Raw genomic sequence first — 131,296 nt, forward strand, 5'->3', positions numbered from 1 at the left:
TTGGCTTTTTCAAAGGCTCTTCTTCAAATTAAGTTTGTCACAGTTAAAGTTAGCTTCTTTTCCCTCTTTTATTGTTTTCCCTCCCCCTGTTTCTTCCTACTTTATTAAAGTGTTTTTGTCATTGTCACCTGTGTGCATAAGCAGCTGCGTGCTGTGGGAAATTCAGAAAATAGAGTGCAAACATTTGCAGGCATTTTTAGCATCTGAATGGCTTATGTATCCATCAGTGTGAGGGCAAAATGGCTTGCAGAAAATGCAGATGAACATTTATCACTCACAGGAACAAGGAAGGGGGCAACAGGGCTGCCATTGTGGCAACACCCCAGAAAGAAGAAAGCTTTCCCAAGTCTGCCTTTTGTACACACACTGGATGCACTTTCCCATAACTCATCTGGCAAACAGGAAGGAATCACAGACTGGGTTGGATGCGTGTTGACCCAAAACAGCTCCAATCCCATTATGCAGTGATAAATGACCCACAAGCAAGTCAGGGAGTCTTTGGACCAGAGAGAGAGGAAGAGAACTGGAAATGATTAAAGTCACAAAGTTCTGCTGAAGGGACGATTTCAATTAAACAGAGGAGAATAGATTAGACCACTAGGACGCTGAGAATTACCTCGCCACTGGAGCTGGAGTTTCACAGAACTGGCTAGTTGAGAGGTGGGGAAAGAGGGGGAGATGAAGCATGTCCCATTGTTGACCACAGGGACCTTGGTGTTGACATGGAGGCCACAGCAGAGCTTCCTCTGACCGGCACTGAAAACGTCTTTGTTGCTTTTTATTTAAACTACAGCATAACATATGTATATGTGGCTCTCTTTGCACTACTCTAAGAATTGTGTTATTGCATGTATGCATACATGTGTGTGTCAGAAAACTGTCTATTCCTATGCAATTCCCGGGTCTATTTCTAAGCAAATACAGATGGTTGTTGTGGTTGGTCTTCCATTCCAGTGTCATGGTCTTTATTGTCTCTTTGAACGGGAGGATGAGCCTCTGGGGCAGAGGGGGTACATGAATGACAAAACAGTGAAACACCAGATGAGCATGCAATTCCACGCGCGCGCACACACACACATGGTTGCCACATCTCTGTTTATGTGGAGGTCAAAAAGCAGCCAAATATTTCCCCAGACCAAGAGCAGACACTGTATTAATCAGTCAAATCTGCCAAAAACAACAGCGCAATATATGAAAAGTAATGATTCATATTAAATCTAGTGTTTCAGCGAATATCTGCTACGCTAAGTTCCTTTCGACAACATAGCTTTCGACAACGACATAAATTTTTTTAACATCATTTTATTTCAAAAGTACATAAACAGGACCAATGTTGTTCAATAAGGCAAAGCTCAAATATTAACAACCACTCACATCAGAGGACTCAAAAATCTCATAGTCACAGTTTATGGGTACCACTTGCAAATCATAAATAAGACTCTTTTGTTCATATTTTTTTTTATATACATACACTAGAACTCTTTTTTTTTTCTCATTGTGGAAAAAAATATTAACAGACAGACATTTCATTACAACCCCAGCCACATATAATCATCATCAGTATTATCTGTGTTTTCTTTTTTTTAATCTTCATAAAAAGTCAAAGTTGGCCATGTGTAAGTGTATCTGTCTTTATCCATGTGGGTGTTACGTGGCTTTAATACCCAGTTCCAAGCCCAGCTACAGACCCAGCCCATTAGCTGCTACCTGAAAGGACTGAACATTGTGGCGCTAGTGTCTGTGGGTATTACTCAACCACTTGTGCAGTTTTTAAGCTACTAAGTGCATTGTCAGCATTATTACTATGTGTTTCTAAACTTTGTATCTCCTCAAAAACCTCTGCGCAGTTCACGTGATATTGCTAAAGCACCTTAATTATTACTACTTAGCAGCTGTATCCATTATTAATCCTTTCAAATATTTACCTTGTAGGATGGCACGTCAGGGCTAGGGACTTTGTAGGTGGTGAGTTGAAATTGGGCACAACTTTATATGGGGCAAGAGTGTTTTTTGTTTTTTTGTTTTTTTTCAGTGGCATCAATGCGACTCTTTTGCATGCCGAGCCAATCCAACCCAAGTAAAGTTCTCAGTGGAGAGGCATGGTCAGCTCTGGTCACCTAGGGAACAACGCCACAAGTAGGCAGAGCAGTGTCGTAACAAGAGACTGGGTAAGATTCACAGCTCCCCCACACTCCATTGAGTTCTCCTAGAGAAAGAGAGGGGCATTATGGGAACAGATATGTTTTATTTGAATCAGAGGTATATGAAACAGGACTTTTACTATAGTGAGTTATTGCACAGTATATGTACCTCTGGGTGAAAAGGGTGGCAGGTGTCTGGGCGCCTCCTGTCCTTTTGCATCTTCAATCTTTCACACTTCAGAGATTCATTATGTGCAGTTGGAGTTAAGGCAATACTAGAGAACATGTACACTCAGCATTACTCCTGCTGGAGTATATTTCTTGTTTGAATTCAAAAGGAATGCCTGTTTGTGAGTGGTTGGTGGAAGGAGGTTTTTCTAAAGTGCAATACTTTGTGTGTGTGTGTGTGTAGAGTAAAAGTGAAACAAGAGCCAATTCTGAGCGATGTTTGATGAGGTTTCTTTTGTTGCACAGCAACAGAACAGCATGCTACAGTGAGCACCCCACAACAAAATAAACACTGGTGGACATGTATACACAGCGTGACTGTAGTGCATAAAATTTCAAAGAAATGCACATTGTAGGAGAATTCAGCCAGTTATGTGGTGACAAATTAAGTTCCTTCAGTCTCCAGCCTTTCCAAGCTAGCTGTGTCTGCTGTTGATCAAGATCCAATCACAGCGTGGCATGTAACAAAGTCCAAACTCACACACACTCACACAGCCAAAAAAAAAGTGATGTCTCATTGCCTCAGCTTTAGATCTTGTCCCATACAGCAATTAGATCGCTTACACACAAGACGTAGAGTGTAAACAAACTTTTTACTTTAAAATGTTCCACTGAATTCATAATCAATGGAAATTAACTATAAAAAATCTAATTGTGAAAGTTATGAGGTGGAGGAGAAATGTCCTGTCTATTAAAAAGAAAACAAGAAACATTTATATTTATCTCAGCAGGGGTCTTTTGAAAACCAAAGAATAATCAATCCTCTCATACTCATGTAGTTAATCAACCCAAGTACCCAATAAAGTTTGAAGCAAAGTGATGATTACTAGGAGCATTTGTTACATTTGAAGCCATTTGATGAATTTACACACTTTTTTACAGAGTAGAGTAACTGCTTTACCTAACCCTATTGCTTTTATCTGTCTTGCTTTAATATCATATGTATGTATATACTCACAACCTTTTCTCTCACACCTCAGTGAAGGATATACATGATTTCGATGGGGTCCATGGTGATTGGCTCAAACATGCTGCAGTCACACTTGTTGTCCACCACCACCATGAAGAGATTACTGCTGGGGATCTGCTGAATCACAAAGGACCTGCCAGTCACAGCACGGACAGCCAGATAGAAAAAAAAAAAGAAAAAAAGAAAGAAAGATGGAAAAGGAAGAGGGAACAAGAGACAGTTGAAAGTGAGATTTGGCAAGTAGTCAAGGAGCATGGGTATGATGTAAATTTCCATGTGTGTCACAGGATTTGTGTTATGAGTGTTCACATTCTCCCCTGGCAGAGGGGAGAAGGACTCTGAAGAGACTCCACTGGATGCATGTCAAGAGTATGAAGTATCTCACCGCCAGCTGTCAATAAACATACAGAGACACAGACAGACTCGCACCAGCGTACACACATATATAGTTTACACACATACTTCTCTAACTCACTCCATCCGCCCCTCTTCCTCGTTCTCTTCCTTTCCTTTTCTTAAAGCTTTGTTGTACCCTATCCAAGGCAAGCACCAATGAAGTGTTGCCGAATATAAAACACTCCAAAGGGAGACAAATGGGAACCACACTTTTGTGCTCACAGCTTCCCATGGCTGTGTTTTACTGGTCTGAGAGATCAGGCCTTGCCTCGGCCTCCTGGCCGGTGATTTATGGCTGTGGATAAGCTTTATTAAGAAGAGAGGTCGTAAAGATGATCTCTTCTTTCTATCACCCTTTCTTTCTTGATCTCCTGCTTCTCTGCCTCGCTCTCTTTTGCTGCAGCTGGGTGATTTATCGAATTTGCTCTGAAGCATTTATCAGACACATATGAAAACGCGCACGTGTGACTGAGTGAACACACACAGATGTAAAAAATACTGTATACACAAACGCACATTCTCAACTATTGTGAAGGAGAGCTTGAACAAAGACAGAGAGGAAGAGACCCGATAGATCAAAACAGACCCAATATGTACAGGAATATCTCCATCTTTACTCATGCAATACCATGACCAATTTAATCTGACCACAAACAGCCTTCAGTCCCTGAGGAGTGCCAATCCGCTGCACTTAATACACTTATCCCAGCACGACCGGCCAAACCAAACCAAACCAACTCAGCAAACACGCCAAACCAGTTCCAATCAGGGTGAATTAGGATCTGCTGATGTTTAATAATCTGTGCTCACCCCTGCACAGCGCCGGTCCAGTCCAGCGCTGCCCGCTGATAGAAAGCAGAGCAAGTGTTTTTGGAGAAAAGACTTAAACACATCCTGACAGCACATCTGCTGGCCTTGAACATACCCAGAGCTGGGAAAGGGAGCATCACACTGCATACGAATGCACACATACCTACACACACGCACTGATGTGTATAATGTGCGCAGATACACAAGTGACAGACAGCAATGCATATCACAAACACAGATAGCGTAACAGACAATTTGTTGTTAATGTTGCCTCATAGTGCTGTGGCCTCTACATTTTGGCTGGCGGGGAGACAGACAAGGACATCCAACATGTTTCTCTGAGAAAAGATAACGGACAACCTTTTAAACGATGTGGAGACTCACGTGGGAGACAAAAGGGAAAGCTAGAGTTTGATATATAAAGCTGAGAACTGTAGGAAAAGATTACGACATATGCACGGAGAGTCGGTGAAAGACTGTCTTCTTTTTAGTTTTGACAAAACATAACACATTTTACACATTCTACAGCTGAAAGGGATGAACAACTATCCCGGCTAAAGAATACCTTGTTACTTATGATAACATAATGCTAATTCATGGGTGCCGGTCAAGCTCAGTTGGATGAGCAGGCGACCATGTGCTGAGAGTGGCTAGCCCGGGTTCAAGTCTGATCTGTGGCCCTTTGCCGCATGTCTTTCCCTCCACTTTCCTGTCAGTCTTCACTGCATCTATCTAGCAAAGCTGGAAAAAGGCCAAAAAAACTATATTAAAAAAAAAAAGAAAAGATAATGCTAATTCACAATACATTTCGTAATGCTTCGCTATAGTTTCCAAGCTGGACATAGTCTCGTACATTTCATGGAAAAATCATTCCCTGCACAGGTTCGGATAAATGTTGTTTTTTTTCTGTATCCAGCGGAGAATGTTAATGTTTTTCTAAGGTTTTAATAACTGCATAGCATAACCATAAATGCATGTCCAGCATGGTTTTCAGAAATATCTGTCATCACAGTTGAAAAATTTGACCAGTAATTACTGTGTGCAATTTAACTATTACTAATTCGAGTCGAAATTGCTCCAACAAAATCTCAACAAACAGATAGATGAGTTTTAAGAGGAATGCTGTCATTTTATTTCCACGTCTCCTATTACTTTAGGGGAAAAACGAGCACCGTGATTCCAATATTCTCTTTTTACACATGATTCCACTGCACGCATCTGACAGGACTTTTGTAGGGGGGGCTCTCTGGATAAGTTGATGTGAAATATGGTACGATAAGGATACTGGCACTATAGTTGGAAAAGAAGATTATTTACAAAGAAAAATGCAACTATTATTATATTAATTATTATTAATTTATAATTTCTTTAAAATTATTTTAAATGCATTTGCAGAATTTAAATCCATTTTTAATGCTGAATTAAAAATGCCCAAAAGAAAACCTAACAAGAAATATGTACTATCTTAGCAGATTAAGCAATGTCTTACTGTAACTGTACACCTGAAGCTGCTCCTTACTGGAAGTTTCAACCTCTTTCTTTTCTTTTTTTTGGGGGTGACTTGAATCTTCCCTCTTGGTTGAGAAAAAGAAAAGGAGCATGTGTCTTTGGAAGATATACAACCAGGATTATTGTCACTAATGGTCCCACTGAAGACCTTCTCCGGTTGGAGACGCTCTCTTTGTCCCGAATCTCAAGTTACCATCTAGAAAAGCTACAGATGCATTAATAAAGGTTAAATCATCTTATTGGGGGCACTTAAGTTACCAGAGCACTCGCTAGGGTTTGATGTTTCTTACGTTCTGTCACACTAATCGGGGAGTAGGGCGCACACGTACGAAATCTGACACACACATGCACACAAAGAGTCAAAATACAGTAAAGAGAGGTTTAGCAGGCAAGAGCTTAGGATATATTTCCTAGAGCATAAAGCATACACACGTGTCCCAATGAAAATATAAGAGAAAGACTTCAGTCAGGCTGTAACTTGAAACAGATGTTTATCGCCAATAACCTCTAATATAAATATGAGCTATAAAATTCCATATAAGAGAAATAAAAACTCCATTTTACTTTGTCAAATTCATTGTGTTTTTAAAAAGATATATTTGAAGGCGGCATGTTGCTGAGCACACAGCTTGTTCCTGCTAATCCCAGCTCTGGTGTCATCATTGCAGATTATACCATTCTTCTCTGAAGCAGGCTTCCGACATGTGTGGCTGGGTATGGCTGTCTGACTTGGTGCTATATCTATGTATTTGTAAGGGTCTCGCTGTATCTCCAGCCACACCGTAGTCCTGGCACCGAAAGCGGAGGATACCCTGCTGACCATGTGGGGCTGCACCGACAGTGGACACACATATACACAAGCACACATGCACACTTAGACACACACAGAGAGCTCTGAGCTCCCTGGCAGTTCCACAGCTGGGAGCAATGAAGGCCCCATTGCAGGGATCCAGAGAACACCCCACAATTGCCTGACAGAAAAGCCCAAATTGTTAATGGGGACCACACTCATTTTCCCATTTTTAAAGGAAGCCTTTTTTCCACCTCTCTCCCTCATCTCTAAATGCCTCGTATTTCAAAATGCTCACTGTGTGTGTGTGTGTGTGTGTGTCTGTGTCTCTGATGGATTACTCTGGATAAAAGCGTTTTCAGCAGACAACAAATGATTTAAATGTGCTTCTCATTATTCAGGATTATAAAGACAAAAATATGTCGCCAAGATGAGAGCTAACAGGATCATTCATTTTTCATTGTTGTTTTATGGTGGACAGTGGACAGCTGATAACCAGCGGCTCTTATTGTTGATGTCACTTGTAGCTAATTCATGTTAATGTGTCTGTTTGCGCATCCCATACTTGATGCAGCCGTCGCAGTCAATGTTGCCGGTGTTCTCTTTGATGGTCCTCTCGGAGATAAAGGCCGGGTACTCTGTGTCACACGGTACCTGCATGGTCCGACCTGTCCTCTGAGCTGCGAGGTGGGAGGAAGAAAATAGAGAGAATGCGGCGAGAATGAGCGAGACATTTAGCCAAAGATGGTGGAAAAACTTTGAACCACCCATTTCAAAATCAAATAATAGCTACGCAAAGAGTTACGCAAACACACAGTTAAACACACCGCGTCCATGTAAATATTCAAGTTTGAAAGAAAACAGCATTTCTGGACCAGAGCTGTCTCCTGTCCTGCTGGAAATATTTCCAATGTAAATCTAGGCCAGTCATTCTCACAGCATTGCTTGAACTTTCCTGCCACCCAGAGGTTTGAAATGACCCTGCAGAATGGTCGGTTTAAAATGTCATTAAAGCCTTTTTAAAAAAGGATCGACATCATCCAAACCTAGTGTTTTTTTTAACATAAAGAAACTGTTTAAAAGACTAGCTGAATCGCAGCGCTTTACATATCTTTGCAGAGAGGCTTGTAAACGTGGGTGATTATGTGTGTGATTTGGATGCTGGGGTTTGATTATTACGAATCAGGAGTGCAGCACTATTCATTGTGTGTGTGGGTGTGCATGTGTGTGTGTGTGTGAGAGAGAGAGTGCACTGTAAATAAACTATATGAATGCGAGAGACGCAGCCTACATGTATAAACGTCTGGGATTAGTTCAGCTTGAGAGGTTGTGTAGATTGGGTTACGGGCTGCTAAATTATGGTGTTTCAGCTGTGTGTCACAGGCCTGCGTCTTTATTGTGAAAAGATATAGAAAGTGCTAAGACCTGAGGCTAGCCAGCTGTGAAATTGTCTCGACTACTTGGTGAGCAGCGATGCCCAGCTTCACTTCATTCAGGATTAAAGTTTGCAAGGAAAGCATTTCATAGACTTTCATTTTGTGGTTCTTTCTCCCCCCTGTTTCACACACTAAATATTTTCATATTAGTTTTGGCAAGAATTAATGCTCCAATATGATGCTGCTTAGTGAGGCTTTCATTTCAAACAGGCAAACGGTATTCGACACTCCATAAAGCATGAGGAATCACAGCATTCATAGCCTGGCAATAATCATATGAGAATGTGCGTGATTTCATGGAAGCGAGTACGAAGGAGAAAAACTAAAAGAGAAAGGAATGACATACAACCAGAGAAAAGGAGAAAACATGATAGACTGGGTGACAAATGAGAGAGACCTTTTTCTCGTGTTACCAAATGGCTATTGCCACCACCGTCACCAATACGGCACAAGACCTTACAGATCATAAGATCACATAAAATAACCCCTCTGGACGCACAAAGAAAATTGTGTGTATAGAGACATGTATACAAAAACTCTGAAACACTGAGGTCATTTGAGGTAATGGTCTGTTTTGCTTTTTTTTTTTCTTTTCTTGCTTTTAGGTTTTGGATTGCGACTCTTTATTCTGTTTTTCCAGTGGTCACACTGACTCAGACCAAAAGGAAATGGAGGGGAGATGGCGAAGATGAAGACATGAGGCCAGTGGTAAGGACATTGGATGTTTATTCTGTATGCAGTGTTGTCCCCTGTGAACTCAAACATAAGTATAAAGCAGTACGTGTAACGTTTTTTTCTTTCGAAAAGAGCAACGGAATGAAAAAAAAGGAGGATTTTCAGTGAAAAATTAGACGCATTTTTAACTGCGAATCTTTTCTCTGTTTTGTGAGGCAGGAAAGATCAGACTAAGTACATGAAAAAAATAAAAATAGAAAATCTACACGTATTTCAGAATTTTTCAGATACAGAAGAAGTTATTTTACAAAGTCTGAGGTGCTTTAATTCAGTTTTCTTTGCTACACTATGTGTTTTTGTTCGACATTTCTCTGTTTTTATAGAGGATATTATGTTGTTGTTTCTAACTGTTAAAACAACTAGTCAATTATCAAATCCTTTTTTTTAACCTGTTTAAACATTTAAAATTCAAAACAAATAAAAAATGAACAAATGAACTTCAATTAGACATTACTTAAGTGACAATATTAGTTTAAATATATGCAATAGAAATTTAAAATAAAATTCTGAGCCACTCAGTGATTTAACTCATCAGCTAATTAGTAAATTATATTTCTAGTTGTTTTGATCATAATCATTAATAACCTTTTAATGACGAAATTATTTTAAAGTTTGCATCTTGTATGATCAATGTGTGCTTTTCCAACTGCAGCAAATATGTTTCTAATAGATTTTAGTTTTTTTTATTAAGAACTTTAAAAAACTTAAACTTTACAACGATTGCAGTTTGCAAAACAATTTTATAACTGTGTTAAGACAGCGGTAGAGTGCATGTGGTTGTGTGAGTGCTGTTTAGATGGAAAGCTGGAGATCAAGCACATCCCCAAAGAGATTTTTCTTACCTTTAGCGGTGAGGTCAGAGTACCACCAGCTGTACAAGTTGAACTCAACCAGGAATCTAAATAGGGAGATGACATCAGCTATAATCATCCACTCCAACATATGCTTATATAATATGTCCTGCATACTAAATGTTTTTTCTGCAAACTAGAGAGCGTTAAATTGTGCAATTTTGTAAATGATAACTTTAAAAGTGAAAGTAAATAAATATCTACAGAGAACCCCTTTTCATGTTAAGTTTCAATTACAATTGAATCTTAACTCTATACAGTTCTGTAGAAAAAATACTATATTTTAAAAGACAGCACATTAGCATTAACCAATTAAAAATTAACAGATCACTTACAATTTTCAGACTGACTATATGTACTTTATATGCTCAGTTTAATGTGGTTTTGTGCTAAATTTTAAACAGTGATATCGGTTTAGCAGACGAACAGAAATGTAAATACAAAAACACGTCTTCACTATGACAGACTGTAAAATTAATACTGACAGATCAATCCTCCCATGATGCACTGTGGCAACAACAGACCACCCAGGAAGACTCCAAAACCACAATGTGGCATCACAGGAATACCCGCACCACAGGAAACATCAGGTAGCCATTACTGCTCATGATCACCGAGGATCATGTCAACGTACATGTGGAGACACTCGTAAACAAACATACAGTTCATACTCACAAACACACATTTAATCTAAGACCAATGAGGCAATTTTTCAAGCCCTAAAAAGGACATACATGCAGCAAACTTATGTTATTAGAAACAGACATGAGACATTCTCACATACACAGAAGTCTTACATGACAAGCTCAGTCAGAATCCACTTCACAGCTGAGAAGAAAGCGAAGTAGGGCTAAAGAAAAAAAAACAGATATCAGACACAAATAGCACGAAACATGTAGGCCCAGCTTTGCATCGCATGGATTGCAAACAAAGAGGCTGAAGAGTTTCAAAACATTTGCAGGGCTCACGTCCAATAGCGTGCGTCCACTGTCGCTACTTTCTGAATAGACCCAACATAGAGCCTGGTAGTCATATAGAGTCACCCTGCAGAGACAAAGATAAAAAAAGACAAGAAAGAGAATGAAACGCAATATCAGAAATAGAGATAAGGTAAATCATTTTAGGACAATGCAGCCCTGATAGGGTGATATAAGTCTTGATTCACACATTCTCTTTAGTATTACATGCCTGTGGGGCCTTTTGGACTGCTGTGTGGGAGCAGGAAGAAAATCCCACCTCTGCTATAACTGCTGCTTTACCTACCAATAATATATTGGATGGATGTGGCAAGAATGGGAAAAGGAAAGCATGTGAAAGCCGAGAGCTTCCTGAGAGGTTCCTCAAAGTGATGTAGGAAGGTGGGTGAGTGTATGTGTGTGTATGTGTAGATGATTTGGGGATATTGGGGGGGATATCAGAGGATTTAGAGGCTTAGTAGACCCTGAGGGTGTGAGATCTAGGTCTGTCTGGGTGAGGTTATTGAAGGCGTTTCTAACTCGCACAAACACGCACACACTGGACGCTGTTCTTATAGCCTTTGGACAAGTTCCTGTATACTTGACAGTGCTTTGTGTGTGAACGTTTGTCCAAGTATGTGTGTGATGTCTGAGCGGGCCCAGTATATCCGCAGCCCTGGGCGATGTTCAAACCAACCTCAGTCACAGTACGGGTGACACACAGCTCTAGCACACCGCCAGGAACCAATTAGCACTAAGCCAGGCCACATAATAGCATTAGCAGCAAATTCAGACCAGTGCAAAAATCTGTGTTTGTGTGCGTTTGCGTGGATATGTGATTACTTTATGTCAACGTGGGTGTGTACGAATACTCTTCATTTTCTCAGCATAACATCACTTTCAACAATTTTATGGATTTCTCTTTCTCTTGCTTGCTTGGAAAGATGGATAGGATGTAAAGGGAACTAAAAATAATTCCTGTGCATTTATCTTCATGCAGAGTCACAGTGCTGACCAATAAATTCAGGCTGGCAGTTGGTTTCATCTTTAAGTCGTCCACTTTAAAATGTCATTTAAAAAAAGAAAGAAAAGGCACATTAATACTTTACAGATGGCACGGGGTTAAGACAGATCGCACTGGATTCATTAGTGTTAAGATCTGAAGGCTCTGTTACTCATCACGCTAATACTTCACCAACACAAGTCATATTATTCATTCATCATACGTCGACCTCAATTCTAAACAATCCCTCTTCATCCAACATTAAATATTCAGTGAAAGCACTTGTAGGCCTGTTTGTTTTTATGGGTGGATCTGTAAACTATTTGCTGTCAGCTTGTGATGTTCATCCCTATGACATACAGGCGTGGTTGTCTACTTGTGTGATAATTTGTCACCCGTGATTTTTATACACTGAGACAGCACGGCAAAAATCTCTTCGCCCACGTCCTGCAGGCAGAAGAAAAGCCTGGCTGCAGTATTGTGGTAGAGACGTAAATGTGGTCCTAAGCTTCTGTGTGACTAGATGTGCAACTAAGTTAAGATTCCACACATGACGTCACGGGGGGAATTACAGTTTGTGTCTGTCTGTTTTGGCATTCCTGCTCTGTGAAATTAGGAAAGGTATCCTCTTGGATTAGATTTCCAAATTAATTGCAGAATGTTGCCACCCACTGCTCTCGGCGTTTTCCAGGATACACAGCATTGCAACAAGCCTAATACTTGTGTGTGTCTGTGTGTCTGTGTGTGTCTGTGACTTCAGGTTTTGTCCTAATTCTTTTGTTTCGGGGAAAGATTTGCTGTAATCCCCTAATGGAGAACTCTGCTGAGTGAGGGGTCGGAGTTCAGCACAGAAAAGCTCAACATGATTGGCCAAGTTAAGAGCTGTCAGCATGAGGGGAGACGTGCTCTCATTCTGTGGCCTCCCTGATATTATGTACATACATTTACACACATGCAAACACTCACACTCACGCGTACACTTGAGCTGGCATGTTCAAGTACACCACACACACACACATATGCAGGTTGAAATACTTACCTCTTGAAAGAGCCCATCTGCAGAAGCTTATTCATTACAGCCCCTTCTGCTTCACCAAAAAAATTTCCGGTCTGAGAACAAAAAGAAAGACATTTCTTTAATTAAACAAGTCAGAATAAAGTGTTTATGTTCATTTAAATGTAAGTTTTAAAAATTTTAGTAGTAGATGGATCCCTTTTTGCACCCAAACCCAGGAACTAAACTTATCTTCTTTACCGACTGACCTGAAAATTATTTTAGTTTGTCAGTTCTTTTTTAAAATGTCAGAAAAGAAAAGAAAAACACCCACGGAAAACCTGCTAATCCATGTTACCATTATAAATTGTCAAAGGGACTGAAGTCAGGTAACTGTAGTGCAAAGTCAAATGACAAGTCTAAGTTTTCAAGCCTCATAATCCTGTTACATTACAAATCATTCTCCACAAAGAAACACGTAGACTTATTGAAAAAACAATAAATATTCCCACCACCAAGCTCAAAGGTGTGTCTTACCTTTAAGATTACATTATCATTCTTTCCAATTGTCTCTGCATGTTAATTGTCACAAATCCTAAATGTGAAATCATCAGTAAATAGAAAATGCCGGTATAGATTAATCCTCTTGAAGTGTTTGGTTTTCCCATGGTGAGGAGCAGCTTCGAGATGCCAGTTTTCCTCTGAGACCACTGACAAACTGCTAGACAGCACTTTTGCTGATTGGAGTCACATGTTCTTTATGTAGTCAATTCTGTCATGAATCTGTGTATTGGTGAACACAGGCTGGTGTATATGTCTTGTAACACGGAAGAGATTTATGCCTGATCCAGTTTGTAAAATAGCATTTTTGAATGCTATGCACTAGCTCCTTGCAAAACCTTTTGCCCGGGATTTCATTGCTGACCTAGAAAAACTGCACCATCTAACATATTTTCTTATTTTATGTGTTTTAACCTCTTTTACTACTGAATGTTTCTCAGTCCTGAAATTATTGGATTCCTTGGTATACACAAAAATATGACATTTGCTTGCTAAAGAGTACTGTTATATATTTTCACCATTCATTCTTCCTTTTTCTAATTTTCTTGACTCTAGGGGGCAGAAAATGTGACCTCAGCCCTATATAACCTCTCCCTAGTAACAAAATAACACAATAACAACCTGATAGGTTGTTTTGTTCTAGTCAAAGCTGTTCACACATTCAATGCAACATTTTATAATTCACATTGTTACCTTATTAGTCAAATACATTTTCACCATTTAATATTGTTATTAAAAAATCTTGACATTTGGTACCCTAAAAGCTCTGCCACATCCAAATTAAGTTAAAATAAAGCACAGAAGCCTGCAAGTGAGATACGCATGAAAAGAACATGCAGGGTAAGGCAAGGGCAGTGACAGCCAGCGGACTGGTTTCTGCATGAGGCAAAGTCAGAGTGACAGCATGTCTGGTGACAGCTAAGCAGAGGGTATAGTCGATGCGAGAGCAGCACCATGTCTTATTGTGAGCAGGCAAAGGGACAATATTATGTGTGAGATGCAGAAAGAAAATTACACCGCCCCAAAAATTAAGGAAACCTTTGATCATTACAGTGTATTATAAAGTTAGTTAAATGCCAGTGATATCAATATATCCAGTTAGGAAACAAAAAATATTATGAATTAATTTCAGCTGCTTTGGTGCAAATGAAACTCAACTGTTTGGTCAGAAACACACATGAGTAAGCTGCTGGAGGTCATTTTTTAGAGCCTTAGTGCTGCTCCTGTTCCTCCTCGCACGAAGGAGCAGATAACGGTCGTGCTGCTGGGTTGATGCCCTTCTGCGGCTCTGTCAAGCTCTTATTGTGTAATGGCCCATCTCCTGATATCCCCCCACACACCTGGGAGTGCTGGGAGACAGCAAAACTTGTGTGACAGCACATATGGACGTGCCATCCTGGAGAATCTGGACTACCTATTGGTCTCATGCTACTAACAGTGACAAGGACACATTAACAGAAATTAGTCAGGGGGGATAAGGAGAGAGCAATGATCCATGGCTGCTGTCTTTGAAAACCTTTCATTTGCACCAAACCAGGTAAAACTGATATACAGTAGTTAATCCTTCTTTACAGACTGATAGCCCTGAAGGATCACTGACTTGCTGTTATACTATCATGATGTGTTCACTTAATATTTTTTTAACAGCAGTTTTTCAAACAGGGACACACATCCAAGGTGGAGATGACCAGCTACACTATGGATTAAATTTTCTGGTTGCAGTGAAATCAAAACGAAATGTCTAAATGTGACAAAAAAGTCTATTCAAGCTCTTTCATCCATGTCTCTCTTGTGTTTGTGTGTCTCACCAAAGTATAGTCCTCTGCTACCAGAATGAAGCCGTTGTTGTCAATTAGGTAGCAGTTAATATTCTGTTAAATAGAAAAAGTGTTAGAGAATCGTAAGAAGTCCGAATTACAAATTCACGAAGGGTTGACTGGGGAAATGAAAACAAACTGACCTCATCATCACAGCTTATGGAGCACTTCCCATCTAATGCTGCACACTGTAAAATGAAAAATGATGTTTGCATTTGCATGTGTCACAACAAATATTCAGGCTGGTTGGGAACATAAATCCCCTTTGGCAACTGAAAACCTTTAAAGACTTGCGGAATAGGAAAATTAATGGATAGTAAATTTAATTGGACAGACCGATGACCTTTTGTGTAAAGTTTCAAATTGCTATTGTGGACATTTCATCAAATGTGAAATATTTTTCAAAATTCAAACATAAACAACATTAGTTAGTTACAGTTTTTATATCGAGCTTGCAAGGTATTATTACGCCTTTCACACATGAATGTGTAAATGTGCAGAATCTGTGTTAGTGCATTTGTACCTGTCTGCTTGCTGTCCAGAATTTCTTCTGAAAAAACTCCAGTTTCATCTGGATGCCCACAGCTGTAAGAGAAACAGTAAAGTCACGCAGAGACAGCAGCAGGTCATGTGTTTTCTGTGTGTTGTGAAGTGCACTGTGATCTTAGTTATACACAAAGTTATCCCGCTGGCACAAGAGAATCTTAATATACATGCAGCATCAGAACGCATGATTCATCAACCTCCAATGATGAAAACAGACAAAATAGGCTACAAGGGCGAGTACGCCCCGAACCATACATGCATCAGCTTGTTTTTCTGGAAGGCTGAATGTGTAAGAGTGTCTACCATGTGTGCAGATGCCACTAACCACACTTAAAATTTCACATCATTCTAAACCAGACTTCTTTCTCTGTGGCCACATGAAATCCATTCCTCAGTCTGCTTCCCTGTTGCTATCCTGACATGCACTTCCAGAGCTGCTACACTGAGCTGCTCTCACTTCCATAAGCCACATAGCAGCAGGTCCTTAAATGCACAGATCTGACCAGAATTCCTTGCCTGGAAAAAGACACCGGCTGACATTAAATGCGTCAGCTTTTTCGGAGTTGACTACGGAAAGATTGACACATTTACCACAGGCTTTAACTTCTTCTCCTACTCGTCCTCCTCTCCCTCTACCTCATGCTATTAAGACTCAGGAGGACTAGCCTTCTCTCAGTGGGGGTTCGTCATACTTTAGATGGTCTGTAAATCTTTAGAAGCATGTCGCAGAGCTTTATCCAAAGGCAGTGCAATCAGGTAGCAAACTAAATCAAAAAGAAGGGAGCATCTAAATAGATTTAACAAACTGGATATTAAACTACAGTATGAAAGATGCACTGATTGGCGAGTGTAGACGGTTTTGAGTTGCTGCTTCTCGCTGATACAAGTGTATAATTAAATACGGAAGAAAGGTGTATTGAAATTCTGTCTAATTGTTTTTCTTTATCCAAGTAGTGTGGATATTTTTACACACGAAAGGAGGCAGCATTCAAACACTGAATCAAAAGTGTGTAACAGATTTCATTCCAAATGAAGCAGAAGTAAAACACACACTGCCAAAAACACTGTTACAGTTCACCAGACGCACATTTAGTCACCATTCCTTCTCATTCATTCATCCTCCTCTCCTGTTGTAGTAGTAGCATTAAAGGTAAAATGATTTGGTTGCAGCCTAATACAAAGGCACACTTCTGTGTTTCTGTCTGATTATCCACAGAGAAACACACAGTGTAGCGTGTAGATGGGATCAAGATAATAAATATAAATAAATATAAAATGCTAATTTAAAGCACGAACTTCGTAGACGATAAAATTTGCTTTCCATTTCTTTCAGGATAATTATGTGTTTGTGTGAATATTTAAGTGCAGCGGGGTGCTACTGCGTCCTGTTTTAGCTCTTGCCCAGAGGAACAGGTGCAGCTTATCCCATCATAAGCTTTGCCAGATCCTTTCAGCGGCCCACCATTTCTACACCCACATGGAAAACCCAGGAGAAGAGTCTAATTTAAGATGCTGGGCAACAGCACTGGAAACACACGTGATGCAAAACCAGGAAGAGTCCACATCATCAAGACAATAAAAAGAACATCTTCTCTAAAAAAAACAAAAAACAAAAAGTAAAACAAAAAAAAAATACAGCAGAGGAAATGGTGAAAAAGGAGGTAAAGGTGTTTTTTATAACACAAAAAGATGACAAATTAGTGAATGTATATGCCAGTTAAAATGATGATTATTATTATTTTCTAATACAGAGACATTAAGAGGATGACATGTCTGTTTACCCCCCCAAAAAATCAAGTTAACATAAATCCAGTATGAACGGCAGAGGAGTTTGCTCTGTGTGAGATGGTATTAGGGGTTAAAAGTGCACTGATTTGGCTGCTACGTGGAAGCTGGCTCAGAACAAAAGCCCAAATCTGTCTCACTAATGCTCAGGAATTTTCTGTACTATGGGGGAACATTTAATTTCCTAAAGTATGATTTAAGAACTTGGGGGTATTTATGCCCTGAGCTGGGTTTATGAGTCCAAACATGAAGAGACATAAAATCCACTCTAAATCCATCCGATCACCAATCTTGTATAAGTGCAATCCCAGGCAGGGAGAGATGACAACGACTTAAAGTCCACAGGTATTTGGGGAGTCTAATAAGGATTGCATAAATGTATATGTCCATCAGTGCAGGACTGCATCTGAATGTTAGTGCTCTTGTGCATAACCACAATTTGTTGAGCGTGCACATGCATCGAATCACATTGCAGCGGCAGCCCAAAAAACACCTCTAGAACAAGCATGCACGCAAACACAGAAAAGAGAGAGCGATGTAGTGATTTTCACATTTGTTTGTGCATTCATCCAGCAGCAGTTCCACAGCACACGGGGTGGATCATGTCAACATCCTGCAGAATTGTCAGAGGACGAACAGAACAGGAGAATGCAGATAGTCCTCAAAGACTTAACTGACCTCTCCCTCCTGTCTTGTTGTTGCATTAGACTTGATTCACTGCTGTTCAGCAATATAAAAATACTGGAAACAGCTAGTTTCAGCCTCCTAGCAGACACCCCTATGGTATCAATTTCAAAATCCTGCATCGCCTTATTCTCAAGTTATCGCATTCACAAGATTTTCAAACCTCTGACCTCATGAGATTTGAAATCACCCATGATTTTCAGTAGACGCACATATGATAGCATTTTGAAAATCCTCGCATTCGCAAGACTTTCAGAAAACATGACCTCTGACCTTGAGGTCAAGGTCACTGAGACTCATCCAAGATTTTTAGTAGCTAGAACTTATCAATCAATTTGAAGCTTCTGCGTTGCCTAGTTCTCAACTCATCTGATTCACAAACTTAAGCATACATGCCATCTGCCTTTTATGGCTAAAGAATAAAAAGGCAATCTGTTTTGGCTAAATCGCAAACAGTTTTGTGAATGAGAAAAGATCATGCACAAATAGCATCTATGTAGCTTCCCCTTAAGGTTACTTCCACACGCACTGAAGCATCACAGGATATCACATGGTCACATGGTGATAATATGTGGCATCCTAGTCAGAGGAGGATTTGTAGGACATGTTTTTTCCTTTTTTTTTTTAGGTAACTCAAGGAGACGTTTACACGTTACAGCACAAACACAGCAGACTGTCTGGGCATATCAACCATATGGGCTTTTAGCAAATACAAAGGTGTCATCACACATTTGCGGATGTATTTGCCTGTGTGGGTGTACAGAACCACTCCAGCGTGCAAGTGAATGTGTCCATTTGTCTTTACGTCTGTGTGTGTTTGTGTGCAAGTACATGCTCCTGTACATGAATTTATGTTTGCCGAGACTGCAGTAGTCGCTCAAGGTTAATTGAGCAAACCTTTAGTCATTTAGAACAAAAATAATGAATTTAATATAAACTGGTGACACAAACTGACTTCAGGTTTAACAGTATATGACAGAACTAAAATAACTGTCAGGCCCTTCAGCAGAGAAAAGAAGGGATGTAAATATGGATGGACAGGAGAGCAAATACCACAAAGGGTATTGCAGGACTAAGCCCGCATGTAAGCTTAATCATATTTATCATAAAAAAATGATAATCTCTCCTGTCCCTTCCTTTGTTCATTTTTTGCTTCTCCTTCAAGCCACCCATGTGTTTATACGAGCTTAAAAGTCAATCCATTTACATGCACACACACACACGCACATTAAGAAGAAAAAAAAAATCCATGTAAATATATTGCAACAGCTACATATCCTAATGTGTGTGTACATGCGTATGGGTGCATTCGTGCATTCTGTGTTGCTGTGCTGGGGGCGTGTTCTGCCAGCCCTTCTGCCCACGGCTCCTGCATAATACCATCCAAGCATGCCACAGCAACGGGCATCCTCTGACAATGTTCGCTGCGTGCTGAAGTGTTTGCATATTTGTGTAGAGGCTGCAATCCAGATCTAATTTTGTCTTGTTCGGTTCTTGCCAGAGCAAATAGGAGGTAACGTGAATGTCAGTGAATGTGTTTGTGCTGTGATTTAAGAGGCACAGCTGTCCACTGAGAGATGACACACCATCACACTCACAAATGCAACTGGGGACAGGGAGAGCGAGGGAGCGAAAGAGAGAAAGACATAGAAGCGAGACAGAAGGACAGAGTGTTGATTTGGTTTGAAGAGCCGAAATTCAACATAAACGAGCAAGACGAAATGTAAAAGAGAAAAAGAATTCAACATTAGGATGCAGAAAATTACAGACAGAGGCAGAAAAAGAGGTTGAGAGATGGTAGGAGAGCAACAGGGAGAGAGAGATAAAGAGCTAGAGAGGAAGAGAGAGAGAGAGAGCAAGCCAGGGAGAGAGAGGCAGAGCTTCCTAACTCTAGTGATTCCCAGACTGGCTGCCTGGCTGGCACTGAGCTCTGTGCTCTAATTCACCCGATCTGATGGGGTTTCATGCCCTTGCTGCCAGTGCTGGGGGTTTTAAGAGCAACACGGGTTTCTGCTGTTGATCTTAAATCTCTTCAGTTCTCACCTACTGACCATATCAGCCTACACAGATGATTACCAGGACAAGCTAATCTCAGCCTTACTGACTGGCTAATGGATCTTCAACTGAAACACCAGTAAATGCAAGTGGCCCAAAGACGACTGGCAGAAATGAGAGGTAGGTGCTCCATCAGTGGAAACAGTATAAAGAGCATTTGTGTGTGTGTGTGTGTGTGTGTTTCTGTGTGTATTTGTATATGTAGATGGCAAGACTGTTAAATTAGAATATTATGTAAACTGTTCCCTGACTACTGGAAAAGAAAAGGGTTGCTTACAAAAGCTTTTGAAAAAAAAAAAACGTTAAATGCTCTACATTAGTTTTGCTTATGAATTTCCCCTATTTTTGTAGCTATTTATATTGGTACCAGGTCTACTTAAAATGATGCTTGCTGTAGGCTGTGTTTGTCATTACAAACTTCTTTGTAGGTGCTTTGGGCTGGAGGGACACATCAGAGCAAAGTGCCACTCTGTTTTGTTGATCTCATTCCACAAATGCTGTCAAAGAGCTCCACTGAGCCGCTGCTGTGTTTATGCTTGTATGTGCACTGTAAGTAGAGGACTGCTTGTGATCACATGTGACTGAATTCATTCTTGCATATGGACAGTCATTTCAGTAACAACGATGCAATTATCACAGGTCGTTGCACTGCGGCGTATTAATTCTCAACCCAGCCATGTTATGATGCGCTTTGTTTGGGGCAAGTCAAATAAAATCTGCAAAAGCAACACCGCCAAGAGCCATTGTACCAAACTAACACCTGACATTAGAGCACCTGCGCCTGGATATTTCCACACTTGTAAAACATAATCCGAGAAGTCCACCAGCTAACAAAGATAAAATGGTGCTTTCATGCTTTTAACTGCATGTTAGAAAATAGAAGACTGCGTTAAAATGTGGTTTATTTAAAGAATGTAGCAGTGAAGTCATTCTGGTGCAAACTGCAGAATGTTGTATGGTTAAGTTTTTTTTAAAATTATTATTTTTTTGCTACATAACTCATGTTAACGTTCCTTTGTGGTTGGTTATTTATTGTGTTGTTAGCTGCAGAGTGTTGCCTAACATGATTCTGGAAATAAGTATAGGGTTTTTATGAGACTAAGAGCTCCTGCAGGGTAAAGACATAATTTATAAAAATATTTGGAATTGATCATGGAGCTTCTATTCCTATGAAAACAGATGCGATGCAGCATATCCATCTATTCACCAGATATGTTTGCAACTTGTGAGCTAGCTACATTTACAGGCTTGGGTCAGAGCTTCATTTCATTGAGCCTCGAGCTAGTCAAGCCAAAGCTATAAATACAGCTGTAATGTTCCAGAAGGAATGGACATGAAGTTATCTCAAAGGGAATCAGACACCTAATATGTGCTGCGTATGGATTTGTGTGTGGGTGAGGGGTTATGAGGCTTTGGCGAAGTCACCAAAGGCCACTGTCTAAGGGGGTGGGAGGTGGGAGTTGGCATATTAGCAGAAGGTTTACCTTCTTGTTTATTATACAAAAAACAATGCAAAAAAAAGCAAAGAAAAAAGTTACATATTCAAGCCAAAAATGAAACAATCCTGTATTTTGTTTTTTCCCAGAATAAAATATGTTATTTCTGGTATTATATACTACAGATAATATAGTGACAAAATAAACTGCAAATCATCGAACGCTGTTTTATTTACATGGAGACTAGACTGTAACACTGTGGTGTGAATCAATTGCAATTATGTAACAGTACTGCAGGATAGTATTGAACACTTTTTAAAGCTGTAGAATAAAAAGGTTTACAGTGCACATTCATTTCTGACACGTAGCTGCAAATATTCCACTCATACTTTTAAATGTCTAATCCACTAATGTGTCTCTTTGTTTCCACAGCGATACTGGCGTGTACTGTCCTCTCACTCCTGTCTTTGTCACATGCCTGTCCGAAGGAGTGTAGCTGCAACAGCAACACCAAAGTAGTAGACTGCCGGGGTCGAGGACTGTATGACATCCCGCGACGACTGCATCCAGACACCCAGGAATTATACCTTCAAGATAATCGCATCAGGGGGCTGGGATCAATGGCTTTCAGGGAAATACCCCTTGTTCGCATTCTCGATATATCTAATAACTCGATAACAACAATTTCGCCAACTGCTCTGCTTGGGCTGAGAACACTGCAGCGACTCAGCCTGGCTCACAACAACCTGAGGGAGCTCGATAAGCGGTTGCTTGGACCTATCCGCTCACTTTCACACCTTGACCTCTCACACAACAGGTTAGACCTTGATGCTAGAAAAAAAAAGTTACTTTCCCTGATTTGATTTCGCATGACTCTTATTTTATTTTGTTTCGTTTCCCTTTCACCAGCCTGTGGGGTTTGCCTGGAGCCATGGGGGACAGTTTGAGGAACCTCAGCCACCTGGGGCTAGCACACAACAGGCTGACAAGATTAGATCGTTCCCTGTTGGAGGCCCTGACACACCTGGACAGCCTTGCACTACGCAGCAACCCCTGGAGGTGTGACTGCCAACTTATAGGCCTCAAACTCTGGCTGGAGACCTACCTCTTTAAAGGTCAGACCACTATTTGCTCTAGGCAGCAACTGGGAAACTTCTATAACATTTCCAAGGTTCATCCATCACAATGCCTTTCCTGCTGGACAAAGTGCTGAATTATTGTAATATGTAATCACAGCAACACTGTCCTTTCTAAAGATTTATTTGGCTTTATATGCTATGGGAACAGGAAAATGTGGGGGAAAAGCATGGGAATTAAATCTACAGAGCCAGAGGTCAGGATTCAACAAGTGAATATTCTTAAAAAGAAGAATATAACTTTACAAAAATGTGGGAATTTCAGCATTAGAAATGACTCTAAATGAATATCCTGCTGATAATTTTTTATTGAAGAGACTATCAGCGTTAACTATTAATACAGAGATTGTCATTTCCAGCTGCAATAATGTATATGTGTATACAGTATCTCTGTTCTGGATAGAGCGGGCACAACTTAGCAGCAAGATGCCTGTACAGAACAGAGCAAGCATCAGTCAATGACAGCAGATCTAACATTGATCAAGTCAGACAAAGCATGAAAGGAGGATGTGATGTAAAAGTAGGTTGCAAAGAAGCTTGCAGACAAGCTGAGCTTTACTTTGTATGTATTAAAACTTAAAGTTGTACTCTGATCTTTGAGCAGTTTCTATCAATCATAGAGGAAAATGACTGATTTTGCACCTCAGCCAATGCAGTTACCCTTTGAAAAACCTGGAAATTCTTCTAATAGTCGTCAAACCTCGTTGTTATTGATATGTACTTGGGGGGTATACATGATTAAAGGTAGAGGGGAGCTCATCAAATGTCATCTGTATGGGGAAAGAGTTAATGATAGTTAATTGTTTTTTTTAGTTTTTTTTAATATTTAATCACTCCGGTGTGCTTGAGAATCTACTGAAAACTGTGTACTGCAGCTCTTATAACTGTGGTCTTCAGCTAGACAGTATCCAGTGAAGATTAAGAGTTCTTTGTTACCGTGAAACACATTATTTTCCACGCAAAACTAAATCCAGCACGCATTAGATAACAAAATTACCACTGTATAATGAAAGCCAGGCTTGCATGGAGCTGGCTGGCACGCCTACATGCCTATGTTACCCTGACATAGCTTTCATCTTAAAGGCTGAAAATTCTAATTACTACAAAACAGAACAACGAATCCAGATACAATAATGCATGCTTAACAGAAAACCAGTGGTTAATAATGCAAGCAGAGTCACAGTGTGTGACAGAGCATGCTTGACAAGAAAACAGAGCGATGAATATTAAAGAGATTTATGGTACGTACAGAAGGCAGTTGACAAAGACCCATGTTATTCAGCTCTAGTGATCCAACTTCTTTTAATCACATAACACTTGCTAATGTTGCCTTTTACAGTAATATATCCTAGACTAAAAAAATACAGATATAAATAAGCTAGTGTAAGCTTAGCTGATGAGTATGATTAAGGTTTTCTCTGTAAGCTGCTGCAAAGGATACTTGGTAATTAAAATTAAGTTGTGAACAACTGACACAACCTTTCTAACCCTGTGTTGGTCATTTCTAACTCTTAAACTCTGACCCCCAGGTGGAGTGGTAGATGAAGTGCTTTGCTCCCAACCGGAAGAAATGAAGGACAGAGACCTGCAGAAGATCCCTTACCAGCTCTTCCATGCCTGTATGACTACAAGCTACCATTACCTATTTGCCAACATACACCACCTTGAGTCTGAGAGACTACTACAAAGTCACACCCATGGCAACCACGCTCATCCCTCTAGCCATGCTCTCCACGTCCCCATGGCGATGGGGGAGGGATTTGGTGGTGGAGGTGGAGGCGGAGGTGGCATGGCAGAGTGCGAAACTAAGCAGAAGCCACGGCCCGTCAACTTGCGGCACGCTATTGCCACAGTGATCATCACCGGCGTAGTGTGTGGGATCGTGTGTCTGATGATGCTGGCTGCCGCGGTGTACGGATGCGCCTACGCTGCTATCATGGCCAAATATCAGCGGGAGTTAAAGAAGAATGAGGAGCTAGCGGCAGCGCAGGGTGCAGATCACGCCACAGCAGATGAGAAGGAACCACTGGAGAACGCCATCGCCTAGGAGATGACAACTACCCTGAGACTTAAAACCTGGGCCTCAACCCTTTAACCTAATTGTCTGCGGATGCCACGCGTGTGCTTGTGCATGTATGTCTGCGAGAACAAAAACAAAAAAAAGAAGAGAGAGCGAGCGAGAGATTATTTATTTACGAGTATGTTGACCTCATTTCTGAGACTTGGGTAGCTAAATTCCACAGGTATCTGACTATGCACTGATTAGAAGAGTATCTTCTACTGTATGCGGGTTTGAAGGACAGGCCAAAGAATTCAAACATTCGTTTTGTCTAAGAAAAGCATATCACTGATAGGTACAGATATATTTATAATTGTGTACTTGTAGGTATAATAGTGAAGCTCTTGTATTTAAAAAATGGACTTTAGAATTTGGTTGTCGTTTGGTTGTTATTCGTAATTTTGATAACTCATAGTAGGCAGCTGCTGTCAGTTCTGTCGCATCATTGATGTGAGTGTATGTGAATGAGAATGACTCTGTGTTTATATTTGTGACTGAGCGTGCGTGCGTGTATGTGTGAAATGCGTACTGTATGCACATATTACAGTGACATTTTATGCGTCTGTGCCTAATAATGTGACATAGGTTTGAGGAGGAAGCGTGTTTTCTTAAAGGATATTTTTCCGACATGTGACGTTAAAAATGGGAAATTCGTTGAAGCAATAATGAAACAAACTAAAACGAAAACAACAACACAACTCGGATTCAGCCTTGTTGTTTTTCTCTTAACTTTATGAGTCTGAATTATCGTCACGCTGCACACAATCACACCCACACGCAGACACACACTAAGTTTTAGAACTACAGGTTTTGAGAACAGTCAAACAGTCTTGTTTGTGATTTTATGCTGATTTCATAATGGTAGTCATGTCCTACAATATGTATTATATATAATAAAGGGAAGCATTTTACCTGATCAGTATACTGCCAGTTAATTTGATAAGGTATGTATCCTGTCCTTAAAATATTGTTTAAGGAGGGGGAAATTTGGGGAAATTTGCCCATGCTGGAGAGAAATCAACTCGTGAAATATTATTTATACATATAAAAACATTATTTTAATGTCTAAATCAGAAGAAAACAGTTACACATCTCAATGCACTGTTCTGTAACACACAGTGTAAGACCCTCAGGCGAAAATGCCACAGACAGTAGTTACAGTTACAGTGAAATGAGAGTTATCTGTGTGGATGTTTTTGCCCATGTCGGCTTAATGATCTGCTGAAACAATGGCGTATCTATAACAATTTGTGACTTCCGAGGGAAACATCTAGAGATGCACACTTGACATTATATTTTCTTCCGTCTTTTATTTTATTACGAGCAAAATGTCTCGGGAAGAAACAGAATTATTTTAGATCACACTGAAAATATATCTTTCCTGTGTCTATCAGAAAGAAACTATTATTATCGATTTTTTAAAAGTTAGCCATTAGAAGGGGGTTTAGATTACTCAGCGCGGTGAGACAGATGAACATGCAGAAATGCTTTTGGTCTAAATGCCGTGACTTTAATGGCTTTGTGTATATCAGAGTAGAAGACTCACTGCACGTGGCTTGGGATGTGACCACAAACACTGATCCACACACAAGCGGACTGGAATACAAATGCGTGTCTATGTATGCACATATTAAAATTGTGACTCAAGTGATGTCTGCAGGGCCAGTGGTATGTGATGTCATCAGCCTGTCCTGTTAAGTTAGCGTGTTAGCGTATTCACAAGTCTACAGCTCAGTGGAGCACAGTGCAGTGAAAACTGGCCCTAACCGCCCTACGCTAAATTTGCATTCTAGCCTACATCTCTCCTCCCATCTGACTCTCTTATATAAAATCATCCTTACAGACACCCCCCGCTGCTCTGACAAGCGTTATCATCAGTGCCGTACATCAGCACCCACTCTAACAATAAGGTCTTCAAAAATTCTTGATACTGATTAGTCATTTGGATTGCTGCTGAGTAGGATTTGAGAGAATGGTGTTATCTTAAAACTACAGTGATCAAGTCAACAGGGTCAAATAATACTGTGGGCTGGTGTAAACTGTGGGCTGCTTGTGTAGCATTCTGCTGGAAACCTGATGCATACGCTGTGTGTATGCGTGTGTGTCTGCGTGCGCCGTGGCAGCGCACAGACTCTCCCATCTCTGTCCTTCTGCTCCAGTGGTTTCCCCCTGGCCAAGAGTACCCACAATGCACTGCTTTCATGTCAGCGCATCCAGGCACCGTGAAATAATTTTCTCTCTCACTGCCCTTTTATTTGGTCTCTTATTTTATCACTGCTAGCCCAAAAGATTTCCCTCGTGTTTCTCTCCACATCATTCTATAGCCAAACCGTTTTCTGGGATTTCTCCATTGGCATAAAGCTGGTCGTCTTTTTTTGACGAGAGCGTGGACACAGATCCTTTGTCTTTGGTCCTTTGTGCATATTTTACACAATATACTCTACTACTCTAAATGTTAAATACAGTGAGAAAGCAGGATCAAAAAGAGAATATATACAGAATCTATACCAATTACTACGAATAAACCATCACAAAACTTTCATAACTCAACCGAGCTATGCAGGATCACTGTAACACTGACTGACTCTTCTTGTGGCTTTGGGGAGAGTTAGATTATAAACAATGTTGCGTAACAAATGTCCTAAAAATATAACATAGTGACAGAGAAACCATATGTATGCCTGCATGTCTATCCTCCTCCCCCTTTTCCCCCTCCTTCCATTTATTCTGCTGCTCCTTTCCTCTGTAACTGAGATAATGGCTAACTTAACAAGAGCCACACTTCATACCATGAACTTTCTGATTGGACCAAGTTGCACTGTATGGGCGTTACAATGTGGGGCTTCTGAGTCACCAGGATGTGAGATGAGGCAGGCCACAAAGAAATCATCTAGGCTGCAATATGCTTTAAACAGACACAGAGGCATAAGAAAAAAATGCACGAAAGGCACTTAAATGCAGACTTTCAGCTTTAATTTAAAGCAGTGTTCCATCGATATGCAGTAATTAAGCATAATTACTAAAGGATGCAACAATCTACTCTATTTTGTAAAATGCAGGGGTAAACACACAGACGTGGGCAGGGAGTGTTTCACCTCAAAGTGGAAGAGAGGTGTGGGGAGACAAGTGTAAACTGGGAAAAATGAAGCAGTGCAAGGTTCTGTTGACGTGGATGTGCGTATAGGTGAGTGGGTGTAAAACAAAAATCAAGAAAGACACACTTGAGTTCTCGCTTACCTGCAGCTATTGGTGATTTCCTCTCATCCAAAAGCTGAATAGCAGTACTGGCCAAAACAACACTCTTGTTCTCTGACCCTGAAACGCGCACAAAAGCGTACACAAATACAAATAACAAAGACACACTAAGACAGAGTTCACATATCAGTCATATCATAATTCCTTATATTATTTCTGAACTGACCACAGGGAGATTGGAGAGAGGAACGCTGATCATAAATACCACAGAGCCCTATTTATGGCTGCAGCTAACTACCACAGTCCTGAGAGGAAGAGTGCATCTAAGGCAAGTCCGGCGAGTAAATAAGAGGCTTTCAGATCACTTGTATTAGCTGGCACTAATGGAAACCCTGAGGCTGAGAACAGATGAGAGCACATTCTGCCTTTGGAGGAGAAACCCTTTTCTTAGAGAAACAGTTACACTGAATATGCGTGAGGTGCTTGTGTGTATGTGGGTCTTTTTGTGACTCTGTGTGCGTCTGTATTTGTGTTCTGGGCAAGTCACTATGGAAAGGGCTGAACCTCTTCCTAATGTATCTTATTTCAACCCACAGCAATCAGTCCTATCCACAAGAACACAGCCCAGAATTAATAAGAGAGGAAGGGGAGTTACAGACGCACGGCCAGAGAAAACAGCCAAAAATGGGTGAAAGAGGGACAGAGAAAATTTCAAAGGGTCTTTTTAAAAACACATTAATGTATTCAATTAGTTTACAAAATATAAGCTTCTTTAGAATTAAAATATAATGACTCTTTGTTTTTTAACTTTGGCATTCTCAGCTTCGAAACACTTGTGGGTTCCAGTCTCTTCAGTTTCACTAAAAAGGATTTAACAGTACTGATGTTTCCTTAAACACAGAGACAACTGAGTCATCACCATCCAAATGAAAGTCACGACTAACCTGTGTTAAAAGGCAGAGAGTAAACAAAGGTACCAGGAACTTGTTCTGCCGCTCTCTTGTACCACAGGGGAAAGTGATCGGCATTGAACACCCCCTCTCGGTCTTCAGCTGTCAGAAAGTCTCTTAAAGCAGACGGGAAACAGATAATACAAATGACGCGCACACAACACACCAAATATACAAACTGGAATCGTAAACAAAGAGACAACACAAAATTCAACACAAACATCAGGTTATGTTCATGTACACACACGGTATGCGTGCAGTCAGAAAACTTACTTGCTTGTAAGTTCGTCTGGCACCACAAACAGGTTAATTCTGGACAGTCCTGTTCTTGTGCCCAGGTAGGCTATCTCCACTCCTTTATCAGAATTCCTGTATGATATGACAAATGAATATAGTAACCGGCTGTTGTGAATTCATTTTTAAGCCCCCCCAAAAAATCACCAGTAACTGTGCTAAATTACTAACATTTTAGTTGTGCAAATATGTGCTCCATATTATGACATTTTCTATTTCAAAGAGGAATAAAATCCAATATAAATAACAACATCATTTAGATTTTATTTTATTTTAAAGGGTAATAAGGTAAGTGACATACTCTGACTTATTAAGCACAAGGCTGGTCCAGTAAGCTTCTAATGGGGCAGTCACCACTGCATCAAAGAGAACTTCCTGAATCAGCTCCTTGTCACCTAACAGGACAAAGGCAAAAAGGCATATTTCCACACATACATCTTGTTCATTAACTTGCTAATAACCATATAAAATATGGGGGCTGTAAATGAGCATAACTAACAATATAAGTGGGGTTCGTGCCCACTGAGGTACAGTTTGATTGCCTCTATCTGATGTAGGTAGCGGTGCTCTGGGTGCTCATCTGTGTTGCAGTATGTCCTGTAACATGACAAGAGAGAAAAATATGAGCATTTGTTAGAGTCATAACAGAGTCATAACAGTTCCTTTCTTAAAACTGTAATCGCTTTAGTTTTGGTCATATAACCCGGTTGCTTTCAGTTGCTTTTGGATTGCAAAGCATCTCCAATGAATACAACCTGAGGTAGAAGGAAGACACTTCTTTTCATTTACAAGCATTAGTTTGAAAAGCATTTATTGTAATGTATTTAGATGTTGGTTCCCAATCCTGGAGACCACAAGTCATCAAGTGACACAAACAATCAAGTCAAAGTTCCGCAGATCCCAAAAACTGTTGTAGAGCTGTTGTATTTCAGTTAACATCAAATCTAACTTTGATTTACTTTTATGATTTGGCAGTATATTTAGGATTTAGTCCAATAAAGATGTCCTTTGAGTAAGGGACGGGGATAAAACAGCAGCGGGAATATACTCTTACCATTCGTCTGCCAGGGCTACATCAGGATGCTCCAAGTCATGAAGTCCTGTAAAAAAGAAAACGTGAAAACTATTTGGTTCAAAACAAATATGCAAAAACACTCAATATGAAGTCATAATAATAGGACTAGGCATCTACATCTCAACTGCGCACACTTAAACACACACCGGGGGATGAAAAATGTGTTTTTTGAATGGATGTGACAGCTCTGATTAGATCAGGAAGAGCCAAGTCATGCTCTGAGCGCTCTGTGTGATGGACATGTTTAGAGAAACACGCAGACAGACAGACAGACACACACACACCACCACCACCGCATGAATATTAACATGCATGGGGTCTGACATGAAAACAGACACGCATACACGTGGAGAAACACACGAGCAGGGGCAGACATGCAACACTGTCAGGAGAAGGACGCACAACACACCTAAGGAGCTGCAAAGGGGAATATTTAACTTCCTGTGAAGTTGTGGCTTTTTAAATACATAAATCACTACATGAAAAGAAAGACTAGACAAAAATTGTCTACAGGTTTGAAGAGGAACTGGTTAAGTTAGGCCAAAGAGGAAAAGTTAGGCTACTTTGAGGACTTTACATACCAAATACATAATCAGTTTATAAAACATGATGAATGTTTACAGATTTAATCAAATTATCTAATGTAATATTGCAGTTTAAACTTCATCCAGTCATAACAGCAAATGTTATTTTAACCTTCATGTAATATTAATCCCTTAATACAATAATCATAAAATTTGAAAGGGCATAGTTAACCTCAGACTCAAGCTTTTTCTGCACAAATATCACCAAGTATGGAAAAGTATTTCTTCTTGTTATGTTTTTTTTAAAAAAAAGGCCGTTCTGTTGGTTCTGACTAATCATTCTGCAAAGAAACTATTAAACTATGCATTCCTGGAAAATTAAATCCAAATATATTTTTATTAAACATTTTTTTCTTACAATAACTTTAGAAAGTGCATTTTTTGATTGTGCTTATGTGTGCTTATGTGTTTTTATACAACAAAATAATAAAATAGTATTATTATAATACTAAAAAGCTCTCTGTGATGCTGCATTTCATGTAGTGTTCCTCAGAGAAGTATTAAAAAACTTCCACAGTTGAGGAAATTACTTGCCGAGTACTTGTTTAATGAAAAACAGAAAAACAAAGGCCCTTAGAAGAAGAGGGATAGAGAGAGTGCGAGGGAGAGAAAAGTAGGAAAACAAAAATAAAAATAACAACAAAAACAACAACACAGAAATGAGTCAGAAAGCAAAGAGAGAAAGGCTGATTTCCTACCTTCCTCTACTGTGACGTTCCCCCTGAAGAAATACTTTCCATGGCCTCTTGAAAGAGCAACCCCTAGACTAAAAAAACAAACAAACAAAAATAAACAAAACCCCTTAAAACAAAACAAACAAAACATCTTCCCTAAAAATCTGTTGTCGTTTACAGATTAACCACGGGAAAATTCAGCTTCAGTCGTTAGCTTACGGAAGTCTTCAGACTTCTTACCTGAAAGGAGTCCCTTTGATGTCTGTGTAGTAGTAATCATTGTGCAAAATCAGCACACGTTTCTGAAATAAAAGAGATGAATATAGTCGCTACGTTAAACACCAGGCGGTACTGTCTGATTTCATTTCTTGCAATCTGGCGCCATCTAGTGGTGGAAGTAGTAAATGCTTCTGCTGGGGCTGGCAGTCCTTAGCTGCAGATGGACGTCTGTTATGCAGTACATTCATAAAGAGTCTCTTGCGAGTTTCTCTGTCTCTCTCCCTCTCTCTATATAAATATAAATATATAGAGATATTTTTTTTAATTTGTGTGTGTATATGTGTGTGTGGATATCTGTATTTACATACCAAATGCTTAATAATCAGCCTAATGCAAATTGCTCTTTAATAAGCCGCGAAAATGTGCGAACACACATTTAACACATTTACACATATCTACACACACCTTTCTCTCTCTCTGACAGGCAAGAAGTAAAGCAGAATCAGTGGGCTGCTGTTTCCCCCGTATTCAGCAACATGTGCTTTGTGGAGATAAGGGGCTCACACGCAGAGAGACACACACCAGTGCATGCACAGCAAACCAAATCAGAAACAAAATCCCTAAGTCAGTCCTGTACATCACTGAGCCAACTGTAACAACCCCTTAGCAGAGTGAATACTTACTGGTAAGTATTTTCTCTAGCTCAGCCTTTAGGACTATCTGACAAGTGTGTTGTTTGTGCGTTTTTTAATTTTTTGTTTGTTTGTTTTATTTCTGAACTTTGCATTTCTCACCCCTTTGTCTACACTCTTCTTCACCTCCATTGAGAAGGTCCCCGTCTTCCTGTTGACCATGGCATTTCTTAGCTAGAAAGACAAAGCGCGCACACACACAGGCACACAGTTGTGTTTGATGATGCTGATTTTCAGAGCACTGCTGTCATGACACTTGATGAGGATTTACTAGTGTCTCACCGTGTCTTCCTTATCCTCCCATTCCACTTCAGACAGATCCACGCTGCTATAGTTCGGTTTTCTTCTCTTCTTGCCATCTCCATACTGGACAAACATCCCGACACACATGCACACACAATCAGAAATAATGAAAATGATTTAACAGAAAGAGTATGCCATCACAACTTCCAAGAAAAGTTTTGTATTTTGTTTTAAATAGTCTTAAACAATAGTTGTCCAATGCTGCATGTTTGTTAAGCCACTTAGCACTGCACTGTGATCCATTCAAGCAAAAAAAGGGACTAAACTCAAGGGATGAACCAGTGTTGTGTGTACATATAACATACAACTTGGCAAAGAATCTATTTTAAATTGAATCTTTGTTACTAACATGCACAAACACATAATTTATTGAATGTATACAAAGATAACAGAGTCTGACAGGTATAAAATACTATGTTTGCACCAACAAGGTGATTCCCAAAGTGCCACTAGCCAAAAACTTAGCATATCTTTGCATGGTGTGGATGGTGTTGCATGGTGGTTCTAGACAAAACTGTGCAGGTGACAGGCCAAAGCAAACTGTCTACCTCAGATGAACAGTATCTAAAAGTCATGTCCTTAAAAAACATGGGACCTGAGGATAAAGAATCATCAGAAATAGTTTCAGCAATCATGAAGCCATTTTACCTCTTTTCTCTCCTTAAGAAGGGAAAGAGGGAAAAAGACTGAGGTGTATAATAGCAAAAGGAGAAACTAAGAAGATTAAATGAGCAAATACTGATTATTATTACTGAACCAAAGAATTAATCTTTTGTAACCCCAACAGAAATGACTACAGAAAGAGTTTGATGAGTAGGTTGATATTGCTATCATAATTTACAGTTAAGTATGAAAGTAAACCCCGGAAGTTTAACTGATACAGAAGCAAAAGTAAAAATTACAGGGAATAGAGTTTTACATGGTTACTGGTGCTGACTGCTTGTGGTTACTCAGTCATGCTGACAAATTACCTTTTGTCTCTGGCTTTGAAAATTAGGACTGTGCTCTAATGTAAGGAGAAGTAGCCACAGAAAGACATAGGCAAGCAAGCAACTGTTGACAAACTATCTCCACAGCTTTTTCATAATCATGTTTGCACATGTGCAATAATAGCAGACGCTAGTTTTTCAAAGCTACTGTTCATTAGAACAATGAAAAAAACAGGAGTGACACAAGAGACAAAAGAAACAGAAAGCAAAGCTTCAAAAATGTAAATGTACTTTGATGTAAGTGGCTAGATAGTTTTCACTGGTTAACATACAACAAAGAGAAGATGGGAGTGGGTGGCTTAAATTGTGCAGAATATGATGTAGCTTGCAACAGAGTTTCTAACAGCTTGTCTCACCAAACTACACGCATGAAAAAAGAAGAGGTTCTTTTTACTCCATTCAAATCATATCTTTTTCAATAAGTAAAAGGGTTATTTATTGAAACAGTGAATTTTAAATGAAACAGTCATTAAGTTTACTGTTTGTTCTTGACCAATCCTTTTAATAATATGACTTTAACACCATGGCCCACTTTATTAGTAAAGAGTTTTGCTTTATTTCTCGGTCAACTTCATAATTAATAACTTCATATTTCAGGGTAACAATCCAGTAAGGTCCACAACTTGCTGGACAAAGACACAGTGTTGGTAGTTTTTGCCTCTGTACACAACCACAATCAACACTTGGCTGATGTGCAGACTTTAATTCAAGTAATTTGTAAAAAAATAAATAAAATGCATTAACTGTTTAGGAATTACAGCTATTTTTATACATTTTCACTGGCTCTTACCAGTGTTTGGATCTTGTTTTAAATCCTCCGTATTTCCATTCATGAAGACTTCTCTTGCTTGTTGCTGTCATTTTTCGATGTTGTGAAGCTGTCTTTCTAAACCATGGAAATAATTCTGACATCATTCCCTTTAGCTGACTCCTGTGGTCTTTCAGGCCTTTTGGTGTTTGTTCTGTCTCTCTGACAGGTTTATTTTGTTTCTTCAGCCTAATGATTACCTCCCTCTCTTGAATTGACACATCTTTGTGAAAATTGCAGCGAAAAGCTATAAAATACAAATTCAACACTTTGAATCAGCTTCAGATGTCTGTTTCATTTGCTATGAAATATACAAGGGAATAGGCTTCACATGGCCATGAAACTGCTTGTCAGTCAGTTCTCCAATTACCTCTGAGCCTCTGAAAATGCAGGTCTGTGTATAAATTGCCATAATGTCTAAACAGTCTAACTATGCATTTTTTTGTTAAAGCTGAAAGTATGCATTTCAATCATGTCTTGATTGTTTGATTTGAAATCCACTGTGGCGACATACAGAGGCAAAACCATAAAATCTGTATTTTTGTCCAACAAGCTGGACTTAGCTGTATTTGAAATTACTTTGATTTAAGAACAGTCTTCGTTTTACGTACACCTATAAAAAAGGTGATGTCATCATACCTGAAGAAACGTGCTGGCACTTGGGCCAATAGCTGGATAATTTAGTCTTAATTCCACTATTCTTCTATTTAATCAAGTGCTTCAGCCTAATAAAGCACTGATTACTTTTAAAAATTAAACCCCTTTTTTACCGTGGAACAACAGTTTATGTATAAATGACTTTTATTAATCTATCAAGCATCAGGATGCAACGCTCCAGGAATACACCACTGCTGGGTAGATCACTGGCTTGACCACTGACCCTTTTTAAAGTGAACATTAAATGAAGGTGAAACAGATCAAAGTACTGAACTTTTTAATTGCATTTTATGTGTGTGTTTATGTGCGCGTCTGTGTTACTACTGTATGTGTGTCTACTTTTGAATCTGTCAGTGAGGACAGTCTCCCACCCCTCATTAGCTGTTAAACACTGGTCATTAACGTCTTTAATTAGACCTCTATTAAACCATCTGTCTGTCTGCCTCACTGTCTGTTCTCTGTTCTCCATCTCATCTGTTCCCCTCGCATCCATATGAGCATCTCACTCTTCTCCCCCGGTGTTACACCGAGCCTACCTGCACCTATCCTCACATTCAGCAGGTTCCTTGCTTCCCGCGGCCTCCCTCTCTTTCTACACTCTCTCCGTCCAGTTCTTGTGAGAGGAGTGGGTGAGTACAATAGAGTTAATCACAGCCATTCAGAAGCTGTATCTCTGTCTATTCACAGAACAGCAAAGGCCTGGAACATGCTCTCCTCATCTACATACCACCACGCAGCCAGCATACTCACAAGGCACACCACACAGAGTACCCACACAATTACACACCATTTTGTTAAAGTCAATCGCAATCTCAGTGTGACAACAAAAAAAAGAAAATCGGTAATTGACTTGATGTGAACTCGAGAGGGTGTATTCATCTATCCAGTACAGAAAAACACATTTTCAACTTCAACCTCAGTAAACTCTGAAATGTGCTGGAGGTAATACTCACGAGTGGCCGTAAATCCGGGTGGGTGAGGATGTAACCGTTGTTGGTGATTGCAAAGGCGTAGCCATGAATGCCCAGCTAGTAGAATATGCAAAAGCACACACAGAGACACACCAAAATTATGCATAACAAATCAGTACCTAATTGTAAATCTGGTTAATCAAGCCCTTTCAAAGTCTTTGTTTTTGTGGTAAAACCGAGAACTACACAATGGGAAAGGACGGCATCATTCATCATGTCATGTCTGAGCAAATAACACACTTTCAAATGTCAAAACCTTACACCCATCCAAGATTCAGATCTACAAAAGAAATCAGTGCAGGGATGTGGGCGGGGGGACATGACCAGAATGCATTAATGAAGCGAGTGTAATTTCCTGTCAAACCAGGAGCTGTGACTAAGTTCATCTCTAATTTATCTGCTACTTGGCTTTGCATTCAGTTACTGTACTCTGGACTTATGTGGAGTATTTTAAGTATTATAAGGTGGGGTTTTGGACCGCTTGTGGGACTGGAGAAGTGGAGCAAGATGTTCAGGGTTCAGTGTAGAGCAGAGGGTGACTGGCACAGAAGTTGCACATCATGTAATCAGTCTCTCCTATTTATGCAATAGCTCGCTAGGATCTGGACACCTCATGGAAACAGACAGTGGCTGTTGTAGCCATACCCAGTAAAACATCTTAGTGAGCTAAAGCTGTGTGCATGGGTATTCAGGACTGTGCCAATGTGCACAAGTGTATAAAACTGCGTGTGTAAGCATTGGGAACCCTCGGTAGTCAGTGTGATAGTGTAGAACATTATTAAATAATGGCCATTCAGATCCCTAATAACATGCAGGAAGAACTACGTGATGCTGGATGTGTTACCTTATATTTGGGGATAGTCTTGAGCAGCTCAGAGACTGGCACATCTGTCCCAACCACCCCTAGAAGGATTCCACGGTTTCTCTGCAAGCACACAAATATACAAAAATCGGTTAGCTCAGTTTGAAAGGTTACTTACATAACAATCTTTTACAGCCGCATCAGTGCCTCAGTTTATGTTATATATAAAAATATTCAACTTGCGATGCACTGCTTTGTCCCAATTTACAAACTGCAATCAAAGTGACATTAGCGTCCATCAAATACACAAAAAAATTAACAATGATTTTACCATTTGTGTCAATTCTCTCAAAGACTAATTCCCCGTGAGTTATGGAATAACTCATGAGGAAAATTCAGTTTTTCAGTTAAGCTGTAATTTCATTTGAGACATCAAGCTTTGGAATCACGAGGGCAGTGACGGTGAATGTGTTATGAATTCTGTATCACTGTATGTGAGCTTACAGTCTCGTTCTTGGTACTGAACACTGGCATTGCCACCGTAGTCATCAGAACTGGACCTTGACCATCCTCCAACTGAGTGATTTGTGAAGCAGAAACAAACAAAAAAACAGAAAGAGCCAAAGGGAGGGAAGAGAGGGAAGGTAATGATGAAACTTCACTGTTTTTGTTACAAATTGTATGTAACCACAGAGCACATTTCATGCATCTCATATGAAACATCTTGCCTAGTCACACTGAGCAGTTTTTTTCAAGCTGCAAAACATCCGTTTGGAACATAGAATTTGATGGGAATTCAGCTGAAGACCTAGTCATATCTTCTTCTTCAGGGACCAACTAAACTTCCACGACATGTTTTATTCATGTTTATTATTTGCCCTAAAATATGTTCAATCAGAGTCTGCCTTTGATCTCTTGCAGAATAAGCTTATCCAAAGGCAGCGCTTCTAGTCTGGATCTGGGTATCTCCCCCTCTAAAGACTGCTGGGATAATTATGATATTTATCTTTCTACCGGATGTCTGTATCTGACGATGATATCCATTACAGATGAAAGCTTGACACTGTTTTCTTAGGAGACTGGAGGAAGGCTTAGTACTTGAAAAATATGATCTAACCTTGCCTACCCAGAAATGTTGAATCTGTCTAAATGTCAGTGACTTATTCCATTCAGCATCAGTAATTGGATCATTAAGCAAAGAATAAATCCAAGATGAAAATCTACAATAGTTCTGGAGTACACGGGGTGGCAAAAAGCATAAAGCATGTTCTACTTACGCTGCACTAATCAAAGGAATATCATTTTTTAAATTTGTTGGACTGACTAAATATCAGCACGCATCTTTAGAAAGTACTGAATTTTATACCGACATTGTAAAAGTGCTTTCTCCAACCCCACCCTAAGACTTTTTTTTTCTTTTTTACCATGAGAGATAACAGGTAATGACAAGGAAATCTGTCAGTATCCCTCAGACGCTAAGGAAAGAGGAATTAGTGGCATGAGTTTGGACAGCTGCTAAATGTAATTTGGAGTCCAATATTGGACATAGAAGGGAGAACAAAGCATACCTAGATACTGCAGCTGTAACAAGTGGCAGCCGTGCTACTAAAGAATAGGATAAATTAAAGAGATATATCCAAACCCAGGACTTTTCAATCATACTGTGCAGTATATTACTGGTCATATGGGCTGATGTATCCCTGTGAACCCCAATAGAAGACTCTGTGTAATATATGAACTCTTTGAGCAGAAATCCAGATTGTTAAAACTGGTAAAAATGCCCATGCTTACCCAGCACTTCCGGGGATTGCCAGAATGTTAGGTAAATAAGAAGAGCCAGTGCATTTAAAGTCACCATCAGAGCTACAGAAAATCCATATTTATCTTTCCCAAGGAAGGAAAGACCTTTAGAGAAGGTAAGATACACTTTATTCAGCCCCACGGGGAATTTTTTTCTCTTTGCATAACCCATCCTAATTATTAGGAGCACAGGGCAGCCAGCTTGAAGCAACCAGGCCAGTAACTTAGCATGTATTTAGATGCTGTGTGAAATCGAAGACCTATGGTAGAGCATGAGGATTCCACGTCGAAGGCCCCTGCCCTAGCCTGGTATTGCTGACTCAGGACCTTCTTGCTGTGAGAAAGTGGAAGTGGTGCTAACCCTAATCCTTAAGGGATCCTCCTTAAGTCAGAACTCACACATCTGGGCCAAATCTGCATCATCATTGCCTCTGCGAATTTATCTGTATCAGTCAGAGTAAATGAGCTGTGCAAGTTCTTTCCCCTGCTGTGGGTCAAATAATGAACGAGAACACCACTGGGCATTAATACACTTGACACCCCACTAGCACATACCCACACACACATAAATACACACACGTATACCCATCAGAGGGCTAACATACACACCCTTGGCCTGTGTTTTATGTTTCATAGTACACTTTATAATCTAGGTTGCTGTGACAAATTGCGTGCAGGTAGATGAGGTGACCCCTGTTTCCTTGGAGACCAGGTTTGTGTGTTAGTGCGGGAGCCAAAGCCACCTCTGCAGACTAATTTGAGGAAACTAAAACAGACCCCATGGGAAACGGAGCTGGCACAGATCCAGCACATGTTTTTACTGCACAGGTGTTTTGGGATTATTTTTGAAAGCTCTTAATTACCTCAATAAATATTAATGCTTTGCTTTGAAATAGCGGAGTTCATATTCATCCAGCAAGACATTTTGAACATCTCAGCATTTCAGTTTATCTTCAAAAGGCAATCAGCTGCTCACAGATTCCCCATTTTTTGGTCTTCGTACTTAATCAAGTATCAGTCTCGTTTTTTTAAACTTAAATGCAAATTCCTCCTGTCGCTCCCAGAACGTTTATGATTCTTTAATCTCTTACATTCTTTTTCCAACCCTCCCTACCGTTGTCCTCAAATATCTCCCCCTGACACATTCCTCTCACCCTCACCTCCCTCGCATCATCCCTGAGCTCCAGTGTCAGTTCATCCAGCAGAGTGGGAAACAAAGCCAAATGAGCCAGAGAATGATGAATGAAGCTGGTGGAACGAGGGATAGGAGAGCGAGAGGGAGGATGGCAGAAAGGAGAGCACAGGTGGAGGGAAAGAGATAGGGAGGAAGAAGGAAAGTGAAACAATAAAACAAAACAAAAAAACAAAAGAAAGGTGAGATAAGAAAGACAGACTACTGGGTCGCAGTGAGAGGGAGAAAACCGGGAAAAAGATAGCATGAAGGAAAGATGATACACTTCAGTCCTAGAACACAGCCAAAATGCTCATCAATTTTCTAACACAGAGCCAATCCAAGGAGTTTTGCTCACTTCTTATCACACAGTATCACTATGTATGATGTGTGCATCTTTCTGTCACTGCTTTACTTTCAAAGGAGTATGTGTGTTCACAGCACCCAGACCAGAGCAGTGCTGGGGCAATTATATGCAAAGAATTGGTACAGATTCCTCGCTAATCCTAATTATCATGCCTGAAAAATTATATCTATTTCAGTTTTCTGCTGAGCTGTTTTGATGTCAATCAGCTCGGGTCTATCACACTAACAGCACTATGTCAGACATACGGCCTGCCAGCTGTGTAATGCTACTGCTGTGCCTAGCTCACACTGATGGGGAGGCAGAGCGCTCTTTTGTTTCGCCATCATCACTGTTATGATTATAGAGCTGCTTATCTCAACCCACATACGATTCATAAATCATTGGAAAAATAAAACACTGAAAATGATAAAAAGGCATCAGAACAGATCATCCCGCCAATCATTATGGACTATTGGATTTTCACCCAGAAGATGACAAAACAGCTTATTCTGGAGAATTCTACCAAAACAAATAACACAGGCAATCTTGTTTTCACACCAAAACTCACACAGGCCAAAGAACAAAATGAAGCCTCACATTTACACACATAATCACAATGCCAGCCCAGAGATACTGGCAAAGCAAGGCTAACATAGCATCACCAGTGAAGAATGAGCGAGAGTTTGTGCACAGACGTGTGCGAATGCGAAATCAGACGTGCAAAAGAGAGAGCGTGAATGGCACCCATGACAACCATGAGGCATGGCTTCAATCAGGAAGTTGACAAACAACATATGACAACGACACATAAGAAAATGCCACGAGCCGCTATGATAGTTCATTTCATTTCACAGATATTAGAAACCAAAACGCACATGCACAAGAAATGCACATGACACACAGCAGGCCTCAACACAGCACAATGCACCAATGACCTCAAACCAGATTTTTTTTTATTATTTTTTTTTTTTTTTACCTTTTGTGCTTGGGGGAGCTAAAGAGAACAGATTAAGAAGGAAGAGGAGGTGAGAAGGAGGATGATGAGGAGGAGGAGAGACAGGGTCAATACATTTGTGGATAAGTGTCAGAAAGCCTTTCAGTGCAATTTTCACTGAATGGAGTGCCAGTGGGCACATAAAATCCACTGACATTGAACACAACTTAAAAACAGTGACTGTCTCAAGAGAGGCGAGCTTTATAGTCAAAAGGGCCACAGCAGAGAGGAATCAACACTCAAGTGCCGTATCCTCTACTGTAAGAAAACGTAAGCATTTCCTTATACGTGTTAGGTCAGTGCTGAGTGTATGTACTTCTGTGATAAATGGGAGGGATAATGAGGACAAAGAGAAACAAATGAGCACAGAAAGACAGAAAAGGGTAAAACATAAGGGATATTAAAAGGATAGTTGAGAGAAAAGAGTCTATTTTTATGTAGTTTTTTGATTGTGTGGTGGGTATTTCTAGTGGAGGGCACTTACCTTTGCCTCTTCACATGGCCAAAGCTCTCACACTCTCAATCTATACAGAAACTGTTGAAAAAAATAACTCCTGCTATTCTCCCTCCGTGTCTAAACAGAGTAACTTCAGCCAAGAAGGACCAGCGTGGGTGAATCAATAATACAGCATGTTGTGTGCTGATTTTGGATCACAGAGGATTCGTCCTTTTAACTCTGTTATTATCATTCGGGGGGTTTTTTTGGGATGTTTGTGTCACTCAACTATAAAGGATGTACAGGAGACTAATGCATGATTTTCGGTAAATATTATTATTTTGACTGTAATTCACAATCCTGTCTTCCTTCTCTCACCCCAACCGGTCGCAGCAGATGGCCGCTCCTCCCTGAGCCTGGTTCTGCCGGAGGTTTCTTCCTGTTAAAAGGGAGTTTTTCCTTCCCACTGTTGCCAGAGCGCTTGCTCACAAGGGGGTCACATGATTGTTGGGGTTTTCTCTGTATCTATTATTGTACGATCTACTGTACAATACAAAGCGCCTTGAGGCGACTGTTGTTGTGATTTAGCGCTATATTAATAAAATTAAATTGAATTGAATTGAATATTCACTACCCAGTCCCAGTATGTCGGTCAGTATTGTGATAGAATAGGAGATTTAGAGATTGGAAACCATAGTTTTCACAGCAAAGTCCTGAACTATTCTAGACATTACCTAATGATGGTACATGTGGGAACAATAAATGCCCTATGCGTTCAGATCAGACATTAAATTTACTTTATTATAGCAGCTCCCCAGTACAATTGCGCAATGTTGCATCCATGTGAGAAGGGCCCACATAAATGCCCTGGTGAGTTAAAAGCAAATGACTGTGACTGTGACTGTGACCCATCATGCTCTGGTATGATGGCACCCTCTTCTAAACCAAGCACAGTATTTCCAGTATTAATAAATCTGAAGTGAGACTTTTTCACGCGGGAAAGGTCAACTATGGGCAATGCCCCAAAAAAGATTCTCCTAAGACTGTCTGGAGTTGAAAATGCTGCAACTCACAAATGTTCTGCTCACCCTACAAAACTCCCAAGCACACACAGGAGGCTCATTTACTTAATGGGTCCATCTGCTACACATAGACTCACTCATTCACAGTCAAAGGTATAAAGGCAGAAAACATTGTGAGCCCTCTGCTTGTCTTTCACCCTCGATAACTTTCATTTGGGTTGTTTAATTCATTCCCCTTCAAAATACATGTTTTCACAATACTAACTTAAACAAAATGTCCTGTGGTTTATGTATACAATAATTCAGTCCATTATAGAGTTTTCTAAACCTACAACAGCCCAGTGGATATGTGAGGCTATCAAGGACCGCGTGAACTGAAGTCCAGTAGCAAGCGTATTCAACTCACAGTGCTATCGATGTAGGCCTCAGTCCAAACCGTGTCATGCTCCCGGTCAATCACCTTGGGACGACTGAGAACATGGAGATACTCCATCACGTTCTCTTGCACATCTGCCAGTGTGGAAATTTGAGTGAAATACCCTGTTGAGCAAAAAGTGGAGGAGAAAGATAAACAGAAATGAAGAATTGTTCATTCTTAATTAAAGTAGATTAATTATTTAAATTAGATCCTGCCAACAATGAGACAGCACAGGCTCAGAAGTCTAACTCACTATACTGCCCAAAAACACATGCTCTGTGTTTCTAAGCTTGTTTGAGGGTAGATCAGATGTCTAAAAAAACATTTTAGCTATATGGAGCCAGCAACAAATTCCAAGCCATTGCTACTATTTTAATAATCTTGGGAACAATACAGACTAACTACATCTGGAATGCAGTGCAATGACCTGCTGTTTGCATGATGGAAACGTGGTTAAATGTATGAGTAACTTTTAAAGTATCCTCCGCAAACTATTCAAGCAAGAGCCAACCATCATGGGTTTTTTAATGTATACGTATATGCATCTGTATCTAAATGTAAGACCAAAAATATCTCAGTTAAACTATAAGCGATTCCATCTCCCATGATGGTAATGCTATCATTATGATACTAATGTGTATGTGAAGGAGGAAATATACTGTTATCTCAGGAGGAGGTTCAGAAAAAGCAAGAGGAAGAGAGCCAGCATTGCAGTAAGACAGAGACAAAGGACATGAAGTGACACCATGAATAAGGGAAAAGAAAAAGCCCACCACATTTTCACCCAGCTGTAAAAACAGCAAACTGCCTCCATCACCGTTGGGCATTCAAGTAGAAAATCATAGTCGGAGGAAATAGATTTGGGGGTCATCGTTCCCGGCAACAACTTTTACTCCACAGGGAGAAAGGACCCGAAGTCTAGACACAATACACAGATCTGTGATAGATGTGGTGCATCAACCCAGCCCAAATATCTGATAATATGCACTATTAATTATAAGCAAATCTTAAAACTATATCTACAGTAAAGCCCAAAATAGAACAATTAACTAAAAAATAAAATCTATTATTGAAAAAAGTGCTGATATCACATAATTGCTGTAATCAGTATAGCAACAGGATTGTACTTAACACTGAACTTGACCTGGAAGTGAACCTTTACAGGACTTTTTTTATCCTCAGAGGCATTTGGAGCTGGCTATTTTTCCACCAGACGGTGCAATGAGAACACACACATACAGACGCGTATCACACACAAAGCACACTGTCTAGTCTAACTGCATCGTTCATCACAGTAGTAAGTCGAGAATTACTGCTCCCTCTCAAAGGCTGAGGGTGTCCTTCGAGCTGAGCCATCAGGGCCAGGTGCCAGGGGGAGAAAAATGAAGGCTCCCAACTTTCAGTGGCATGGTACCCATGTTGTACATACAATACAGCCTCAGCAAGGTGTGGACAGGTTGAGGGCATCAATATATTTTTACATGACCTTGGTCTGAGTCATATGTAAGCAAATAAGATCCGGTAAGGTGTCCTGATTCATGAAAATAATGGATGAGGTGGAAGTGAAAAATGTATCATCGTGTAAGGAAGCACTATCTTGGTGCACAGTTCTAAAAGTATTTTTAAACCCAACAAAAATGTAAGTTTTTGGCTTATTACAAGGAGAGAGCTTGTCACCCTACCAAGCTATTGCAAAGTAAGGTAAAATAATCTAGGTGACTTAAGAAAGAATACTTAAAAATGTTGCCTTGCTTCCTGTTAATGCACTAATATGACATGATCAAAATTCCCTCTTAAAAAAGTACTGATTACCTGCAGAAATATACCACATTTAAGAATACTCAAATGCCACTAGAGGAAAACTGCTCCTGCACTGGTTGCAACAAGGCAAGTACTGATGTAGCTTTTAAATCTGAATAAAATTAACATGTTAAATTGCACGTGTAATAAACAATTAATAAAGGGGTGTTGATTAGCTTTGATACACATTTTGGCAAATAATTGCTAAGAACATCTGAAACGACACTAAAGTTACTTGTAGACAACACTGTGATTTGTATAGAGAATATGGTAGAAGTAACCCCAGAGAGGAGGAGGAGGTATGCACTGGAGTAAGAAAGGAGAGTCAGTAGAAAAAAGACAGAATACATGTGTGAATGACAGGGAGGTAGAAGGAAATGTGACGACACAAGGAGTAGAGGTAGCGAAAGGGGATGAGTTTAAATAATATCGACCGTCCAAAGCAACAAACTGCACACGAGAAGACAGTGAAGGCAGGGTGTGGTGGTTATTTAACAATAAGAGTATTTGTCTTTTTTTTTTTTAATGCTGCCTAATATCAGACATATATCAGACACATGAAACATAAACAGATTTCCCTAATATCTTCTATGTGTGGTTGTTTATTTACTCATTTACGTTCTGTCTGACTCGACTCAGATGAGCCGGTCATTGTGTTTGTGGTCATCCAAACAGGTGGGGTGTTAACAGGGAAGCTGCACAGTGCCCTCTGGTGAATGAACTATCCAACATCAACACTCGTAACATGATTGAAAAGTGTTTCTCCCAAATCTTCTTTACTTTTTACATTTTCCACAGATAAGCCATCATAAATCCCAATACCAATAGATCAACAAAAAGTTAATATCGACCCATAATATTGGCCCACTGATAAACTGGTCAATTTGAGGTCTATCGCTAAAAGAGTTACTAGTTGTGTTCAAAATGTGCTTTTAGCCATTCTTTCTGTAAATGTATCTACCGTAACTGGATAAATAATACCTTTTTCCTTTACACACTCACTGCAAACCAAATGTATTCCTAGTATTTCAGGTGTAGTAGTAAATATACAGTTAATGCTGAGAGTTAGTGAAAACATCTAACATTATTTTACCAATACTTGCACCAGTTTTATCCCAAGAGCAGACACAATTTCCTCTGGGGTTACATCAGAGCCATCCAGCATAAAAATCTGCCAAATCAAACATGCGGCGCTACCCGCTCTGGCGACTCCTTGTGAATAAGGAAGCAACCAAAAGTAGCTTTACTTGCACTGTGACACTCATAGCATTTCCAGTCCTACTAATATTCTAGGCCATACAGAGTTTTTGACAGAAGACTGTTCTGCATCATTTCTGCAGGATGGAGAGAATGTCACAGTCATCCCCCTGAATCATCATCAGTCATACACATTCACATCTGTACTATAGCATTACACATGCACCCACACACACACACACACATACACAAATCTAAACAAACAAAATGTTTTCAGCAACCAAACAGGTCTCATGTGTACATCACATTGCTTGCAACAGCCTTAGGGCAACATGTGCATTCCCTGGTGCATGCGCACACAAGCGCACAGCCAAACAAAAATATTCATAGACTTCTGTGAGTCTCTTTTGTCTCAGGTTTTATTATCACTAATACCCTCAAAGTCACTGGATGAGTTCTCTGATATCACGTCCAAGCAACACTGTGGATGTTCTTGTATCACACATATACGCTCACACACACACACACACACACACACGCTAACACCCTTTGTGTGACCTGTGGCTTGCCTGTCTTATCTACTGGAGCCTGAGGAAATGGAGCCAGACTGTCTCTGTCAGCCACCTCCCAGCTAAATATAGATCCTGAAGGAAAGTGCTCTACGCATTAAGACAACCATGACCACACGGAAAGCTGCTCGAAAGTGGTGCATCACTATGATTAATTTGGACTTTAAGCTCAAAGAAGATGAAGTAATATGACATATCAGGCCTGTGCAACTGGAACCCGTTGCCTCCTGTCGCATACACGTGCTTATGTTGATGAGCAGTGACAAACTCATCTATGCTAGTGTATGTATGCACACAGACACATGTGCCAAAACTCCAAACAAATCCTGAGCTGCATAATGTTTTACTTTTCATCCGGCTGACAGTGACACGCTGCAACTTTACCCCACAAAAACAGATTATAAGGAGAGGAAAGTACAGTCTTTTAAGAGCCCACCTTTGTTAGCGCACGCCATCCATTTTAGATTTTCTGCGAAGGCTGATTCTCGACCAATCAGGTAAGGGAATATACGGACCTGGGGAAAGAAAAGCAGATACCTCCCGTCATTCATTTTAATCATATTTGATAGGGGCCGCCATGGTACCATTCAGAAGATAACACTGTCAAAGCCTGGCAAAAGACTCATTCTTTCTCATTTAGTGATTACCAAGTCCTTTCTCCTAGTTGATGATTGCTTCCTGAAAGTTTATTGTGCTACCTTTAAATTTAAATTTTCAGTTCCAGCTATTTTTATTTATTTATTCAAGAACCTAAAAATTAAGGATGAGCAAATGCAGGCGAGTGTTTTGAAAATCTGCAATTACAGTGATTACAAAAGATAAAACGCAAATTTAATAACATTTTAATTTGAAAAAGCAAGCTTTATGTGCTCAGCACGGAGAATCTTCTTTACTCTTATGTGTCAAACCCATTTTTTTCCTGGCTCAGTTGGCTCTAGCAGCAGGTGAATTTGGCAGGTGCATGTATGAGAGTGTTAAGAGATTTGTTGCCAGATTGGACCAGATGCAAGCCTCTGGGGGCACAGCTGCTGTGCCTATTGCATATGCATTTTCCACTGACTTCCTTAACCCCAACAGCATGTTTCTGTTTGTGTGTGTATATGTACTGTGTGTACTGCATATGAATGCACATGAGTGCGAAGACCTCTCAGAGTTTTAAACATGTATTTGATTCAATTTTGGAACTCAGAAAGTCTGAAAATTGCAAAAATTAATGCAAAAACATCATTTATGTATAGATGCAATTGACTTTTCCTGGAATATGTATGCACTGCATTCTCTATTACATTTTGTTTCACTAAAAAAGTCTTTATAAAATTAATATGTAAATTTAACACCTTGACCATGGACATCTAGTTCTAAATTGTTTTTTTTCCGGATAATGTCAGTCTGTTGATAACTGTAATATGTTTCACTGAATAAGTATAGTTGTTTGACTGTCATTTTTTAAGCACCGCTCATTATCTAAACCACAATAATCCTCTATTCATCAAACTTGAGCCATTTGAGTGACACTACCAAAGTGTTAGGAAAACACAACACAGCTGTTATGATCAGAATAACGCCATGTAAGACTTTGATAAAGAGGTGTCATGTAAGCTTTTCTTTGTGTGATTATGTGTTTTACTTCACTGAATGCCAAACCGCAACAGACTGGTTATTAAATATGGACGAGGTTTACGGCTGAGTACGACAAAATTGAGGTAGAAGAAGAAATAGTAGAACTTGAGCCACGACATGCAATCTTTAAGATAGTTGAGTGCACACATTTTTCATACCTGGAAAAAAATGCACATGCACAAAAGAATACAGACACATCAGGATATAAATACTGCAAATTCATGCACATACAGTATGCATAGACACTGATATGGATGTAATTTCAGTTAGTACATGTATGAATATTTTACATATTTAGCATTTAACTTAATAATTGATTTTGTTCTCCAGTGGGAACATTGGGAACATTCACACATTTTTTGAAAGAGTAAGTAGAAAAAGCAAGCTAAGTGTTTTGATGTTTCTGTTCAGTACTTAACAAAGTCTAAGACCTACCAGACAAAGTGCTACTTTGGCTAATTTTACATATAGATCAACTTGATGATTTAACCTGAATCCAAATTTGCAACAAAGACAGACATGGTGAGCAGAAATGGTTTGTATACGGCCACTATTCAGTAAGCCTCTCAATAAACAGATACATGTATCTATATGTGCAGAAGATATTTGGTCAAAGAAGCTTTACTGTTTGTGATTGCAGTCTGAACAGTCATGTTTGTGTGGGCACTGCTCTTCTGTTTTAGTTCAGATACAGGATCTAACAAGCTTTATCAGCAAGTCTTACAGATTGATTCACAGGCTTCTCCAAGGAATTCGTTTCTCGGTCTAGTATTAGCTTTCAACTTGCAATGAGTATGTCTCACAATTCAAATTGTGAGGCTGAGACACACTGAGACTGACACATGAGTGCTCATGGTCTAGGTCTTAGTCAATTCTTCTCATTTACACGAGAGAGCCTAAGGATTGTCCTTTCTAGGCTGTAGTGCTGAGTAATCTCCAGGCAGTTATGCTTAACCGCCTAGGAAAACGAGGCACAATGTTGGCAAATGCAGGGTGATGCTGCCTTGTGATGCACTGCCAAACAGTGGTGACAGATAAGGTATAGGCAGTGAACAAAGATAATTCAAAAGCTAGCGTGGTCATTGTTGTGTGTAGGATAGCATATCAGCCTCCTAATGCTGAGGGATATACATGTGGCTCTCCGCTAATTCCAGACAGTGTGCAGCATCTTTCAATACGCAGGGATGTCTTGTTTCACCTTGCCTCTCAAGGAGTTTCTACAGTTATGTCTACGGGCACCCTACAAGCTCCCACAATCAGTGCAGCCCTTTGCATCCAGTGGAAATTTCCTAACAACAAATCATCTGATTCACTGTGCCCATACAGACTTTTCAGTATATTGAAAAGGAAATAAGAGCAAAGGATACAATACTGTGACGCACTAATTAAAAACAAAAAAAAGAAACACCAAAAAAACTAATCTTGAAATGATTACAATACGTCACTGGATGTAATATAGTGCTATCAGCCTAGAGCAATATCAGCAAATACAAATTAATGGAATTTGTGCAGTCAGGCAGTCAACTCAGAATTTTTTAAGAGCATGTATACAGTGTTCAACTTTAATTGGCATTAATCTGTTCCAGCTTGGAACACCGTATTCAGTTTACATAATACACTGATGGCACATCCCAGGTTTCTGTCCCTGAGGGCAGTTCACCTGCCAAACAATTTGATCACAAATTAGCTGTCTGGGGATTTTACAACTCAGCAGGCTACAGTCTCAGGTAATAGATAGAGTTTGGCAACACTACAGAGAGAAAATTGTCAGAGTTTTAAGTCAAGGGATTCATGATTGTTCTGATCAATGCCATTGGCTTTCTTCTTCATTTTTTGAAAGGCACTTCAAACAGCGCTGAGATTTCCATTTCACAGCCCTGTATGGTCACAGGATGTGCTGCATTGTGTTTAAAAGATTTTATTTGCTAGGAGAGTAGATAAGCATGTTTATGAGAGGGTGTGTAAAAAGCATGTCGGTGTTTTGTATGGTTACACTCATCATACAGGTGTGGTTATGTGAATATTTTGTGTGATGTTGGTTTTAGTAAGTCTTTAGTAAGTTATGTTCTGCTTCAGTTTAAAAAATGTGAGGGAAAAAAAGCTAATGTTTGAACATTAAGAGAAAATCACTTTGAAAATAATCGCTGCTGTAACAGAAAGAAAAGAAATGTTTTAGACTTTTTAACACGGCTGTTATTTTTTTATGGTAATCAACTCTTTATGATCTTTTTTGTGTAGGATTGTGTAACACATGCTGTCTGAATACAGACATTTATCATGTTTTTAGCATTCACATTTCCCAAAGCCTGTTTGTATAGTTGGTGCGATTCTCAACAGTGGTGAAGCTCTAAGATGGGTTGGAAGGAATCCATTAAAAAAACAGCAGTGGTGGGTGGAGGAGGGAGATTGGGGGTGGGGTGTGGGTGGGGGGGCAGACTGAAGAGAGTGACAGAGACTGAAGACTTCTATTATCAGTGGGGCTTCTTCTAAATGGAACTATCTAGCAGCCTTGTCCCCTCTCTGCTCACTGATGTTCAGCCTTGAGGCAGGAGCTGTCGGGAGGGGAGAGCTTTCGGCAGTTTTAATACAGACTGTACCAGACATACAGAAACACAATGTGCAAGTGTGGCACTAATATTAACTAAAAGGCATCCATAATGATACACAGAAACATCTACTCAGAGTCAGTGTTATAATTGACTAAAAATATATCTGAACACCAACAACTGCCTAATCTCAAAGCCTTCTCCTCTCAATGTGCATAAAAGCATTTATGATTTACCTGAGGTAATGGAACTGCTTGTGTCCCTTAAAGTCATATTCATTTTTACAGTATGTATACTGTATATAGTATGTGATGACAGTGAATATGTACTATTGCATTTGATACTTCTATCATTGACCTGTTAAGCTTCAAAAGTTTTCCTTTAGAGAAAAAAAATGACCTTAGAATAACCCTTTTTTGTCTCCTCCCTCCATCTTTTCTGCCCTTTCATGACAGGTCAGAAAGCACCACAGTAACACTGCAGGACAGCAGCAAAAGTGTGTTGCCTTTTTCAACAGGGCCATGCACTCTTCCAAGTACTTCAAAAAGATCCCCTACTGGATACACTCAATGCCCTCTGCTTGTCAGAAAGATTTACGGCACAAACAGAAAACGACACAGAAAAACTGTGATGTTAGTGGTCTTTTTAGATAGATTTACCAAGACATTAAAGATTCCTCAAGCAACTGTATTTCTAATGTAGTTATAATAATTTTGCATAATTAGAAGTCATTGTCCTAACCCTGTAGAGCAGTGCCCTTCTCATTATTTCTGTTGATTTATGTACACTATATTGCCAATTCACTCACTGATCTAAATGACTGAATTCAGGTGTTCCAGTCACGTCAATTGCCACACATAAATAAGATCAAGCACCTAGGCATGCAGACTGCTTCTACAAACATTTGTGAAAGAATGGGTCGCTCTCAGGAGTTCAGTCAATTCCAGTGTGGTACCGTGATAGGATGTCACCTGTGCGAAAAGATCTGTTGTGAAATTTCCTCTACACTAAATATTACACAATCAGCTGTTAGTGGGATTATAACAAAGTGGAAAAGATAGGAAACAACAGCAACGCAGCCACGAAGTAGTAGACCATGTAAGTTGCTGAGGTGCATAGTGTGAGGGGGTCAGCAACTTTCTAAAGAGTCAATCACTACACACCTCCAAACTTCAAATTAGACGTGTTGTGCGGAGTGACGAATCACACTTACAGAGAGACGGTACTTGTCTGACCTCATTGAGCCAAGTGTAAAGTTTGGTAGAGGCGGGATTATGATGCAGGGTTCGGCCTCTTAGTTCCAGTGAAAGTAAAACTTAGTGCTTCAGCATACCAAAACATTTTGAACAATTTCATGCTCCCAACTTTGTGGGAACAATTTGTGAGTTTGGTGTATAAGAACTTGACTGGTCCTGACATCTTTAGGATAAATTTAGTGCGGACTGCAAGCCTCACAAATTCTCGTGGAATTCTTGTGGAAAGCCTTCCTAGAATAGTTGAAGCTGTTGTAGCTGAAGCTGTTATGGGATGGGGCAATATCATATTTAACCGTTTGGATTAAGAATGGGATGTCAGTCAAGTTCATATGGATGTGAAGGCAGACAAGCAAATAGGTCTGGCAGTATAGTGCACTTGAAAGCACATTAGATCTCAGGGGTTCCTTTTAACATTGGGTCAAAAAGACTTATGCTCTTCTCAACAGTGCGTTTAAGAAGTCATTCATAGCCACATGAGGGCATTAGTCCACCTCTCTCCACTTCTCATCAAACACTGGTATACATGGTTACATGCTCATGAAGTTGTGACCAAAGTATAATGGGAAACTGAGATGAGTTGCCCCGACTGTCTTGGAACATATTTGCAGAATAATATGATGTGTGTGCTTGTGTCTTCTGATACACTACCTTCCTCTCTGGCCAGTTATACTTGGCGAAGATGGCATCGTATGTATCCACTGCCCCATCTGTCACCAACATAATAGCCTGGCTACACTCGCTGCCCCTCCCAGTCTCATTGAACTAGACATCGGGAGACAGACAAGCAGAGAAAGACAAAGAAGGAGAAAAACAGAGGGTTACCACGTGATGAGCAAAGAACAAAAAGCACTCATCCAGTCAAATGTAAATTTAACCAGTTCAAACATTATCAAGCAGTTCTTCCACTTCCTTCCCATTAGAGCTTATAATGTATCATCACAAGACTCTCCACTGGATCATGGACGCTGACTGTGTTGTAACAGTGAGTTAATGGAATTATAATAGCACGCCTTCAATACGCACGCATGAACGCAAGGTAGAAGGGCTACTGTGAGATAAAATTACAGCGAGGCGTCGTTATGCAGCATGTCACTGCCTCTGTCCTTTCAGGATACACTTTAAAAGATACATGCTGTTGAAATACGTATATTTAGATTGTGTGTCTTTGTCTTTGTCCGGATGACTGTTTGATTAATTACATGTCCATAATTAGGAAATGTCAGATCACTAACCTGAGTCATCGAGTGCCTTGTTTACTTGGATTTTGCATGAATCAGTTGATTTAGCTATTAATTACAGCCCTAATTAATTTTATGCATAAAACTGATGTGTATGCGTGTTTGAAGAGTGCGTCTGTGTGCGTGTATGACCGTGATCATGCACGAGTGTGTTACTTACGTCACTGAGAAGATTGAAAGCCTCAGTCAGAGCTATATCCAACATCCCGATGCCTTGAGCAAACAGCTTGTCGAGGTGTTCCCGGAAATGCTGGGGAAAAAGTTTTGAGAACATTACGATCTCGCTGAAAAAAGCCGAGAATTAAAGTGACAAAACCACAAAAGGTGACAGAATTACAAGTCTTTATGAAGAAAACACAAAGGCAAGAGATAACTACAAACGCAGGGGGAAAAGATGCAGAGTTATTACTTTTCACTGTTCCTATCCTGGATAATATTTTACTGAATTTGGTTTGCCATCATTTATGTGTGAAGAGTTTGCATCAATGGTCTAATGGGCTCTTCAATTCAGTCCTGAGCCAGTTTATCTGGCAAACTCCCACATTATCTTGAAGTGAAATGTCACATACTGACTGAAAAAACCATAATGACCAGTTTTCCCTTCCCTTGCTTTTAGCTCAGCGTCATTTATTGCACCGGGTATATGTGTATACATGAGTTTGTGTGTGCGCGCATCTGCTCACAGGCATGATTGCGTTACAAAGGATACATTATTTCTCTAGCAATTCATGGTGAGTTTAATGTTTTCAGCAACTGAACAGGTCTCATGTGCACATCTCATTACTTGTAACAGCCTTGGGGTAACAAATACATGGCGTATGCACGCGCACACACACACACACACACACACACACACACACACACACACACACACACACACACACACACAGTCCCCATTATCCAGTATAATCTATTTATAGATATTTAGATCCTGTAACTGGCATGTTTGAACACTTCCTACTGAGACTGGCTAAATCCAGCAACTTTATAAAACCAATTCTCCATTCATGCTGGTGACCCTTTTACGTATATCAGTTTTACCATTGGGAATAGAGGCCTGATAAGCCATGAATGCAATCAGGTTTCATGATTTAGAAACAGACTACACCTACACCCCAAAGCTACACCCCCTGCTCCCTTCCCTTTTTCTACCACTATCGTCATCTTTTCCTGTCTTTTGTACCTTACTCATGGGAGGACAAAAGTCTCTTGGTACACAGTGGGGGGGTCATAAGAAACATAAGGCCATTTCAGAGCTTTGCTCACTTCGGAGCAAGCACACACACACACACACACACACACACACACACACACACACACGCACAAACATACCCACACACACACATATAATGCAAGTGCAATGTACAGATAAATGTGTACACAAAACCAACTTCCACTGTTTCAAACACACCCGCATCGGCAAAAACACAAGCTATCCATGGATGTGGATAAAAAGGTTAATCTGTTTCAACAAAAGGCTGTACCCTGGAGCATAGCAAACTTTACCTATTGCTTGCAAGTGTGCGTGTGAGTGCTTGTGAGCTAAGATTGAAGTGATTTTTCTCAGCACAGCGGGCCATGTTCAATTCCTGGCACAGCAGTGTACTAAAGTGGCAGATTGAAAATGTGTGTGTCAGTGTGAATGCAATGCTTAATGTTCCCAACCTTTTGTCCTGCACCAAAAGGCTCAGAAATGTGCATTGCACATCAAACTTCTTCAATCCTTCAGACACCTTTGATTCTTCAAAGCGATCGTATCAGTGAAATGAAAGAAGGCAGGGTATAAGGACATTTTAATGAATAACCAAAATATCTCAAATTGCAGCTTGCTAAGCCAAAGCTTTTGATTGCTATGATAAGTTATTTAACTCAACGTGAGGACAGATGCAAATCCGATACCTGCACGAAACAGGGGCGTTGTTGAAAAAAGAAGAGCAGTGCGTGAAGAAGGGAGTCGAACAGGTCTGTTTCAGAAATAAATCAACAGGCCCTGCGCTGCTTAAACCAATAGTTTGAAGTGGAAGTTTTCTCTTACTAAACACAAGAAAAAAACATTTCTGCTCACAAGAGTAATTTAAATCCTAAGTTCAGTCTGTTTCAGACAACAAAGAATCAGTGCTTCAGATTCCAGCGTAAGTCAAACATGTTTCTATTTGTACAGAGAAAGTCCAAAAGAGATGACGTTAGAGATCATCTCTTTAAAATATCTCTTTAGAGTATCTCTTTAAAACTACTGCACATGTGAACGACAACAAGACATGAATGACCTCCACATATTTACATACCTGTTGACATGCATATGGACAAATAAATACTGTTAATGTAGTCATATTCATGTGTGTCACATGAAAACTTAATGTGGGCTTTTGCCCCAGCATTTGATGTTGGGCGTGAAAAAACATATTTTTGAATGTCAGATCAGTATGTTTAAATCTCCAGTGTGACAACTACTTCTTGCCCTCAGCTGAAACAGAAGACATTAGCCTTATCTACTGCTGCAGACTGCCTTCCCCTCTCAGCTGGCTGACTCAGACAACATTAAACTACCGTCTGAAATTAAACACACAATGCTAATCCATATGCATAAGTGTACACTCACTACAAAGTAAACAGAAACTAACTTAAACAGACCCACAGAGAATTCTGCACTACTTTCATGTAGTGCATGGAAGGCAGTCAATCTTTGTGCTAGAAAACAGCTGTGTCAAAAAACTGTGAGCCTGTAACAATAGAGGTTAACTGAATTTTTGAAACGAACCTTTAACGGTTTTAGGAAATTACCAGATTTTTGATGCATAAATCAGAGTCTCAGAGATGAAGAAGGGAATCATGCCTCAATAATAGCAGGAGCTGCACCATGTTGACATGAAAATGTGAAACTACGTATGCAAACATAATGCACTCCAATGAATAAACACTGTACTTCTATAGCACCGGACTCCTTCGCGCTAGTCTCACTACACCAATCTGATTAGCACATCACATACATAGCTTTAAGCAAGCCAGTGGTCATTGTAAATTTATGTTAAATTTACAGTAATATACTACTAACATAACTTAGCTCTTTGCAAGCACTTGCAACCACACCTAGCATGCTAACACTAAGCTAGCCAAGAACCCAGAGAGGCGTCAAAGCTGAGTGAATGCAGCCTATGCTGGTTAGAGATTGTGGTGACTCTCAAGGTGAGGCAATAACAACCCAATGAGAATCGATAAGAGGCTCAATAAGGAATCAAATAGATAAGTGATATTGATAAGGGAATTTCTAAATTCTTATTAATTCCTATTGCTACCATCTCTTGCTCAGATTATAGAATATTAAAATATTTCCTATCATTATTATGCAGAGGACACACAAATGTCACCTCAAGACTAAAGGGGACCTTGACTCTAAAATTGCACTGAGCAAATTATAAGTGTAACTTCCAGCAGCTGAACTCAGAAATGACTGAAATAGTTGTTTTTGGCCCTAAAGAAAAAATAATAAAAGTCTCAGTCTATTTAGAAAGCATTATGCTTAAATCCTCAAACCAGGTTGGTGTAATTATGGACTCTGGCCTAAATTTCAACAACCACATTAAAACAATTACAAAATCATTCAATAATGGCATCTGTCTAAAGCGGATACAGAAAAACTTGTTGAAGCGTTTATTTTTAGCAGATTAAACTATTCAAACAGTGTTTTTGTGAGTATTAGCCAAAAGTCAATCACACAGTTACAGCTCATTCACAGAATCCTGCAGCTGTAATTTTAAAAATCATCAAAAAAGTCAAGCATTTTACTCCTATCCTCAAATCTGTATATTGGCTTCCTGTGTCTCAAAGGATAAATTTGAAAATACTTCCACAAATTAAAATGATCATTATGCATTTATATGTTTTTCTTCCAGCTTTAAATTTGGACAGAAACTCAGTGAAATAATCAGTGAAATCAGTGAATTCCACCTGTCTGTAACATTAGGAGATACTTACGTCTTTATTGGTGACATCTGCTTGGACCAGAGTTCCATTCAGGCATGGTTCCACGTAATGCAATTCCTCATTGTACTGGAGAATTACAGAAGTATTAATGTGCATTACTTTGAACCCAGCATTCAAAAAGAGCTGTTTAATCTACCATGAAAAAAGCAGTGTGAAGATGTTAAAAACTTTACTCATCTGGGTGAAAACTGCACATTACACTGCACAGAATATATAAACCCTTATGTGATGATAACTATCTACCATTTAATGCCTTAAAAACAGCTAAAATTAGACTAAGAAAGGCAGTGATAGTGCATTCTTCCAAAGCAAGTAACTTTGACCTTTTCAGTCTATGTGCATGTGTGTGTGAATATGTTTTTTTTAGTTTTACTTCTTTGGATGCGGAGACATTTTGCCCCACATATCCAAATCTCGCTGCACGAGCACACACATAATTTGTTCCACCTCTGCAAATACTTTAGACAAAATAATACTATTTCCATTTTATAATGTGTGCAACACCGTAAAAGTGACACAGTAATAAATAACAAACAAAAAGAGGAAAGAGGAAACACATAAGTCAAAATGACATATCCTTTTAAAGAGAGTCTGGGGAAACAATGTGTTTCTGCCTGATTGTCAAATCCTCTTTTTCTCTATTTTTCCAAAGAAGAGTTTTCAACATGATTAGGATATTAAATGATAATGAAAACTTTGCTCAGTGAGGAAAGCGACTGAACGTGACTATGGAAATGTTTTGATGTGAAATCACATCAGACACACACACTCACGGTCATACACACACACTTGCAGAGTTGCATCACGCTGAAATACGATAACAATATTTTAGGTGCCTGCGGCTGGATCCAATCACAACTGCCTCTTTTGCATTTTAAATCTCCATTCAGCTGACTGTTAATTGGTTGTGAGCATGACAGGAGAGAAAGTTCATTCGTTCCAGCATTTCCTCTGATCTGAGAAGGAAAAGATGTGGGTCTTTGTTTTTTTGTGTTTGTTTGTTTTTGTGAATACATTTGCGCACCTATCCGAGTCTAACAGTGTTTTCGACCGTGCAGACTTACAGCGATGATGTTAAAAAAATCGTCATCTCCAAGAGTGTCCAGTATGGAGGAAACCGTCTGCCTGGCAATAGTCAGTCTCAGGCCTTTCATGCTGCCACTTACATCCACCAGGATCACCACGTCCTTTGGAGAGGTGGCAGCCTGGATATACCATTTCCGGTTTCGACAGTCAAAAGCAATAACTCCGTGCTCATCTGGCTTCCATTTGATTCCTTTAAGAATGCCACAAATCAAACAGATGAACAATGAAATGCTAAAGTACTGGAGTACTAAGAAAAAAAAAGGGATAAAAAAAGGTGGGCCAAGAAGTCATTTCTTTAAACAACCTTTGGGATTTTGTACCAAAACATACTCTTTCTCTATCACAGTTGAATTTAAAGTTGCTTTAAAAATACATTTGCCTTTACAGTATCATGCTATGTAGAAATTCTTTTATATTAAAACATCTTTTTTTTAACTTATGTTGCAGGATTGGCAGTCCCTTTAGCACCTTAGTGCAGAGTGACTGTTCTGACTTTAAATACACAGAAGACTCCATAAAACACACTGCAGGGTATTTTCATGTTTTGTTTCAGGGGTTTTTTTTCCAATTGACAGAAAATATGATTTGATGGGTTATTTAAGCATAGAATTGATTAATGCAGTAATGACTTTGGAGCCCCTGAGGTCAGATGCTTACTAGTGGACAGCTGAGGAAAATTCAACAGGTAACACTGAACATTTAACATTTTCTTTTTGAAAATTTACAGTTAAAAAAGTAAAAAGTTAAGAAAACAGAAAAGTAAAACACTTTCTGTTGATTTCATCATATTTCATGCTAAATATAACATCTATCCCCCCTTTTGATAATGCTTCTCCTACAAAAAATATTCACACCACCTCACCTGTGTCAAATGTTTTAATATTTTTCTTATTTTCTTTACACACAGCCTAATCTCTGCAAACTCCCACTGTTCTGCATTTCTACCCCCCTCTATCTCATTGCTAACCTCCAGTCTCCTGCTGTCAGTTACTGAAGATTCCCATTACTGCTTCATAAAGACGGCTACTTAATTACAAAAACACAGACAGTCATCCCCAGATCACATCCATCCTTATAACAAACACACACTTACCTGGGTACTGCCTGAAAAAGCCTTTGGCACTGCCAAAGTACTGCCATATGAGTGATGGGTCTCTCTCAAAGTTATCCACAAACACTTTGTTCAAGGCCTCAGACCAGTACACTCCATTGACAATTGCGGAGTCTGAGTGAGAAAAATGGAGAGGCAGACAAACATTGAAGGGAGGAAAAAAGGTTAAATATATATATTTTTTTACAGTCCAGGAGGTTGGAGCATATATTCTCTGGTGCCTGCTCATTCAGTCATATCATATCACACGCTGCACGTCCACAGGCTACTACCGGGCACTATTCATTTGAGACAGATGCAGGAAAGGAGTTAGCAGAAAAACAGAGTAAAAAATGAGAGAAGAGAAACAATATTAAAAGGATGAAAAAGAGGCAGGATAGAGGAGACTGCTGAATTTTAACCCATAAAAAGTTAAAGTGCAATAATTATATATAGTCATGGTAAAAAGAAAGTACACCTCTTTTCAAATTTTATGTATCAGGACATTAAAAAAAACTCCTAGTAGGTCTTACAAGAAAGGTGAATACAACCACAGATGAACAGCAACATGCTATTATTTATTTAACAAAAAGTCCAAATGTAGAAGCAGTGTGTAAAAAATTAAGTGAACTCCATAATTCAGTAGTGTGTAGAGCCACCTTCAGCAGGTGTAACTTAAATGAATTGTTTTCTGTCTGACTTTCTCACATTGTTGTAGAGAAATTTTGTCCCACTCTTCTTTACAGCGTTGCTTCAGTTCATTAAGATTTGTAGGCAATTGTTCTTGCACAGCTTTTTTAAGGTCCTGCTATAGCATTTCAATGAAGCTGAATACCAGACTTGGCACCTCTTTTCTTTTTCTTTTTTCATTCTGTTGTAGATTTGCCGCTGCGCTTGTTATGACTGTCCTGGTGCGTCACCCAGTTTCAGCCAAGCTTTAATTGTCAGACAGGCAGCAACACTTTAGCATAGAGTGTTTATACTTTAGTAGACTTGAAATGACCTTGATAAACAAGAGTTTATGGCTGACTGAATGACTGCAAAGTGCCCAGTTTCTGTGATTGCAAAAAAAAGGCCAAAGCTTAACTTCTCTGTCACCCTGTTTTACAGTTGGTATGAGATGTTTATGTTCATTTGCTGTGTTTGACACTTGTCTTGTCTGAACATTGTTCCAGACGTCTTATGGTTTGTTCAGATGCAAACTGGCCATCTAAGCTGTGCTGCAATGTTCTTTTTAGAGAGAAAAGGCTTTCTCCTGGCAACCCTTCAAAACAACTCACACTGGTTCACTCTTTTTCTATCCATTCTGTCACTAACTTTAACGTTTAACACACTAACTGATGCCTGTAGAGTCTGAGGGGTGTTTTGCGGTTTCTCTGAACACTGAACGACCTGACCTTGGGGTGAATTTGCCTGGACCTCCACTCCTGGGAAAACTGCCTTGAACATTTTCCACTTGTGATTAAGCTTTCTCATAGTAGAATGATGGATTTAATATTTTTTGGAAATGGTCTTATAACCCTTTTCAGGCTGATGGGGAGCATTCAGCATTGCTGATGTCTTTCCTTTTTGGCATTATGTTAACACAACCCTGAATGCTCTGGAAATTTCAAAATACAATTTTACATTTTTTCAACACATTTTGCATCATATTTAGATTCATCTATAAACTGCCATAGCCTTTTATAGAGATGCTCACACTTGCTCCGATAGTCAAATGCATCTAATTAGCCTCACTTCGCTGCTTCTCTTAATTCCTATGGACATAGTGAGGCTATACTTAGTCTTTCACACACTGCTCCTGAATCTTTATCTTAATATTTGTTAAATAAATAATGACATGGTGTAATATGTCCTGTTTTGCAGTTCATCTGAGGTTGCTGAGGACCAGATGATTTTATGTGATGTAGATGAGTAAAACCTTACTGCTATTATTTAACATTTATGTTTTCAAAATAACTTTTTTTAAATATATTTGTCTAAGTAGTTACTGCATCCTGAATTTATACTTACAGTTATAGGCTTAGTGATATCTATTCTATAAATATCATGCTACAATTAAACTCAGATAGCTTGGCAATTAAAAACCGAAAGCAAAAACGACCAATTTAAGAAAAAATAAGGGTTTCTATATTAGTGCCAGTAGATAGACAGACAAACAGAGACAGCTATGAACTTAAAGTAAGTTAAATATTGCATCAAGCTGCTAAAACTGGAAATGTGGGCTTATTCAGTGCACATCTTCCACGATAACCATGTGCATCTATACACTGCATATATTATGTGCAATAGTATTTGCTTATAATTCCATCCAAATGGCAAATCCAATTACTAAACCTTCTTTTCAATTTGCAGGCTGAGAGCGTTATGAATGTACTGGTTAGAGACCAGACAGACAAGCTTATTATAGCTGGTTATTACTTGGTTCAGAAGCGGGGCGAGGAAGATGGGAGCAGAAAAGGATGAACAGACAGATAGACACAAGTGTACGGCAGGACAGACACAAAATATACCCTTTAGACAGCAATAAAAAAGACAGGAAGGCAGATAGAAAGAGCTAGAAAATTACTGGGAGACAGACAGACAAGTACCTAATGGACAAAGAGAAAGAAAAGTAGATAACAGATTCCCCATCATTGTCTACGTTGCCAGCATTGTTCTGCTGTCAACAGTCATGCCAATAAGCCATGATTGAATTATTCTTCTGGAAGCTAGCACACTAAAGCCCCTCTCTTGATAGTAAACACCCATCCACCTCTATGAAGTGGAGTTGAGAGGAGGCTGGATTTGATCCAGGCCATATTTACACAACAATAGTCACTTCTGGTGCAGTTTGAGTGTCTATTACAATCTCAGCTCATGATGAGGAAGGAAGTATGGGCTCTACTTCCCCCATTAGCTGTCATTTAAATTCATCTCAGCTAATGCACTCCATACTTCAATCTAAGAAGCTGCCATGATCATGTACAGCATTGTACACTATATATACACGTTCATGTGCACAAATATTACTTTTATTGTCCTGAATTACTTGATTCGGGTTATTTTCATCATTCATGTTATTAGGTTACATCTATTGATCAAGTAGGAAAGCTAAATATAACGAGTAAGAAACCATGAAAGGAGAGAACTGGAAAAGCAATTGCTATGTGTATGTTTGAATATACATACTGGATATACTCGTGGACTGTTGTGACCCCCTTTAAATGTGTGCATAGGTTTACTTCTTCCATGTCACGTTTCTGTCATTCAGCATCATAAAAATGATTGTGTGAGATATATTTTTGAAAGATGGATGTTTGAAAGTGGCAAGCTCCTTTTGCGATTAATCTCTCGAGAGAGGGGGAGAGCTCTCTGCTGCCATGGACTTAAACTGCAATTCATCACAGCTGATGCCAAACAATTTATGAAGTACAGAGGCTACAAACAGCTCTTCAGCAGCATTACGAACAGGTTGAGATGACTGTGATTGGCTAGTATGTATGGGAAAAACAGCTTTTTCATTCCAGAACTTTGCTCAGAATCATTATCAATTTAATATACTGAAGAAAAGATTATTGACAGATTACCTTCTGATTTTAGTAAGACTGTTAGACTGCCTACTATAGATTTTTAAAAAGTTCTAGAAACTTGCATTACAATGACACGATACACTGCACAGTGAAATAGCATCAGATGACCCTTCAAACCTTAGATTTGTTACTAAAACTGGCCTTCTTGGATCATTTTTCATCCTCTCAGCTGCACCTGTAGCCCCAAACCTGCACTAATATGGCACCTTGTGTTTTCCAGCACAGGGCTATTTTCTATCTGAACACCTGCTAGCCCCCTTTCTGTAAGATCGTGGTACTTGTAAAAAAATAAAATAAAATATAGTGCTAGCTAGCATCCTGTAACATTAAACATAAAAAGTGCAAATCCTGCATTAAAGACATGCACTTGCAATTTTCTCAAAATTAAAATTTATCGTAAAAATGGTTGCAAATGCTTTAAATAATTGTACACATACATTTTCTTACTCTAAGAACATATCTCTAAGTCTCTTTTAACAGAAAAGTGAGGCTTCAAATCTTGAAAAGCTCCCTGAAGTTCCAGCCAATACGCTGAATTTATTGCTACCCATGAATAAATCTCGCAAAAGTAAAATCTTTAAAGCTGTGTGTGTGTATTAGCTTGTATAAATGTGCGTGTGTAACTCTACTCATTTGCCTGTGAATCAAATCAAAATTACTTTTGCTCTCGCTGTATCAGCCTACAAGCCTGCCAACCCCAGCTCCTAGCACTTTCATTCATTTCATTTCATTCATTCACCTCCTGTCACTCTCACTTCCTTCTTCTCTTTTTTCTACCTAGCTGCAATTAATCTGTTGCTCAGACCTTCCATCAGTCTGACTTAACCTACTTTCTTTCTCATTTACTTTCTCCCTCTTCCCTTCTCGCTCTCGCCATATAATTTCTTTGCCTCTGTTAGCTTGGTTAAGCTGACATGACATTCACGCTGTCCGCTGAGCCTTGTACAAGGCCATGACTTCTCGAGTTGGACTTAAGTGGATAGTAAATTAGTGGAAGTCTAATTATTTAACTGCTAATTAAGTCAGTGTGTGGCAGGGATGATCCAAATAGTTAAAGTTAATGAATTCAAATCTGCCTCCTGACATGCGCATTAGCTCACACACCAACATTTTTGCTGATTCCACATTTTTAGACTAGTGTTTTTAGTCATTTTTTTGTGACACAACAACAATAAAAATGATCTCAACATTTAGATCAACTGTTGAACTATAAAAACACATGGGTTTCATGCACATACCACAGCTTGTTTTAATGCTATGACCACAGGTGTGGGAGTAGGTAGGGGCGAAAAACCTAGTATCTCAAATTGTAAAACAACATTGATGTCTGAAATGCTCCAGGCCATTACTGATTGGTCAGATACAATTGTGTCACTGTCACATAACCTGATCTTTGCTGATTGGCTGGGAGAAATCCATGTGGTTCTACACCCTCACAGTGAGTCATGGGGGGGTCAATTTTGATGTCCATTTAGTTACCACATATCTTTTCTCACCCATTTAAGGGTTAAACCAAGCCAGTATTGTGCACATGCATTTTGAACATAAGCACTTTTACTTTACATTGGGGGTCGTGAACGTACCTTTGTTGTACATGTTGGTGGGCACTTGTACCACGCTGAGGTTGAGGTTGACTGACAAGTTGTTAAAGTGGTCATTGGGATGCAGGATAAATTCCCCTCCCAGCTCTACACTGTTCCCCTCCTCATCCACCTCATTGATCAGCACTGCATTAAAGTATTCATACTAGAAAGAGACAGAAAGAGAGAGAAACAGACATAAAACAAAGCACACACACAACATAACATACACAACACAGCTAAAAAGTCCCTGAAGCTGCCATACAGAGTCATGCATTTCAGTTTCAATATTCAGCTTGCCCAATCACTCGGTAGAATCCAATGTATAGAAGTACTGGGTCACTTAAAGCGCTGAATCAGAAAGTAGTTTGCGTGCTGTGGTAACCTGAATCCTTGGATGATCCCAGACGTGCATGTTGTTACAGTTGAAAGCTGCTGAGTTGACAGATCTCTCCTCAAACCTCTGAACACTCCCTTTCTAGCTAGATGTACTGGCTCTGGTGTATTTTTAGTACTGCGCATACTGGGGAGACTATTAATAAATCATAAAGCTGGATAAATATAGAGCACATGACTCCCAGCATCCCAAAGGCTCTTAAGTCTGAGATACCATACAGGGCAATGCCTGCACAGGCTACAGTTAACGCAGAACAAAAGACAACAATCAGATGAACATAGTGAAGCAAGTGAAAGAAAAACATCTCAGTGTTTACATGGAAATAAACTATACAGATATATACAGAGGTACAAAAAGCATGCAAGCTGAAACCAGCATGTTTAAATGTTTATCATGACTTGATTCTATCTGTGTCACACTATTTTTGATATAAAAACAGTCTTTAGTTGTGAAACTGTGCCCAAATAAAAAAAAAAATGTCATCCATCCATCCTCTTCCACTTATCCTTTTCAGGGTTGTTTACAAGTGTGGCCAAAAACTCCCAAGTGATGCCAAATTGATTTTAGGTGACATTCAAACCACCACCCCTATATTTAATTTAAACAAAATACAGTTTTCTTCAAAATGACTACAGCTATGTGGGTCCTTAGAATAACAAATGCTTTTAAGCTCTGGTTAATTTCTTCCTTACTTTAATTGAAAAATCTATATCCTTTACTTTGTTTTTATTCTCAGTAGCAGTAGCAACACTCCCTTGGGCAGGTGTGCAGTGGCGATTACATGGCTTACAGTCACAATGATTTCTCTTGTAATCAAACAGAATAAGGTCTGAAAAGGGCTCTTGACAAAAATGAATAGCCGTTCCCTCAAGTCTAATACAAAGCCTCAGTACATGTGCTATCATTCAGAGGGGTACAGACACTCTCTGGACTTCCTGAGGCATAAGCTGTAACTGAAAAGACAGCAGACTGAAGTAAAGAGTCAGTCTGTATGGAGGCAAGCACTTAGTAGGCCCTTTTCTACATGGGATGGAAGAACCCCTTGCCCCATCAACCCAGTTCTCTATTCTGGCACCAGTAACCTTCATTTGGGCTAAATCTTTCTAGCGTCTCTGTGAAGCACCATCATCCCTTCAGCACAGAGCAAAACACAGATAAAGCCATCAATTAGGCTGGCAACAACAGTGCCTATCGGTGTAATTAATCAGGCCTGATTAGACTTATTAGCCTTTTATCAAGGGGAACACTGCCATTTCAAGGTGAGGGAGATCAGTGTTGCATATTATGTTCCATATTTTTAGGCTTTTACCTGACTCTTTCTATTCTTGCATGAACACAAAACTTAAAAAGATCGGTCCAAGCATTTTCATCTTTCACTATACTCGGTTTTAGCAAGAGAAGAAAAAAACAAGATGAAATGACCAAAACATACGGAGCAGCAAGCAGATTAAATAAGCAAACACAACATCACAACATCAGCTACTGCATGAGATTGCATTCGTAAGCATTTAGTTACAGTACAAGTACATTAGTATGCGACTCACTTCAGGGACTTGTAAAAAAAAATCGTAGGCACATTGACCTTTATGATGTTTGGAATACCATCTATTTTCTACAACCGGTACGGTACCTGTGTTTTTCAGTCCAACAGAATGAACAGAATTTAAATTAGCTGACTCTGACATCGGCATTTTCATTTGAGTTCTGCTGTCTTGCTTTGGGGAATCACTTCAAAATGTGCCTTTAAAGATAGAAGGAAGTGTGAGGATATTTTAAAGGATTTTCTTTAAGCCTGTAACTATAGTCTAGTAACTATGAAACATCAGGCTGTTAACAAATACAAATGCAGTGAAACAGAATTAATTTTCACTGCTTAATGATAATTATAGAAACAAATCAGGAAAGGAGATGAGATGAAGCTGCTGAGAGGGACAAATAGAAAATATTAAAAATAGATTTGGACTGTACGGAACTGTGAAAGGCAATAATATGTTAGCTGTGTTCACAGCTTTATGTCATTCTAATAATGTATTATAATATATATCTTGTCTACAATGCCACTTGATCTGGAACCCAGAATCTCCCTTTATTAGAAATTGAGAAATCTGGTGAGGTTGTAAATAATAGCAAGATTTTTATTTATTTATTTTTTTTATTGTACTTGATCTATCTATCTTTGACAACTGTACCTTTATCCACTGATAAAGAAGCCCTGAGTTCCTCAGCCACAGCACAACTGTACTTAAACCTCTCAGAGCTCCATCTCCATAAGAAATACATGCATTGCACAAAGACTGTATGAATGGCAGTAATGAAAATTACAACTCTTGTGTTTGTGGCTGCTAAATATTCAATTGACTGTACGTGCTTAAGGTAAAGCTCCATTGTGTCTTCACTCTGTTCACGCTGTGTCTTTTGTACCGTTTCTATCATTCTCTCATTTACTTGCTTTTCTGCCTCTCAACTCAATTTTCCCCTTTTGTGTTCCTGCTCAGTCTGCTTCTTATTTCCCATTGTTAGCTTGTTGTACATTCCTCACCACCTTCTGTCTCTTCCTGGTGTTCAGCTCCCATTGGCTCCCTTCTGCATTTATGTGACTTGGCTAATATCAGCTATATCTGTGGGAAAACTGTTGCACTTCCAGGTTGTCACAGACTAATATCCCTCCCCCATCTGCCTGTTCATTCCCTGCCTGTACAACAGGTGGAATTTTTTTTTTTTAAATCCACCTGTTGTAAAATACAAATTAGCACTATTACTATTATTATGATTAAAATATAAACACATCAAAGTTTTTTTTATTTTAGTGAGTAATCGAATCTAATAAAAAGATTTTGGGTTTTAGAATACCTTTGCCTTATTTTAACTAGATCTGGAATAAAAACTGAATAACGGTGTTGTTATCCTAAAGAACTTCTAGCGATATGAGGAATGGTTGGCGTTTTCAGTTACCGAGTGCCCCATAAATGTTCAAATAAGTTTGAGCTCAGGTACTGTGGAGGTTAAGTCCATAACACTCAGCACTCTTTGCTCTTCAACTGCGTTTAAGTGCTTCTTATGTAACGTTTTGACATACTGTATGTTAGCAGGCATTATCCTGCTGGGGGATGTATTCCTCTTCATGAAGGTGGAAACCAGAGTGTGCAGCATGTCTCTGAAGACTGAAGTGCTGCTTTCTCTTTGTCAGAGTGTAGACAATTCAGTGGAGGTACCCCACTCCCTAACAAACAGTTTTTCACTGTGGATTTGAAACACATTTTGTCTCATGCTTGCCTCCTTACCGTTTTGTTGCATCAGTAAATTGGATCTTTTTTTTTGTACAGTCATCCACTCAGACATATTGATATGTCTTAGCCCATTCCAATTATTGGCCTCATTTTCCCTCCTGAGACGTACTTTCAAATCTGCTACTTATCCACCGAGACTAAAACTAGACAGACATTTTTTTTTTCTGTCTAAAATCTCTTCAATTTATTTTAAGCAACCTCTGTATCGTGATAAAGTTTCAGTGATTTGATGCTTTAAATCAGTGTTGCCCTAGCGATGGGTTAATCAGATACCTTTTAAGGTTAATTGTAATTTGTAACTTCAAGTCACCATTAGCAGCATAATCACTGGAAACAGCAAGTGTCCGGCTCCCAAGTATAAAATTTTCTCGAGTTCCAGGTGAGCGATTGAAGCTAGTGACAATGAGAGCAGAGTATAGTTTTGGATGACATATGACCTAGTAATAAATACATTAAAGAGTTACCTAGGCAACCAGAGTGTGCAACATCTGCAAGCGACCAGCAATCAGCTAATAGGTGATGCGTGATGAGATAATCTCTTTCAGTGTGGATGCAGCTGTAGTAAGCACTGCTCTGCTTGTCTGTCACTTTGTCATAGCACTAAAGAGTCGAGTAAATTAAGGTGAGTGTCCCCTGATTGCAGCGCCGATGGAAGAAAACCAACTAAAAAATGCTTCCAAAAATGCTCAATTTTGATTATGAAACAAAATAGAAGTGGAGAACTGTTTCTATGTATTCTTTATGATTATTTCTGATTATTTTGAGGTTCCCATTAAAATTATTACTTTTTTTAAATGACATTTTAAACATTGTGACCTATCTATATACACTTAAACAACAAAGGTTTCTTATAGAAGTGGCTACCTAGAAGACGGAGAGCAACACTTAAAAACGACTCAATTGAAAGAAACAATTAAAGCTGTGCATATTTTAACTGTTAATTGTTTTGAAAAACAGAAATGAGAAAGATAAGTCACCAGAGGCAACAGCAATTCAAAGTATAGAAAACACAATGCTTAAAAAAAAGTAAAACATAACACAGCTAATTAATCTGCTAACAAACTCATTTATATTCACAGTATGTTGTCTTTAATTTTGATTAAAATTGCACATTTTCAATAGTGCGAGAGTGAGTGTGGGTGTCTGAATGGAGTCCAGGGCAAACCATGATGTGTAACTGTGTGTGTGTGTGTGTCTCTGCATCTATGCAGGGTTCCGAGTATGATTTGAGGCTGTGCAAGTGTGTGCATGTGTGTCCAAGTGTGGGTGTCTGTGTTGAGTACGTCAATTATGCCATTCCAGCATTACAGTAAAGGAGTGCCCAGTGCCGCTAATGCAGTCCCAGATCATGGTGTTAACAACCTGATCTTTAACGCTGCGGTGCATTACGTTGAGAGATTGTACCATCAGCACCCACTCACTTAGTGTGGGACAGACAAAGAGGGAGAGGATGAATAAAGGGTTAGCAAAAGGTAAAAAGTGGAGCCTTTTCAGTTCCCTTTTTCAAAATGCATGCCAAAAAGGATACATTTATTGTGTAATATGTACCACCTCACATTAAAATATTATTACTGCACTGAGTTTGATATAATCACACGATAATGCTAAGTGGATTTACAAAAACAATCACTTTCTGCCTTTAATTCTTTGGCGCGACTTTTGAACATATAGAACCATGAGACCGATCGCTAAGTGAAAATTAGCCTTTTAACAAATGCTCACCAACCACTTTGTTAGGCACACCTGTTCAGATGCACACTTATGCAAAGGCCTTCTCTAATTATTATAATCTAATCTAATTTTTGCTTCTGCTATTTTAGTAAATGTGCTCCAGTGTTTCTCTGGAAATTTCACAAGTTTCTACATGTGAAGATTTGTGCAACTTTTGCAGGAATGTCTTACAAATAGAAGCACATAATGCTGATATTGTCTCTAGATTACAAAGTGGTTGTCTCTCTAACACTGGCTGCACACTGCACAATGGAAACTGAGTTGAGTGTAGTATATTTCTATCAACTCGTATTTATTTTTTTAGTTACAGATTGGTCAAAATATTGCTTTTCAATGAAAAAAAAAAACTAAAAAGCAAACACTGCAAAAGTTTAATTTGTCTCCTAGAGGAGCACCGATGCAGTTTAGTACAAGCCATATATCTGAAGGCTACCATACACTTTTTGGTGATTTTAATATTTTTCCTGCAGAAAGTCAGACAGTGGATCAACAGCCTCAAGAGAAAAAGACACAACATGTGATTTGGAAAGGATTGACCATGATGCCCCACCCTCTGGTGCTCACGTTTAAATGTAATCTTGACTTAGACTCTTTTCCCCGCGCACCTCTCTGCTCTTTTTGCCACAGTTTGGAAAGGAAGAAGACTCCCAGAGTGTGAAAATGCGAGTCGAAAACAACCGGGGGCATGGATATAGGTAATCAGGGGGTAAACAAGACAGCAGATTGAGTAAATAACTTGGAGGAAAAGGCCAAGTAAGAGTTTATATGCCTCACTTGAAATCCTACTTCACGCAGCTTAAACTTTGTGCTCACCAACTCTGAGTCAAACATGTCTGGAAGTCTATAGAAGCCACATGGGGGCATAATGCACAAACACACCTGACGACAAATCTCTCACAGATGTGTTTGAGAGTTTCTATCTTGCCTCGTCAGGTGACATAGAAATTATCTGCGTTTATCCGACCTTTCCTTTGGAGCTTGTAGAAATATAGAGGAAAAAGTCAGTTATGGTTGTTAAAAGTGATGAACAAAGTTTGTTTGCATCAAAGATTTAAATCCACTTTTCTTAGTTTTAAAGTTAGCTTTATATTATTGCATGTGGGTAAATGTAAAAACATACCAGTAGGTACTACTTAAGTTTATTGGTAGACACAGCATGATGAACAAAAATGAAGACTATGCTTCCAAGTTTGATACTTGCTCTGCACACAGAAAATAGTCCAATGCTTGCAAATAGTTTGATGTGAGTACTTAAGTCTTTTCTTTATTCTCACTTAACAATATTCTACAGTGTTGTTTCACATTATGCTATTTTGGTATTGTTACCGAACTAACATCCACCCATATTAATGAAAAATTTACAACCTTACATACTTCACTTTTATCAAACTTTAGCTTGCTTTAAGCAACATGGGGTCTAACTGGCATGTGTCTTTCTCTTGATGCTCTTTGTGCTTGTTGCTGAGGAGACAGTTCAATATTACAAACCTCCACTGCCTCACTCAACAATCAACACTGTTTCTGTCTCTGTGGGGAACCTTTCTGAACCATTTTCTGTGACACTGTTAACAAAGTACTTCAGACTACTTTGTGGGTAAGTTTCACTTCAATTCAATTCAAGTTTATTCATACAGAGTCTCAAGGCACTTCATACTATAAGGTACAAAACCAACAATCAAATAATCCTCTATAAGTGACAGTGGGAAGGAAAAACTCCCTTTTAACAGGAAGAAATCTAGCAGAACCATGCTAAGGGTAGTTTACCCATCCGTCTCAACCAGTTGTGTGTAACTGTGCAATATACAATGGGCGATCAAAGCCTAGTCTTGATTAAATAGCTATTAAAAAAATCCTAAAATCACACAAGTGCCCATGCATGTGACAGGACATTGACGCAGGCAATACTTTGAAAACACAGGCAGAGACATGGGTCAAAACATTTTTGATATTATTAAGCACGCCATCTTGGCAAATCAACAAGCAAGTGGCTACCTCTCTGCAGTCTACGATAATACCCCAGACATGGGAGTATGAGAACAAAAAAACAGATTAAGCATTTCTTTCTGACTGCTCCCTCCTGACTGGGGCCACATTTTCAGTCAACATCGGGCTTAGCAATTGGCTGTTTGTTTCCAACCTCCAAGGAAGGATTCACTGGCTGGAGAGTGCATGGGAGACTGCTCTCTGCTTTCCTATTTACAGTACATGAGCAATGCGGGTAAAAGAGTGAGAGAGGAAAATCGCAGCAGATTACCGTGCCAATTTCACATGGAAGCAGAAGAGCTCTGGAAAGGATAGATAAGGAAATTCCTATCAAATCGCTGCCAGCCAAATATGTATCCAATAGCAATAAACCACACAAACATTTTATAATAAACTCAGAATAGTGATGGAGGAGGTTTCACCCTACAGGATGTGGTATTTTTAGCACAGCTGGCAATAATTACCATCTATTCACCATGTTCTGCAGTAAAAAGTGCTATTAGAAATGCCACCATCAGAGCAGTACAGACATGAACCATGCACACCTACACAGGTGCACACGTACAGTGCTACAAAAATATACATGCATGTTCACATGCAGGTAAACAGCTTCTGCATTTCATGATCACACCTCAAGAATGCTTAATCATTTCACTTTTTTGCTCAGACAATTTAAACACAATTTACAATAAAAAGAAATATGTTTATTACAGAATTTAATTTAATTACCATAACGTATTAGCCCAGTTACCCATAGATAAGCCATCAGATAAACCAAACATAGGCACGCTAACAAGCATACTGAACAAAGACAATGATCTAGTACCACCATGATGAGCCTGATAAAGAAATAGTGATTATTATACGTATGAGGTCGTCACACAATGCAAAGTCTGTCTTTGTCTGTGACAATTAAAATTTACCAATATATCTGTTAGTACAACACAAAGTTGTCTAAATATTAGGACTGATGTCATCTCAGTGATACCTGTAACAACAGTCTTTTTATCCTCCTCTGCTGTTAGTGATCAATTAATTATTAGTTTAGAAGTGACGCACAGCATGACGCTGAGTGATACTGAGTTTGCTATGCCAGCAAATGGTATAAAAGAAACTGAGCTGGTGTATGAATGTTATTGCTGAAAAAACCACAGTTGGCAACGTATGTATTTCCATTGCATGTTGAAATTAGAGTGTCTCATGAAAACCTTTTTCAGACTCTGTGTTTTGTTTTATTTTTTGTCTTCCATAACAGGTTTTGGTGTCTGCAGCTGTTGGATATATTCCTTCCAAAATACAACAGACTTCTCAGTCAGCTTGGTTTGCATGGTGTACTGTTGGAGCAGTACTCCAGTTGGTTTCTTCAGTTTGTTTCTCATTTTGATATTAAATGACACAACCAGTACCTCGCCTTCCTCTCCAGATTTCTCTTTGTGCAGCACGGTATGTCTACACTACCAAATCCCTGTCACCCAAAGGAAAGGAACAGACCCATTATTCAATTCAGCAATGTGACAGACTTTATTCAGTTCAAAGTGAATGTGAAGCAAGGCTGTAACCTGCATGCCTTCAGCATGCTACTCTACTGGTAAAGCACTCTTGCATTGCATAGCTTTGTTGATTCACGGCTAGCTTTTGTAGCCATCTTCTGCCAGTTTGGGGTAATATCAGAAACACGTATTACGGAAAATGTAGAGTACTCTAATTCTAGTTGTGCTACTAATGCTATTTTTGCTTTGCTCCTGCCAGTGACAAGACAGAAGTCATAGTGGGCAACAATATTCTTTAGTTGGGTCAAATTACATGTTTATATTTCCTTTCTTCATTCCCTCTCACCATCTTCTTTTTCTTTCCCTTTGTCTCCTCTTTGTCTCCAGACACATTATATAGGTATGGTAGTATAAGGTATCTTGATAACTGTATATTAGAAAATGCAAAACTCTCAATTTACTGTTTTTTATTAACCAGTATCAACTTCTGAAGCTAAAAAGCATTAAAAATAAAACAAAAGAATGCTCATCTCATCACCACCAAGTACTTATCAGCATAAAGCACCACTGTGATCCCACACAATGTTACTGCATATTAAGCTGCATAGCAAACAAAAAAGACAAACCCGGTACTCCATAAATATCAAATACAAATGCACATACACATGACCACAAACCATGCAGAACTGCAGAACTATATACAATACTTCCAACCCAATATTGAAGAAGACAGTTTTGTTTGCCCTTGTTTATGAATAAATTATTAGTTAAAACTATGTTAAACGGAGCGGTTTCTGTTTTTTGTTTTGTCTCCTATATGTGTGTGAATGTGTGCACTTGGGTGTGAGCAGTGTTTTAAAGCACAGTCAGAGTGTTAAATGGTGTAATTTTCCTTTACAGATCGAAGGAGGGAAATTTCAGTTTGTGGAAAAAACAAGAACATCAAAAAAAAAAAAAAGAAATGACAGGGGCAGAGCTGGACAACAGTCAGTGGTTAAATTTAGCAATTGATCCTCCTTAATAACCAATGACAGCAGAACACCACAGGATATTCACTGTAATACCTTTAAAACCTGACAGAGTAAACACATACTCGCTGCTACTGTCACTAACACACATAACACGGCTGCCAAGCAATTTATAAGTAGTTTTCCAGCAAATACTCCCAAGTCGACTTAGTATCATATTTCCTCTTTAAAACTCAAGTTTCTGCTGTTGCTCCTCCTACTTTAAGAAACTTCTGAGATGTGCTAGATGCTTGAACAAACTCTGGCAAAAATATCAAGTGAACACAGCCCCGCCACATATTCTGCCTCTCTCTGCCTCTCTCTCTTGCACACACACACACACACACACACACACACACACACACACAAAATACAAAGCTGCACTCTAAAAATTAAAGCTGCTCAAATGGATTTGAGGCAGAACCATGAGAGCAGAAGCTTGGTTTGGGGGTGTGTATACAGAAATGATTAGCTGAATGCATTTACCCAAGTCTGCAGAAGTGAGGATGGAACTCCCAGGGAGTCATTTAGAATGTGTTGAATGTTTGAGTGGGAATATGACAGAGATATAACACCATAAATAATTCATGATTTATGTTTCAGACTCAAAAGGTGTTTCCCACAGAGTATACTCAGATATAAAAACATGACTATTATTGCTTGCTTTACATATCTATTTGACAAACTAGATATGTTTCCTCCCCCATGCAATTAAATGTTTAGTTATTATACATCTGTAGGTGCAACTGCATCGCCTTTACTGTCTCCAGATTTGTTCAACTAAAAATAAGGATTTGCAGTATAATTGCACAGAGTTTCCCCTTAACCCTCGCCCTATTGAGGGGTATTATCAGAATGTTGAAAGCATCACAGGATCTACCTGAGACAGTAGGGGAATGCCCTAGTCATACTACACACGAAAATTACAGCTGATATGGGCACATTGCAAGCCCCCATTAGAGCTGCAATTATCCTCCTGGGAGTGAAGGAAAATTTCACCTGTTGATGTTACTATAGAATGGCCAGGTGGAAAAGGTGTTACCTTTGCTTGCTCCTGTCACGTCCCAGCATGCCTTGGAAAAGCATGAGGCAAATTGTGTACTATAACTCCCTGCAGTGCAGTGGTTGTTGGTCTCCACAGGGGCTGCTGTTTGTCACAGATTCTGTTCGTAATTTTTATGGATAGTTTTTCTAAGTCAGCCAAGGGTAGAGCATGGAGGGTGGAGGATTTGATGGTCTTTGAATTTTGTCTCTGTTTTTCGCAGACAATGTGATTTTGTTGGTTTCATCAAGCCATGACCTCCAGCTTGCACTGGGGCTGTTTGCGGCCAAGTGTGAAGTGGTTTGGATTCGAATTAGCAAATCTGAGGCCAGGCATTAAAAGGGTGGAGTGCCCACTCCTACTGTGGTTTCGGAATGAGCTGTTTCCCCAGGTGGAAGTGGTTATGTATCTCAGTTATTGCTCACAAATGAAGGAAGAGTAAAGCAGAAGATTGAGAGGTGTGGCTGCTACACCAGTCTGTTGTGGTGAATAGAGAGCTGTGCATGAAAGTGAATCAAGACTGATCAAGATTAATCACTATTCCTACCATCCCTCATTGTCACAAGATCTTAGTAGTGACTGAAAGAATAAAGATTATGGAAGGGAGTGGTAGAAATTGGGATCCTCTGAAGGGTATGTGCGCTTTGGTCATTTAGGAGGGGCTCAGAGTAAAACTGCTACTCCTTAACATCAAAAGGAGCCAGTGGAAGTGGTATCTGACCAGGATGCCTTTTAGGTGAAGTGATCTGGGTATGTACTGGAGGGCCCAGGGAAGACTCAGGAACCCCCTTCCAAACATGGTAAATAAGATGTTGAATAATAATGTGGATTATAGTTGGGATAAAAGCTGTAAGTTGTATTAAAACAGATTTGAATTTTACAAAATATGTAAATTAATTGTAACTCTGCAAAAATAGTAATCATATTTTGTTCTTTAGATGACATTAACTACATAATTCACAAAGCTGTGAGTAGAAATAAGGTTTGCTACTATTATTAATATTACTACCAAAAGTATTATTATTTCTCTATAATAACAGCAGACAAAAATTACAAACCTAAAAAACAAATGTAAACACTTATTTATAAAACATGATGCAAATTGATACTTTTTCTTTATTATTTTCATCATTAATGACTGAATTATTTAGCTGGTTGAATTGTCAGAATACTAGTGTCTGTCCGAGAGATACACACCTGTAGGTTTGGATCCTCTTCATGTTGAAGGTGAGCTTCCTCTGCTGCCTCTACCAGCCTCTACAGCAGTAGAGAAAATAAGAGAAATAGAATAGCTTGAGTAAAAAAGTGAATTGATTAGTGGGTCAAAAATAATAGGTGGAGAAACGTTCATACAGAAAAAAGCTTTACGACCAGCTTTAAAAGCACCCTTAGCACTTAGGCTACACTACAACCCCTTAGGAAACGCACAAATATACACACACAGATAGAAGACAGACATTGGGCTATCTCACGAAAAGAGCCTATTTTCCTTAATGGTTCAGCGGTAGAAGTAATGACCGCCTTTGGACACTATGACAACAAACTCCTTCATCAGTTCATGCTGTTTTACACATGCACTTTTTCGCTCATAAACTCAACAACAACAACAACATGTGATGACACACGAACATACGCACACACACATACACTCCATTATCACCCTCTTGCTGTTACCGTCTGCTGTGCGTGCCTCTATGTGGGTGAGGGTATATCTGTGCCTATAAGTCATCTGTGCCTTCTTTCACCCTATCTCCCGCTAATGAGAATAATCATCCTTTGAAAAAAGCCTGTGAGAAGCAGGCAGGCTGATGCTACTGTTTGCAAATGAAATACAATCATGGAAAATTAACAATTTTAAGAGATGGAGTTTATCATATAAAACAGAAAAAGAAAGAGGCCCCCTTCTATCTAATTAACAGTTTCAGTACTTCTGAATGTGGAGTCATTACAGAAATGTTCACTCTTTCAGTTGTTGCAAATTTTTGTTTTTGTGGTAGCACAAAATTGTTAAATGCATAAAATTGTCATTTTTGCATTATCCATTTTGTCCGTTTATGCTCAGAGCTCACAAAGTTTGTAGAAATTAACTTTAGACAGTTTATCCATTTTTTTTTCTCATCATGGACAGTGGTTCTGTCACTGAATAGTCCTTGGCTTCCTTCTTCCTGCTCAGTATACAGTCTCAGGATGGTGGATTTGGGGTGAAACTCTCCATGGATGGTCGGGAGCTTTCTTTGTCTTGATGTCTATCGCCTCCTTTGACCAGCTTATTATACCAGTCGGGTATCTGACTGCCAGCAAGGCGTAGGTGTTGATGGCCTGGATCTTGTTCTTCCCATTCAGCTGACTTCTCAGGAGTTGCCTTATTCTCTGCAGTATTTGGTGGTTGCAGCTTTCCTAGCAGCCTTGTCGTGGTTCCCATTTGCCTGTGGGATTCCCAGGTACTTGTAGCTGTCCTCGATGTCTGCAATGGTACCTTCTGGTAGTTCGACCCCCTCAGTTCTGACTACCTTCCCTCTCTTTGTTACCATCCAACTACACTTCTCCAGTCTGAATGACATTCCGATGTCATTTCTGTTGACACTTAGTGGTGTGGATCAGTGACTCGAAGTCTCGTTCACTCCTGGTATGTAGAGGAGGTGGCTGACAATTGCTCCATTCCGTATCTGTAGCCAGTCTTGTCAATGAGTCTTGTCTTCTCACTGAGAGGGTTTAGGCCTATGTAGAACAGCAGTGGCGACAGAGCATCTCCATCTCCGCACTTGATGGTGATTTGTGCTATTGGCTTGAAGTTGGCCTCTAGTGCTGTTTGCCATATCCCCATCAAAGGAACCTGTTGATCTTGTCTAGTTCTAGGCATTCCAGGATGCATGTGTCTTAGGCTTTCTTGTAGTCAATCCAAGAAGTTTGGAACCACCAGGACTCTCGGCCAATCTGAGTGATCAGGGTAGAAAGGCCTTAATCAAGAAGGTGACCAATACCCTAAAGGCCACTCTGACAGAGCTCCAGTATTGCTCGTGGAGAAAGGAGAACCTTCCAGAAGGAAAACTATTTCTGCATTACTCCACCAATGGCCTGTATTGTAGAGTAGTCAGTAAAAGCCACTCCAGTAAACATCACCTGAAGGACTATCAGAATATGAAAAACAAAATTCTCTGGTCTGATGACGTATTGGCCAAATGATGAGTTACCCACTCATCATTTGGCCAATGCTATCCCCAAAGTGAAGCATGGTGGTGGCAGCATCGCTGTGTGGATGCTTTTCGACAGCAGGAACTGGGAGACTATTTGGCATTAAGGGACAGATGAATGCAGCAACAAACAGAGACATCCTTGATGATAACCTGCTCCAGAGCAATCTGGAAGTCCGACTAGGCAAAGGTTCATCTTCCAATAGGACAATGACTCTAAGCACGCAGTCATGATAAAAATGGAGTGGCTTCAGGACCACTCTGGGCCTAGCTAATCCCCAGACTTGAACCCAATTAAACATCTCTGGAGAGATCTGCCAGTGCACTAATGCTGCCCATGCAACTTGATGGAGCAAGATCCGATTTACAAAGAAAAATGGGAGAAACTGCACAAAAATAGGTGTGCCAAGCTTATAGCCTTATACTCAAAAAGACTTGAGGCTGTAAATGCTGCCAAAGGTGCTTCAAATAATTACTGAGCAAAGGCTGTGAATACTAATGCACATGTCTTTTTTAAAAAAAAAAATTTTTTCAAGAATTTTAAGCATTTTTTTCTCTTTCTCATTATGGGGTGTTGTGTGTGGAATTGTGAGTTGAAAAATGGACTCTCCCCTTTGACCCTTTGTCCAAAGGCCAAGCAAATATTTTAACCCCACACCTCGTTAAGTGAAGTAGGCGTGTTGTGTTATTTTAATGTCTTTCAGAACACCAAACATTATTAACTAAAAAAATATTCCAAGTCTTGCATTAAATTCACTTAACAGATAGTTTATAGATATAATGGTTTAAACCATCAGAAAACCTTAGTTAGCTGCTTGTTCTATGGAACTCCCCTTCAGTTGCCTGAATGGATCCATAAAACTGTCTCTGAGTTGTCTTGAGCTTGGTCCACAGAATGTGAGTTGATGATTATATTTTTTGAGAATTAGCCATGCCTTAAAGCAGTTCAAAGTCCAAGGTGTTTGCCCTGCAGAGCCCAAATGAGCATTCATAATTTTACTCAAAGGTTACTCATGTTTATCTTTGCTTTTGTTGCAGTTTAACAGACAGAATAACAAGCATTTATGTAACTGTTGGTTATCAGATCATTAGCATGATAAAAGTATGGCAAGAACTCCAAGTAATATTATACTCTGTCAGCACTCAGTTGAATCACTCGGGTAAAACTAATATAATGTAATCATGTATAATCAAAGTTGCTGACCTGTCCAACTCTTACACCAAGGGCTTAGGTCCAGTAATGGGTATGCCAGTGAGCAATTCTTTTAATATGTCCACATTTAGATAGCTCCAGTCGTCTGTGCTAAAAATGGAAATTAACTGTTGAGAGGTCTTAACAGTTATTCTCAATAAGTAGTCTGAGTATGGCTGAGAACTGAGAACTGAAGACAAAACTTTAAGGGACTCTGGTGTTAGTAATGATGATTTATGACATAACTGTGCCAAGCCTTACAGCCTTGATCTCTTGCCAAGGAAAACTCTTAAGAAAATAAAAAAGTACTAATTGATAGCATATACTAGCTTTTTTAACAGGTGTAGTAGATCTGCTGATATGGCTTGTACAAAGTACTGGAGGAACAGTTTAAGAGAGAAAAAGATTCTCATCCGTGTGCACATTTTTAAAAAATGAGCACAATTTGGAGTAACCTTGTTTTTTGGGGGGGCGTTTGTTCATTAAAATAAATATTGTGTTGTGAGGAGGTTTTAGAATAATTCTCTCAGTATAAAGAAGCAGGACTAGAAATGGGCTTTTCGAGCCGAGAGCAGCAGGACTGACTCTCAGGAATCTCTATTCAACACACAAACACACAGACGCACACAGCAATGCTTCCTTGTACTTCTTTCTACTGATGCACTTTGTAAGTTCTTATCGCAAGTAATTTCTCTCTTTCACAGCTGGTCCTGATGTCTATGAGTTTTAGTAATAGACTTCCATTTCACATTTCCATTCAAATGGCTTTACCAGTAAAATTACTGCAATCAGCCAGCTTATTTCAGCCAGGCCATGTGCTAGTGCATGTGTGTGTTGCGCTGCCGCTCTTGTGTGCGCAGGCAGACTGTTTTGGGAACTGAACGCTGTAATCTAGAGTCCAACCAATCATTTTCTTCACCATAGCAACACACCTGGCCATTGCATACTGTTGCATGTCATTCTATGCTTCAATCTAGTTGGCTATTGATTTATGTATACATTTGTTCAACCTTCTTTATGATCTATGAGAGGCTGAGAGAGAGAAGCAGCGCAGAAAGGACCTGGATGTCTTCTTTCTATGTGTGCGTGTGTGTGTTTGTGAAGCAACACAAAAAAACCTCAGGCAGGTACATTTGCTGAGAACTCGAGGAACAAACAAAGATAAGGACGGTGGAATAAAGGGAGGATGAAAGAGGAATGATAGAATAGCATTCTCTAAAGGTCTGATCACTTAGCCTCACACTCCCAACAAAATGTCAGCTGCTGCTTGCAAAAGCCATTGTCGATACAAACATACTTGTCAGCATTTGTGAGTGGGTAATGGTCTATTTTTGTGCGTGCGTGTGAGTGTTAATCGTTTTCTCAGCTGACACCTTGAAGTATAAGCTCCTTGACCTATTCTGCTTCTTTTGCAAATGTCAGTCCTTAAATATGTGCAAGAATGCATGTACTATATGCATCATGAGTCCATAAACTGTATGCATGTGTGTCCATGTATAGAGTTATAAGGTAACCTGAACTTCCCTCCAATCAGAATTGAGCCAATTAATCTGGTTCAGACAAAAATAATTGGATTTAAGCGTTACAAAGCATTACATTTTCTCAAGGAATACATTAAGGAATATATGGCTTGTTGTAATTTCCGCTCTACTGCACTCTACCGAACATTTAAACACTTATTTTCTACCTCTTGTAATCAGTTCTGACATATTATTAATGCAGTTTAACTTACCAAGCAATAAGATGGGACTAAAAGCTCTAGGGGAAAAATAACTTGCATAGTAGCAGGGAGTCTCTCAATTGGAAAAACACATTAGAGATAAGTAGATACTCCTTACTCCTGTGAATTTCAATTCCCCCATATCACCAGGATGAACACTCCAGGTGGTGTGTTTATCTTTGTGTGCATGTTGCGTTGCTGTGGGCGTACACAAGGTAGCATGCTGTCTGATTGCATGCGTTCGTGTGTGTCTCGCAAAAATTCAAATGAGCCTGCCATGTCTTTTTGTCAATAGGTGGTCCTGCCAAAATGTATGATGCAGTTTAAAAAGAGAGGAAATTACTTTTCTTCTCAAACCATTCTGTGGAGGCTTTGGCTTGGTATGAGATGACAGTAATAATTAAACTGACACAGCAACAGCCCTTTTGCCTCTTTGAAAACACACGCCCTTATACAAGCGTGCACATTCACAAGCCTTCACTGTTGACAGAGTAAAAAGCTACACATACAGTGCTAACAAGACCTGCTATGCTAACGGGACAGGACTCTTAGTTACTAGGGAAAAAAAAGATCAAATTCCCCCTAAAAAATGATGGCATTTCTATTAAGAAAGATATCTGTTATATGAAATGTAATTTGACAGTTTGCTTAGATTTATATGTTACATTTTAATTAAGATCTATTTAGATGCAGTGTCTTAAAGCTTAAACGAAACCTTGCTTGTCTAATGGTTCCCAGATCTCTAATGTAAATAAGTGATGTCTTCCCACTGAATTAAACACAAATTCTGTTCCCATTTCATCACTTTTCATCCCACCCACCTCCATCCGCCCCCTCTTTTTTTCTGACATTTGGACTCATCTACCCCCTTTCATTATCTGACATCGTGTGATTATGATTTGCCTAACAAAGGACTCAGTTTGTTTACACTTTCAAAAGTTCATAAACGATCCCCCTCATTTAACTGTCAGCGTGATTGGCTTATTGTTGTTCTTGCACCATGCTTGCTGTATTCTGGGTTTCCTGACGGATGAAGCCGCTGACCTTAGCAAATGCTTATCCATTATGAATGCAACACTAAAGCTGTGAAAGTTAGGCTGTCATATATAGCTGAGCTATGCTAAGAGCCACAGTCAGAGAAGCGGAGGAAGGATGGATGGGGTGGTCACATACATTATTGACTGGTAACGGAAGTCTCTGACTTTTTTTTTTTTTAAGCAGTACATTAAGCCTTGCCTCAGGACGTTCCCTTCACCAAAAAAGGGAGGGCAGTGGCCTGAATCTGAATGTTCTCCAGAGGTAACAAAGAACAAGACCACATCAACTACAGCTCTAAATAGACTCACATAAAAAGCATTCCCTAAGGTCCTGTGTGCTGTTGCTTCAACACACATTTGTACTTTGGAGTACAACTTAACTTCCCATTTGTCCTGTAACCATCTTTGGGAGTTAGAATTTATTGCAGAGATCTGTCCATAGAGTAGCAGAGTTGCTACCCAATAAAAAAATATAAGTTAAATATCAGGTTTAGAACCTCATTTATCAGCCCTGTTTGAATAACATATTTTTCTCTAATATAATGGCATAAATAGATAAAATTATAAATATGTCAATGTAATATATACAAATAAAGTACGCTAAGCTAGTGCAGTTAAAAAACTTGCACATATATAGCTCTTTCTTGGATATAACAGGAAATGCTAACTAAGCCTTGGCCTGCAAGTCCTACGTGTCTTGTTTCTGCCACAGGTGAGAAAGCTTGGCTTGGGACAACCCATCAATAGCACTAGGGACAGCAATTTTGTCAAACCAGCCAGGGAAGAATTGCAGAATCAACAAAATGGAAAAAGTGCCCTGTGACACTTTTACTTCTTCTCCGTTTTTATAAGTCAAGCGAATGGAGCATGATGGAGAGACAGAAGGGAAACAAAATAAAAGGAAAAGTGAAAAATAGAGGGAATGACAGAGATGAAGGGACACGGCGTGCTTTGAAACATCAAGTCCCAATAATCAATACTTGAAAGTCCTCAGCAGTTCTGCTGACTGAAAGGGAATCTGAAGTGCAGCCCTGTTACCCGATCCCTGCACCACCTCACCCTGGTCTTTGTTTCGTGTTTCATTTTGCTTCAGTTTCTTGCTTAGGCTAAACTTTTGACTCATCCTTTCTTCTTGGCATTCACCTTAGCCATGCTTGCTGTATGCACGCTCATTTCATTGTTCAAGACATGAAATCCATCGCTGATTTGTTGGTGACAGGGAGGAGAATGACATCTACTGGCTTGCCATGCCTCGTCATTAACAGTGATCACTCTCAACAGAAATGCAGAATTGAAAATAATCTTAGACTGAAGATCAATAGTGAATGAAATGACTTTACAATGGGAACAATGGCAAAAGTGCAGTTAACTGTAGTGATCATTTAAGCTATATATTTAATGAAAAAATAGTAAAAACAAAAAAAAGTTAGAACTTTCAGTTGTTTTTAACTCAGTTCAGTTAAACTCAGTATTATTTATATGGTACCAATTCACAACAACAGTCACCTCAGGGCACTTTCTATTGCAAGGAACAGATCCTACAATAAGAAGGAAACCCTAACAGGAAGAAGGCTTCAGCAACATGCTCATTAGGAATTTGATGTTAACAAGAATTTCTTTTTGAAAGTTGCCACATGTCACATTTAGATTGCATTGTAAGACTTTTTCTTTTAACAGCAATCAACATTTGGTGTAATTTCACAATCATTGTGATGTAGCATTCAGCTGATCATCATTTAAACATTTACATTTATTTAGTTTTAGTTTTGTCAGTAATTTTTCAATATTCTGTTGCTTAGACTAGGTCATCACCCAGACCACACTTTTCAACACGTTTACAACAATACATGAAAATTAGTATGTAAGGGCAAATTTTGGATTTTTAAATAAATCGATCAAAAAATACCCAAACTTGGTGCATCATCAAAATCTACAGCTGCACCCAAAGTACAAATGATGATAGCCCAGGACATTTCTTTGCTATCAAAAGAGCAGGAAATTATAATTTGCTAAGCTAATAATTGGATAGACAAATGATGAAAGTTTCATCCGTGTGAACCCCAAGTGAAAGAACACTGTTTAAGTCTTAGCATCAGTTAAGACCAATTTTCTATGCTCTGCCACCATACAATTAGTATAAAATATACATTAATCTGTTATTAACTGTTAGGTGATGATCAAATGATTTTACTTATCTTAGAATATAACATATATCATTGTCATTATCATTATTTATTTAAATAATCAGTTACATTTTTTTTTAGTGTGAGTATTAAGTCTCACCTTTTGGGAAAAACATTTTAAATCAAATTACTTCCCACAGAGGATGAGAAATGCTAACTTCAACATTAATATTCAAAGTACATTTCAGCAACAAAAAAATTAGATATCATAGGTGGTTTTATTGGCTGAGAAATTTCACTTACAATCCCATGTTTGCCTTTTATTTTTAACCTACAATGTTGCAAACTTTCTGTACTCTGCACTAGTAATCAGGTTGAGGACTTCAGAGGCATAGTTGCCACAGGTAAATGATATCAGCAGGTACAGAGCAGAGACCGAATGCCATTACAGGAGAAACAGCCCTAGCAGCAAGGCATCCACTCTGCTTTGAAGTGCATTTGTCACATGAAACACAGCCATGCTTGACTTCAAAGGGGGCATTACAATAGCTCCACGCCTTTCAACTTTGATAACAGCATGTTCACTGTTTCTTGAACCGTCTGCTGTTGCCACCATTTTCAGTCAGAAGACAAGCATTTTTTTTTGTTTTATTGTTTTTTTCTAGAGCGACAGAAACAGGAGAGGAATTGCGGTCTGCTAGACAATGATAATATCCAACTTCCACAGGAACTGATGAAGGTAACAGCAATTAAAAATAACAATGGCGGGCTAATATGCAATCCACGCAAGTGTCTGTGGATTTACGGCACATATACAAAAGCTACACACACGGACATGCAGTACATAATGTCCTTTAAAGTCTACATCGAAGAACTGTTTGATTGCCCTTTTTGTTTTCTGTATAATAGTGCAATTAAATCTGCCAAAGAAACTACAAGAACGAACTGCTCCCACCCAAAGTTTTGCTGAAGCAGTGCAAATATGAGAGGAGAAAGAAAATAGACATCAACGCAATAAAACAGCAATTCAAGAATACAGACACACAAGTCAAACACAGTGCTACATACATTACTGTATAAAAGGTTTCACCTGCCATAGAAGAAAGATCATGCAGTGATGACACATTCAAGTGAATGCTGGGTCACTATTATGAGTTAATGAGTCTCCAACAGGGCTTTTACATTTAAAATATTATTTTGTACCTAAATAAAAAAAAGTATGTTAAAAATTAGGAACAAAATTACCGAAAAAAAATCTCACTAAGGCGCATTTAAAGACAAATGAAATCAATGATCATACACATGCTTTTACAGGTGCACTCTTTCACAGCAGCAGACGGTGTTGTCTCTCAGCAGGTGGCAGTGAGCGATAAAGAGGGGAAATCGACGTGGAGACGAGGAGATAAAACCACGCTGACGGACAGGGCAGAGCACCTGCACGGAAATTGAATCGCTGAAGCGCCACATATACTTTAGTAAAAAGCAGAGACATGGGAAGAGGCGGAGCAGAGAAGGGAGAGACAGACAAAGGAGAGAGGGATGGCTTAAGGACAGCTGTGGGAGTGCACGCTAGGCCAGACAGATGAGAGCTCTGGTAATAAAGAGAAAGTGGAGCGAGATGGGAAAGAAGAAGGAAAAAAGGAATCATCGATGCGTCCATTATATGGCTGAAACAAACAATTCATCACGAGGCCAAGACCAAAAGGAGGTGAAATGAAATCATGATAGTGGCTAACAAAGGTTAAATTTACACCTTATTTTCCCACACGCAAATGTTTCTTTTCTCTAACATTTTTATCTCTCTTCCTCTCAACAACTTTTTCCCCGTCTATAAAGTACCGGGCACCCCGTGATCTTCACATCGATCCCCATAACTTTTACTTCATACAGATACAAAAACACAAACTCCCACAAAGCCGACTGAGATGTACAATTATCAGGCATCCAGCATCCAGACTTGACTTTCAAGAAGCCATTAACTAGCTGAACCCTCATGTCTCCATGGATTTTACAGAATCCCAAGGAAGCACACAGACATCTGTACTGGACTCAATACATCTAATCTCTCGGTTTAGAAGCCGTTCGTAAAAGGGTAACAAGCCTCTCTGTGCATTCGTCATAAAAATAAAATTATGTAAGCTTAATCCTCATGTGGAGAGCACATGGCATTTGGTTGAAATACAAAACAATGTTCATTATTATTAGAAAACTGATTAATTCCTTTATTTTTCATTACAGAATTTAATGACAGTAGAAATATTCAATTAGAAGCTTGCCTTCATGCCAGCAATTGCTGTATATGAGTAGGAGTGATATTTTTGAAATGCCAGATGACGCACAGCAGTTGGAAATACATAATCTTTTCTATGTCCACATATGGAAATCTGAACATTTTAAGAGTGATTATAACACTGCAAAACAAGCACCATTATGCAACCTAAACAGGAAAAGGTACCATGCATAAGAGAAAAGACACAGACATGGAAATGGCTTAATTCTATCTGCACGACCCCCCTCCCTCACTCACTCACTCACTCACTCACTTCCTTTCAGCGTGTATCCTCTGACCAAATTCTCAGAAAAAAAATCCAATTTCTGTTAACAGCACCATGTTGTCCTGATAGGATCAATCACCTGAAGCGAGAGACCCAGCCAAAGAGGCAGCGCACTGTGGACACGCTGTCACATTGTGCAGTGCGCCTTTTGCAGCACTGACAAACACAACACCAGCAAGCACGCACATACACACACAACATCCACAGACATGAAAACGATGTTGGATTAATGCACCAACGATATACGGCCATGTTTACTTAAAAATAGATACTTACGGTGTCAAATAAAACATTCAAAACTACAAATGATGTAAAAGCATGGTTTTGCACAAGAACCATCAATAAAAAATGATCTTCATGTGTGCAAAGTTAAAAAAAAAAAAGAAATACATATATATCATATACATATATAGATCAGATGGAGGTTAAAGTCAGAGGACTTGTCGGTCCTCTTTTTCACTGTGAAGTGAAGGGGGAGTGGGCAAGGCTGGTTATACTTGCATCCCCCCACACTCAGTGCCTGTATTTCAGGGGGCTGAAGTCTGTCTAGTCTGCCTTTTCCTATCACCTATTCATGGATAGTCACTCCTTCACATATCATATCACAAAGACTTGAACATATAGAGCTAAAACGTCTCTCTTTCTCTCACTCTCTCTCTTAATTTGCAGTTTTGACACCATTGTTATTTGTTGTATAGAGATAATTCGGAGGGTTTGTTCAAATTGTTTTGTGTGTGATGGATGAAAATTAACATAGGGAAACATACCTTCATCGCCTGAGCTTTCTTGTGAAACATCTCCTCCATGTTCTCTGCCAGCCTCTTAACCAGCCGCAGACCATCAATCTCTTCCACCCGTACTGCCCGCTCAAACTCCTTGTATTTCTGACAGGAAAAAAACACACAATCATGCAATGTTCTTGTATTTCTGCCATTAGGCCACACAGTCATGTTCTGAGTCTACAGTGTTAAATACAAAAGTTAAATAAAAAAAGGTTTTCATTCCACTAAATCCTGTCAGCAGATTCTGAACAAAATATGCAGGGATATGTGTAACATGCAACACTGTGAACTCATATATATATATATATATATATCTATGATACTTAACACTGTTTTGCTGAAATCTTAGCTAGGGTAAGGAAAGTAAGATAATCCCACATTCTTTTAGGTTGTAATGACTTTGAAGTCTTCAAATGATACATTATGAGTATTGAAAGCATTAACAAGAATGTATATTTTTAAATGTATAGTATAGTGCAAACACACAAAGTCTTAAGCAGTCTTACATTTTTTTTATATTTTGCTAAGAAATGGGAATTAGGTACAGTGATTGATTGAAATGTGCAAATATACATGGAAATATAATATAAAAGGCAAAAACAGAGCTTGTACAATTCTAATAAGCTTTAAAGTCAACATTTCACGTGAACACCTTCAACACAGCCTGAAATCTCTTAGACAAGATTTCTTTTTTAGGTCAGTTTCTTCAGGTCAGTTTTCCAGGCTTCTTGAAGGACATTCAAAGCTCCTCTTTAGATGTTTGGTGCCTTTCGTTCTGTTCTCTGTCATGATGATCCCACACTGCTTCAATAATGTTGAGATCGGGGCTCTGAGGAGGCCAGTCCACAACTGACAGTGTTCCAGTGTGCGTTTTTATATCTTGGTAATTTTGATCAAATGGCTAAAATGCAGCCCCAAACCATGACAGACCCTCTACTGTGTTTTAGAGATGGCTGTAGATACTCACTTCTGTACCTCTCTCCTGACCTCCTTATAAACATAGTGATGATAATTTGAACCAGAAATGTGAAAGTAAGACCTTTGCCACTCATTTCAAGGCCGTTTCAGTTCTTGTGCAATTTGGCATACCCCGGCCTGTTTCTACTCGTTTCCCTTCCCAGTCAATGATTTCTTAATAGCCATCCTTGCATTAAGACTATTTCTGATGAGGCTTTAGGAATCAGTAAATAGATCAATTGAAGGGCCAGATGCATCTCTTAGGTCCTGTGTCAGCTTTATGCAGCATTTTTTCCTATTTCTTAAGGACATGACTTTCAGATACTGTTCATCTGATGGGGATAGTTTGTTTAGGCCCGCCACTTCAGTAATCCTCCACTTGTTAAGTTTACTCAATTTTTTAAGGATACACATCACACCATGTTAAGAGATACCAAATTTTCACCTAATAGCTCTTTAAGAATCATCTTGTTAGTGCAAAAATACTATCTTATGCCTGTCATGTGTTTTGTCATGTATTATTTATAGCTTTTTTCAAAAATTCAGCTAAAGAATGAAAATGGTTAGGTACAATAATTATACTGAAATTGAAAGCTTTAAAAAGCCTGCAGAACAACTTCTCAAGACCACTTTAAATTGCAAGAAAGTCTGGCTTCTTGGAATCAAACTATAAAGATGAAGGGTGACTTAAGACTTGACTGCACAGTACTATATGCTTGTGGTTAAAAGGCTATTAAAATACATATATAAGTGCACTACGCCAAGTCAGAATTAGTTGGGGTATTGTACTTACCAGTACATATATATAAGATATATGAAGGAGGGGCTCTGTCGCAGGAGGAGCAAGGGTAAAATTACACAGACAAAAACAATTACAATATACGATGGAGGACTAGGTACCAAGTTAGCCAACTTCAAATTTGAACTACCACACATTAAGTGCTGATGAACACACCACTGCACTCAGTATCTGCACTTCACAAAATCACGTTATTCTGCTATAAACCTATATTAGGATGCTTAGCTTAACCAGCGCCTTAACTGGGGACAGTGACATTAAGTCTCACTAATTCCACACCCATACATGTCACATACACACATATGCAGAGCTGATCTAAGTTAGGGTGTATATCTGTACAGGGAAAAGGAGGAAAAAAGAAAGCCATTTTTGAAATCAGTGCAAAGCTGCAGGCGGCTGTGTTTCACTCTTGGGGGATTTAACAGAAGATTACCGCCATATCAAATAGCATGCCCTCTCTAATGTTATGCCAACCTGCTTAGATGCATGCTTTAGCTACTCCTGTATAGCAACACACATGTGAAGCATAGTGAGGGAAAGAGAGATCAGGGTAGGAGGAGAGGAATGAAGACAGCATCACACATTGCAGCAGCAGCTTTTGGATTTAGGCAATCATCTGAAAAACTGCAGGACACTTCAAAAGAGAGGGCAATACTTGTTTCATACAAAAACTTTCAAAAATGGTGAATTTCTTTGTAGTCGAGTCTGTAAAGTCGAGAAATTAGCTAAAATGTGATGATGTGATTTCAGAGAACAAGACTTAAGACAAGTTATTTTATTGCATATACGCTGTAGTAGATACAATGCAGTGCACCCATTCTTTGACCTGGAAACCTGGCCTAGCTACTGAACCCCCCAAAAAGATGGATGACAGCCATGAATAGCAGATCTTCCAGTTCTTGCAAAATAGTCCCTTACATCTGCATCAAGTGGCATATAGCTAACAGAGAGACATTGCACTTGCAGTTTTTACCCCTCAGCCAGAAACGGATGACATATATTGTCAACACCCTGCTAACCAGGCGGACGCCTAAGTTTGTGAAGGCGAAAATTCGAGAAGCAGGCAGCTTCACGTTGATACCATAGGTGTATCTACTAAAAATCTTGGGCAAGTTCAAATCTCAGTGACCTCAACCAAGGTAAGAGGTCAAGTTTTCTGAAAATCTTTTGAATGCGATAACTTGAGAACAAAGCAACATAGGATTTTGAAATTTGGAGTTGTCTCGGAAGATAATTCCAAGAACTTCAGTCAATTCTGAGCTCCTTCTAAAGAGAAGGAATACGGATACATTCTTGGGGACATTCCTGGAGTACCTACATCAGGGGTGCCCAATCCCAGTCCTCGAGAGCTACTGTCCTGCAGCTTTTAGATGCATCCCTACTCCAACACAGCTGAATCAAATAGTTGGATTACCAATTCGGCATGCCATCAAGTCTGGCAAAGGCCTGATAACGAGCCATTCATTTGATTCAGGTGTGCTGGAACAAGGACGCATCTAAAAGCTGCAGGGCAGTAGCTCTCGAGGACTGGGATTGGGCACCCCTGACCTACATGTTTGAAACACAACAAGATACCCACATAACTCTACCTGACTGTGTTGTGGCTAAACATTTTAAGGCATACAGATCCATATCAAACAAAGCTATTTAGTTACATCGACCTCATGTCACCAGCAAAATCAAGAACCATGCTAGAGCAGTGATTCCCAAAATGTGGGCAGGGGCCCCCTGATGGGTCACAAAGGTACTGCATGTGGGCCACAATAATAACAGAAATTGAGTTTTAAAATTACTCACAGGTGTGTTAAGTTACATATGTATATCATTTCATTTATTTATATAAAAAGTGAATTTGAACAGGCAATAGGAGGTGGTTAGTTTGTGTTATTACTCATTACTCTGACCTAAATTTACAGCTCTGATATTGAAGTTTGTCTCTGGTGGCAAGTGGTTCACATTAACACTTTGGATATGACTGGGTGGCAAACAATAAGTGAAGATTTTAGGTTGTGTGGGCACCATGGGATATTTTTGTTTTTTAAGGGGGCTGCAGCACTCTTGACTTTGGGAATGGCTGTTGAGTGTTACAGTCACTGGTGGGTCTGACAAATAAGATTGAAGTCAGCCTGTGAGTTGTACCTGGTATTATAAAACACTGCACCATTTCAGTTATTCTATTTCTTTTCCCAAGTACCTGGTTGTAAGGTATACAGAGACAGAACGCACAGGGCCTCTGACCAAGACTCGAGCGTGACATTTCCCAGTAGGAGCATTAATGGTGATCTGATTGTCGCTACACTTTCTCCCAGGCTGCAGATGGATACTCCAAGACTTAGAGAAGTTCTTCAAATCTTTTGAAAAACAAAATCATGGTGTCTAGTGCCAAAGCAGGTGGAAAACACTGAAGTGCTCTCCTTTTGACTCCTATCCATTAAAGGATAGTCAGTCAAAAGACTCACAAAGATCTGTGATTGCAGCCTCAGATTTATTTGCTTCAACAAAATGGAAAAACAAAACAAAATTGCCAGATAGATTATAGGTGTGGCTTATGCCATAGCATCTTGTGGGGCCTGTAGCAACATAGTGGGTGACATCCTAGCAACCATGGTCGTGAACATAAAGGGCATCAACATAATTTTCAGGAGGAAGTGTGGGCTGTTGTGAGATAATAAAAACTGTGAAGATGGCGGGGATGGAACAAAAAAGCGTATGAACTGGCAGGAAAAAGTGCACTGCCAAAGAAGGATGAACTTCAACATCTGGCTGGTTGAACTTGTCATCAGAGTCAACGTTATCTATGATGATCTACGAAGTCCAAAAAACCTTCACACCCACATGAACTTGTTCCTTGGAACACATCTGCATTAGTTACCCAAAACCCCTTGGACATGGGTGCAATCACTGTTGTCGTGATCCAGTGATAGGGAAATTGCTGAGATTATAGCTATGTCAGAATCACTTCAAAGGGCCAAATCAAAAACTACCACGATATTCAAGGTAGAAGGAAGCCCAGCATAGAACCTAGAGCTAATTTTGGCTCTACTACTACCATCGTTGGCATCCAGACATTAACCTGGGCAAGAAACTAAAGTTCGAGGCAAAGACAATTTCACCATGGACTGGACCAGACATAATCCCCGTGTTAACAATGCAAGATCTCAAAGAGCACATGGTTGAGGCTGAGAAGAGAAAGTTCCTGACTTATGGAGGTGTGCAGTCAGCAAGGATACAAACCTGCTGGAAGCCTGTGATGGTAGGCCACAGAGCATTTGAGGGCATTCCCTTTGAAAGTGTTAACAATACTGGTTATTACTGGTGAGGGGAAGGGAAAGGCCAGACATGCTACAGAGAATTCCACAAGGTGGCTTTGGACAAAAGGGCAGATCAGATTAAGGGAAATAGCCAGAGAGATGGAGAGTAACAAGGAAATAAAGAGATGGCCGCAAGATATTAAAGGTTGAAGTTAAGGAATAGGAATAGGATGATGGATGAGCAGAAAAATCACAGAAAGGTAATACTTAAGTGAAAATTTGTGGGAGGGTGAAATGCTATTTGTTGCAATCGGACACAAATAGCAGACACTAGGTTAAAATAACTAAATAGAGGGCATAGTGACTTGTGCAGATTATACATTATACATTAAGTATAAATCCACTAATTTCCTACATTCCTCAGAATTCATTAAGGTACTTTTTCAGGATATGAGTGTCTGGCTTGAGCAGGTATCTCTCCTGTTCCAAAGAAAAGGTTCTACTATTACTAGTAAGGAAGGAGAGAGATTTTAAGATGGGTTGGGCAAAGCAGAACGTGAACAATGAAGGGCTACTGATAGCAAGAATTCTGGGATGTATCAGGCTCATAAAGGGAAGCAGCCAGTGTTTCATCTTAATCTCCATTTCATAGCATCAACACTCTGTTCACCGTCACACTGAATAGTCTGCGTGTCTTTAAAATGCTGCTGAAATGGTGCCTTCACTGCCAAATTAATTTGCACGCTACAGCCAGAAACTTTCAAATTTCAAAATTCTCTTGAAATGTCCTAGTGGAGCTGACCAAAATAGCTTCTGTTTGACTGCCACAGTGGCAGAGCAAGAAAGCAAAAAGGACATAAATAAAGCAAGCAAGCAATCCTACAAAGCAATGAAGGTGTACCTAATTACATTATTTTAATGTCTGTTTAGACATTTTTTTTCTTCAGGACTAACAATTGCCTGACAATTACAACAGTCACATTTTGCATTTCCTTACGCAAACCTTAGTCCCTAACTCAGCAGCACAGCTAATTAATTGTAGCCTCAAATAACATAGTCTGTGTCCAATCAAAGTGACTGGCTGATGACTCAGAATCCAAATCACATCGACCAAAACCGTATGAAAATCAGTGCAATAATCCCACTGGCTGACTGACAACTGCAGTATGGCTGAGGGACAGAGATTCAAGGTTTTAAGCCAATCCTGATTCCTGGCAGACTCTGGTGGGCTGTTAAAGCTGACAGGTCAGTGGCAGCTCACACCTGAACTGGCTTGACAAGTTTCTTTGCCAATTTCCTCCCTTTCGCTTTAGTGCCTCTCCTACAGATTCTTCTTTTTCCTATACGTTGAGCATCTCCTGCTTTTCCTTTCTTCTGCACCTACTTCCTCTCTGAAATAAAAAGACATATCCTAAGACTTTTCCATTAACAGTCACATATTTTCATCTACAGCTCCTCTAAACCCACAACAATGAAAATGGCCAGAAGTGACAGACATTACACACTTCATCGAGGCGTAGGGCAGACGCAGAGAGCCCACGGCCTGAACTAAAGCGTTTATGCATTCGTGATCATATTAGTGTGGTCAGTGAGAATCTAACAGGGTTCAGCTTACCACAGGCAGTCTGCAGCACTATGTTCAGTAAGGCTGGGCCACAGCAGACTGGGCCCAATTAGCCTGAAGCCATCCTCTTCACATCACATCATTATTGCAGGAAGCCAACTGACATACATCCAGAAATACCATTTTCCAGGAGAACAGAAATGAATCAGTTAAAGCAGGATAGCAGTTCAATGAATGAAAAGACAACTGAGGAGTCAGGGCTTCCTTGTTGGTGAGTATTTGCTCAGTGTAATGTCTTCAACCTCGACAGAAAAAAAGGCATTTAAACTACAAGGCTGCTACTATGTCCCCCAGCATTACTGGAGTTAAATTAAGTTATCTGAAAACACATTATGTTCTAACACAACAAGTTAATGCTGGAGGACCTGCTCATGTCCACTAGGATTGATGCACATCAACTAGTGATAATTGCATATTATGGTGTGACTTGCTTTTTCTGTTTTCTCAAGGCTTCTGGAAAGAATAAAGTACCAAGTTTGTGAATAAAGATAATGACCTTATTTACAATCCCAAGAGTACATGTAATAAAATAGTGAAATCAATGTTGTTATGTCAAACCTTTTGCAATCAACACAGATGTTCCATTTTCCATACAACTATTACTCTATTTTTCAGTCTTTATTGTTGTCCTACCACTCACAGTTATACCTCATTGTTCTGCATAACCAGCTTTGCTTTTCTCTCTCTTCAACAGACACACGTTACAATAAAGTACCTAAAGGTTTAGTACTAAACTCTGCTAGAACTGCTACATCAAGGCTGCACTTTAGCCTAAAAAATAGACGAGCAAACCTGCATATAAACACAAACAACTACATAGAAAGAGAAATGTGTAAAAAAGGGCAGCTGTCACACTAAACATGCTTCTGTCCACTTGGAGGTCATCATTTAAAGACTGTAGGCGTTGACAGACATAATACTGGATGTGTTTGTATCTATGATTGCCATTTCATTGTGGTGAAGTGTGAAGTGATTAATGAGGGGGAAAACTTCATTCCACAGTAATACTGAACCCCAATCCCCCAAATCCCAGCTCATTTTACGCGTCACCAGAGCCCACTTTAACTTGGCCAACTCGCTCATAATCTCACAGCTGTTTGAATGCCCCCCCTTTTTGTTACACACATACACACACAGACTTGCACAAAAATGAATGCTTACACTCAAAACATCTGTGGACAGACGTGAATATATGAACAAAACTTTAGCAAGAACGTGATTTTTACTGATTACTGATTGTATGTTAACGATATGACGCATGTCAGGGCCCCAAAAAACTAAACAAGATAATGATTTCCTTTTAACAAAGCTAGAAAAATTCATATGAGAAAAAGAAAGAAGAATTTGGAAGCATGTGTTAAAAAGGCAAATAGAGTACCCTGAATTACAAGTCTATATTTGGCCCTGTTTTATTTGGAGGGTTTTTTCATTCATAAAAAGCATCCTTGTGTGTTTTGTTAGCCTCTGCATGCTTGTCTCACTACAAGTGGATGAGTCTGGTTTGATGAACAAAAGAGACTCAGAAAAGCTCAGGAATACTTGTGTTTGAGTATTTGTGTATGTGTCTGTGTGTGTGTGAAGGACAAAGAGACAAGCAAGTCCAATTTGCAGTCTAGCGGATGTACTAAACCAATAAAATGAGCAAAAAGAAGAAAAGTGGGGTTAAAAAACAAACAAAAAAACTGTGGAGATGTTAGAAAAAGGCCATGAAAATAAGAAAAGGGTAGACGAAGCTCAAGGAACCATTACTGTCATTTTAAACACTAGTCCTGTTGTTTCTTTCATTCTGTCATCCGTAATGTCATCCTTAAAGCCTTGGGAACAACAATCAATACACAGCAGTAGATGTCAAAATCAACAGCTAACTACCTCCATTCAGGTTGTGTAGAAAAACTCCCCAAATCTGCTAATGAACTTTGTTAGTGAGTGCCACCTAGACCAGCTAGTACAGCAAAATGCAACTTAATCTATGGAGCTTTTTGGAGTTTTCTTGTAAACAAACAGTGTTCAAATTCACTGTTAGTCAGCAAAATTCAATGTGTGTATCCTTGAGGTCTAACAACCACTTTTCCTTTCTTATTGGAAAATGCATTTTCGAAAGTATTTCAAAACATGCAGCACTGACGTTCACGTTCACTAGCCTGGACCCTTTTTCCTCTTAATATTTAATGGTACATTGCTGCGTGGCTACAAGTAGAATATGTAATACTGTCTATAAGAGCGGACACACCGCTGTGTCTGCATAATGAACTCTTTATACATTCCATGCTTGAAAAATATTTTATATTTAAGAGTTTTTGGTGTTTTGGAGTATGACTGAATTTACCAATATATCACTGTCATCCCTCAAAAAATAAAATTTTAACTCTGATATGAAACATTTGCATTGCTTTTTGAATATTTTGAAACGTAGGTGATTTAATAACCTGTCGGGCGTAGACCTTGGTGAATTGTTAAATTAAATCCCAGGACAGAGAAATGCAATTGGGAATTGATTTTCCTTGGGATGGAGTGCACTTTGGGCATGTTTCAGGTGGTTGCGTGTGTTCTTTAATGGGAAAGTATGAGCATGTTTTCTCCTAAAATATTTTCACCAGAACAGACGTCTTGCACTGTCATCATTTAACATAAAGGGCCACAGATTCCCCAAAGCCATGTTTGTAATTACAGTGAACATGGCTCAGGGAAGAGGAGGAGACAGGAGGTGAGAACACAAGTAGACATGAGGTGAGGAGAGGAAAAAGAGAAGTGGAAGGACCTCAGGCTGTCACATAGTTGTGCCTAATTCTGTTTGTTGCCATCATGTCACTGAGGCACTATTGAGTGTGTCTGTCTGAAGAAATGGGAGAAGAAGAGAGAGGGGTTGAGAAACTGTTTGAAACAATTGCAGCTTGACGGATGTTGCATTCTGCTCCCTGTGAAACACTCTGTATACTTAAGTAGGGGACAGAGGTGCCAGCCGAAATCCACAGCAGGAAATCACTGCTGGATCACAGGATCTCTCAGGAAACGCCAAGCCATTGCTATGCCCTCCTCCTCTTATATTCTCCCTTGTATGCCAGCCGACAAATTGTTCCCTCAAAAGAAGAGTGCTGGCCGGAGATGAAGTGGAACAATTAATTTCACGCTTGTCCTCCTTGCCTCAAAAGCATGTTGGTCTGAGTCCTGTGTCTGGTGGCACAGAGACACTCGCCAGAGATTGTAAAACACACACACACACACACACACACACTTACACAGATAATGTAAATAAACTGTAAATTCCAATCAAACACACATTAGTGAAAGAGATCTTTTTAAAGATCTTTTAAAAAGGCATGGATCATAAACTCCTCTTGGCTGGTTACCGCACCTTCCCTGCTGCCCCGCTTGCCGTAACCCAATCTATCAGTGGAGCCGAATGAAGAATTAATCATTACATGGACATGTCTCAAAATCCGATCAATACACTTTGAACGAATGGGGAGGAATGTGAAAACACATGCATGCAACCACAGCCTTGACAGACCACTCAGTCATATAGTGAGAAAAGAGCAGGGCCTAAAAGGAAACAGATAAGCAGCTAGCTGGAAACAGTTTCATCGTGCACAGTGGCTGTTTGGCTCCTCAACTTTTAGCACATGGCACAGCACCCAGTAAGAAGCTGAAAATGCAGTGGCAAATGGAGATTTTTATTATTTTTTTGGTTACAAAGTAAAGATCCTCATATCTTAGGCCATTAAAGAGGAGATAGACACACAGTAACACACTGTAACTAATAAACTATAACTGAAGGCTGTTTTGCATTGGGCTTCATTACAATGTTCCAAATTCTGGTATTTTTTAGCTTTAAATGTTCTGTTATGTCTAAACGGATACTACTCCTGTAAGTCTGTTGTTAGACAGAGAGACTTTAGACAGTGGGGACAACAGACATAAATTGCATTATTATTATTATCAATGCAATTATTATTATTATTAATTCCAAATTGGTTGCTGGAGATGTTTTAGTTATAACTAAAAATGAGGATGAAAGGAATAATTAAGTGAACTGCAATATGTTCATTGTTTCAGGGTTGTTGTGCTTTCACACTGTCCCTGAGTATAAGAAAAGGGGAAAATGGAAGGATTATCTAAATAAATAAATGAATGCAATGAAAAGGACCAAATGGATAATGTGTTATTTTTGTTTAAACTTTTTGTAAACCTCTTGAATATATGATGAGTGTCTATGCTGCAATGTTTGTGGTGCAAGACAGACACAAAAAAGCCAATATGCAAATATTTCTAGACCTGACGGTAAATTTGTTTTGACAGAATCCACAAAAAAGACATTGCTTTGAAAATAAAAATAATAATAATAATACTTACAGAATGTATTCTTTTTTTGTTGTTGTTGTTTTGTTTTTTTCCCACAAGTCTACCACATCAAAAGCAGGCCCCCAATTTTTTTTGTCCTGAATTTCTTTTAGAATTTTCTTTTTAAAACTCTTTGAATTGTACCTTAAATGAGCACTTTAGAAGTAGAGATGATTAATAATGTTTTAAGTGATTCAACATCTATCAAATGCACAGACAGTTGTCTTGTGTTATTTTTACATATAGCTACTTCAACACAAGCAATCCAGCAGCAGCTTCTGACTGTGTGCTGCATTCATACAGTGTTTAAAAGCTGCCTGGAGGCTATTGAGAAGAACAGCTGTACACTAACACAAACACACACATAAGGCCTTATGGCGTAGCTGGTAGAGATGCTCAGGAGTTTGTCCCAGGGTGCACTGCGTCTGTTAGGTATGCACCATTGCCCCGCGTAGTGGGTGCCAAATCTGAGCTCTCTCTAATGACCGACATCTTTCACTGTCCTCACATGCCACACCATTGTGGTGTACCCCCCACCTACACACACACACACACACACAAAAACAGAAGCTCCTGGCTAATCTAAGCCAGCGTGAAAACATATCTGCCCCCAAATAATGCATTTTTGAAGAAAATGCAGCCTTTGCCTTAAACCTTATAAGTACAAGGAGTACATAATCTTCACTCTTTTTTGGGAAGCATGATACAGTTCACCAGAAGCACAATGGCACCAGAAGCAAGTCTAATCTGATCACACAAAACTGATTAATAGTCCACCACCTATCTGTACATGCTTGAATTGAGTTGGTTTCAACAAAGTCCTGGAAAATATTTTTCATGCTTAGCAACACATACAATGTGGCCTGCTGCTTCCCAATTCCACTCTATGTATTTTCACAGTCTCAGATTGATTTCAGCAGCAGCTAGCGTGAAAGTGGAATGAGAGAGCAAAACATTGTGGTGGATATATAAAGGCAATATTCATCCTTGCAAGTGGAGCTTTATTACACTTTCTGGACTGCAGTTTCATTTGAGTTTGCTTTGAAGCCCTCACAAAGAAATGGGGGGGAAATAAATGTACCACATACGGCTGGCAAGAATACTGCTGAGAACCGCAGAACATTTATCAGCAGACACCATGAAGTTGAACTGAACACATAAACATAATGAACAATTTGATGTTGTGTTGAACATAAGCTAATGATGTTGTACTGTGCTCAAATGACTGGGTTAAACAATATATGCAAAGTCTACAAATCACTCCATATTTACAGTAGAAGCACAAAGTCTTTTGTAGGGTATCCAGTACCCTAGTCTTTTGCCAGCCTCTAAAAGATGCAGCCGCCAGGGTTTGAAAAATTTGACAGATTTCATGTGCAATGGCAAACATCACTGTCACGTTAATACGACCTTCTTGTGTTCGTGTCCTGAAGTTCTTGTTCCATATCATCTCCCAGGAGCGCACTGGGATGAGATATATGGGCATCACGGAGTAAACTGCTTTTGCTACCATTGAGATGGTGCCTGCTTTGTGGGCTATAAGGCAGTAGTGTGGGCATGCATGAAGTCATTATATCCACACTGTTAAGGGCCATGTAAGAGAAACCAGAATGCTGCAGACATTGCTTTAAAACATATTCATCATGTGGATTTTGGTTCTTGTTGTTATTTGTCTTAGCTGCCAACACTGTAGCCCATGAACTTCTCTCATGGACAATGGGTGGATACAGCGCAGCACCATCAAAAATTTTTTCCCCACCAGACACCACTGCTATGTTATTCTTTGTTTTTCAATATAACAGCAAAATCATTTTAAAAAATGAAGCTTTCAAAATTGAATTAAAAAATACGACATAAAAATCTAATATAATATGAAGTGTTTTTAATAAGCTATTTCTCCTCTGTGTGTTGGTAAAAGCATCAATTACTTTTATTTACAGCATGATATTCAGTATTTCTGCTCAAATATGACAAAACAAAAAGGTTGTAGAAATGGTGGATGCTGCAGTACAACATGCTAATGTTGCTAATGTTCCTAATGTTTTACAGACAACTAATCTTGTCTGTAAAAATAAGTTATTTTTCTAACTTCATCACTCTGTGTTTCACTATGGGAATCGCCTTGGTGTGACCAACTACAGAAGCTCCAATGACACCACGTCTGTCTATCACAGCCCTGTCAAGCCATGCTTAGGGCGCCGCTCCCTCATTTTAACATAGCCGACCCTCCTTACTCATTCTCCCTTTCTTCTTACTTTGAGATTCCTCAGCACATCCAGACTAACTTGGTTAGCTGCTTAACAGTTCTCAGGCGTCCTGTAGAGGAGTACATTGCCGAATGCAGTTTTCTGGTTCCAGTCTAGATTGTGCTGAGTAAGTCTACTTATAGTAGAAATTTATAGTACTTATAGTTACGCACCGTGGAACAGCAATCATGTCAAGGCGAGCTGTTCCAGCAGTTCCTGGTTTTAGTTAACAAAGCAGCTGACATTTGTGTAACTCGGGCTAACACGTTACAGCAAGCCTTTCAGTGTATGGCTAGCATTAGCATTAGCCTCTTAGTAGGCCAAAAGTCGTGTTAGTTTCACACTAGCTATAGGTTGTTAGTCAACCTCAGGGTTTGGTTAGCATTAGGTTGGTAGCTTAATCGGTTAGCATTAGGTTGTTAGAGGCATTGGCTAACAGAGCTCAGCTAACATGTCACAACGAGCTGAATCCTGTGGCAACTGGCTCAGATCTAACCCCCACTGCTAGCGCTAGCTACAAACGGGCTAACATGTTGTGATGAGCCTGATGTAGCTTAGTCTCACCCTTCCCATTAACGATGGCTACAACTTCTACCCCTGCCAAGTGTCCAGAACCGAAGGCCAAAGAGGTTGCACCCTGCCCATACCTTGCATCATGCAGTGCCACAATTTCGATCAGGGACCCTTATCCGATGTCCATCATTTGTATGGGCACTAAACATGCTCAGGCTTCACTGGCAGACCCTCAGGGAACCCCCACCCAGTGCTTTGATGCCAGAGAAAGTCCTGGAAAGGAGGTTGAAAGTAACAGCAACTAATAGTCAGGATCCCTGCCTTCCAGCCACTACTACTACGAATGATATCCATCATCTGCAAGCCACCATGAGCTGGACAGACATTAGGGAATAAGAGTCCTCGCTCTCGCCCCCATTGTTCGAGGACCTCCTCGACCAAAACTTGGGCAAGCTGGGTGGCGACAACTCCGACTTCCACAACCTGGAGGACATAACTCCATGTCCATGACGCCACCTTTCCTGCCCAGCAGTCTGGGGCCACCAAGTGGAGCCGAAGTTGAATCCCCAGTGGACAGCATTTTGTACGAGGCCTCTAAATTGGCTACTGCTGAGCTAGATATCCCATGGCCTTTTGTGTCCCTCCTCTCTTCTCCCCGAAAGAGAAGGAAGGTGTTAGAAAGAGTAACCAAATCCCTCCAAGTCCAATCCCGCAGTTCCCATCTCCTCTAATTCAGGGAGGGAGACTCATGGACAATTCACACAATGTCACCAAGCTCTCCCAAGCACTTTGTCAGTGTCACCAAGCACTGCCCAGAGTCACCAGACACTTCATTGTGTTTTGGGGGTAACAAAAGAAATAAAGTGTGCATTCCCATAACCAGGCAGTGTGCCAAGGGCAGAAAGTCCCCCCAATTTCAACAGAAAATCAAAAGCAGATCAGAGACTCCGGTGCCGTGATGAATCACCTCACAGGGCTTGGTTTCACAATGAACCTGGAAAAGAGCTACTTGGAGACCGGACAGTGTACACAGTATCTGGGGATCAGCATAGACTTTATCTCTTATTGTGTCACACTTTCAGAACGGAGAATTGCATCCTTCAGTCAGTGCCTCTCCCTTTTTCACCTCGGGCAAATAACGTGCGATTCAAACTCTGTCTCGGCCTCATGGCCTAGGTAATATTTGATTTGTATTTGGGGCTGCTTATGATGAAGGATTTTCAGCAGTGTATCACATCTCTACAGGTGTGGCCTCACTGCCAATCTCGGTCACGGTGTAAAAATGACACCATTATGTATCGTGACTCCCTGGCCATGGAGGAACCCAGCAGCTCTTGCTATGAGGTTACCTCATGGGGCGGTATCATCCAGGGTGACTCTGACCACAGATGCATCCCTGTCAGGTTAGGCTGTAATTATGATGGCTCTGGCTAACATAAATGTGCTGGAGCTCCACACAGTGCTCTTGGCATTGCAGCATTTTCTGCCATGTCTCCGGGGGCAACATGTTTTAGTGAAAACAGACAACTCCACGGTCGCAGCACATGGCTCTTCACCTTTCGAGTAACTCACGTGCCAGGTATTCTATACAGACGAACACACTGTTCAAAGAATGGAGACTGCACCCACAGGTGGTGGAGCAGATATGGCAGAGATACGGCCAGGCTTCCGTTGATGTCATTGCCTCGCTAGAAAACACATATTGTCCACTGTTTTTCTTCCTGCTAGACGCAGATGCCCCGCGGGGCGTGGATCTGCTGGCCCACCCATGGCCAAACACACTGCATTATGCTTTCCCCCTGCTCAGCCTGATCTCTCTAGCATTAATCAGAGTGAGGAATCAGGGGCTGTCACTAATTTTAATAGCTCCACAGTGGCCATCCAAACACCGGATAGCAGAATCATTCAGCTTCTAGCGGATGTGCCAAGGCCACTTCCAATCGCAGGGGCCTTCTGTCTTAGGCGCACAGGGAGATACACCATCCTCACCCATACCAGGTGGCTCTCTGGGCCTGGCCTGTGAAAGATGGAATTTGAATGCTGCAGGCCTGCCTCTGAAGGTTATTGAAACCATTCAGAATGCTAGAGCCTTCTCTACCTGCTCCAGTGGTAAATGGCGTGTTTTGCTTTTCATAACACCAAAAGTGGTGCTATGGAAAGCAGGTAATCCTTTTTTAGTGCTTGGTAGTGGAGCTTCTGTGTTTTCTTCAGGATTTACTGGACAAAAGGAGAGCTTTTCCAGTATAAAGGTCTACTTGGCAGCTATCTCGGTCTGCCATGACTGGTTTGTTGATAAATCTGTTGGTCAGCACCCTCTTCTATGTTGCTTCATGAGGGGGGCGCGTCATAAGCTGCCAGTCACTAGACCACTGGCCCCATTATGGGATCTGTCAGTTGTTTTAGATGCCCTCTCTTACCAACCCTCTTGAGCCCATCGAGGCAGTCGGTTTGAAGTTTCTCTTAAAAATGCTCTGCTGTTGGCTCTAACCACAGTCAAGCGAGTTAGTGAATTACAGGCTCTGTCAATTTAACCCTCTTGTTTGCAGTTGGCTCCTGGATTCACTAAAGCATGTTTGAGACCCAACCCAACCTTTGGGTGATGGAAACATCATCTAGGTGGTGCACAGTAGAGCTGCTGGCATTCTCCCCCATCGTGGGCTTTGTTCAGAGATGTGTCAGTCCAGGATATTTTTGCGGCAGCAAGCTCGGCTACACTACACATATTTGTGCGTTTTAATAGGATGGATGTTGCACAGTCAGCCCTGGCTCAGGCAGTGCTGCAATCTAGTGCCTCAGATCCAGGACCTGAGATCCTTGAGTAGTGTTGGAGTGTAGCTTCAGAGGGCTGGCGCCATCTGGGAGTGAGCTATATCTCAGTGAAACACCCAGCGAAGTTAGAAAAAGAGTGTTGGGTTACTTAACGTTATCCCTGGTTCTTTGATAACAGAGTGAGGTGTTTCACCAACACTTCCCTCCTTGCTTGAGCACTGCTTAGAATGAATAAGAAGGGGCTGGTTGGCTGTGTTAGAATGTGGGGGCAGAACCCTGAGCATGGTCTGTCATGGACAGACGTGGTGTCATGAGCTTCTGTAGTTGGTTACGCCAAGGCAATTCCCATAGTGATACACCCCGCTTTGTTATCAAAGAACCAGGGATTGTGTTAAGTAACCCAAAATTGTTTAGCAAGATAGCACAAAACAATGAATGATTCTGGTAGCCTGCAAATTTTAACTTTAAATATTAACTTTTTAAAGACACACTTATTTCCCGTAGCTTAAATATCAAATAATTAGATTATTTAATATTTAAGCCACATTAATATAACTAGTATTTAAAAGCTTCTGATAAGGTATATAAAATAGCCACTTGGTAACTGTACAAACAAGTCTTACTTTCCTCCAAGCACATCTAACAGTGCTGTACCATCAGTTCAGCATCAAGAAGGTGTTCGACCGTATATTTGACTATTTGTTGATGACAGCATTACCTTTTATTTGCAAACAAGCAAACAGACAACAGTAGAGACAAAATGTGGCCATCCATAGCCCTCAGAAAGTTTCAAATATGGCAAATAAATTCACAACAAAACATTTTTTCATATTGAAAAGATATATCACACACTGCATTGATTTCAACACACATTTATTCTGAAAGTGATTTTTATTATTTCTTGTAAAAGTTTTGACATCATTGATCTAATCCAGTGTCTAACATCTGGTCTATTTTTTTGCATTGTTTAAGCTAGCTTATTGCATGTTCTTAATTTCATCATAAACTCTCACACCTAGTAATGGAACATAGTAATGGAATTTAAAAAGGAAAATCTGTATTTCTCACTTTATGGATGTGATGCTGCAGTCTGAGGTACTTAGTTGTGCTCTATAATATTCTGATGCCTTCTGTCTTTGTTCCATGCCAAACAACACCATGTAATCAATACAGGTCAGGATTGATTGATACTGATCCCCAGTGTCCTATGTAAGTAATCGCTTGTCACTTGCTCGCTGCTCAGCATTGCCTCTATGCCATCAGCACATTAGGCACTGCTAATTTACTGTAGTCATTTAATGTATGTGTCACTATTACTGTTCCATTATACTAACACACAGGGAAGTTATAATAAATTTAATCACGTATATACACGGGTTTTAGTATGCATATCAGAAAATAATAATACTCATGTGTGTTGCCACATTGCTATTCAGTTATAACTGTACTCCTCCACCCTGCATTGTGTGCATGTGTTAGTTGCTTGCAAGTGCAGGTGAAGGTCATCATGAGGAGGGGCCCCTGCTGTCCCACTGAGCCGGAGTTGGCAGCGCTCTTACAGTCTATAAGAAGTGTTGTACAAACAGGGCAGGTTGAAGGACTCCATAAAGTACAGTAAAACTAAATGTGTTTATGTGGGTGTGTGTAAGTTCGCACAGCTGAAGTAGAAGCGAAAGGGGTGACTTGGGACAAAAACTGTCAGCAAGAGCACCAAGTGCAGGGCGTTGTGCTATAGCCAGCGGAACTATTTTTGCGGGTGTGGGCTTAACACTTGCTCCGAACACTGCGGTGTCCCAAGATCGGCTTCCATGTATTCTGTAGTGCTGTAGCTGCATCCTATCCATTATTAAAGCAGAGGGATGGAGGGAGTCGAGAGACTTTGAAAGAAAAGGCGAGAGGGAAGGAGAGAAGATTAACTGAGGGAGATGCAAAGAAGTGCATAAAACCATGGGTGAAAATATTGACAAAGGGAAGAGTTGACAGAAAGGTTTGGGGAAACAAAGCGACAAAAGTGAATGAAAGAAAGAAAGGAAAGTATAATGAATAAAGTAGAATTACCTGAGCATGCAGCAGTTTAGGACATATAGACACATACATGGAGGGATTTGTGATTGATGGCACAGCTATAATGACACCGATGTTCATTTTCCTATTGACAACATTTCTTTATAAGAGCAATCCTTACCTACAGCATGCAGGGTGGATCCAGACAAAAGGCTATGTGATTGATGCCGACAGCTGCAAATCACAGACAGTCCTTCACACGGTGCTGCGCGCGTTAATGTGCTTAATAGTACTAGTTCCGCCCCTTTACCAAGTTGGCTAATCTTTACTCTCTGTATGCAGTCAAGTCTGGTGCACGCCAGGTGAACAATCTGTCATAATTACAAAAATCTGTGTGTGTATATGCCTGCTTGCATGTGTGTGTGTGTTCATTAATGTCCTGTGCAGCCACAGTGAGATCCTCTTTATCTGCAGGGCAACAGAGGCAGAGCCAGAGCTGAGCCGCCGATGACAGATGACAGTGGATATTTATCTTCAAAGTTCACATTCATCATCCCAGCAGCGCCAAGCAAACACTAGGTGTGTATATGTTTGTTTGTCCATCTTTTGCGGAAATGTCAGGAACTGGACACAAAAATTAGCTTCTTTGCAAATGTAAATACATATATATATATATATATATATATATATATATATATATATATATATATATTATAAATCAACTTAGAGAGAACTGGGGATAACTCAGTGATGTAAACCACACAACAAGCCATCAAAAGGCACTTGATTTTTCTAAGCTCACAAATACAATGTCAGCAGTTTAGCTCTTTAAGAATTTAAGTTCTTTAATCCGGTAGCAAAGGGACCTCACTCCTTGCTCCTGAGCTCTCTACAGTAAAGAAAGGGTGTTTGATTCATACTGGCTTTTCTCAAGCTTTTCTCACCAACAAAGCACTAATTACAGTATGAGTGAGTGGCTGTGTTGGCTAAAGCGGGCCAGCTAGGACATGAAAGGATAGCAGCACAGGCTTCACTCCTGTCTGCTAACGCTGTAATTAACTCTGTGACACGACATTCCTCTTTCTTTTCCCTGCTCTTTCTCTTTCTCGCTTACACACACACACACACCTTTACATATCTATCTTTGTGAGGACATTCACAGGCACAATGCAGAGGCTAGTCCTTTAACCTAACCTTAACAATCAACTAAGGCTTTGGCCAGACTGCAGGGAAATAAAATTAATTTAAGAGGGACTGTCTGTATTATTATTCACAAGTAATTCTAACAGATTTATGAATCCAGATCCTTATTTGCATAAAAAGATGGACCAAGTGAGCATGATTTCTTGTAAAGCCTCCTGTAAAACCTTTTTTTAAGCTAGTGGCCATATTCAGATGGGAGGGTCGAGCATATAGTTCAAGTTAATACTAGTTTGGCAACAAAGGTGCATCTGTTGTGTGTATGAATGCATTGCACAGACACAGTTATCTGCTAATTATCTGATAGGGTTACAAATAAAATACTAAAATTCCACTCACTAAAACTATAGCACAGCTTTCTAAGACATGGTGTCAGTGCAGGAATCTATATACTGTGTCACAGAACTGGATTAAAATAATTAAACAAGTCACCAGCGCTACAGAAACGGAGTGCCTCAATTTGGCGCCAATTTCAAGTGGCCATTCAAGGAACAGCAGTTCTTGGCAGTGCGACATTGGCTTCACTTTCAGCATTGCATCTCACAGTAATGACTGTGTGTTGCTGTTTTAACATAGGCTCCAGAAAGTTTGTAGCTATGGCACTACTCCATTTATTTCACATCAGGAGATATCGCTTAAATTGTATTGTTCCTTCCAGCTTTACCTATATATACATTTTCGTGTGCCAACGGGCAGTTTATTTTAGCTCAGGATGAGTAGTTTGGAGACAAAGTTGGAGAAGCAAGGTGGAGATGATTTGGACATAGGTGAGAAGAAGGAGGATGTATAGTGAATATATTGGACAAATTAATATGGATTGAATATGGATTTGCCAGGCATAGGGAAAAGAGGAAAACCCCCAGAGGAGGTTCACAGATGTAATGAAGGAGGACATGTAAAGGGCTGTTGTGACAGAGGAGGATGTTAGGTATAGGGTGAGCAGTCCCATTAACACTGACACATCAGTCTCAAGCTAATGGGACAACAAGACTGTGGCTTCATAACAGGATAAACCAGTGGATGATGTCACTGTAGCTACATCCATTTCTTATACTGTCTATGGCCTGAGCCAATTCTAGTCTTAACCATAACACCAAGTCTTATCCTTCAAAAAGCTGTTTGAAGGGTGTGAAAAAGGAAAAACTGAGGGAAAAGGTCCTCGCTTTTTCTAAAATTCCTTCCCCTGATCTGAAACTCAAACTGGTCCTCACAGGGGTATTCAGACCTGTCCACACACATGCACACGCATCACTTTCTCACCTCTTGCCATCTAGGAGCACTGAAGGAGTCAAATTTAGCAAGATCACGCTTTGGTCAATGAGAACAAGTGAGGGCGGGAGAGGGAAGCGAGGAAAGAGATAGGAGGGTTAGGGGAGGCAAGGGAAAGCGGGACAGTCATCAGTACACACCCTTACACACTCCCTTCTCTCACCTCATTGCCAGCCATGCTGAACCAAACCTGACAGCTATTCAATTTTCCCAAAGCTAAATCTAATCTGCAGCCGTCTCCCCCTCACTGACACAGTGTTATACTGGAACGCCTCAGTCATCACCCACCCTTGGCAGCAGACTGGCACCATCATGCATACTTCACCCACAAACACACACACACACACACACACACACACACACACACACACACACACACAGAAAGTCAAATAGAGGGCAAAAAGAGACAAAAATAAAAGTGCTCTTCAAAATCAGTAATAGCAATATTTTTTCCTTCTGTTTTGGACAGTCAAGTGAAAGCTTACATAAGCCACAATTTTAGAAAAACTTTAGTCAGCCCAAACCCCTCAGGACATTTTTCAAAGTTTATAAAATGAGCTGATAATATTCACATATCTAAATGCTGTTTTAAAGCCGTATCTACAAATTTAATTCTGAACGATAATTACCATGGCCCTTAATTTCTGCAACTTAATAAATAACGTAGTCACAGTTATAGATACTTGTTATTATCCAGTGTGTAATTTGGGTGTATTTGCAGAATTTAAACATTAAAAATCTCTCCATAAAATTCCAAAAAGAATAATATGGCTATTGAAATACCCAGTATTGGGTGTATTAAGAATATCATTCCCACTTTAGCAACTAACCCACTGCTAACAAAGAGACTGTTTTCTTTGTAAACATAGAAATGTCCATTTAAGTATGAAAAAAGGTTCTTTTTTTAATGGAAATTACACAACATTTGTAGAATAAATAAAAAATGCGAAATGAAATTAAAATTTCAAGTGCTGTTTAATAATCCTAAGCAGAAAACAGAAAACACATTTTTAAAAAAAAGTTATAGTCAGTCATGCTGTCCTCCAAATAAGTAATTAATTTGAAATGAGGGTTTAAAAATGGAATATATATTTATATATACATATATATCTAATCATTTCCATTTCAAAAGTAGGCAATTAGTCGTGCTGTTAAATCTGGTTAGTGTGACTAAAATTTTAATTTGAAATAAAAGCAGAATTTTTTCTACAAGTTGTAAAACATCCTTCAGAAGATCCTGATATAGCACTGAATGACATAAATGATCATTTGTGTTTTTATTAATGTGTTTGTTAGATTTTTGAAAGCTTATGTCAAATAAACTGCTTAGTACTGGCTTGTAATACAAGTGTATACAAAGCAGAATTTACTGATGTATGATAGCATTTAATCACATATCTTATTTGTTTTGCAAATGTCAAACTGGAAAGTTTTCATTTCCAAATGTTCTTATTGACAATACTTCACCAAAATAAGGAGATGTAAGAAAAGCTTTGCACAGTGTGTGCTGCATGGATGGAAACTGCAAGATAAACACTGTCGCTATGTATATCATATAAACACACATATTTCATCTTTCTTGAAGATTAGTCCATCCATCAATTAAATGAATTCTATTAAGATAATTGAAATAATCCCAGCAAAACTAATTTTTTGCTGTTTTTTATCCTCCTCCTTAACTTTTCCTCTCGATTTTAAAGAGACACACATGGAGCATGTTTCTCCCTGACTGGAGAACTTAACAACTATTTTCTTATTGAAGAGCCACTTCGCTCAGTCTTATTCAACTCATTCTTGAGGATTCTTGTCAACTGACATGTCAGTGCCTTAAACCATTAAGCCCTTCTGTAGTAAGAGTAAATTTTGTGGCATCGTTGCATAAAAAAACTATACGTGCACCCACACACAGACACACACACTCTTCTTCCTCACCCAAGCAAATCGGTTCCAGCGTAGTCTTGTCACACATCATTACACCTTCACGTCATCCTCTGCTCTTTTTCTCTGTGTATGTGCCTCTGTGTGAGAGATGGTGTGTGCATGTGCGACTGAGCACGCCTAACATACTTTAGGTATGCTAACTTAACGCACACGGTGCAAGCACGTACCCTGTTGCCTACTCCTCGCTCTCAGATTCAGCTTATGCTTTTAAAAATAGGATCGCAGACGTGCATTAGGAAACTTCACACAGCCACAGTGGCAATCCTGCTGCCTGATCATTTTTCTTGTATCTTCCATTACCAAAAGGCTTGAAGTTATTTCAGCGTCGCATAATGTCCCACTTCTCTGATTCCAGAAAGCCATAACATCAGTGAGCTGAAAACTAGCCCAGCCAGCCAACAACACGCACACAGACGCAGCCATCGCAGCCAGCCTGGCTCTTATAGACAGGTTGCTCAATGATACATGAAATTAAAGATTTCAACAAAATAGCAGTGAAGAGGGTAAAACACACAGAGCTAATTCTAACTATCAGTGGGAGATGGTTAATGTGTCTCAAACAGAAATCTCCTTTCCTTTATATCTGTGTGTGCGTGTGACTGTGGGTACGAATACAGCTACACTGCGCTGAACATGCACCGCTCATATGCAGACGAGAAGATGAGTCGCAAATACTGGATTTGTAACAGACTGAAGGCATTATTGATCATAGCTTTTTTTCTTCTTCAGAGACACAAGCACACACACGTGTGTCCTGACTGGTATAACCTTGAAACAAGAGCTGTTTCCGATGGATATAGGAAGGGAGCGATGGCGTGGGAAGGGATGACAGATCAGAACCGGAGAAGAAGGACAAAGGATAAATGTGCTCCCAACTGATTTTTTTATTCCCAACAAATCAGTGTCTTTGAACTAAAGCTGAAATTTCTCAGATAGCTAGAATTTGAATTGATGAAGCCCAGATTGTTTTGAGAATCATACTAAAAAGCCACCCATTTGAAGTCATAAACCTATTTAGAAATTATTCTAGAAATCTATTTTTATTCTCACTGAAATTACTGAAAAGATCTATATGAATTATTTCTGGGAATATTAATTTAGCATACTAGTGTATTTGAATTGGGGCTGTTACTCAGTTAATTAAGCAGGAATTAAGTTAACTGTTGCTAGGCTTTGTACTATTAATTATGATTAACAACACTTGTGCACTTCTGTAGAATATCTCTTATTAAGGATGATTAAATAGGAAGTCAAATCAAGCATCAAATTAAAGCAGAGTCAACACAAAGGAAGTATCGAATTCAATTAGCGGCATTTTAATTTGACACACAAAGAAGCAGCATGAAGCACAATAGGTGCAACACTTTAAAAACTGTTAAAAAACAAAGTGTAAACGCCGCTGAGCACCATTTCCTCTTTATGGTACTTCTGTGCAAGGGTAATTAAGATTAGCGTACTGTTTAGATTATATTTTGTACAAAAAAGTAATTAGGAAACTTTAAAATTTGCAATTTGTTCACTAGAAACTATTTCGTTCTTCGTGCCGGTTTGATGGCAAAGATGGTGCTGAACCGAAAAAGCAGCATGTGTGCGACTCATACAGAAGTATTGTCATTTCCAAGGGAGTTTAGTTACGCTAGGGTCAGAAAGATAACTGAAGAGAGGCTGAGTCCATCTGTCCTCTGCCTAGGGGAAAAACACACACACACACACACGTTTTGGTCTTTTCTCTTCACTACCATCCTCGTCTCAGTGTACAACAGTGTACATCCTTCATTCTTTCTGCTTATTTAAAAGCATATGTGCCCTCAAGGTACATGTGCTCCCTTCTCAGCATTCTTGGACAAAGGGTATTGGACTAGACTGGACACACAACAAGGCATTATAGATGGGATGATGTGACTTGTTAGCAAAACCTACAGGTGTGTATGTATGTGTGCATTTACACATCCTGCACATCCTGTGGGACTGTGCAAGTGGACACAATTGCATCATAACAGTTTAGTGTGGAAAATGCACTTTCCTGACAAAGTGGTCGCAAGTCTTTTCTTTGCTCAATTAACCCAGAGGCCTTAATTTGCATTTCATAAAGAGGTCATTACTCTGTAGGAGGGTTATCTTCTTTTTGGAGGCAGAAAAAAAAAAAGATGAAAAGGGGGAACAGTTTTTATCCTGTCAAAAAGATAACACCACTCAGCTGCCTTATCAGCAGCTGATGAAAACCATGCTGTAGGCCCACGTATAACTATGTGACTGCGCACATGAATATATAACGTGTGGCCACGTACGTTGGGCGTGGAACTGTAAATGACACACGCGGCTCACGTTTTCTTTTTTTTTTTGCTCCACGTCAGACCTCCAGCTTGGCCTGTGTGACACCTTACAGGAGAGAGGTTCTTTGCACCCAGCAGAGTCCTGAGATAGTGGCCACATGTGTAACATTTTGTCTGACTGCCCACTGAGAGGTTAGTTTCAACTTGGCCTTTTATCCACTAATTATCCATTAGCCAGTTTTAACTCAAGCTTCATAAAGTGGTCCTCCATTAGGGAAATTTGCATTCCATCACAACTCAAATCTTGCATTAATGCCACAAAGCAGAGTGGAACAGGGACGAAAAGAGATTGCAGAGAGGCATAAAAAGAGGTAAGGGGGTGTTACATGTGTGAGAAATATTCAGTTGCTTAGCTTTTTTTAAAATGCTTTTTCTGACAGTAAACTTGTGTGTGTGTGTGTGTGTGTGTGTGTGTGTGCATGAGCGCAGTGCTTGAGAAATGACACCTATTTAAATGGCGTGTGTTCCGAATATGCTTTTAAATCCATGCTTACACAGTCAAAGTGCATTACCGATTCTCAAGTGGCTAAAAAGCACAGATCCTGCCGTTTAAGAGCGGAAAAGTGACATTTCTCTCAACTCGAAAATTACCCAACACCACTCAGTTTCTCTCACAGCCGTTATGTTTCACATCCACCCAACAATTCAAAAAGAAGGTATTTTTAAGCTTTTAAATAAACAGTCTGCTGCAGAATCACATAAACGCAGTTTTGGACAAAGTGAAGTTTGTGTACTGGGTATATTCACTCCTCTGTACTTCCCCCAAAATGCAATTTTTTTTAAATAATAAAAAACATATTTACAGCTGTTAAAAGACTCTATTTTAACAACCTTGTCTTTCTTTTAGTGTTCACAGAAAAGAAAAAAACCTACCTAAGCTAAACCATCAGGAAATTTGAATATTGTTTAAAGTTTCAAGGGTGTACTTCTGTTTCCACACCTGAAGAGTTGAGTTCTGATAATAAACCAGCTCACCTTCTGCAGCAGCTGCGACCCAGAATACTTTGCTGAGATGGACTTCATCTCCCCACCAAACGCTGATGCCCACAGCTTCACCCTGCAGATATTAAAAAATACGCACCGCACACAGCCAAGCCAGAAATGGAAAAACCAAATTAATAAATAAATATGAACATTAAGTTAAAGACAAAGTTGTTTGTTTTTGTTTTTTATATAGTGGCAAAAATATATATACTTAAAATAAAATAACAAGATTGAAACGATGAGGACACACTGCCGTTTTTTTGTCTCAAAGTGGTTGCAAAGTCTTGCTTTGCAACCACTTTGAAACTGCACTTTTGCGTAAAAGGACATCTACTTACACAGATGGAGGGATGCTTTGGTGGGTTCCTCCCACCCCCGTGACCCCGATGCTTAGAGTTGATAAAAGTAAGAGGAGCCACGTAGACCCAGCACTGAAAAGCACACCGCTCCGATCCACCTGCATCTTGGGCAAAAATAACGCCCCTACGCGCACAGAGCGAGTTTTGAGCTTATGCTGCCACCGTAGAGATTTTTCCCTCCAGAGAATCCAAATTTTAAAAGAAAAAATAAAATGGGGAGCTTAAAAGTCACCTGTGCTGACTGACTAAATTATTCATGGTAACATGTCCAGCTGTTCGGCTGGCGTGGGACTCGGATGAGCGATGCGCTTTGGCAAACGGCAGAATCCTCAGCTATGTGAGTTATCCAAAGTGCTGCGGTGTGGCCCCGCTGACCGGCGCGGTGCACGCCACTATGCTGAGCGACGGAAAGTGGAGCTCGTCTTCACCGGCACGGAAAGTCCTCTCGGTCGCTTAGATTGGCCGACCTCAGCCACGGAGAACACGGAGTGGAGGTTCTGGGGGGAACCGGGGAGATCATCAAACGATGCAGCGCACAAGAGCACGCCCACTCCTATTGAATGAAGCGACTGGTCTTCTCTCTCACTTTCTCTCTCTCTCCCGCACTCTGTCTGGTGCGCGCTCGGAAACACACACACACACACACACAATCTGAGGAAAGGCTACAGAGGATGCCGTTATTGTTGTTGTTGAATTGCGCCATACTTGGGACTTGCCCCTGTCGTTCTCCCTCTCTTCTTCATTCACAGGCTCTAATACAGGGCTATAATAGCTATAGCCTTTAGCTTTCATGTCAGATCAAGTCATGCGCTGTATGCCCAGTTCACTGAAGCAGGAATTACTGCTAAAGTGCTGATGAAAGTGGGAGAACAAAAAAGAAAGTGTGTATGTTAAAAAAAAAAGACACAGTAGGAAATGGGGGTGTCTGGCCCCTTGGTGGAAGAAGGGAAGGACCAGATAAGTCTGCACTGGCAGTGTGTGGGCATATGGGTTGTGAAAGAGGATGAGAACCCCCAGGCAACGGACCCTCTGTGATGGATCACATTTCACATAGAAGGAAGGATCCTGGCAAACCACAGGAAGGGGATCAACACTGACTGAATAGCCTATTTCTACCCCTGCAGAGGGGTTGCTTAGAAGATTGCTTTCCTACAAAAGAGCAGTGTTGGGTAAGTTACTTTAAATTAGTAACTTAGTTACATTACTAGTTACTTCTCTAAAAAAGTAACTCAGTTACTTCAAGTTACTCGTTACTTTCAGAGTAACTAGTTACTAGGGAAAGTAACTTTGGTTTTACTCAGAATTCTCTTGTTAATGTGTTGCTTCCGTAACTGGATACCCAGCCAGACTGCCAGTCTTCTAGCTTGCTTACTTGCCACACGTGCACTGTGCCACCTACCAATAGAAAGAAAAAAATAATGTGCACATTTCCACGAGAGAAATCCCACGCCTGGACCGTCGTTGACCGCCGCCATGATTCTAGCCTGCTTTTTACATCCAACACAAAAACTGCAGTCATGGTGCTTTTGATTGTACTCAGAACTTGGAAATTCTGCCTTCTGAATAGGAAGATGTAGGTAACACCAGACTGCAGATGAGCTGCATACAGGGCTGGACTGGGACAAAACAATCGTCCCGGGCATTTTGACTAGAGACCGGCCCACCATTATAGGAAAAATCATAAAGCCTTTGAATGAAAATAAACACTGTTGTGACAGTGATGTACACTGTTCTGATGGTATATATGTATCAATCTATCAATTGTTTGTTGTAAGACTCAGATAATTATTTTTTTAAAAGCTAGACATTTTAAATGAGAATAATAAAGAAAACTATTTCCTTGTGCCCCCATTTCCCTGTTAATGCCCTACCTGGCCCCCTGGCAACACTTTGCTAGACCCGCCCCTGCACAGTTACCAGCTGTCAGCTACGTAGAAAAGGATCCTGGTGTTATTTGTCTCTCAGAAACAGTTCATAACTTCCCTTCAACTCATTCATGTCACCTAACAGGTAAACCTGTTTCTCCATCACCTGTTCAGCTCTGATGATTCAGTAAGGACATCTCCTGGTTTCATCTGCATGTTTCCCTCTCACCAGATAACCAAACCGATATCATGACCAGCAGCTTTACAGCTGTGGCTCCAGCAAACATCAGCTGATACTAGAAATTAATATTAAATAAATTCTAACAACAGCTGATCAAGCTTAAACGTGCTGCTGTTGTTTAACGCGACATCCGCTGGTTTCCTCTTTCTGGCGCAAAGTGGGCGATAAACGAACAAGAGAGAAAAGCCGATCAGCTGATCATTGATCAGTTTCATGATTGAAGTAGAAACAGGAGAGAATGAGAGAAGAAGAGGCAGCTGTGCAGCTTCAGCTTTGTGTCTTTTTCATTGTAGCTGAAGTCCGGGACAAACTGTGTTCCTTTTCACCTCAGTACGAAACGCGAAATATTTTCTCTGAATATGAGATGATTCTGTTTTTTAGGGGACGGTTGGCAACTCTAATAATTAACTGTATGAACAAAATAAAGTTCAACATCAGTAACATAGCACCCACCCAGCTGTATAGAAACCCCGTCATGCTAGCTAGCACGCAGTACGAAAATGTCAGCATACCGAAAATAAACTCCACCTAAACTTGGTTTATATCTGACTCAGATAGACTGCAGGTCATAACTTCTTACCTGAAGTTCAGTTCACCTGACACGCGGACCGGCGGCCGCTTTGGGTCTCTCCTCTTGCCTCCCTTTTCCTTCATCCACCTGCTGGCTTCCACCACTTGCTAATGTTATTGAATCTGTGGTAGCTCCGCGATATCCACCACACGAAGTAACGAGTAACGAGCCTATCTAAATCCCAGTAACGAGTAACGCGTTCCTGGTTTTGGCATAATAACTAGTTACCGTGCTCGTTACCACAATAATAACGTAGTTACTGTAACGCGTTACTTAATAACGCGTTAGTCCCAACACTGCAAAAGAGTCACCTTTGACATATATGGGTCGAACACCAGTGTGAACAGCAGGCTTGGGTCAAGCATACAAAACACCCATAATTGTCACAGAGAGAAGTCACATTCAGTTAGCTTTGGGACTTTTTGTGTCCATTCTAGCCATGCGTATGACAAATTTACATAAAAAGTAAATTAGTGAAGCAAAAACGCTAATATCTTGTTCTACTGACAGACATGAAGCATTAAAATGGCATAAATGGGAAAAAAAAAATTCATTATATGACTTTTACTTAACAGTTATGTTTATTACTTTTCCCACAGGAGTCAGGACTTTGATGTCCATGATTGGGACTCTACTCCAAAAAAGCAATGCATTATCTGACTTAATTACTTTCTGGAGAGAGTAACTCATTACACAATTCATTACATTACTTTTGCATTACTCCACAAGATGACCTGTGATGCCATGCTGCATAATTACCAGTTGACAATATAAAAGTTAGCAGCTTCGTATCAGCATGTGGTCTGTGCAGATGCTTGCATGGAATCTTTTCGTGTTCAACAGTTTCTGGCCTGAAGTTTACATTTAGTTTAATGCAAATAATCTGTTACTTAACACATCACTTTGTAACTAATTATCTTGCAACACATTAACCTGAACATTGATTGGAATACCTTTGTGCTTCCATAACAAGGATGGACTGGTGTTAAGAGACTTTAATTAAGATGACTAGTAAACTGCTCAAAAAAAAAAAATTAAAAGAACATTTTTTTAATCAGATTACAACATTGAGTCAATTAAACCACCGGGATATTGATCTGGTCGGTTAAGTAACAGAGGAGGTCGTTAATCAGTTCCAGCTGCTTTGGTGTTAATGAAATGAACAACAGGTGCACTAGAGGGGCAACAATGAAACAATCCCCAAAACAGGAATGGTTTTACAGGTGGAAGCCACCAACATTTTTCCCTCCTCATCATTTTCACTAATGTTCCATTTGATTGGGATCATTGTCACTACTATTAGCGTGAAACCCTACAGAGGTTGCACAGGTAGTCCAACTCCTCTAGGATGGCACATTAATACGTGTTATTACCAGAAGGTTTGCTGTTCCTCACAGGAAAGTCTGAAGAGCATGAAGGAGATTCCAAGAGACAGGAAGTTTCTCTGAGGGAGGGCTAACCATGGAGGAACAGGCTAGGTAATGGGACAATGACTGCCTTTATGTATCCGGTTCCTTCATGAGAAAAAAGCCTGTTCGTCTCACACATTAGGCTGCACATTTGTGTAAATTGTGTGAATAATGATAATGGTATTTAAATGTTCTCATGAACAGTCATAATGAAGAAACAGACGAGAATCTATAAAATAATTACAACACAGTAACAGAAAACCTACATTAGAAACTGGGAATGCACATTTACTATGTACGGAGAGCCTAACAAATAACACATCATGTTATCAGAAATGCAGAATTCACTTCTTTTGGTGTAAAATCCATAATAGAAACTAAATGTGAGGATATTTTGGCCTCTGTTCTTGTTTTGTTTTATATTTCTATTTATTTATTAGTTAGATTATAGTGTGCAGTATTTCACTTTTAACATACTGTTCTTATTTTAAAGGATGTGCAGTTTTGTTTAACTTTTAAATCCCACACATTATTTCAGCTACAAAGTAACTGCAAAGCAAAGACATCATTGCTCCGGTATTCTGTGAGTTTTAGTAAAATAAAGAGAAACACTAGAGTTTAATTCCTGTTTCTCATCACTTTTCTCCCATTTCTATTAAAAAAGTGCTAATATTGTGGCAGCCCTACAGCACAAAGAAAAGACTGCTAAGGAGAAGAAAGCAAACCATCATTTTTCACGAGGTAAATAGATTACCCATCACACGGAGCATCTGAAACAATCACAAGAAACCTGAACAATAAGAACAAAATATCAGCTGTGGAAGTTAGAGTGATTTTTCTCTTATCCACAAGGCGAATGTCTCCCCAGAGAGTTCTTGAGTGCAAAGTGTTATTGTGTGTAGTAATATCACTGAGCGACTAAATACGACCATTTCACTTAAAAGCACTGTGTGATCTGAATAACAGGAGATGCGGTAGTTGGAAGGAATGGCCAAGTAGAAAACAAATTAAACACAGTAAAGTAAAAGATCTGTGCAGTTTAGAGCGACAGAGATGTAGGGTTATATTTTCTTCTGAGTAGTTGTTATTTTCTTGCTTCCATCTTATTTAATGCTTTATAATTACTTACACTGTTGAGTAAAATAGATTTTGTCAACTAAAGTTGTGCAAAATCACTCCCATTTCATGGATGCCATATATTACTAGGTCCCCTTAAATCTAAACCCATAGCTGCAACAGCTTCTAGCCATTACACGAGAGACACAGCTTGTTAGGACAGAAGTGACTTTGTTCCACTCATAATATTTATGAAATTTTTTAGAAAAATCTGTTCTAGTTACTAGCTAGGAGAAAAACATGCTTCCATATAATTCCATGCATACCAGCTAGAGGCAAACCCATGTATTTTTTCTGGATGGTTGGGGCAGCGAGGTAGGGCGCTAAAATCTGGATTAACAAGGGATTCGTTTACACAGTACAGTCAACCTTGAAAGCAATAAAGAGCATGTAGTTGCCAGGGGATAAAGCTAATGTAGTGAGGAAAAACTGAAATTATTAGCGAACATAAAAAAAAATAAATGTAATGACATATTTCTAGACAGTAAAGGGATAATGGGTTACATCAGAGAAAAAAAACATCAGTCTAATGACTAAGTCTTCTCTTCCAGCCATGAAATCCCTCGTTTTGCCTCTGTGCTCCAACTTCCTCTGTTCTCGGGGCTGTAATCACACCTGATTTTAGAGAGCAGAGTGTACTGTGCTGATAGCAGATCTGTACCTGACATTACAGCAAAGAAAAAATATCACTGTCACATCTCTAGTCCTATTTTTGTTATATTTTGTTCTGTTGGACATATGAAAGATTTAGCACATAAATGCATAAATGCATGGTTTGTCTTGTCTCTGTAGTCCTCACTACAGTCCTGACCTCACTCTATTATTGCGTTTAAATACTAGCTGGAAACTCCCATTGACATAATAATTTACCTCTAAGATTTATGGTTGTAGATCCAGTGTTTGAAAAACTAATCTAGTTAATAATATACTGATGTTAGTGATAGATAGGAAAGTAATAAACAATTCAGATAATATTATCTAAACATAAATGAGACTAAAACTAATTTAAGTATGAAAGCTTTAAAACTATGGCCATGTTTTCCTTTATTTTATCCCTAGGTTGACCTCAGGGTTACCTGCTATTCTGTGCCTCTGGCAGCTCATTGTCACCAAGGTCACGTCTGTGTACAGCTGCAGAATACCAGATCAGAGGTAAGGGTCGCAGCACTGGGCAGATTGACCTGGATGTGATGATATTTCAGTGAGCTTCAGCTGGACCACATGCATATTTGCTTTTTATCATGCTCCCAACATCCTCAGGATTTTATTTGAATCTATCCCTCATCACCACCTCCCCCACCCCCCTCAAACAACATTTAGGTGGTATTTTAGCACCAGAGTGAAAGATATGCGCTTGAAAGCAATGAATAGTAGCTTGATGAAACAATACGTGAATATCTGGAAAATTGTTCCTTGAACAAAGCTTATCAAACCAACTTGTTCCCAATATAGTCACCATAGTGAGATAACTTTTCACATACTTTATATAGACGGTGCGCCCAGAGCCTTCCCTAATGTGAGTAATGAATGGTACAATTATAAATCATAACATTTTCAGTACAGATTATACATATTCATATGCAGATGCTTGCAGAGATTAGACTGACCACCAGTGAGTTTATGAGTACAGACAGTGACAGGTGTAGTCCCACTGGGAATGTCATAGAACACTCTAAATAATTCTTTGTAAGGCTCAGAGTTCACCTTCCTCTGTCAATGCCTCGATTAAATGCAGTTAATAATGAGATGCCAAAAGAGCTTTCCCCCATGAGCACTGGTACAGAAATATTCAACTTTATTTGATGAGACTGCTGCCCCTGGAATATGCACTGTCATAGATCAAAATACCCATTGCACTCAAGATTCATGAGCTCGAGGACAAAGTGCACCAAGCTTGCGAAGGATGTACAACAAGAAACGGTGGAAGCCTTGACGCGTGCCTGGCATGTCACCTGTGCACCACCAGAGAAGGAAACATGAATGATCACTGGTCTTTCCTGCAATGCTGGAAAAAATGTGATGTGAATGAAGGTTTTTAGATGGATCATAGTAGCTGCTATAAACATAACAAAAAGTTCAGTGATTGCATGGACTCTTAAAGCTTTCCTGTGGTGCTGGTGAAAGGTAGCCTGATTTTCTAAACTAGCATCTGCTCTTTAGAAAATTACTGTGGCTGTTTCTATGTAATTGTGAAACATTCAGAAAATGTGATAAAAGGTTTTACTTATTGGGGTAATATTCTGTCAGATTCAAGAAACAGATCAATATTTATTATATGAAAGCTAAAATCTGCACTTTAAATAAGTTTATTACAGGTTTATTACATTAAAGGTGCAAAATGATATACATTTTAGCTTGTAGATCTAAAGTAGATCCTCTGTGTTAAAAGTTCAGGAATTCCTCTGTGGATAAGTGGAGAGTATGTATTATGGCTAGGGATCTTTTTCAGCTGAGAATATCTGCACAGGAAACCTGAGGCATAAGCCGGATACAGTTAGCAGCTGCCTTCATCCCCAAAACCTCTAGAAGCAAATTATAAACTCCCGTTCAGTTATTCTTAATAATTCAGGCACTTCATTAATATTATGTGTTTTTCGTTTAATGTTTGCACTTTGTAAGACCTAACTGAACACTTTCTGCTACAAGCTCAAGTGCAGCAGGAAAACAGGGAAGAGACGCAGCAGTCGCCATTCTTTCATTTTCCTCCGACAAGCAGTCAATCTTGAAAGAAAGAAACAGCTTGTTCAGCGAAAGAAACGAAAAAAAGTGTGAAATAAAGGGTCGAAGACATCTTGTGAAAAGCCAGAGGAAGATAATAGGGTGAAGTAACTGCTTTCTTAAATCACACCAAAGATGAACTTGTCATTGAAAAAAGAAAAAAATTCACATAATGGGACGAATAGTAGTGAGGATAATTGTGTTTAAAGGCAATTATACACCAGTCATTTCCTGTGCCTTTGTTTATAGACCATGCTAAGAAATTGAAGATGCACTATATGGCCAAAAGCATTCCCTGACCCATCCAAATCACTGAATTCAGGTGTTCCAATCACTTCCATGGCCACAGGTGTATAAAATCAAGCACCTAGGCATGGAGACTGCTTCTACAAAAACCTTGTCAATTCCAGTGTGGTACCATTGTAGGATGCCACCTTTGCAACAAGTCCAAGTCAGAAAGTTCTTCCTTAGTAAATATTCCACAGTCACCTGTTAGTGCTATTAGAACAAAATGTGACTGGGAATGACAGCAACTCAGCCACAAAGTGGTACAGAATCACAGAAGATGCTGAGGCCCACAGTGAAGAGACAGAATGGGTTTCCATTGTCGAGCAGCTGCAGCCAAGCCTCACATCATCAAACACAATGCAAAGAGTCAGATGCAGCAAGCCACCACTGGACTCTAGAGCAGTGGAGACTTTTACTCTGGAGTCATGAATTATCCTGCTCTGTAGACAAGTCTAGGTTTTCCAGGGGAACATACTTGTCTGATCTCATTGTGCCGAGTGTAAAGTTTGGTGCAGGGGGGATTACGGTGAGGCATTGTTTTTCAAGAGTTAGTTCCAGTGAAAGGAATTCTTAATGCTTCAGCATACCGAGACATTTTGGAAAATTTCATGCAACTTCCTATTCCAACATGACTGCACACCAGTGCACAAAGCAAGGTCCCTAAAGACATGGATGAGTGAGTTTGGTGTGGAAGAACTTGACTGGCCTGGACAGTCCTGAGCTCAACCTGAAAGAACAATTTAGGATAAAGGAGAATCGTTCCCATAAACAGACTCCTAAACCTTTTGGAAGTCTTTCCCTGAAGAGTTTAAGCTCTTACAGCTGCAAAGGGTGGGATGGCATCATATTAAACCCTACGGATTAAGAATGGGATGTCACTCAAGTTCATATGTACGTGAAGGCAAACAAGCAAATATTTCTGGCAATATAGTGTACCTGGCACTGACTAACCATGATCTTTGCATGACATACTGCAGCTCCCCAACAGCAAAATTGGTAGAAGCTACAAGAACCTCAATTAGCAGAAAGTAATTAAGTCATATACTAAAACAGTGAAGCATCTTCGCAAAGAGAAATGGAGATGGTTAGAGAGGAACTGAGAAAGAACGAAAGAAAGAAAGAAAGAAGGATACATGAATAGAGTTTAACAAGACAAGCAAAAAAGGGATAAATAAGGAGCTTAAAAACAGGGAGAATAGAAGAGATGCTCTGACGCTAAAATGCAAGGGAAAGAAAGTGCAAATGGTCTGTAAATTGAAGGCATTGAGAGCGCAGCAGGAGTGTGGTAGGAAAGGAGAAAGATTTGGCAGGTCATATAATTTGGTATTTAAGAGTCTGTCTTGTTAGAAATCAGTGAGTGACAAATCAGCATGACTTTCCACACCTTAGGTTTGTGAGGAAATGCAAGAGTCATGGTGACTTCTCAGCTGCCGACCAGTGCACAGTAATAACCCCGTAATTTTGCACAAATTTTGACATGAACGTTTAATGTCCATCAACATCTCACTATATCCCTCTATTTTTCCATATAATTAAAAGTGTAATCACAGAGCAATGGAAGCTGAATACTTTTAATAACTTTGATGAATCATTGTTTGAAAACAAAGAGTAAAATCAGAAGGTTATTACAAATATTTAGGACAGCGCTGCACAGCGAAAACAAGAAGCACAGGCACATGTTCGTGCATGCATGCAGGTATGCATGCTTGACCATCCATCCAGTCCAACACCTTTACCTTCTGTGGCTTTATCTCCTGATCTCATCAAACACTTCATAGTTTACACAATTCTCACACTGGTTTCCAGATTCAACGTAAGCCTGGTAAACACAAAGTAGGGACCAGGCCGTGTGTGAGAGAGATATGCATATCATCTTAAATAACACTAATACTAAAAAGCACTATGAAAACATGCATAATTAAAGACATGCTGCCTAAAAATAGAAGACCGAAAAAGAAGGCATAAATAAGAGACGAGTCAGATATAAGAGAGAGACAGAAAGCAACAACAGAGGAATGATGCCCGTGGCCATGGCAATAATAAAGTAAAACTGAAGAAAAATAAAATAAAATAAATCCAACACGCAAATTGTGTGGACAGTCTGACTTCTGTATTACTGTGTAAACTTGTCAATTTACTTTCCCGTCTTCAAACAAACAGTGTGAAATGACTCAAGCAGCTGTCTGATTGCTTCAAAGAGAAGACTTGATGGGAGAGGCAACTTCATTATGTGGAGAAATAACAGGCAGCCAGCGAAGCTGTCTGCGATATTTGCATTGTTTTGTGTAGCATATTAAAAATGGTGCCAAAGTGTTACATTACATTCACAACATGTTCCCAACTGATTTGCCCAGAGCGTCCCATTCCATTTCACATTCCCCCGCCACTTCAATTAAAGAAAAAACACCTTGCTGTTACAAGTTCCCTCCTTAGCCCCATTATTCGCACTCCCTCTCCTTTATTGGTCCCATCCCTTCCATCATCAGCTTATTTCAGATATGCAATCTCCTTTTTATCTTTTTCCTGTGTCTCATTGGCCCTGGCTCACTGCACCTTATTAAAATGTATATTTTCAAATTATTCTTCAAAGGCGAACTGTTTGCCAAGAGAACCAAAGCCATGCCCCGTGTTACAGGAAATTACTCTGAGAATGAGCACAACAAGATAGCCCACCACCTTTTCCTTGCTGTGTGCTTTCTCTGTATTGTTTCAGAAACACTATGCAGTTCAGCTACAAAAAAAAAAGAAAAAAGCTGAGTGACTAAACAGTATATAGTTTCAATCATTACATCACAGTTTATCAGCGTTTCTTCACATTTTGAAATGCAGCCCGTGCACTTGGCACAACTGTCAAAGCAGCCTATTTTTAGCCTTTAATAATAAGAGAAAAATCTATCTCTAAAGCACACATGCTGTAACCCAAATGTGTTTCTTACAAAAACAGCCAAGCATATCTTTAGATAAAATGACTTAGCTACTGTGGAGCAGCACATAGCGGAGCTCCTCTGATCCACCCTTGGACTGTTTATTTGTTTAAGCTCCATAGTCTACGCTGTCTTGTTGATAACCAACTCATTTGCAATGATAACATGCCCAAGAGGCGAAAATGAGGCCATTCACCACGGCTGTGCTGATAGCGGATGAGGAACTCAGAAGCTGTGATTGGCTTGACTGTGATGTTCAATTAATAGTCGACTCACCGAGTGCTAACGCACATCAAAGTGCCCCATTGGGCCAAATCAATGATTGACAGAGCAGAATAATCCTGGCACTGAGGTGCTGAGCTATGTTATCTCTAACACAGTGGACACACCAAACAAGTAATATACCAAGAAAAATGTCGGGGGGAAAAAAAAGAAAATGTTGAACATAGAAGAAAGAGGAAGACTGCATTGTCTATAGTCAGCCTTTTTTTAAACAGGAAGCTGTCATCCAGGTCTGACCCCAACAAGTCTTGTAAAAAGCACATGAACAGAGATTCATATAAACATCCAACTTTACCCACCTTCCATCTTCAGTGTCTTCCAATCTCTTGTGCAACCAGAATAAAAAGCAGCTTAGACAGTGGGACCCTGCCACAGTTTGGCTGCAACAAAGGAATTGCACGGAGTACCCTGTGGGCCTGTGCTTTCTGGCTGGCAGCTTTACATATAAAACAGGCAGGCCTATCTGTCTCTGCACAGGCTGTGGCCACAAAGTCCGAATCCCCAGCTTTGAACACTCCGAGGATCCTGGCTCTGGAGTTCTGTACAGGGTGAGATTAACAACAAACACTAAACATTACTCTTCTGCTCATGTCTCAAAGAAGAAGGGAAAACACAAATTGCTGGGAAGTTTGGTCAAATAAAAGTCTCTGCTTCGCTCTGAGCACACAGAATTTTTTACCGTGTCCTTCAAAGTGGCTGATAAATCTTCGTCATTCTTCCTTGGATAATTTTGTGCTGCGTTTGTTAAATTCAAGTGCTAAAGTGTTAAATTCAAACAAAGCTTTAGTAGTAGTGTCTTGCGTGATAGTGCCATGCAGATTGATGGGGTGGTTATAGAACGAGTTGTTGTCATGGACCACATGGTGCTCTCAGCCTTTTAAATAAGTGTTTGGATTTCCGCTTTACAATGGATTTCATAAAGGATCATAGTTTGGGCAAAAACTCGCGCATTATAAATGGTTTATTAGGCGTTACAGCATAGCCAAAAAAAACTGAGATGCAAGTCAACACTGACATCTACAGCATGTTATATGAAGCTACACTTCACTAATGACAGGGAAGCCAAAATATGGTTCAGCAGTTAATTCAATTTATGTATTAATTTAAGCTTTCTGATAATCAAGATTCCTGAGAAAATAATATTACCATGCCCCCGTTTGATTTGTGCAGTGATGCTCTGGTTGTGTCTTGTGTTATGAATCTGCTTCAGTCCTTTCCATTGTAATTCCTGCTAATGCCATTATCACCACTCTTCTTTTCATATCATGTAGCAAATAGTCCTAATTTAGCATCTTCCTGTTCCTTGCTGGACACACTGCTGAATGCATATCTAGACTGACCCCCAGTGGATGTGATATAAAACAACATATTCAGTGCAGTCATTACAATCACACAGTCACAGATTTCCTCATTCTATAACAGTGCATCACTTCATGTGTCTGTTGGCTAATGTGCATCAGTAAAAAATGATATCTGCAGCACATCATAAAATTAGTTACCCCACTGCAGTGATGTCCAAGAATCTGGGATCATATGGGAAAAAAATTATTGGAATATTTCATTATTTAGAAACATTTCAAAACACAGGAAGTTATTGCAAATAAAACTGAAACGAACATGTTACATGCCTCAAGTTGTGTCCCTTCCACTGAAGAAGTATCCAGATAAAACTTACAGTGCCGCAGAAAAGTGTGTGTGCCCCCTTCTTTATTTTTTTTAATTTTTCTGCATATTTATCATACTTGCATGTTTCAGATAATAAAACAAAGTTTAATATTAAACAAAGATAACCTGAGAAAATGCAAAATGCAGTATTTAAATGCTGATTTCATTTAATGAGGGAAAAAAGATATTCAAACATAACTAGTCCTGTTTAAAAAGGTAATTGCCGCCTCTTGGCAAATCATGCATTAACTGTGATTATCCACATTATTTTGAAAGGGTTTAATTTCACTAGCCACATCCAAGTCTGATTACTGCCAGACTTGTTGAATAAAGAAATCACTCAAATAGAACCAATCTGACAAAGTGAAGTAAGGAAAAGATCTCAAAAAAATATCACATCATGCCTCGTTTTAAAGAAACAGCTGAGAAACAAAGTCATTGACATCTATCAATTTGGAAAGGGTTACGAAGACATTTCTAAGGCTTAGGGAATCGAGTGAAACACAGTGAGAGGCATTATCCAAAAATGTAGAAAATCTGGAACAAATGGTAAACCTTCCCAACAGTTACCAGCCTACCAAAATTATTCCAAGAGCACTTTGTCGACTCATCCAGGAGTTCATCACACTCATAAGTTAAGGCCAGTGTTCACGATTCAACAATAAGAATTAATTCTTATTATACTCAACTTTTTTTTTCTTTTTTCTGTTGCCCAAATTGTAAAGGATGGCTTTGCCTCTAAACAAGAAGATGTGTACAGTCGGGGGTTAAAGTGTGACTCAGCATTTCGGGGAACCCTAAAATTGTTTGTAATGGCTCAGTGTGGGGAAAAAGAAACATAACTCACAATCATTTCTATTGAGCGGTCCAATACATATGCTTAGTGTACAGGCTGTGATCAGCTGACCTGCTGCTCTTTGTGTATTTACACAACTGAATTCAACCAGATGTGAGCAGACGTTTCATTAGTTGTCCTGGCTGATTTCCATCCTCTACACTGACAGTACATTGTTTATGCGTCTTTATACATATTGGACTGTATAAAGTTCTCCTGCAGGAAAATCCTGCAGGAAAATATCCGACCATCTGTTCAAAGCTCAACACACATGGGTGATGGAGAAGGAAAATGATCCAAAACACCAGCAAGTCCACCTCTGAGTAGCTCTAAAATACATAGTGAATGTTCTGGAGTGGCCTAGACAAAGTCGGAACTTAAATCTGATCGAGATGGTTTGGCATGACATTAAATAGGCTGGTCAACCTTAAAAACAGGTTGTTCAATCTTAGAAACCCTCCAATGTGGCTAAATTTAAAAAATTCGACAAAGAAGAGTAAGCCAAAATTTCTCCACAGCAGTGTGAAAGATTCATTGTCAGTCATCCAGTTATCTCAAATGCTTGCACAAGCAGTTATTAGGTTTAGGGGTTCGAGGTTAGAGGTCACATAAGGCCAGGTAGGTTTGGATGCTAGTTATTGCTTACTAAATGAAATCATTGCTGAAAAACTGCATTATGTATTTACTCAAAAATCAAAATCAGGAAGAAATGAGGAAGTGGGCACTGTAACAGTGGCTTTTTAAAATGAATCAACCAGCAGTCACTGTTCACTGCTCACCTGCTTCTGAAGTTAATGTTTATTTTAACATTTCGCTCGGATTGTAACCTGATGCTTTCTTGACTTTCGTGAACAATATATCAGCAGTAAGACCCGTTACTAAGAGTATTCTGCTATTCTTTTTCAAATGCAGTACCAAGGATCTGACCACAAGATGTCAACATTTTTCCACCTAAAAACAATCCATTGACGCAATTTAGTGTGTTCATTCTGTCATTATTGTACAGGAAGTGATGCATTTTACGTGTAAAAAGTACGTTTTTTACCCCACATTTGACTCAAGACTACTTTGGTATACAGTGATCATAGTCAACTCAGGGACTGCAAGGTGCCCAGGTCCTGTGGCTGCAAAACAAGTCCAAATCATCAACCCTCCACCACCATGCTCAGCTTGTTTGTGCTGATATGCTGTTTGATTTTCACCAAACGTGGTGTTGTGTATTATGACCAAACAGCTGCACTTCGATCTCATCTGTCCAAAGAACAGAAGTCTTATAGCTTGTTCAGATGCAGCTCTGCAAACCCAAGGAATGTGTTCATGTTCCTTTTAGAGGGTAGAGACAGCTCTTGCTAATAGCCAAACTTGTTTAGTCTTTTTATAATTTTATGGTCATGAATTTTTAAATGTAACATGCTAACTGGGGCCTGCATAGTCTGAGATGTAGCTATTTGGAATTGCATGGTCTGACCTTGGGGTGAATTTTCTGGGACATTCACTCCTTGGAAGATTGTGGCACATCTAAATCCTCCAACCAGCAAACTACCAAAATTTACTTTCAGAAAAACCTTAAGAGATGTGATCACACTTTGTTATGATTAGTTACTTAAGTCTGTTGAGGCAGTATGTGTTTTCTTGGTTTTTCACAGGAATGCAGAGTCCTGTAAAACACTCAATTTCCCTTTAATGTCATTTTGTCTCACACTTTCAGTCCCTCTGAACCAGAATGAATGAAATGAACTATAAGTCTAACAGGGAACAAAACACCAAACTTCAAAGAATGACAATAAAATAAAAACAACTGATGTTTTAACAAAAAATGTAAATTCTTCAAGCATAAGTACAGTTTTCTCTCCTGTCCAATTTTGTGTTTGCTGGCATCTAGATGTGAGTCAGGATATAAAAACTTCGGTTCTGTCTGATGTCTGGCCAATTATGTGTCGTTTGTTTGCTTCAGTGATTTTTTTTTAACTATAATTTTTATCTCCGTAGACTTAAAAAGCAACAATGTGTTTCAACAAGAACTTTCTGCACTGACCCAACCCTTGCATCACATCTTGAAATCTACATTTGTGATGCTATACTGCCACTGTCAAGTGCTAGCTGATAGGATCACTTGTTGCCACTAGGTGTCTCTGTAGCATTTCAGCTGCTATGGGTGATGTTAAAAGTAGAGGGCTGAAAATATTATTTCATAATTATTCATCATCACGGAGAGTCGTATTATAGCCAAGTCCAATCTGAGGCACATACTTTAGCCTGTTTCAGTGTCATGTGGGTGAATAATTTAATGTGAACTGTGTTAAAATATTTCAAACTGTGGATACAGAGATATCCTGTGAGATCATCTTTTCAAAAGCAGAAAAGAGAACTGGCTTGACTGCAATTTAACTCATAGCTACATTGCCTTGGATGTTTCCACGAAGGA

At 39.6% G+C, this 131,296-nt stretch overlaps 2 protein-coding genes across 3 annotated transcripts; one reads left to right on the top strand and one right to left on the bottom strand.

The window, feature by feature from the left end:
- Positions 1–1,286: 1,286 nt before the first annotated feature.
- On the bottom strand, positions 1,287–115,788 carry cacna2d3a (calcium channel, voltage-dependent, alpha 2/delta subunit 3a). Of its 2 annotated transcripts, XM_003448287.4 has the most exons (37): positions 114,937–115,788; positions 114,590–114,671; positions 88,356–88,472; positions 76,968–77,027; positions 64,837–64,999; positions 59,685–59,816; positions 58,570–58,781; positions 57,497–57,571; positions 53,685–53,774; positions 52,935–53,048; positions 47,301–47,379; positions 43,287–43,420; positions 41,405–41,422; positions 37,616–37,687; positions 37,154–37,234; positions 36,292–36,366; positions 32,864–32,947; positions 32,684–32,755; positions 31,911–31,972; positions 31,695–31,762; positions 30,392–30,437; positions 29,837–29,934; positions 29,639–29,732; positions 29,317–29,412; positions 29,038–29,159; positions 28,136–28,213; positions 15,721–15,782; positions 15,341–15,385; positions 15,189–15,251; positions 12,865–12,935; positions 10,835–10,910; positions 10,664–10,716; positions 9,858–9,913; positions 7,410–7,524; positions 3,360–3,472; positions 2,311–2,393; positions 1,287–2,206 (listed from the first exon to the last, which is right to left on the bottom strand). In XM_003448287.4, the coding sequence occupies exons 1-37, from the start codon at positions 115,059–115,061 to the stop codon at positions 2,114–2,116; spliced, it is 3,279 nt and encodes a 1,092-aa protein (XP_003448335.1). In that variant the 5' UTR covers positions 115,062–115,788; the 3' UTR covers positions 1,287–2,113. The 2 variants fall into 2 exon arrangements, with proteins under 2 accessions (XP_003448335.1, XP_013128669.1); XM_013273215.2 differs by lacking the exon at positions 41,405–41,422.
- lrtm1 (leucine rich repeats and transmembrane domains 1) lies at positions 17,370–25,814 on the top strand. The gene is made up of 4 exons (XM_005477988.4): positions 17,370–20,387; positions 22,136–22,520; positions 22,613–22,818; positions 24,369–25,814. The coding sequence occupies exons 1-4, from the start codon at positions 20,351–20,353 to the stop codon at positions 24,884–24,886; spliced, it is 1,146 nt and encodes a 381-aa protein (XP_005478045.1). The 5' UTR covers positions 17,370–20,350; the 3' UTR covers positions 24,887–25,814.
- Positions 115,789–131,296: the final 15,508 nt, after the last annotated feature.

The sequence above is a fragment of the Oreochromis niloticus genome, linkage group LG20, assembly GCF_001858045.2.
Source record: "Oreochromis niloticus isolate F11D_XX linkage group LG20, O_niloticus_UMD_NMBU, whole genome shotgun sequence".
Lineage (NCBI taxonomy): Eukaryota > Metazoa > Chordata > Actinopteri > Cichliformes > Cichlidae > Oreochromis > Oreochromis niloticus.

What these genes read in the sequence shown, in the direction of transcription:
- lrtm1 (XM_005477988.4), top strand. Translation starts at nt 20,351, where the DNA reads ATGCAAGTGGCCCAAAGACGACTGGCAGAAATGAGAG. An exon ending in ACGACTGGCAGAAATGAGAG is followed by an intron (nt 20,388 to 22,135) that starts GTAGGTGCTCCA and finishes TTGTTTCCACAG; the next exon opens with CGATACTGGCGTGTACTGTC. An exon ending in CTTGACCTCTCACACAACAG is followed by an intron (nt 22,521 to 22,612) that starts GTTAGACCTTGA and finishes CCCTTTCACCAG; the next exon opens with CCTGTGGGGTTTGCCTGGAG.
- cacna2d3a (XM_003448287.4), bottom strand. Translation starts at nt 115,061, where the DNA reads ATGCAGGTGGATCGGAGCGGTGTGCTTTTCAGTGCTGGGTCTACGTGG. An exon ending in CAAAGCATCCCTCCATCTGT is followed by an intron (nt 114,672 to 114,936) that starts GTAAGTAGATGT and finishes TAATATCTGCAG; the next exon opens with GGTGAAGCTGTGGGCATCAG. An exon ending in GGTCGCAGCTGCTGCAGAAG is followed by an intron (nt 88,473 to 114,589) that starts GTGAGCTGGTTT and finishes TTTTCCTGTCAG; the next exon opens with AAATACAAGGAGTTTGAGCG.